At 41.6% G+C, this 140,595-nt stretch overlaps 10 protein-coding genes across 28 annotated transcripts in view; 6 read left to right on the top strand and 4 right to left on the bottom strand.

Moving 5' to 3' along the window:
• Positions 1–6,226, top strand: part of n4bp3 (NEDD4 binding protein 3) — a 22,103-nt gene extending 15,877 nt beyond the window's left edge. For 2 of the 4 annotated variants that reach the window (XM_026329590.2, XM_026329591.1), the window contains exons 2-10: positions 993–1,273; positions 1,415–1,586; positions 2,135–2,347; positions 2,683–2,804; positions 2,922–3,117; positions 3,212–3,304; positions 3,401–3,652; positions 3,834–4,092; positions 4,630–6,226. In XM_026329590.2, the coding sequence (XP_026185375.1) occupies positions 1,026–1,273; positions 1,415–1,586; positions 2,135–2,347; positions 2,683–2,804; positions 2,922–3,117; positions 3,212–3,304; positions 3,401–3,652; positions 3,834–4,092; positions 4,630–5,018 (1,944 nt within the window). In that variant the 5' untranslated portion in view covers positions 993–1,025 and the 3' untranslated portion in view covers positions 5,019–6,226. The remainder of the gene's footprint in view (positions 1–992; positions 1,274–1,414; positions 1,587–2,134; positions 2,348–2,682; positions 2,805–2,921; positions 3,118–3,211; positions 3,305–3,400; positions 3,653–3,833; positions 4,093–4,629) is intronic. The other 2 variants (XM_026329592.2, XM_026329589.1) reach the window with 2 other exon arrangements.
• A 975-nt stretch (positions 6,227–7,201) lies between these two features.
• Positions 7,202–13,863, bottom strand: rmnd5b (required for meiotic nuclear division 5 homolog B). Of its 3 annotated transcripts, none has more exons than XM_026330792.1 (10): positions 13,721–13,863; positions 12,324–12,509; positions 12,012–12,154; positions 11,796–11,933; positions 11,553–11,653; positions 10,994–11,160; positions 10,476–10,641; positions 9,761–9,863; positions 9,514–9,668; positions 7,202–9,177 (listed from the first exon to the last, which is right to left on the bottom strand). In XM_026330792.1, the coding sequence occupies exons 2-10, from the start codon at positions 12,460–12,462 to the stop codon at positions 9,114–9,116; spliced, it is 1,176 nt and encodes a 391-aa protein (XP_026186577.1). In that variant the 5' UTR covers positions 12,463–12,509; positions 13,721–13,863; the 3' UTR covers positions 7,202–9,113. The 3 variants fall into 3 exon arrangements, with proteins under 3 accessions (XP_026186577.1, XP_026186578.1, XP_026186579.1); XM_026330793.1 differs by having other exon boundaries at positions 13,717–13,822; XM_026330794.2 differs by having other exon boundaries at positions 13,761–13,782.
• Positions 13,864–16,415: 2,552 nt separating this feature from the next.
• LOC113144303 (serine/arginine repetitive matrix protein 2) lies at positions 16,416–26,018 on the top strand. Of its 3 annotated transcripts, none has more exons than XM_026330242.2 (2): positions 16,416–16,797; positions 17,338–26,018. In XM_026330242.2, exon 2 carries the CDS (start codon positions 17,412–17,414, stop codon positions 25,485–25,487), a length of 8,076 nt encoding a protein of 2,691 aa, XP_026186027.1. In that variant the 5' UTR covers positions 16,416–16,797; positions 17,338–17,411; the 3' UTR covers positions 25,488–26,018. The 3 variants fall into 3 exon arrangements, with proteins under 3 accessions (XP_026186027.1, XP_026186025.1, XP_026186026.1); XM_026330240.2 differs by having other exon boundaries at positions 17,333–26,018; XM_026330241.2 differs by having other exon boundaries at positions 17,312–26,018.
• A 29,118-nt stretch (positions 26,019–55,136) lies between these two features.
• Positions 55,137–58,036, bottom strand: hbegfa (heparin-binding EGF-like growth factor a). 2 transcript variants are annotated; one of them, XM_026331096.2, is made up of 6 exons: positions 57,758–58,035; positions 56,801–57,049; positions 56,504–56,693; positions 56,253–56,405; positions 56,040–56,126; positions 55,137–55,923 (listed from the first exon to the last, which is right to left on the bottom strand). In XM_026331096.2, the coding sequence occupies exons 1-5, from the start codon at positions 57,798–57,800 to the stop codon at positions 56,054–56,056; spliced, it is 708 nt and encodes a 235-aa protein (XP_026186881.1). In that variant the 5' UTR covers positions 57,801–58,035; the 3' UTR covers positions 55,137–55,923; positions 56,040–56,053. The 2 variants fall into 2 exon arrangements, with proteins under 2 accessions (XP_026186881.1, XP_033181302.1); XM_033325411.1 differs by lacking the exon at positions 55,137–55,923 and having other exon boundaries at positions 56,039–56,126; positions 57,758–58,036.
• A 1,494-nt stretch (positions 58,037–59,530) lies between these two features.
• rufy1 (RUN and FYVE domain containing 1) lies at positions 59,531–64,562 on the top strand. The gene is made up of 17 exons (XM_026330108.1): positions 59,531–59,871; positions 60,169–60,348; positions 60,467–60,584; positions 60,685–60,786; positions 60,902–61,025; positions 61,142–61,203; positions 61,335–61,470; positions 61,568–61,669; positions 61,761–61,877; positions 62,039–62,206; positions 62,284–62,381; positions 62,469–62,588; positions 62,853–62,982; positions 63,339–63,433; positions 63,520–63,568; positions 63,655–63,732; positions 63,824–64,562. The coding sequence occupies exons 1-17, from the start codon at positions 59,547–59,549 to the stop codon at positions 63,965–63,967; spliced, it is 2,148 nt and encodes a 715-aa protein (XP_026185893.1). The 5' UTR covers positions 59,531–59,546; the 3' UTR covers positions 63,968–64,562.
• Positions 64,557–70,253, bottom strand: hnrnph1 (heterogeneous nuclear ribonucleoprotein H1). 2 transcript variants are annotated; one of them, XM_026330110.1, is made up of 11 exons: positions 70,120–70,253; positions 68,924–69,020; positions 68,682–68,837; positions 68,443–68,586; positions 67,404–67,542; positions 66,471–66,649; positions 66,239–66,351; positions 65,982–66,117; positions 65,811–65,894; positions 65,543–65,635; positions 64,557–65,365 (listed from the first exon to the last, which is right to left on the bottom strand). In XM_026330110.1, exons 2-11 carry the CDS (start codon positions 69,003–69,005, stop codon positions 65,358–65,360), a joined length of 1,134 nt encoding a protein of 377 aa, XP_026185895.1. In that variant the 5' UTR covers positions 69,006–69,020; positions 70,120–70,253; the 3' UTR covers positions 64,557–65,357. The 2 variants fall into 2 exon arrangements, with proteins under 2 accessions (XP_026185895.1, XP_026185894.1); XM_026330109.1 differs by having other exon boundaries at positions 64,557–65,361.
• Positions 70,254–71,907: 1,654 nt separating this feature from the next.
• On the top strand, positions 71,908–99,138 carry ankhd1 (ankyrin repeat and KH domain containing 1). 8 transcript variants are annotated; one of them, XM_026329729.1, is made up of 39 exons: positions 71,908–72,349; positions 75,372–75,525; positions 82,511–82,667; positions 82,869–83,031; positions 83,247–83,394; positions 83,482–83,715; positions 83,811–83,905; positions 84,181–84,342; positions 84,881–84,962; positions 85,114–85,305; positions 85,433–85,542; positions 85,659–85,746; positions 86,360–86,487; positions 86,574–86,717; positions 86,817–86,919; positions 87,062–87,324; positions 88,420–88,707; positions 88,817–89,252; positions 89,459–89,598; positions 89,722–89,833; positions 89,988–90,133; positions 90,222–90,364; positions 90,679–90,892; positions 91,077–91,252; positions 91,515–91,677; positions 91,760–91,855; positions 91,956–92,072; positions 92,185–92,353; positions 92,862–93,061; positions 93,231–93,592; positions 93,832–93,984; positions 94,243–94,392; positions 95,083–96,658; positions 96,839–97,028; positions 97,234–97,359; positions 97,528–97,779; positions 97,932–98,116; positions 98,202–98,369; positions 98,515–99,138. In XM_026329729.1, exons 1-39 carry the CDS (start codon positions 72,071–72,073, stop codon positions 98,572–98,574), a joined length of 8,124 nt encoding a protein of 2,707 aa, XP_026185514.1. In that variant the 5' UTR covers positions 71,908–72,070; the 3' UTR covers positions 98,575–99,138. The 8 variants fall into 8 exon arrangements, with proteins under 8 accessions (XP_026185514.1, XP_026185521.1, XP_026185520.1 ...); XM_026329736.1 differs by having other exon boundaries at positions 71,908–72,229; positions 98,515–98,574; XM_026329735.1 differs by having other exon boundaries at positions 82,544–82,667; positions 82,884–83,031; positions 84,187–84,342; positions 98,515–98,574.
• Positions 99,139–99,621: 483 nt separating this feature from the next.
• On the top strand, positions 99,622–100,913 carry higd2a (HIG1 hypoxia inducible domain family, member 2A). The gene is made up of 2 exons (XM_026330522.2): positions 99,622–99,830; positions 100,244–100,913. Exons 1-2 carry the CDS (start codon positions 99,650–99,652, stop codon positions 100,408–100,410), a joined length of 348 nt encoding a protein of 115 aa, XP_026186307.1. The 5' UTR covers positions 99,622–99,649; the 3' UTR covers positions 100,411–100,913.
• A 536-nt stretch (positions 100,914–101,449) lies between these two features.
• cltb (clathrin, light chain B) lies at positions 101,450–106,066 on the bottom strand. Its single transcript, XM_026330521.2, has 5 exons — positions 105,615–106,066; positions 104,487–104,533; positions 104,144–104,261; positions 103,864–103,975; positions 101,450–102,448 (listed from the first exon to the last, which is right to left on the bottom strand). The coding sequence occupies exons 1-5, from the start codon at positions 105,766–105,768 to the stop codon at positions 102,277–102,279; spliced, it is 603 nt and encodes a 200-aa protein (XP_026186306.1). The 5' UTR covers positions 105,769–106,066; the 3' UTR covers positions 101,450–102,276.
• A 2,304-nt stretch (positions 106,067–108,370) lies between these two features.
• pdlim7 (PDZ and LIM domain 7) lies at positions 108,371–138,195 on the top strand. 3 transcript variants are annotated; one of them, XM_026330105.2, is made up of 11 exons: positions 108,371–108,565; positions 110,928–111,026; positions 117,615–117,766; positions 122,773–122,800; positions 123,681–123,877; positions 132,569–132,621; positions 132,883–133,126; positions 133,653–133,833; positions 134,013–134,133; positions 136,134–136,249; positions 136,598–138,195. In XM_026330105.2, exons 1-11 carry the CDS (start codon positions 108,536–108,538, stop codon positions 136,682–136,684), a joined length of 1,308 nt encoding a protein of 435 aa, XP_026185890.1. In that variant the 5' UTR covers positions 108,371–108,535; the 3' UTR covers positions 136,685–138,195. The 3 variants fall into 3 exon arrangements, with proteins under 3 accessions (XP_026185890.1, XP_026185891.1, XP_026185892.1); XM_026330106.1 differs by lacking the exon at positions 108,371–108,565 and adding an exon at positions 109,903–110,060; XM_026330107.1 differs by lacking the exon at positions 108,371–108,565 and adding an exon at positions 110,060–110,194.
• Positions 138,196–140,595: the final 2,400 nt, after the last annotated feature.

The following is a 140,595-nucleotide window of genomic DNA, read 5'->3' as shown; positions in this document are numbered from 1 at the left end:
TAAAGGGGTAAGAGGTGTAATTAATTTCAGCAAAGAATGAAAGGGTCAGATGTTCAATATTTAATGTGTAGCCACAATAGAAGGAGAAAAAAACTCAAACACTGGATGGTTTGCCTTGACATTGTGCACAACCCCTTTCCAGACATTTACGACATTTACACTTTAACATCTAAAAGAATCCTTCCCTCAGGTGGCTGTCCTTCTGCTTTACTGACCAGCCTCCATGGGCTTCATCATCATCATCCTTTTTTAAATCAGTTAGTCTTTCAGTCTCCTCTGAAATTGCCATCCCATATGATCAGGATATTAATGAAATCATTACGATTTGTCCAAGCACAACGCAACCATGTCCCTGCACTGCTTTTGAGAAATTAAACATTACATGTTTTTTAAGCAAAGGCCTCGGCTTCCTTAATGTCCAATTTTGCAGCAGGGTGGTGTAGTGGTTAGGTTTGAAACATTAGAAACACTGTTCTTACAACCAAAAAACATTTCTGCCTCATTAAGTCAGATAAATGATCTGTGGTGTTTGTTTTGCATGCACAAATGTGCTCAAGCGATGTACAGATGAAGGAGATCTCTACGGAGTGATTTGTCTACTGATATTACAGGCCAAAGCTTCGAATTTTAATATTCAATTTTTCAAAAACGACTCAAGCACAAACATTTGTTTTGTGTGCATAAAATTGCACAAATGGCTTTGAATGGTTTTAGTGATATCTTATCCACATGGGATGGAAATGTCCCAGAGGTGCAATGTTTTGCACAAACTTCAGTAGAAGTAATTCAGTAATTGTGTGTGTGTAATTGTGTTTAATTATGCAAAATGTGCAGGTATAATGGTGTTGTACAGAATAGGCTCAATTCTCATTCATACTGTACCTGAGATCTAAAATGTTAAATGTGCAAAGAACTTAGGTTGCCAAGCAGCATCACTCCATCATTTTCTACTGAGCACTCAGCTTATTTTTTACTTGTTCTCTTCTTTACAGAGCACTTTACCCCCCTGCATAGCCCTGTAACCAATGGCAACTTCAGTCCAGACTCTTCCGCTGACCCGTGGCCCCAACAACAACTTCCGTGACCCTTTCCCAGCCCCACCCCTCTCATCCCGTTGCGCCATGGGAAGTGTAGGCAGTCTGGTGGAGAGGCCAGATGTATCTCCAACTAAAGGCAGCCGTGCAGTTCCCCAGGTGAGACCCAAACAGACCAATGGCCTCTTGAAGAAAGGCTTCACCCAGAGAGAGCTACTCAACTACCTCAACATCACCAGGTGGGAACTGCTATTGAGAAGCAGATGCTTTAGTAGCGCGTTTCACGTGCTGCGATTTTAAAGATGAAGCAGGTTGCGAGGTAGTAGGCTGTAAAATGTGATGGGACTTGACCTCGGTTGCCCTGCTGTGTTTTCAAACAGAAAAGAGCCTAAAGCAAACCCGGGCGGTGATGGCAAGAAGGACATTATCTCTGGCCTCAGTTCTGTCAGTGGCCATGAGGAGGAAAACATATATGCAAAGGTCTACAACAAAGACGGCACTGAAATAGATTTATCAAAGAATTCGCTACCAAGTGGGGGCAAGTATGAAAAGGTGAATATTGTTGTTTAAAATACTGCGAAGCTGTGGTATAACATGAAATCTGTATAAAGTAGATAACTTTAAGACTCAGGGCGATGTCACGCTTTACATGTTTTACATCTTTAGCTTTTAAAGCAGTAGGTTTGAGAATGAGTTTAATTCACTGATTCAGATACAGATGAAAGTCAACCCGTAGTGTCTTTTCTATAAATGATATAGAGGCAGTGACTGGCTGCTGGGGCTGAGTTAAATTGATCAGCATCACATTTTTACATCTGACATCACCTCTTAGCAGCATAAATCAGCCTTAAATCTCTTACAGCTCAGCAGCACAGACTTGAGACACCACCACTTGCTGTGTTTTGAATTTATTGCTGCAATCAGATCTTTTTTTGCTTGAATTGATCAGCACTAAGAACATAGAGAGTGGAACAGTATTGATTTAATAGAAACAGTGGGATTCATGCTACGTAGTCCAACCTCTTTTGCTGTAGGTAAGGTCTTTCCACTTTCTCTGAAAATGCCCTTAATTTTGTCGACTCTTCCTTCTCCTTATCCAGGCTCGTTTTAGGTCTTCTGCCTTTAAGCCCGTCACCCCCAAAAACTTCTGCTCCATGCAAAACCTCTATCCATCTTCCAAGTCAGAGGATTTGGACCATGGACTTTCCAATGGATTGCACAGAGCTTACGCCCATGTCCCTAAAGCTGTCTCCACCTCTTCCTCCTCGTCCTCCCCTTCCCGCCATGGAGGACAGACATCCAGCGGTAACAAGGTGTCCTAACACGTGATCATAACTTTAACTCTTGATCCATTCACAGTTGTTACCTCTGCCAAAGCAGTGACAAGTGGATCTATCAAGTTGATTGTTTATCAGAATATCTCAAAACCGTTTTTACTGACTTTGATTAAACTTGGTGGAAAAGCCAGCGAACAAGTGAATTAGCACTGAATCCACAGTCTAGTCTTTGTATATTGATTAAAGAAGCAAACACATTAACAACTCATGGCTTTTCATTTTAGTCAGCTATTATTTGCGAGTAAAATTAATTTTTTTCTCAACCTAATTATGTTACCATGATGAATAAGTGTATAATTATGACTGTGTAGGCCCAGTCCTCAGTGCGTGGGATGAGCCAGGAGGATGATAACCTGTCAGACTCAGGACATAACTCTATGAGCAGCCTGCCGCCGTACCGGCCTCCCTTCCGCCCACAACTAGCTCACATCAGGTCAGCTTTAAAGTCAAAAGAAGTGTTGCTAAAATTGATTTTTTTTATATTTAATGACAGTGTGGAATAAAGGATATTTTAATGGATTTTGTGTTTTTTTTGTTTTTTTTTAAATAGTGCATCTATGGGTCACATTAACACCATTGGCTCCTTGGACCGCACCGCTCTGAGCCCAAAGACTGTAGGGTCAGGGGGCGTGGCTATAGGCGAGATGGCATGTCGGAGCATGGCAACCCTGAGCCGTCTGGCTCCATATGGAGGGGAGGCTCCACCTCCTTATGAAAGAACCCTCTCTCTGTCTGTAGAGGAAGTGGTGAGTGCTGGGCAGATGGATGGATAGATGGGAGGATGAGCAGGTCAGTATTATTCACAGATTGGCAAGTCATTTATTCTGCTGTCTTTTCCAGGTGCGGGATCTGGAGGAGCGCCTGGTGGAGAAAGAACATGAGCTGAAACAGATGAAAAGAAACCTGGATGAGAGTGAGGGTGCCATCGCTCAGGTGACTCTCAACATATTAGTTTGTTCTTCACCATCAGTCTACACGTCTGTTTGCCTCTCTTCTAAAGTTTGACACCCACCTGCTCTCCTCATACAGGTGTTTGAGGGGAAACAGCGTCTGTGGGAGAAGGAGGTGGAGGAGCTAAAGCGCTTGTATGCTGCCAAGCTGCGTCAGGTGTCCCAGCATGCCCAGCGTTCCCAGCGCAGCCTGCAGTTGCAGCTGTTCAAGGCCCAGCAGGAGAAGAACAGACTGCAGGAGGAGCTCGACAGCCTGAAAAGGGAAAAGAACCGGGAGCCTGGTGCAATGGCAAAGCAAACCAGTCCAACTCTGGAGGAGACGCAGTGGGAGGTAAGGCCTTGAAAAGACAGGAGAGAGACAGTTCATGGCAGGGCGAAGCTGAAGTAATTACAGGGAACAGACAAGATAACTGAATTCCTCCCTCGTTTGTTCAGTTTAAAGGATCACGGCAGGGTCAGTAAAAATGATGTTTCTCCTCCTCCTATCCCTTATTTTCCCATCACTCTCTCAGGTTTGCCAGAAGTCAGGGGAGATCTCCTTGCTAAAGCAGCAGCTGAGGGACTCCCAGGCGGAGGTGACCCAGAAGCTGAGTGAGATCTTCCAGCTGAAGACGCAGCTCAGGGAGACCCGCACAGAGCTGCGCAACAGAGAGGGCCAGATTGATGCCCTGAAGCTCATCCTGCAGGGGACACAGCGACGCAGATGTCCCTCTCAGAACTCACATGAAGATAGAACAGGAGCAGAAGAGAGTACTTCCGCCGGTGCAACAGGTAGTTTTATATTTCTGTCTCTTAAACACTGTGTGTGTATACATCTGGTCCTGACGATGTTTGACTTGTGTGCTTTGATGAAGTACTTGAGTCATACTGAGACTCCGCCAACACAGATAAGAGCTGAGTTGTTGACGCATCACTTTACAAGATCCAAGTCTCTCCACATGCCTGAAAACCAACTAATTCTAACAGCAAATCACAAAAGATTGTGGGAAGCCTGTGTCTGTGTAAGCCATACGATGACATACGATGCAATGAAAAAAAGGTAAAAGAAGCAGGATGTTTACATTGCCTCAGATGTCTGTTTAACATCAAAGTAAGTGAGGCATCTTAACTGGGTTTCTTATCCACAGCAGGCTCTCATCTCATTTATTTTGGGCTATGATGCTTACATGTTTGGACCAAAAATTAGGTCATTTGAATAACCGGGTCAGGAGCAGAGTACTGATTGCATTTAAAAGAAGCCAATGTCTTTCATTTCCTCTGCAGTTCTGCTGGACTTTAGTTGAAGCCATGTGAATCTCCTTATTGCAGGAAAGTGCGGGGGCCTTACAGAGGAGCGTCTGCGCGCAGAGCTCCTGCTGGAACGCCGCCAGAGCGAGGCCCAGGCCATGGCTTTCGATGAAGAGAGGCACACATGGCAGACAGAAAAGGACAAGGTCATCCGCTACCAGAAGGAGCTGCAGGCCAGCTACTTAGAGATGTACCACCGCAATGAAGCACTGGAGAGGGAGCTGCAGCAGCTGAGGGCATGCAGAGAGCGAGGCGGAGAAGCAGAAGGAGGAGGAGGAGGAGGGAGCAGGAATGGGACAATGGAAAGAGAAGTGCCCCAGCTGAGGAGTGAGAGAGCAGGTGAAAAACAAGAGGACAGACCTTCCTCTGGTTTGCCGTGGATAGAAAGGATTGAATCATCTGAAATTTGAATGTGACAGACTTGTTTGCAATGCAAACTGCTTTCTCCCTGAAGTAGGGCATCTGTGAACAAACATGTCTGCCAGGAAAAGATAAAAAAACAGACTTACTTAACATGAATATGCTGAGGGAAAAGACTGATCTAAACCAAAATCATGGTTTATGGGTAAACAAGTCAACTATTAGTCAAAATTATAAAATATAGAAATTATAAATCGAAAACCTTGTCAAGATTCAGTCAAAATTCAGATAGTAAATTAAACATTTGACTTCCTGTAGATAATAAATGACTTGGTAAATCAAACCTCATAATTGAGGAAGTCAAAAAATGTACGTAACATGTCCAGACTTTTTATCTCACAGTTGTGGGCCAATAAAAGTCAAACTAATTAGTGTTTTGAATAATGCTTAACTTCATCTGTTTTCCTGGTTTTCCACAGGTTCCAGCTGATTCACCATTCTTGTTAATTGTCTTATCCTGCAAAGACCCACAGCCCCCAGAACAGAATACATGTGTACTGAGGGTAGCTGCACAGAAACGTGTCTGCCCGACATCTAGCCTCGGCAGAAACATACATGTAAAATATAGCCATCTAGACCTCTGTCCAATAAACCTGTAAATGTCAAATTTGATATGCTGATTGTGACTACTTTGTGTTCGTTTTGTAGTTATGGTTTGGTTTAGCCTGCTGTATATTCTTGACAGTAACCAAAGGATTCAAAGGGATTTAGTGTGACTCAGTAACATCTCAGCACCTGTTCAGTGCGTGCAGATGGTTCTGTGGATTCAGGGTTCATCTTGGCACTGGGAGGAAAGCTCCAACTCTGGGTTAAGAAGAAGATTAAAGCTATCTGGTGCCAAGGTGCTGTAACTATGGCTTGTTTGCGATCAAGAAAACTGTTTACCCTACTGACAGAACAGAAAAAATCTTTCTTGTTAAGTTTCTAACTCCAGTTGTGTGAGATCAATATCCTTTGTAAATAATTTTGATTTTTATTTGATTGGTCTTTTGACATTGGATTCCACGCACACGGTTGTTTTAAATGGACGTAATTTCATGTCTTTTGATTGCAAAGAAAACAATCGACCACCCTGCTTTTTGGTGCAATTTCTTGTGCATACCAAGCCAATAACATCAAATGCATGACATAGGTAAAGTTGTTCGATTGTATAGTTTATAATTAATAGATCAACATTCAAAAGCCAGCTCTCAATTGACCTAAAATTGTACAGTATAAATGTATGTTTGTTTTCAACACATAATAAACACTTAAGAAATGGTGTAATAGCTGTTTAGTTTGTGCTTTCCCCAGTGGTGTTTTTGGTGTAAATCTAGGCTGTAGGACGCTTTATAGTAGGCTTTTCATGCCTACTGTATTCTGAACTGAACTGCTAGAAATCACTTGTCAATATGTTAAAGGTCTAACTGATGACATTCACCCAAGGGTTTATAGGCTTGTCTGGGCTGGAGGGGTTTAAAATCCCCATAGAGTGCACCCATAAAACCCAAGGACAGCTTTGTGCCAAAATGTACAACAGAGCAACAGAGGCTTTGGGGACTAATGTAGCTTTTAGAGCTTTAGCCTTGGATCCTTATCACAGCCTCTCCCTAAGGCTCTCCCTCATATCTCCCCCCTGCACATACCATATTCTGCTATACAGACAGCAGAGAAGTGGAAGGCCAGTTGAGATGGAAACACAGGAGGACCACTGTTTACTATACATATATACTGTGTGTATATATATATATATATATATATAATGTGAGACATTTATTTTTTATGCAAGACCATAATGTGAATAGTTATGAGCCGTTGCTGACTCACAGGGCTCTTACCTTAGCATTTAAAACATTATATAAACTAGGGCTTAATATAACTGCACAGCTCAGGAAAGGTTGAGTGATTGACTGGAGTGGGATGAGAAGATACTTAGCTCATATATTACCACTCTATAAGAAGGTTGCTTTAAGCATGAGTGAAAAATTAGTAAATAATTTATAAATTACAAAACATGTTTCCTTCTTGCACAACCCATTCAAATCAAGACCTCTGACTTGAGCTCTAATAGACTCAAGGTCTATTAGGACAGATTCTAGTTAAAGAATTGATACCAGACCAGTAGTGCCACCCAGTGGTGATGAGAGGGGCAGGAGCAGGTCTGTCAATAAATGGCAGCACAAGCCTATAAAAGTGACTTGGAGTATAAATTTTTATTTCATTTCAGATGCAGGTATATGAAACATGTTAGATGATAAATATTTACAATAAAAGTTGCATAACACACAAAGGCAGGAAATGCAAACATTCAACAGAATTAATACGACAGAAGTACAGAGCACTAGCAGGGCTAATCTGAAAGAACACACGAAGGAGCAATGAATGATTGTCAACCAAAGGAGGAAAAACAGAAGGAATTCAGAGAAATTCCACACAAAACGTGCTTTAACCTTTAATCCCAAAATGAAACTCAGATAAAATGCTTATCTTTATTTGACATAAAACTCTGTAATGTTTCTTTTGTCCGTGTAAGCTATGCTGGTGCAGTGCTTGCTGAACAAATTAGCCTCACTGGAGCGTGAGGTGACATCACCATTTTCAAGAGGACACCAAGAACCTGCACTATAAGTATTGATCATCTACACATAATGTATTATACACCCAATGCCTTGGACCTTGTGATACACTTTCCTCAAGTGTATGCTCAATCACCAGTCGATTATGTACAAATTCCAGTAACACTCATACTATTAGCCTCCATAGTGAAATATGTGTAATCTTTGTTCCAGAGTCCTTATATAAATGTACAATTTTAATAGTAACTGCAAAGTGTGGTATGAACTGTTAAAATGAGCCCTGAGGAAATGTATGAACTGTAAGGTTTCTATTCTGTTTTAATCTCAAAGAAAAGTCAAACCTACATAGCAGAGGCATTTGCTAAGTATAATATAAACAACATCTACAACGATGAGAGGGCTCCCCCACCCACGACAAGTAAAGCTGAATCACAAGCCTACAGTCACTGCAAGTCAGACCATATGGCTACCATCACGCCACTTTACATTGCCAAATCACACGGTGTGCAAGCTTAGGATACACGACGCAGGGCAGAGTGAGGCAATGGCACAACCTTGATGTGAACTGCTGAGTCGTTAGGTCTATTACACAGTAGTGTTGATTATGCATGTTGCTGATCAGCTTAATTTACTATTTTACATGAGCCGATCTGGCATTGCAATAAAAAATAGAAACAAAGCACATTTCACAGTAGTATATATATTTTTGTTTCCTTTTTGTCAATGTTAAATACATACACAGAACAAGACAAATGGCTTCTATGATGAAGAAAATCTTGCTGGTGCAGTCAGTCAAAAAAAAAAAAAAAAAAAAAAAAGAGCTGTTCCATAATTAAGTTAACTGTTCTACTGATCAAACGGATACATCTGCCAAAACTGACTTTCACGCTACATGTGGCCTTTATCACATTACAGAGGAGCAATGAGTCACTACCAAGAGTTCAATGCAAGAAAGACCTTTAACAGGTTCTTTTGCCACCAACTAATAAATCTTCAACACAGTTTGTTACTCTGGTACTTCCACATGTATATTAACAGAAGTGTATTACCAGCCTGAAATCAGAAACAGCCTATCTATACCATTTACCCATACTCACCCAACCTAAATCATTCAAAACAAGAGAAAGAAAAAAGAAGCAGTCATCCAACTCAAACAGAAAAGAAATACTATGAAGTATTACACATTTTAAAAAGATAAGCCTATATCTCTGCAGGCATTTGCAAATGAGTTTCAATGAATGATCCTTTTTCAGAGGTGCTTCTCCATGAGGACATTCTCATTACTGACAGACTCCTCTACAGGTTAGAGATGGACCATCCCTGCTGGACTCTGTATACTATGCAAAGTTGGAGGATCAAAGGTGGGTTACAGGAGGGCCAAGGCTGTCCAAAGGAGCACTGGGATAAAACCTTAATGCTTACAATAACAGGCCAAGAGGCCAGGGACAGAGGAAAAGGGCCAGAGCAAATGGTCCTGGAAATGCAAAAAGCTCCAGGCAACTTCATTCTTACTCATGAGAGTGTGCGGTATCAAAAGTAGATCTGTTTGGCATGTGACGGATTCTGCTCCATGGGGCAGTACGGGCATTTCAATCTAAGGAAAAGACAGGAACACAGAAGAAACAAAACAACAGTATTGTCACAATGTGTGGTTTGATAGCAGGCCTAAATGATTGTTTTAGGTGATTAGCTATACATCTTATTCACAGCTGGTCATCTTTTAAATAAACAGTTTTAAGATTTATTTTTTAAATTTCCTTTGCCTTTCATTTATTTCATTATGATGTTGCAGTCTTGAAAATAATTCGCCTTGAATGAGTGTGTCAAACATTAATTGAACAAGTTTAGTTTTGTTTTATTTATTCTCTTGCTACTCACATAATGGCCTCCCTTGCACGTACCAATCAATAAGGCTGTAATGTCAACTTACTTCCCAGCATTAGTCAGTTTGTTGAGAGCATCTCTGGAGATGACATGGCCACAGATGAGCTTCATGGGAGGGTTGCTCTCTGAGGTCTGCTGCCGAAGAATTGGGCAGGCAAACACAGAGTGGTACCAGCACTTCTTTCCAAGGTCAATTTCAATCTACATGAACACAGAGGATGTGAATTAACGTATTGCTGAAAAACAATGGAAAACGTTAAAAAAAGCTTTTGGGAAAATGAAAAGGGACATACAGGCAGCTCATCTTTGTGTGTCCAGACTCCACTACACTGTCTCTGCTCTATCACTTGCTTGATGTTCATCAGCACTGGTAAGGCCATACAGCCTGATGCAAAGCTGGAGAGAACAAACATGGCATCAGTGACACATATTCACTAAGATTTAGAGCCTGACCGATATGAGTTTTTTGGGGACAATGCCGATACCGATATTATGAAGTAGAAAAAAATCTGATATCGATATATCGGCCGACATTATTTATGTGTAGATTATAGTACAGTACCAGTCAAAAGTTTGGATACACTTGCAAAGGCAATGGCATTTCAATTCATGTGTCCAAACCTTTGACCAGTACTGTATATAGAATACAGTATACATAAACAGAATATATATACATAAATGCATTTTAAATGCACATTAAAAAAATGTTAATATCGGAGGCATATTTGTCGATACCGATAAATCTGCGATAGGCTCATATCGGCCAATAAAACCAAATTGGCAAGCCGATATATCGGTTGGGCTCTACTAAGGTTAAAATTTATTAAGCACACAGAGAGACACCACGGTTATTATAATATATTGACATTATTTCTCCTTTACCTTGAAGAAAATAATATGTATATAAATAACTGTTTCAGCTTTAGCCTCAACTTTGAAAACAGCAAATGTAAATAATTGAAAGGAAATCTGACGTGAGGTCTAGCATGTTGTTCATGGTTTTCTAACCTAACACTTAGTGGAGACTCTACAGACAGTCCCAGGAGAGCACAGGCATCTCTGGTGAAGATGTTACAGATCTCGGCCCACTGATTTGTCTCCAGCAGACTGCGGTATGGAGAGTTCTCAATGCCATGACGCAGGTACACCAGACTGCCCATTAGGATCTGGATATCTGCAGGGGCAAAAAAAGAGCAACAAACATTACATGAGTAATGTGAGGTAAGCCTCATAGTATTTGGGTGTTTGCTTTTGGAATATTTTCATTAATACTTCAGAGCTATTATACAGAATGAAATGAGGCAATGATAAGAACAATCAATTAATAAACAATCACCACTACAAAAAAAAAAAAAAAAAAATTGTGTTTTAGTATAGGCCCCTTGAGTAAAGTTTAAAGTTTGACCAAAAATAGTTCAACAGAACATTTAAGTGTTAAAAAGGGAGAAAATCTAATTCTATACTCAAGCACCTGTGCACTAGTGTCAGGAACCTCAAAAATAATTATGCCACTGTACACTGCCTACCTCTCTGGTGCTGAGTGGCGAAGGGCTGGAAGTGCCTGGCATACTGCAGGGCTTCCATTTGGTTGCTGATCCCTCCACTGAGCAGACTGATGAAGTACAAGCGGTGCAATTTGAATTCTAAACTGCTGTTCAAGTCCAGAAGGCGCTGACGATTCGTCACGGCCCACCTGAAAACAGGTACAGCAACTAATATGTCAGCACTCTGGCGCCACAATAAAAATCATTACAGGTTCAAAGGTGACACCCCTGTACATGACTGATGTATCTCGTATCTGAACAGAAACCCATCAAGTCTAATGGGGCATGAGAGATGGGGTAACAGTTTGAGTAATCACCCAGATCTGAAAAGTTACTAGAACTGTTTTCGCAATAATGAAACAACTTTCTCTTGTATGGCATTTTAATGTTTTGTTTATTTGTTAAACAATTTTTTAACATTTATAAAACTAAACAGGTAAAATGTCTAACACTCAAGTGAAGTAGATTAAGTCACTTTATTTTCTTTATAAAAGTGATGGATGTATAGACACAGATAATGGTAATAAGGAAAAACACATACTCTAATGCGGGCCTGAGGTCCTGCATCCTCAGAGCTTCAAGAATCCTGTTCAACTCTAAGAAAGGCTGCTTCATACTCATGTCTATAACTACACCAGACTCCTAGAAAACAAACAAGAATGTTTTGAATGGTTAAGAAAAAAAAAATTATCTTGACAAATCACACTACATTTAAAGTACCATAATGCTGCTTCAGGTAATTCCGCACCAAAAACATTTGTCTGAAGGTTTCAAAGTTATCTACCTGACAAAGATCCTCTGCTACACTGAGCATCCCTTGTCTGTACAGGTGCTCCACAATGGTCTCACTCAGGTATTTCTGTCTCTCTGGTGTGTCCCAGACTGTCTCTGCCACCACAGCACTGATTTCTGCATCGAAATTCTGCAGAGTAGCATATCACTGTTGATGTACATGTGCCCCAAATGGAAACTGTTAAAGAAAGTTACTGCCTTTCCTTACCCTGTCGATGGCTTTGCCCACTTTGGACACACTGCCGTGTATGTCCTTGTGCCGGGAGGCTAGCATCTGCACTGTTTCTTTAATGTTCTTACAACACTGTGCCATAGTCTGAGAAAGGACTGATAAATCTGTATCTTGTACTCCTGCAACACAGAAAACCTTTTCACTGTGCATGTCTAATAAGAACTGTTATAACCAAACACTGCTGAAGCACACCAAATAAAGTATCACTTAAAGTGGGACAAAGATATAACAGTAATATTAAATTTATTAACAGGATTTATTCATTTTCTGTGTATGAGCTTTTCTTACCAAAAGCAACTAGCTGTCCTCGTATCTCACAGACACTGCGCAGGAGTTCGTCTAGCCTTTCCTCAGACTGGTGGCCGTACATTACAAAGCGATGGAGCACTTTCTCCAGCTCGCGCTCCACGCATGCACACTGTTCCATGGTTCAGGCGGCTGGAACACTCACACACAAAGCAACAACAACAATACCTAGATTTAAAAGGGGAAAAAAAACGAGAAACAATCAGATATATACTCCATTTCTGAGACCAATATAGACACTTATAACTAAGTCTACCAAAAATACAACAGCACAGGTCATGTTAAGTTTGTTTTTGTTTTGGACAAGTAATAAGTATGTGTTTTTTAAATTAACCATATTTTCAATTAAATCATTTACTCTATATATATATACATATAAAAGATTTCCTGCAGTCATGTTGAAAATGTAGAGCTGTCAGTGCTTTGTAGTGGCTAGTAACTGCTCCCAAACAGCACACACACGTGCTCGTGGTGACATATGAGCTCTGCATTTGTAGTTTGAAGCAGTGGATTCAGCAACACAGTATCTGAGCACATTCTGTTATTTCACAAGCCAGCTCTCTGCAGTATCTGAAAAAAACGAAATCATAACCGCGGTCCTGTCACTCAGCTGTCCCCTGAACAAGACAGCCTGTATCTCCTCAGACACTGGTTTTTTTTTAATCAAGGTGAGAAAAGAAAAACACACCCACAACGACAAAACTTTGGCCTGGTGTGACACTGCTAACAACTAGCCGGGCCTTAACAACATGACAAGGAGGCGCACGGTCTACTGTGCGGCCTAGTGTTTACTATATACCTTATTAAAGCATAATTTAATCACCTGGCGGCGAAGGACAATATTTATCAGGGATTTAGTATGAGCAGCTGCTCTACATTCAGATAGTATTACTGTCCTACTCGAAATTCTGACACTCATTAGAAGGTTTGGCTGTAACTCAGCGCGTTCAGGCTGAAAACAGAAAATGTCCACCTGACTAACGTTACCGTGACAGAGCTAACGCTAAGCAGCATAAACCAAGCTAACGGTATATTTCTATTTTAATACTCCAGTGTCACGTTTCGCGTTGTTATTATTCATTAGAAATAATGAACGAGGAATGCGATAAACTGCAAACCGCGTATTTTGATTACATGCAACAAATTAGAAAGTTAAACTGTCGCACAGCTAACATAAACAAACGGTATCACAGTCTCCAACTAGCCACAAACGCTAGCGGCTAGTTAGCTAGCTAGATACTGTTAGCCAAGGCCAAAATAAGCTCAGGAGAGAATGACAACCCGCTTGTCCTCGTTATTTTGTATTAATCCAACATTAAAAATGTCTATTGCCGCTAAGCGTAATTTGAAGGTATGTTAAAGAAACGCCGCTCACCTACCCTGCTAATTAGTTAGCAAACATTAGCGTTAGCCACTTTCCTGTTATGGCAATACTTCACCAGCGATCATAATGCGGATCTTCCTGTGGCGCATTCTCTGTTAACATTTCACAATAAAAGTCGCTATCTGTTCCTCATCAGTGGCTGAAAATTATTCCTTTACCACTTGGGTTTTACTTGAACCACTTTTCTCTTCGGCACATTAGAGTTTTTAATTTGTCATCAGTCCTTGGCACAGGACACTGATGCATTAAATGCTGTAACTAAAGGTAGAGTTATACTCACTCTTGTTTTATATGCTCTAATATATAATAAAATAGATTCAAATTGAACTATAACAAATAACATATAACAGCTTCATCTGTAGCAACTGCAATGTGTCACATTTTGAAATGATCTTGTAAAATATTAATTAACTGCCATGGAGTAACAAATAGAATATTTCCTAATAAAAAATAACTATAGAGCAGAAAAAAAGTTTTAAAAAAACAGTTGGTACAACAAAAAATATTAAAACCTAGCTAATATTAGAAATCTAGCTAGTATTGAGCCTGGCAATACAGAATTAGTCACCTCCTAAAAAAGCAAGTAGGTCAGTTAAAAAATAGATTTGAAATGTGGTTTTATGGTTATATTCTTACTGCTTGTCAAACTTAACCCATGAGACTGGATCCTTGTTTATCCTCATATCACATACAGTACTGTACAGAAGTTATAGGCACTTTAGATGTTTTAGATTATTATCACACAGCACTATCCGGTGTCACATTGATCCCAGGTTCATTGTGCAGCCTGTTGTGCGGGACAACAAGTCCATAAAGAACCCACTAGAGTTCATGAAGATCTATTTTCAGAGGCAAGAAGAACCAGGAGTCCTGTAGCAGATGGTCTGGCTCCCAAAGAGCCCAGATCTGGACAGTGTGGAGTCAGTCTGGGATCATATCAAAAGACAGAAACACTGGAACAGCCTGAATCTGCAGAAGAACTGCAGCAGCTTCTCCAAGGTGCTGCAAAGTACCAGGAGAAACTCTGTGTAGGTCAAACAAGAGAGAACTGCTGATGGTTTAAGGGCAAAAGGGAGAGCTGCAATTACTGATTATATTCAGGTTTGGTTCCAGTCACCGGATTTGGTATAACATTAATTTAGAAATGAAAACACAATTTATGTAATTTATATTAAAAGCATCCCCAGTGTATTTTTAGTGTCTAAACCTTTTGCACAGTACTGTAAATAAGAAGACCAACTGTGAATTTTACCAAGTGCTGTTTTTGTTATCTTCATACATTAGAAAGTGCTGTGCCAAACAATATGTGTACACACTCTTTGCCACTTTAGTCCCTCATTTTGGGGGTTAATATGTGTTTCCATTTATAGATGCCCACACAGAGTATTGTTTCTGTTCAGCTTATTAGTGTGTTTTCTAAGGTTGAGAGTGGGTGAGGTCTTTGGACGTGAGCTGGTGTGACTAATATATCAGTGATGTAGACTACAGCTCCTCATTGCTGAGGTGCTCACCATTCTTTCCTTCTGAGTCCTCTTGCAGTCTGCTGTCATGCCATAACTGCAGAGGTTCACATTTATCAGTACTTCTGTACACTTTAGTTTACACTATGTGCAGCACACACTCATGCCTTCACTGTTCTGAACATCCATGTTTTGCACTTTTACACCAATTCACTTTTTCTTCCCCCACTTCCACCCTCATTTGAGATGGTATCTTCCAACTTCTGATTGACTGAACATGCTTGATCCAGGTAATCAGCAGTGGATAGGACAGGGATAGTTGGAAAATAAGCAGGGCAGTGGCCTTTGAGGGAATTTGTGTTTGACACCGCTGCCTTACAGCCTCCAGTGAAACACTTACAGCATATCACAGAAAGGGTATCTGGAGTTTATAAACTCTATAAACACTAATAAGTTTATACAGAATTAATGGTCTTAGCTAGAGATATACAGCTGTCATACTACAGATATGATTCACCCCAGTCACACCCAAATGCAACTTCAGTTAGGGCTGCATGACTGACTGAGAATGAATGGCATTAGATTAGGGACAGAGGGCTTATCCAAACCTACTATGCCCAGACAGCCCAAATGTGGCTCAGGGAGTCCTGCTATTATAGCAACAGTCATATGTACAGTAACTGACACGACCTATTTTGTTTTGACAGTCTTGATTATATGGTTGTTATTAAATATGAATTGAAGACTGAAAAAAATCTTAGAGAGAGAGAGTAGAGAGAGTAGAGACGCTCTATATCCAGACATTAAAAGTTGACTTAAAACATGTCAGGGCACTTTATTGATGTTATGCAAGTGTTGCTAACATGCAGAGCACGAGTTCTGCATGTTAACTGTCAAAGTTGAATTGCCTGTTTTTAAACCATATACAAACACACAGACACGAGTACCTAAACACACACATTCATACAAGTATACATTAACCACACCCCCACTATTAAGTATATTATATGCACTGATGAAGTGGACAGTGTGCACACTGTACTACCTAGCATGCCCAGGCAAACAGTTAAAACTATGGCTATCTGGTCCTGATAGTATGGGTCTATATATAGAGGAGCCCTGTGACTGAGCTGGCTGTAAGTGTCAGATTCCTGGCACACTCATCCATCCTGGCTGGATCAGCACCTGCTGCTAACTATAAACCCACCCACCCCCAGCACCACACCCCATCCCAGCTCACACTGGAAAGCCAATGCCCAACCAAACCTCAGCCTGGAGAAGAAAAAAGATTCAGGTTAGACTGAGTAAGTACTTTCCCTGAGGCCAGCACCGAAGGGAGGGGCAGAAATAGAGATGGGAGCATTGGAGGATGTAATATGTCTAAGAGAGAAGCTCACCTTTGCTTTTTTTTTTAATTCAAGTCTGATACATTGCAGTGCCTTTGACATTTTGAAGTTCTCTAGCTAGTGTGGCCCTGCCTGACTGAGCGGTACAGGGCTGTTCAGCCCAGAAATGTGCTGTGGATTTTGTGAGACAGTTCATTGGATGAAGTGCAGATATTGCAGCAAAGAGGAACTCAGTGCCCTTGGGAAAGGTTCATCATTGGCCAAAGGTACAGTACCAACCATTCTGTCTTTCTCTACTTGCATGGAGAACAGGATCTCTTTCTCTAGTCAGTCCTACACATGACACTGTGAAAAGCTTAATTAAGTCATTTATAAGTCAGAGCTAATCTAGGTGTTTTCTTTTTCTGTATACAGTATATGAGATAAATGACATATTCAGCTTCTTAAAAATTTAAAATAAGTTTCTAAGTAAAGTATTATGTGCACATGTAGGCATACACACAGAATTTCTGATATGTAGCAATTTCTCTCAGCTGTTTTTTTTTCTTTTGGATATTCGGTTGTGTTCATTCTAAGCTCCTTGTGGCTACTTTTAAGGCATACATTTATCCTATGAACCCCTTTTGGAGATTTACTATATTATTGCATAGGTTTCTGCTGGTAGGCCGCATATAGTGCATCCATTAGCCTCTACTTTTTCAATTTATACAGATTTGTCTGTGAGGAAAAGTGATTTAAAGTTTCCTGTTGGTATAATTGATTGAACTGCACAATCTCCAGGTGACCATGTTTTATTTCAAGTCCAGGAACACAGCCCAGAGCAGACTAGAGAAGCAAACTGGACTGGCCAGAGTGAGAATTTGGAGTTTGTGGACTAGCAATGGACAGCTGGACTCTCCAGGGGGACAGCTACTCCTTCCTGCGCAGTGCACCCCGCAGCTTTTCCCTGTGTCATCGCGACGGTACACCCAACCACGTTGAAATCTTTGACATCATCAACGTCCCTGCTCAGCGCAGCGCCATCTCTGAGACCACTTGCCTGTGTGACATTTTTGGAGACGACTGTGAATCTCCCTCTGTGTCAAGCAGCCCTGCTGCAGGGGCCTGTGTGCCTCTCCAGAGGGAGTTGGATGGGGCAACGGCTGCATCACCCCTTGCAGATGATTTGAACGACTCCTCAGGCTCGTACCACACTGCACAGGGCTCTAGTGAAGGAGAGGAGGGCTTTGAAGATTCAAGAGAAAGGCTGTACAGCCCCCTGTTGCAGAGCGAGACTTCAGAGAGGAGGCAATCAGAGATTCAGGAAGTGAGCTCAGGGCATCCAGATATTTCTGAGAACAGTGGCCCAAATTTAGAAACAAATAGCAAATCACCAGTACCTCAGCTTAATAAAGCTAGCCCAACATCTGAGGTCCTCAGTACTGGTGAGAGGACACCCTCTCCTGGACATAACAGCTCATATACTCTCAGTTCACAGGGAAGAGAATCATCCTTGTCTTCTTCCTCATTTGAAAAGAGACATTCACCATCATCACCTAATCTGAGAGTTTATTCAGAAGCTGAACAAAGTAGAATCACTCCTACTTTCAAAGACGGATATAACAGCCCCTCACATCAATCTTCAGATCAATCTCCAATTCCCTCCTCTGAGCCTAGGAACTGTATCAGCTCATCTTATTCTGGATCAGTGATCTCAGAATCTTCTCCTAGGTTCATGGTAGCACAAGTCTCACCTGAACCAAGGAGCAACTACTTTTATCAACATAGCAGTCCCTCACCTGAACCCAGATCTAAAGATTTTTCTCTAGCTGTTACGGAACCAGCCACTGAAGTCAGAGCCATCTTATCATCTCCTGTACCTTCATCTAGTAGTGCAGAGATATCATCCCAGTCAAGAGAAACTTCAGTCTCCCCTGACCTGAAGAATAGGCCCTACTCCCCTGATAGTCCAATATCATCTCCTTTTCCTGAAGAAAGAGAAAGGGTCTCTCTGCCTGATCTATTCAGCAGAGGCTCCACACCTGATATAGAGGATTCCTCCTGCACCCCTGAGCTGATTTCTGATCCTTCCACCGCAGGAAGAGACATAATTGCTTCTGAGAACCAAAACACAAGGTTATCACCAGAACCTGTCAGTATTGTTGATATACCTGTCCCACGATACACACCCCCCTCACCTGTTGCATCTCCTGAGCTTGTGGAAAGTAGTGTCTCACCCACATTAAGACAAAAAGCTCCTTCCTCTGGACAGCCCAGTGCTACTTCTTCAGTTAAGACAGAGTCAAGAACTCCCTCTCCTGACCCCTCATCTAAAATAAGAAACATTTCAACACCTTCTGAAATCAGGACACAGGTCTCTTCACCTGTTGTAAGTTATAGTTTATCTCCATCACCTGAAGTTAGGAGCAACTGTTCTTCCACAGAGCAAAGACATACTGCGCCCTCACCTGAAATCAGGATTACAGCATCATCACCTGAGGTGAGAAGGAAAGAAAAATCTTCTGAAGTGGAGAAAACATCATCTTCTCCTCTTCTAGAGTCTCACTGTGACTCTACCTCATCAAGAAGCCTTACTTCATCCCCTCGTATCACAGGGATTTCATACACTGTTGTTGAGCCTGAGGACAGGAACAGTCCCCCATTCCCTGAGCTCTCTCGTCTCTCCACTCTTGGGCCTGATAGGACACTTGTGTCCCCTGTGGCAAAGAGCCCTACCACAAGTAGACACAGTACGCAGAGCAGTACAGCAGAGTCCACTGGTACACCACGAGACTCACCTCATATATTAGGCTTTTCAAGCTGTGTTTTACAGTCTGAAATAACGCAGTTGAATCATCCAAGGTACCAAACACCTTCACCTCAGCCAAAGCATCACACACCCTCACCTGAGCCAAGACATCCAACCCCTTCATCTGACAAACAACCAAGTCCCTCACCTCAAAACAGAATTAGAGATCTGTCACCTGTTGCTCAATCTACTGAGCAGAGGTGTTATCAGCATTCGCCAGCAGCACTCTCCACCGAATCCAACCCTTTTATAAGACATACACCTGAAGTTGAGAGGGATTTCTCTCCAGTTGATATTACAGAAATACAGTACCCCACACATTTGGCAAAGGACAACGTGTCACCCTTATCCCAATTACACAACAAAGATAAATCAGTTGTAGCTGAAATCAAAAGCGGTTTGCCAGTGGAGGCTGTTCAATTACCTGTATCCATTTCGCCTTTGTTAGCTGAGGTAAAGGTAGACAGTTCACCAAAGCAACAGAACACAGAGAGAGAGGCTAACGTTCAGCATTATTCGAATTCACCTTCCCTCTCAGAGGAAGAACAAGACATTGGTCCTGCCTTTTCTCAGAAAGAGGATACCTACGCTAATTCTCCAGTTGAAATCAGCTCTGCTTCCCCTAGCATTCTAGTCTCCAAGGACAAAAATCCACACATTTCACCTGTCAACAGGCCAACATTTGGCTCACCTGTGCAGAGACTGGAAAATCCAGAGCCTCAATTCACTACCTATTCCCTAACGTCTGATAGCAGAGACTTGTTAAAATCAGTGTGTATACCTGAACAGTTGAGAAAAGAGCTCTTAAGCAAAGAAAGACTTGAAAACACAGAGAGGTTCACAGACATGGCCCACCATGTAAACAGAAGACGGACTCCCTCTCCACCACTCACCAGGTTTACACCTGTCCACATCATAGCCCCTGACAAACCATACAGACACTGGCAGAACAGAACACATAGCCCCTCCCAGCTGTTATCATCTTCACCAAGTGGTAATTTAAAGAAAGCAGTGACAAACAGGGAAAGCCCCAATGTTGCCCCTGTTGACAGCAATAGCCAGGCCCACTGGGTCAGACTGGGAAAGCAATTGGAGATGGAGAGGGAAATGCAGCTGGAGGAGGAGAGAGAGGCAGGTAGAGACAGGCAAAGGGATAGGAAAATGGAGAGAGGCTGTAAGAGGGAGGAGCAGGTTCCTGAAAAGGGGGAGGAGTGGCAGGGGGACAGCAGTTACAGAGGGCAACAGGTTGAGCTGTCATTCAATGCCAGGAATAGAAAAGGGCCTGTGAGTTGCAATGCAGCTCTCACAAACAGAGAGACCAGTCAGGGACTGCCAGCCGTGCATTCTTATTCAGAGAGCTTGCTTGCCACCAGACAGCTACACCAACAACAGAGGCTTCTGCGACTTGCTTCCCAAAAAGACACCAGAGGTGGTGGTACTAGCAGACGGCTTCAACCTCCTGCACCTCAGAACAAGAACAGTTCTTCTAGGCGTGTGACTACAAGCAGGCCCTGCCAGAGTTCCAGCTCCAGCATGGGAAGTGAGCTTGATGAGGCAGACAATGAGGTGAAATGGTTCACAGATTTGGCTTTCAGCAGCCTGTCTAGTCCTGAGGTAGATTACCTTGACATGTACAACTCCAGTCATCGTTCATCTACCAACATTTCTCAACCATCTACCCAGGAGAGCCCAGCTGGAGTCAATGCTGCCTGGCTGGCCTATGCTGACTTCAAGGGTTCTGCTCCAAAGCTGGACAATGATGAAGGCACTTTCCAGCACCCATCTGCATACTACTCAGATGGCCTAGACCCATTGAGGCGCTATGAGATGGGAAGCTTTGAGTGCATAGATGTGGCTGTGGAAAAAGAGGACATCAGGAAGGTGAGAAGAGGAGTGCCAAAGAGACAGATCCAGCTGAAGAGAAAGAATCATGCTGAAGGGCAGGTAGATGGGAGCAATGAAAATAAGAGTCCTGAGGTACCAGTGGAAAACCTCTCCCCAGTGAGTCTCTCTAGTGAGACATTCGTGAAACAATGCAGTACACCAGAAGCAATGCAGGAATGCTACCCCTCTGAGCACAGCCCTGAATCTATTGAGCAAAGTGAAAGAAAATCCAAACTCCAGAAATCAGCTTCCCTGGATGAAACATGCAGTAAAACCAAGATGGCTTCTTGTCTCATCAAGAGTGTGTTGTCCAAGAAGATGCAGAGTGGTGATAAACAATCCGTTGAGCAGGCAGGAGAAGAAATGAGTTCATCCTTTGAAGAAAATAGCCCAATGCCAGAGAATGCAGTGGCACCACAAAAGGAATCCCCAAAATTTGATGCTCATGATCTGAGTTCTGGTCTTCAGTCAGATTACAGTCTTTCATCTGAAGGTCTTTCTGTGAGAGAAGAACCAAGCACAAAGCACAAAAGCTTGGGACTAAGATCTAGTAACAGGCCAAGTTCATCTAGCAGTGGCAGAAGCGTTAACTTTTTACAGACTGAGAGTGAAGAGGCTGATTCTCAAAACAAAAATTCAACTTCATTAATATCTGAAATTAGGTCAGAAATGAAAGTACCATTTGATAATAAAAGGTCCAGAATTGGAGTACAACAACCAGATGACAGTAAAACATGGGCCGAAAGGGGGGGTGGTGACTCAGCAAATGCCACTGCTGGGATCACAGGAACTCCTTCTCCCACTAGAACCAAGGCACAGATGACAAACAGAGACCAGGAATGTTTAAACAAAGAGAACACTAAACAACCGCAACAAGGTGAAATTACAATCAAAGCCCTGGAGAAAAAGAAAACCTCTCTAAATGTCTGCCTCACACCTGAGACCTCGTCCCCAGATATGTCTGTTGGAGAAAAACAGGAAAGTGCAGAGCTCAGTGTAGATGAGAAAGCAGAAGAAGAAAAAGGAAATGGCAATGCCAAAGTTAAGGCCCCATTTCCCAAAGTTAGAGATGTGAGGCGGCTTGTAAAAAATACATATAATCTATCCTTTAAGGCAACTAGTTCTTTACTGTCTTCAGATGGGAATGAAGAAAGGATGGAAAATGTTAATGAGGAAAGAAGCACAGAAATTAAAGAGGAAAGACATGATGACATCATAGGAGTGGAGGAGAGAGACATAAGGCAGGATATGAGGAGGGAGGAAGAGGAGTTCAGGGTCGAGAGGAAAGAGAAACAAAACGAGGAGGTAAAAAGCTTATCTCTTCCAAGCAAAGGAAAGCCACTGTCTTGTACACAGCCAATGCAAATAGAATACAAGGCTATTTGCTGGAAAGAAGACAAAAACAAAATATCATGCAACAAGAAAGACTCAGATGACAAACCCCAGGCTTCTCTGAAGCTCTCCACTGAGTTAAAGATGGAACCACAAAAATCCTCAAATGCAAAGAATCACACAACAGGAGACACAGCAGTTGCCCAGCCATGTCAACATGATCTAAATATGGCAGAAACAACACAAGAGACTATGACAGAAATGCATAAAGTGCCAGAAAATGAGATGAGACCTGTGATGGTCAGAACAGAAAGAAAACCTCAGATGCTTGGAAGCCTCCCCAGACTGCCCAGTAAGGAACGAGAGGTGTCCACAGCTGTAGTGTTGATAAGAGATGGATTCAATAAGACCAAGTCACCTGCCCACGAGGAGATTACCACCCCAACCCAAGCCCCGGCTGCTTCATTTTCACCTGGGCCCATCACTCCTGGGAGTACTCCTGCCAGTAGTGGTCACTCAGTTTCTATGTTACTAAAGGAGAAAGGCTACCAAGCTGATATTGGAGCAGTGGTGGGTGATGGTCAGAATGCAGCTGGAGGGAGAGGGGTCCCCCATAAGCATGTGAACTGCCTGGAGATTCCCCTTCAGGTTCCCATGCCTTCAACGGGAGGTCAGTCTCAGATCGAGTCTCATAGAGAGAGGACATTGTCCTCCTCATCCAACACATCTGGCCGGTCAGTAGTGTCTGACAACACAGACACCTTTACAAAGACCAGTGAAATTGAAGGAATCAGCATGACGCCCACAGTAAAAGACACAGCAAAGCAAATAAGTGTTTCTCCTTTAAGAAATATACAAGAGCACACACCACCTCTCAACAAACAGAAGGAAATAGGAGATTTTGAATCCGTGAAAAGACTAGATCCAACTTTCCCCCCAAGGTCCCCTGCAATAAGAAGATTCAGACCACAGCCCATTGAGGTGAAGTCACTCTCTAAAGAAACACAGAAACAAGAAATGCCCACAAACTCTACTGGAAATAACAAGCCTCAAAGTATTGCAGTTAAATCCATAGCTAAAAATTCTGAAAAACCTGCTGTGCCTCCTAAACCAAACTGCAAATTCAGACCTGCAGACTTAGGAACATTGCACAATGAAGCACAGAGACCATCAACAGCAACATCGGCTATAAAGCCACAAGGTGAGGAGAGGCCTCAAACCATTATAGTGTCCTCACCAACAATCTATAGGAAGATCTCCAATGACACCACATCAACATCAAACTATACAAGAAAACTAGCTGTGTCTGCAGTATCCAGCCTCAAGCCTCCACCTAGCAGAACAACAGCTACCACAACGTCCAGTATCTCAAACCAGTCGATGGCACCATCAGAGGCAGATGCATCTAATGACAGAGGACAACAGCAACAGCCAGCTGCCTCACTTCAAAGCATTAGTGGAACACAACAGGCTGCAACATCAGCCACTGGGACGGGTGCAACTTCAACATCAGGTTCAGTTTCTGAGCCGAAGGCAAACGAAGTCCCTGGACCAGTATCAGCTACAGTCAACCAGCCAAGCCAGCCTGCTGTTATGGATCCAAACAATCAACCCAGCACCCCTTGTGGTCAAGCTGTGCCAGTAACTGCACACAATATAATACAGCCCACTGCTGTTTCCACAGCACATGTTCCAAGACTTACACATCAGTCATGCTGCAGATCACTTTCCAGTGAGTGCTCCCAAAGGACAAATGACCTGCATTCTTGTGTGGAAGATGACCCTCCAAGCTATGATGAAAGAGAGAGCTTCAGTCCTCTCGTTCTTCCAGATCTGCCGCCCAGGCGGTCCAACCGCTATCAGCCCTCATCCCACCCTCCTCCCTGCTCTTGCACAGCTGGCTGCCATTCTCACCCTGGTCTCACACCTCCTCACAGTCACCGCAGCCCCCATAACCTCACCTCCCCTGCCCCTTCACATTCTCCAGGCCAGGGACTCTCTCTCCCAGTGGTTCAGGCCCCTCTGCGTCCCCACCAGTGCAGACCTGACCCTCAGCTGATGAACTACCAACCTGGCTCTCCCAAATCAACCCCTCTTGTTCCAGGCCAGCCACCAGCCCTGTACCAGCCTCTCCACCAGCCTCTTCCCTGCCCTCCCCACCCCTCATTCATGCACCCCTGTCCTGCTGAACGCCCATTACAGCCACTCCAGCATATTGACCCTCGACGACCTCCTGTCCACAAATCGCCACAGCAGCAGCCACCAGGCATGGCTGGAGCTCCTTACAATGGTCCTGGTCACACCCACTCGCCTGGCCTTCCTCCTATAGATCCTCAGTATTTGTGTGGACCTCAAACACTGGGGCCTTCTTATGGCTCTGAGTATGGTGGTGACAGCTCCAGTTTGTACTCAGAGAGTAGCTATGGACAGACTCCTCGCAGAGTGCTATTGGATCCTGAGACAGGCAAATATTTTTACATAGAGGTGCCTGTACAGCCACTGAGAAAAATGTTATTTGACCCAGAGACTGGCCAATATGTGGAAGTGCTCATCCCACAGCAAGCAATGTCACATTCAGGTCTGTATCCTCCTTCAGCAGCCCCTTACCCACCTCTTCACAATCCCAACATGTATGCCCCTGCTCCACAGTACATGCCCTATGCAGCTCCTCCACCAGCAGCCCACCCCCAGGCGCACCCCCAGCCACCACGATATCCTGAGGCCTCTGGTGCAGCAGCTATGCACCCAAGTGGACCTGGGGTCAGCTATAGGAATCCCTCTGCACAGGGATCCAAGCCAGAGCCCCAGAACCATCCACCACTGGACCAGAGCTACTTGGAGAGTATGTATTATGTCCCTACGGGGATGAATGCGAGCCCCAATCCTACCCCACCAGACTATTACCACAAGCATCCCCCCAACCTACCCCCAGCAGGGGGGAAAAGATCCTGAAATAGAGGACAGAGGCCGCCTTCCTGGAGCCTGTTGGGTTTTAAATACTCTGTGTATAAAGGGGTGTCTAGTGTTGGTCTGTAATGTTATTTGAGTTTTCACATTGCAGGGACAGCAGTTCTTTGGTTGCTTTTATTTGCTACTGCTCGTTCTGTGCTAAGCTGTTTGAAAAAAGGCAGATATATGACTGTTGAGTTCATAGTGTTGAAAACACAAGTAAGCATTTTTAATAAAATGTGCTTAGGATTATTACCTAATTTCAAAGTTATTACTGAAATATCATGTAATTGTTGAGAATAGGAACATCAAGTTGTATTTTCACCAGTAATGCACAGACACTATAAAGAAATAGGTTTACAGATTTTCTGATGTGTATAGATTAATAACACATATGCCTAAAAAAAACTTGAATAAATACTTGTTTTAAAAGAACCTCATATTTATTTTATTACTGAATTTCTTTAATATTGGATGAGTGAGATTGTCACATGATGTCTGCAATAGCAATGCCAATAAAATGATACAAATGCATTTTTCTTGTTTCATGCCTTTATTTTTTATTAGTTTCTATACTTCACTATCTCAGTATTTATGTACTGGCCATTTCATATATTAAATACTGGAACTTTATGGTCATATAACGTTTGAGCTAATATAGTCTTGTAAGACCTTCAAATGAAATGTGAAATCTGTAAGTCCAGAAAAACAGTGCAGAAAATATTGTAATGCATCATCAAATATTATAAAATCTGTGTTTTTTATAAGCAAATGTTAAACCAAGCAGGGAGTGATCAGACTAAAATGGACATGGCTTAAGTTTATATTTTAAAGTATATAAGAAGGGTTCATTTAAAATGGCTTAAGTATTGTAAAGTATATAAGAAGGGTTAATTTTTTATAGATATTTTAACTCTAATCTATCAAATGTTGGCCAGTTGCTGCTTTGAAACCAGCTTTGCAAAGAAGTGCTTTATTTAGCTGCATTCCTCAACTGTTTCTGTCTCTGCCTTTAGAGGGCACTGTCAAATGTGAAATAGCTATGAACTCTAATTTATGATACTATTTCATTGCCCTGAACCCCATCCAACCAGGGCCTCTCTGTGTATGTTCTCCTTGTGTCTGTGTGCGTTTTCTCTGGGTACTCCAGTTTCCTCCCACAATCCAAAGACAGGCAGGTTAGATTAAATGGAGATTTGACATTGTCTTTCGGTGTGAATGTGAATGTTTGCCGTCTCTACGTGTCAGCCCTGTGATAGACTGGCAACCTTTCCAGTGTGTGCCAACTGGAATTGGCTCCATGACTGCATAGAATAAATAGATAATAGGTGGATCACCACCGTGGGTGTATACTACAGTAACCACTAGAGGGTGCCACAGACCACTACAGCAGCTTAAGACGTCTCATTAAAAGTATGTCTTTGCTAACTTTTTTGTGAGAAGACCCAACTAAAGTAAAACCCGATTTAATGATTTCCTGATCCACACCTGGCCCTGTCCACAGAAACCAAAGCATTTGTCAGTCCAGAGGGACAAAATTGGTCTCCCATTTCTTTGATGTAAATGGCAGTAAAATTAATGAGAGGTCTGATTGGTAGCAGGAGTTCTAGTGCATTTGTGTGTGTTTGTGTGTCTGTGTGTTTATGTATGTATGAGTGTGCCTGACTGAATACAAGTGACAAGAGGTAAAATGTGTGTTTTTTTTCTGTATGAGTCATTTTCAATAAACAAAACCTTACATACAGTTGATGATGGCTACTGAGCAACATGCTGGGATGGCCCACTGATTTGAAAGACTCTTGAGTAATCTTTACAATGTATGTTACCAAAGTGGACAGTAAACCCTTGCCAAATCATAAAAGTGAGTAGAAAGGTGTCCTCCAAGTTTTTACAAGTTTTTGTGGAATCATTGCTCAGCAACAGCATGTCACAAAACAAAAACACTTGTGATTGCACACAGGTTCATAAATCAACTTAAATTTAAAATGACCCCATGTTTATCAGCAGTTCTCAGACAATAAACTTCCAGACAAGCCACCTTTCTGCAACTTCCTTTTCTGAAATAATCAATGGAATGCAGTACTCACTGTTTCAAGTAAATTGCTATGATCCTGTATTGTCATAACCTGGATAATGATTAGAGACACGCCTTGGGAACATACACTAATCTGTATAAACCATCTGGCACACCTAACACAAGATTACTTCCAGACAAATACACACACTTCCACACACCTTGGGCCTGTTCCAAGTAGTAGCGTTAATGTATTATCTAAAGTTTTTTTTTTTTTTGAGTGAAACCAAATTTTTCTGCTCAAGTTTTATGTAAAAATGTTTTTCAGGTAATCAAGCAAACCTGCGTTTAGGGAAAGATCTCAGCTGAGCATGGATTTATTGTTCAATATGTCAAATGTTGCTCAAATTTAAAACTGTATACATATGTAGTGAGAGACAGCAGACAGCGCTGAACATTCCTTTACCTGTGATGTGTGTTGTTTTTTTATAATGAGGTTTCTTCTGTTAGTCATTTAACATTATTCAGCTTTTTCCAGACGCATCCTTTCCATCATGTATGCCTATAGTGAATTCCAATTGTATATACACATAAAACAGATACCATGACATCACTGGGATGTCTCTGAGTTCTTTCCAGTGGTCTGTTATTGTTATGGTTCTGTGACCACTTTTCTACACCACAGTGTGACCACACACACACACACACACACACAGCGGGAGTCCCATCAGTGAGTGGGTGAGCTTGACCGCTGGCCTATGTTTGATGTAGACCCACTGGGAGGCTGATTGGGCAGTGGAAAAGTCCTTTCCTCATTGTCTTTTTGGTATCAGTAATGTAGAAAAGAGTGGGTGGCATGGGGCAGGCTGCTAGATAACAAGCACAGTTTTAAATGATGATAAGTTAGTTGTTTGGAATAAAATGTGCAATGTGTTTCCTGGCAGTGTCCCCTGCTTTTGCAGCCAGAGATTAGACCTCAGTAGTTCATAAAATTTAAATTCTAACCAATGACTGAATGATGACTATATTGCCTACTCAGAAAGGAGTAAAGAAACACATGAATGTCAGTCAGTCTATCCATGACTGTCTGTATGTGTGATGCATTGATCAAAAGGGAGTAAACCAAATCATGAATTGAATGTCTGGGCCCCTTTAGACATTGTTATTAGCAACTGCTGTCTGGCTGAAACCTACTGTGATCATAGTGTCCCATAGCAGGTCAGTCTTAGCTCAGCTGATAACAGTGCTGCTTTGGAGTAATTTTATCCTCTAATTGTTACAAACTAGACATTTTAAAATTCTCCATTATTTCACAAGGTCATCCTTCTTCTTTTCCTTTGGGCTGCTCCCTTCAGGGGTCGCCACAGCGAATCATCTGCCTCCATTCAACCCTATCCTCTGTATCCTCCTCACCCACACCAACTATCCTCATGTCCTCCTTCACTACATCCAAGAACCTCCTCTTTGGTCTTTCTCTAGGCCTCCTTCCTGGCAGCTCTAACCTCAGCATCCTTTTACCAATGTATTCACTGTCCCTCCTCTGAACATGTCCAAACCATCTCAGTCTGGCTTCCCTGGCTTTTTCTCCAAAACATCTAACATGAGCTGTCCCTCTGATGTCCTCATTCCTGATCCTATCCATCCTCGTCACTCCCAGAGAGAACCTCAACATCTTCAGCTCTGCTACCTCCAGCTCTGCCTCCTGTCTTTGTCTCAGTGCCACTGTCTCTAAACCAGACAACATTGCTGGTCTCACCACTGTCTTGTCCACCTTTCCTTTCATTCTTGCTGACACTCTTTTGTCACACATCACACCTGACACTTTCCTCCACCCGTTCCAACCTGCTTGCACGTCTCTTCACTTCTTTTCCACACTCTCCGTTGCTCTGGACTGTTGACCCTAGGTACTTAAAATCCTCCACCTTCTTCACTTCTACTCCCTGTAACCTCACCGTTCTACTTGACTCCCTCTCATTTACACACATGTACTCTGTTTCACTGCGGCTGACCTTCATTCCTCTCCTTTCCAGAGCAAACCTCCACCTCTCTAGATTTTCCTCCACCTGCTCCCTGCTCTCACTACAGATGACAATGTCCTCTGCAAACATCATGGTCCACGGAGATTCCTGTCTAACCTCATCTGTCAGCCTGTCCATCACCACAGCAAACAAGAAGGGGCTCAAAGCCGATCCTTGGTGCAGTCCCACCTCCACCTTGAACTCCTCTGTCACCCCTACAGCACACCTCACCACTGTCTTACAGCTCTCATACATGTCCTGCACCACTCAAACATACTTCTCTTCCACTCCAGACTTCCTCATACAAAACCACAGCTCCTCTCTCGGCACCCTGTCATACACTTTTTCCAAATCTACAAAGACACAATGCAGCTCCTTCTGGCCTTCTCTGTACTTCTCCATCAGCATTCTCAAAGCAAATATTGTATCTGTAGTTCTCTTTCTTGGCATGAAACCATACTGCTGCTCACAAATGCTCACTTCTGACCTCAGCCTAGCCTCCACTACTCTTTCCCATAACTTCATTGTGTGACTCATCAGCTTTATTCCTCTGTAGGTTCCACAACTCTGCACGTCTCCCTTGTTCTTAAAGATGGGCACCAGTACACTTCTCCTCCATTCCTCAAGCATCCTCTCACTCTCCAAGATCTTGTTAAGTAGCCCAGTCAAAAACTCTACTGCCACCTCTCCTAAACACTTCCATACCTCCTAGGTATGTCGTCAGGACCAACTGCCTCATACTCCCTTTGTTTGGCCTTTGCCACCTCCACCTTCACCTGCATCTCCCTGTACTCCTGTCTGTTCTCTTCTCTGCTTTCCTCTTTCCAGATGACACACCAAGTACCCTCCTACCTGTCTCTCTGATCACTTTAGCTATAGCTGTCCAGTTATCTGGAAGAACCTCCTGACCTCCCAGAGCCTGTTTCAGCTGCTCCCTGAAAGCCACACAACACTTCCTTTTTCAACTTCCACCACTTGGTCCTCTGCTCTGCCCTTGTCTTCCTCATCTTCCTCACCACCAGAGTCATCCTACACACCACCATCCTATGCTGTCTGGCTACACTCTCCCCAGCCACTACTTTGCAGTCACTGATCTCTTTCAGGTTGGAACGTCTGAACAAGATGTGATCAACTTGTGTGCTCCTGCCTCCACTCTTATATGTCACCCTATGCTCCTCCCTTTTCAGGAAAAATGTGTTCACTACAGCCATTTCTGTCCTTTTTGAGAAGTCTACCACTTACCCATCACTTCCTCATCACCTCTGTTTCCTTCACCAACATGTCCGTTGAAGTCTGCCCCAATCACCACTCTCTCTACCCTGGATCACCTCATCCATCTCCCTCCAGAATTTCTCCTTCTCTTCTAACTCACATCCTACCTCTGGGGCATAACCACTGACAACATTGAACATCACACCTTCAGCTTCCAGCTTCAGACTCATCACCTCATCTGACACTCTCTTCACCTCCAGAACATTCCTAGCAAAATCCTCCTTCAGGATATCTCCTACTCCATTCCTCTTTCCATCCACACCACGATAAAACAGCTTGAACCCTGTTTCTAATCTATAGGCCTTGCTACCTTTCCACCTGGTCTCCTGAACACACAAGATATCCACCTTTCTTCTCTCCATCATATCAGCCAACTCTCTAGTTTTCCCTGACAAAGTCCCTACATTCAAAGTCCCTACTCTAAGTCCTACACTCCTGCCCTTCCTCTCTTTGCCTACAAACAAGCCTTCCTCCTCTCCTTCTTCAACCAACAGTAGTGCAATTTCCACTGGCACCCTGTAAGTCAACAGCACCAGTGGTGGTCGTCGTTAACCCGGGCCGCGACCGATCTGGTATGGAAGTCATATTTGTGATTTGCATGTTTGATTTGGCTTAAATTTTACGTTGGATGCCCTTCCTGACACAACTCCCTGCATTTACCTGGACTGAAACACTGAAACACCAATTTTAAATTGAGACATTTTATTGCATGTTACTCTCATAAAGCCCAAGACACTTTATAACTTCACTGATTATGACAGGTCATAAAGACGCTGTGAGAAATGCAGTTTTACAAGAGAGAGTGATGAAAACTCACTTTGGCTCACTGGTTTCCTTGTCCATGGGTTTATGCCCATAAAAGGCTCTCTTTCAGGAGGAAGTGGGTGAGGTTACGGGCAATGTGAGTGTGCATGCATGTGTGAGCGTGTGCTGATTGTAACAGCAGGTGAGTGAAGCAACAAGAGAGGAGATAAGAGAAAGGTAGGCTATTTGAGACGGCGCTCAACACTTGAAGCCATGGGTGCTGGCATTCATTATGTTGCTTAGCAACCACAGGGCATAATAATGACTGTGTTGCAAGTCTTTCTTGGCTTGCGTGTGCTTCCTGTGTGTCATTAGGACCTCCCTCTCTCCACCAGGTAGTGTACTTACCTGTCTGATTTCACGTCATGTCCCCAGGACATTGCTTCAGCCCAAGCTATTGTAATAACATTCATCAGCCAGAAATTAGGAAGCTTTATATGATTCACCTGTAACTATAACATTTGTTTCTACTTACTGATTTTTAATCACAGGGAATCTCTGCACTAAGATGACTTTAAAAAAGCTCTCCAAGGAAATGTTTTCATTTATAATGGAAATCTTAAGTCTAGACTGGTCTAGTCCCTTTAGTGTCCCAGGACCCCTCATGTCTAGAGAGGAAATTGTTGCTTATAGTATGAATATATCCTTGTCTCCAAAACTGGGACACACACTCACACACCATGAACATAAACATACTTGCATTATCCAGTGTTGAGGATGAGGTATCCAAAAAATTATGTCATAGCCTGATCACTTTACCCGTCCTCCTCCCAGGAGCGGGATGGCAGATCAATGAGGAATGGAACGAATGAGAAGCGAGACTGAAAGCATGTGTGTAAGTGGCTGGTGTAGAGCGAAAGAGAGAGAGAGGATGAGTTATTGACAGGAATAAGATCTTAGCTGCCTCCATCCTGAATCACCCAGGGCTGATGACATATCTAAATTCTTACTGATACCATGCCATGTCAGCTATTCACTACACTGCTCCTTAAAGCTCTAAATATTGAGCTGGCCAGTGATGGTAGCCCACATGGATTGCAGCCAACTGCAGAGAAGTCTAGCAGATATTAACATGAGAACTTTGGTCTTGTTCGGTGGTCAGGTTAGTTATGGGGCGGTGTGCATGGGTCACTGGATTCCTCAAGAATGAGGTAAAAGTGAGTCATGCAAGGGTGGCCCTGGTCTCACAGACTGTAGGCATCAGACATTTAATAACACAACTATTAGACGTTAACTCAGAAACCAATAACACTAATGGATTAGTCTCAGTTTTCTCAGGAAACAATGATACTTGTTTTCCTTCTCTCACTTTCTATTCTCTGCTTTTATCATCACGTAGAATGCGTGGAATCTCTAACATGTTCAGCACAACCCCCAACATGCTGGGGAAGACTTAAGATCCTGAAGCATGACAATACAGAGATAACTATACTGTGTTACTATAAGTGAGCACAATAGAGGTGCCAAACAACGCACAAATCCCATTCTGTGAAATGGGCTATAAATAAACAGGAAAAAAACAAGCAGCACATCCATACATGAAGGAGCCAGGGACTCATTTATAATCATGGTCCAAAAGTTTTACTTGAATAATGGTTGAATTAGGCTACAGCACTAATTTGGAGTCATGGCTGTGTCCACCTGATGAATGTAGACTGTATTCAGTCCTGTTTTAGCTCAGATAATTTCCTGTATATGTCTAATTGAACACTGTGCTGCAGCTAGGTGCTGTGTGGTACTGTGCAGGTAAAGTGAAGTGGGTTTATTAGAGCTTTTTTTGTCAGAACAGCTGTCTGCCATGGAAAATAAAGCAAAATGTTGAAGTTACAGACCACAACTGAAACAATTTAGAGTGTAAATTGCCCATACTTAATAGTTTTGTTGACTGGATAATTTGTCATGCAGGTCTTTGCCCCCACATTGTTTGTGACATCACATGCCAGAGGTGTTGCTGCATTTGTGAGTTTCCAGGTTTTTTTTTTTTTTTCCAGGGTGGCATTTTTTTTAGCACCAGGCAACACATTACCAGGGTGTTGGGAAAACAAAAACACCCAGTTTGATCATATGTTTATTCTCAAGAGATCAAGCATCATTGTTCACACAAGACTGGAATTTCTTTTTTCCACATATGATAAGTAATACTATGCAAAACATTTCATATCAGGGTTTGAAAGCAGAGTTCACTCGCGTTTGTTATTATGTTGATGGGTGGAGGTACGTTGTGGTAACAGAATAATGAGCTCTATGTCATACCTTTCCTTCTGCACTAGGCGGCACTGCTATGGCTTAGCATTTTCTTGATAAGATAAAGATACAGACCGCACATCCAATAGAAGGAGGAAGGAAAAAAACATGTATAGGCAAATGGTGTGTTTTGGAAAATGTTATGCTGCTTGGTAGGCACTTAAAATAGGGCCAATCACAGTATGATTGCTGACAGATAAACACAGAGGTAATACTGAGCTCTAACAGTAAAAAAATCTGCATCACTGTCACATTGTGATTTTTGCCAGGACACTTGTATGGAATATAGCCGATGTAAATATTATTAATAACACATGGTATTTCTACTATGACAAGTCAGTTTGTCGGCTGTGAAAACAACACTTTTGGCTGTTTGGAGCTCTACAATACATTCCTACTATCATCAATTGAAACTATATTCAATTTTGAGAGTTCCTAAAGTTACCCTGTGCAGTTTTTGACCACTAGTAGTGCTATGGAGCACTGTTTTTATGAGTCGTGCCGTATTTTTTTTTTTTTTTTTTTTGTATTCATTCATGCATTCAAGGATTAGAAAATTGTGTAATACCTGAAAGAAAACTTTAATAAATAAACAATTGTTCAGCGTGTCATGTTCAAAGCACGGACAGATATTATGAGCTACTGGAAACGCTCAGACTGATTGCACCCAGGTCATGTCAGGTGTGCATACACTCACTCTTTAAGGCAGCCTAGTATGAAACATTGGCATGTCATACTTTTGTCATACTTTCTCGTGCATTTGTCTTGTCTGTGGGTGATAAGTCAAAGTAGCAGCAGGAAAGAAGAAAAGCTGAGACATGTTTCGATGATTGTAGCACTGCGAGTCAATGGGTTGACGCTAGGCGGAGAAGGCCTTCTATTGTTATAGAGAGAATGGCAAACTCTCACTCAGCCAGATTCCATCCTACCAGTGCGGTCACAGTGGCAACCCTCTGATAAACATCTTCTGAATCAATTTCAAAGAGTCCGTTGTTCTGTTCAGCCAGATCAAAATGATTTCCCCCATTTGGCCTATTTTCAGACAGCAGTGAACAGATCTGATGGTGGCACTGTGTGAATGTGTACATTGATGGCTGTTTGATCTGATAAAGCCTCTGTGCTGGCTGGTCACCTGTGGGACGTGCCATTGTTCGTCTGTGAGTCTAGATGAAGCAGATGTGGTTGTTTCAGGTGGTACAGTCACACCTGGATGAACTTTTCACCACTGTAGCATCACAGCCTCTCAACTTGCGTCACTTACTTTGGTCAGTGCTGGCTAGCTGTCTCCATTTCTTCACCCACAGCATCCATTCCACAGTATCAGTGCATTCGAAACAAAATCAAAGTTTGGATGGAAACCATGGCAATGACTTGTTACCACAGCAGTGACTTGCCACCACATTCACCACTGCACTGGGCAAAGCGTCTGTAGACAGTTGCAGAACCACAGTGTTTTCCTCCTCTGGCCTCTAAAAAAATGTATCACTCTATAGTTTCTAAGGTTTTGGATTTTGCAGGGTATAAACCATTGCCTTTGTCTCAGTACAAAATGGTTTTGAAACTCCTTTTCTCGTTGAGATTAATGACACAGCCTACTAAACAACAGTTGGAATTGAATCTGGAAGTATTTATTTTGGATATATATTTAGCTTATGACCACCAGCCTGGATCATGCCAACCATGTTAACTAGCTGGGGCAGGGCTATATTTACAGAGGGCTGGGCATCCATCATCACAGCGCAAAAGCCCAGACAGCCAGAGAGCAAGGAAGGGAAAGTGTGGCCCATCAGTCACCACACTGCAATCTCAGGGCTTGCCTATTTAAAACACCTCACAGTTTGACCACAACAGTGCCACAGGTCATGCCGTACTATTGGACCTACAGCACAGCATTAAACATCTGCATCCTTACAATATGCCACCTAATGTGCACATGTGCATGCCATGCCATGTTCAAACTGCATGTTTTGGAGCATGCATACATAGAGAGTCCAGCATGGAAGGTGACCAGGGACACAGAAGAAAAGGGCAGGGAATTAAAAAAAAACTGATGGTGACACCTGGGCTTTCTGCCCTGGCACACGGCACCTGAATGACATCACTCAGACATGCAGACAAAATAACACATCAACTGTCAAATACAAATGGGATAGTCTGTCTGATACTGCAAATAGACAGCCAGACACATAGGCAGGCATACAGACTGCAAAAGCTGTTTAAGCAGACAAGGTCAGAGAATGGCTGACAGACAGGCATGCTGTGTCACTGCTCAAGACAGACCAGTGCTAAGACTGCATTATGTTGCTGTCTTTCACCGATACTATGTTACATTAGTCTCTGAATGCATTTTGTGGCAAGTACAGAACATAAGTTTTGAAAAAGGAAAAGGCAAGTGCAAAGTGATGAGCATCACTAACAATAAAGTAACTACAGCACAAAGAAAGAAGCAAATATATATTTAAATAAAATGAAAAAATAAAATATGTAAATCAGCAGCATTCAGCTCAAATGTAGTTTTGTGTCTATATTTTTATTGCAGGTGTTTACATCTGTTTAGTTAAGAAAAGCTGACTGTGCGCTCATGGTCTTTGTTTAAGTTCATTTCTGGGAGCAGCCCAGTACATCCACAGTCTTCTGATGCTGACCACTGTACAGTCCCAGTGTGGCAGTTGCGGGTCAAGACCCTTGTTTACCACAATGACCATTGTTGAGGTAGATGACAGCGGTTGTCATCAAGCCCACATAGATTTTCCCAGACTCTGTAGAGATTTAAATTACATTCAAACTGACCCTCCAGTCACAAGTTTCAAAGGCCTGTTCTGAGCGACTGCCGCTGTATGTGCGGACGTGCATGCCTGCTTGCTCCAGTAGCATGCCGTATAGTTTGCATTGATGCCCTGCAGCATGGAGTCTGATGGGTTGACATCTTCACTGTGGAGGCCAAGTCGTTGGCACTTTGGAGCGGAGAAGAAACTCGCCATGTAGGGACATTTGTTTGTGAGCTTAGAAACACTGAAACCCAAGAAGCCTCTCAAATCCCCCCAACTGACTGTCTCTGGGGTATTAATAACACACATCTATATACACCCTCGCATCCACCTTCAGATTAACAATGATCCCAAGTGACGTGTTTATTCAAACAAATGATGAGAAACAGGTGTCACTGCAGAAAAGCACCCCTTTCCCTCGCTGCAGACGTACTTCTAGGGCGAACAAAGAGCATGGAGTTCATGTTAATGTGTGCATGTGTCCAATTTAATGACATCATGTTAACTTGTAAATTAACACCCTCTGCCACCCTGCTGTCCCCTGACCATGTGAATGCACGAGCCTCCTGGATGGTGAGGTCATGATAGTCTGTAGATCCTTGTCATAAAGGGGGGTCAGCTGCTAAATACAGAGTAAGGGTGAGGGCAATGTTGGCTCTGCACACCTAGTATATTCTATACTAAGTATGGTTCCACCCACTTTCACCTTTTTACTGAGTGCACCCATTTACAACACTGTTGTGTGTTGTAAAATCTAGATGCACTGGGATAGATGTTGTGTATGTGACAAAGATTGTCTTAGTAATAAATTTGAGCCACAGCTGCTCCAGTCAGTGAGTGACCTCTGGGCTATGAACAGAAACTACACATCCAGTGGCTCAGATACAGAGGTACTATAAATCACGCATGTGTTGATAGGGGTAATCTGTGAAGTGTGTGTTTGTGTGGTAGTGGTGGTGTCACATGCTTAAGAAGCACAATTATAAGAAAAGGAAACATATGAGGCAAAAAGTAAAAGTGTATGTATATTTCATAGAACAATGTGCACTTTGGAAAAGTTCCACAGTGAGGCTCCTGGAAGACGGGGAAGCCTGTGCTTCATTCCTGAGTCTAGAGAGGAGTAATCACTCAATGCGATGTCATGACAGGCAGCGCTCACAAGTCCAGACTGAGCACCGATGTCAACACCTCACCACACATCTTCACCAGGAACATTTTGTTGCCTCTACATCAGTGGTCCGATAAGACCAGACAGCCTACATTACAGCAATGAGTGAAAAAAAGGACCATAATACAACTGCATTGTTTGCCAGTGACACTTCCTTACTCTTTACATAATCTGACCTTAGTTTTTCCACCGCATTTAGCTGTGTGTTTATGAAACACACAGCCACTCCTTTGGTCCAGACTGAAATATTGCAGCAGTTAGTGTAGGGTTATCCATTTCGTAAGACATTCATGTTCTTCAGAGGATGAATTACTGATTTTGAAGTTTGCCTTATTTCTCCTGTGGCACAACAATGAGGATGAAATTTAAATATTTATTAAATAACAGCTTTTAAATACATTTACATCAAATTTGGTACAGATAAGCATGTTCCCCTCAGGAAGTGAGATCCTTTACTCTCACTCTAGTGTGATCATCCAGTCAAAATTTTGGGGTTATTATAGGTCATTACTATACATCTTACCTGAAAACTAATAATATTATTCCCAGTTTCCCAGACTATAGCTGTTGTTGTTACCCTCAGCAGGTTAGCATGCTGATGTTAGCACATAACAACCTTACAGAGCTGATTTATATAGAGAGGTGCTCCAGGTGTTATAAAATTGGCTCTTCAGGGTGTGGCCCTAATCCCAACACTGGCACAGTGACAAGTGTACTGTGCTACACTGATATGAGGTTTGACCCAAACTGTTGTCCCGGTGATCTGTGATGTCAAACTCATAAAACATTACGCCCGTTTTTGGTGTGACAAATAAAAGCACAGCTATCGCCTGTTATGAGAGTGAACTCTCCTTTGTTGCTTCATCATAGTGGTCAACTCCTGGGTGTCACCAAAGTCATCAGACTGTCTGCCTGGACTGGTTTTATTTCCAGTATCTTTCACGTCAAACAAAATATGTCTGTCTCCCACACATCCTCTGCATATTTCACATAATCCATCGAGCACAGCTGAGACTGTCGGCATATTCCCTCAGTGCAGGATGTGAGGGAAGTCCATAATAGAAAAATAAACAGACTTTTTCATCATGGGAGGCATCAGTCAGTCAAGGAAACCCAAGCAGACAGACATGTTTTACTAATAACATTTTTTTCTCTCCCTTGTTACTCCACATTTACACAATCCTCTTCCATATATCCATTTAGGCTGGCTTGTGAAAAGAGTAAAAGAAACCGCATTGTCCTAAAAAAGTCTGCAGACCCTGGAAAGCATACTTATGTTGGCATAATGCACCATTTAATTGCAGGGCTTGTAAAAAAAAAAAAATATCAGTTTGTCTGAGGGATTCCCCCTCTCATACTACACACACACACACACACACACACACACATTAACTGCTTGGCTTGTGTACAGAGACATTTGGTCTTTCAAAAGCAGCATTGTGTGAAGGTCAGGAGAGTCTGAGAAATGGAGATCTATCATTGTGACATTCTCCATTCTGAGAAAGAGGCAGGACAGCCAGCTTCTGTTACACATGTATCAGAGGAGAGCTGGATAAAAGGCAAGGAATGTTTTAGTGTTGTTGCATTTGTGCATGTGCATGTGTGTATCTGTGTGCTTGTGTGTGCGTGCCAGAGCCAGAGAGCATTATATAGACAGTGACTACCGAGATAATGATCTTATTATGACTGTCTGCCTTTCAGACACATCAGAGATGAATAAGGCATGAAGGTATCAGAGATTTCTTTCTTCAGAGGGTTTCTTCATAAAGAGACACATACCCTCCATAAACACACACTATTTCTTGTCTTCATACTTGTGCTAATAAATATTAACTGAAAGTGGGCTACGTTACAGGTTCTCATCTTGTGATTGAACTTTTAGATGACCTAAACCTGATGATGCCATCATTTCTGTAGATTTCTTCAACACACCATCCGACTGCTGTAAGGACACAAGTCCAACGTGGCCAAGACTGCTGCCACGAGTCACTGTTACATAGGTCAGTGTTTGAGATATGTTTGTGTTTGTCGGTTAGTTTGTGATTAGTATTAATGAGTGGACTTTGTGTAATAGTTAAATAAGAATTTCTTAAAGCCTGGGAAGCAAACAACCAAACTGTCTGCATGGCCGGTTGTAATTTCGATTAAAATGAATGTCTTAATAACTTGACAAACACGCTTACAGAGCTGCTTACAGCCATTAGTATTTACAAAAAATGTTACAAAACAAGATAAAAGTACAAGCCTCAGCCTGCTCTTTTCACTTTTATTTCTTCTGTATCTTCCGCAGCACTTTATCAGATGTCATTACATCATATTTTCTAGTCATCCACCTTCTGTACCTTGTGTACTGTATATTTCCATGTGGCAGCAGGTCAGCTGTAAATATTTGCTGAGGCCTGCCTTAGGAATAAGTTACAGGAATGGCATGCACCACAGTGAAGCTGACAGTATCAGTCTGTGTCACTGAGCTGCAGTTACGTGTTCCTCTTGAGAATGACTAGTAAGATCTGATATCATCAATCTGCCATTGTATATTTTTACCTGGCTTGAAAAGAGGGTTTTTATTTGTCGTACTACAGCCATGAATGTTTTTGAAGCTGATGTTAAATATCCCAATTAAACTGTAACTGTAGCCATCCTAAAGGTTTTGCAACCAAGAGATGCTGGTCGTGGCACAGACTTGACCTGCAGGTCTTCCTGTAGGTGTGCCTGAATCTATTCAGCCTACCTGAATCACTGGGTTGTCCTGCTCAGCTTAACCCAACCCTAAACTGTAAACTGACAGAGCATAAAGTGAAGAGGGTTTTATCTACTCAGTCACCAACTGCTGGAGCCCAGACCAGTTTTGTCATGACCTTTTGTCTATTCACAGCTTAGTTTAACAGATCCACATATCAGATTATATTGTATTTGTTGCTTTCTTTAGCCTTCAGTTACTGATAAAAACATTCTAGAAATATTCATTGTCTAAACTCTGGCTCATTTTCTGCATAGACAACATTTGATGACTGGTAGTGGCACATTTCCAAAGCATGCATACGTATCAAACCCTCCCATTTGACCAATATTTACAAAATTTGAGGACCTTTTTTGGTAATAACTCTCAGGCTTAAGTATTAAAAGAGAATTGTTGGAACATCATAATTATAGTATTTCAGGTGACTTAACAAGTTGGATCAACACAACTGATTTAAATCATTACTACAAATTACTACAAAACACTTTTTTCAGTGTATTAAGAAATCACGGGAGCCCTGCAAAATGTTCTCTTTAAATTTCTGTGATAAATAACCAAGCATGAAATTACATGAAGAAATGTCTAATGGTGAGTGGAAAAATGTAGGTTTTAGCTGGTTGAATTACTTAATACAGGTAAAATAATGACTATAATATACGTCTATTTTGTATTTCCCCTACCATACTCTGCTACCATGTGTAGAACATCTTTACACATTTATTTTGTGCCATGTCATTTTGTTGTCACTGTATTGCATCACATCACTTTCCCAATGTCACAGTGAGACAGAGAGTTTCTGGCTGATTGTCAGTGTCACCATGAACCTTTATCAGGTGTCCAAGATCTGGTTCATTTCTCAGAGCATCTAAATAATCCTTCTGGATTCACTGGCAGCAACATACTGCAAGCACCATCTTATTCATCATCATTATCTCATCTTTGTGCATTTGTGCAGTGATAGCTTGAGTGATAGGGTTTTAAAAAAATAGGTCATCCATGCCTGTCATGCATTAGCAAGGCCTCAGACAATCATGTTGTGGAACAATTTAGATAATTTGTGGCTTGTTCTGCTGAGTATTTAGAGGAAACCTCAAAAATATTCCACTATTTTAAAATCAGTAAGGACTCTGTTGTTATTTTGAATGCACGTGAACCTTTTGCTTATCTCATATTCTTCTTCAATGTGAGCCTCAATAAAGCCTTACATGACCACAACAGCTCTTCACCATGTCTTTGCTACCCCAGAGAGTCAGAGGTGTGTTCACAGTGATCAAAGGGTTGGCTGCTAATGCTCTTTCATGTTAAACAAAAGCTATTACAGACGGCCTGAATGCTGCTGAGTGTCTGCGGCGGTGGAGCGTTCCAGGAGAGCGTTGTGGTATGTTTGCTGTAAAAGGAGCTTTGAAGTTACCTATTGCTGCCTCCCATAGCCCATTTACTCGGGTTACTAGAGCTGGCGCGGAGGCCTGCTCTGTACTGTACTGTGCAGGAGACAGAGAGGACAAGAACAGCTGTGTAAATCAGTGAGTCAGGCCTTCTTTTGTAAATCATGCTCCATTCAGGTCTTACCTGTACCAGGTTTGAAGAAGGTGTCCCCAGGCTACAGTTAGAACAACTCTTGCCTCCACTCCTCATTCATCACATTCTTATTTTCCTGTCACAACCTGCATTTGAACAGAAACACTGTGTATCTGAGTGCATGTGTTCTGTATGTATGTCAAAGGGGTGAACGCCACACTGATAAATCATGGCTACCTATAAATTCTACTATTTGAAAGCTTTTTGGATAAACTACATAATGACTTCTATGAGTTATAAAAACATGCCACTCACTCAAATTAAACACTCAAGATCTTGACCTTGATACAAAAGAAATTTGATGGGGCAAGAAGCACAGATGACCCTGTAAAGGCTCTAAAGCAACCCTTACATTAATGAAACTGATTTAAGAAAATGAATTCGAATAGTGCTACAAACAGATCTGTTTACAGACACGTGCATATAGGTTCAACTTTGGCCTACAGTACATGGCCTAGTTATGCTTACTCACAGCTTCACAGCCCAAGGGGGAATTATTATTGGCATCAGAGGCATCCTCACCTTCAACTTTTCCTTCAACTATGCCGGTTTAACATACTCTTCATAACTTAGTACATGACATGAATCACACAAAGCTTGGTAAGCTAAAGACAAAGCTTATTCATTGTCTCATTGTGTTGAGTGTCAGCAGTGTATGTGCAAAACAAAGTCATAAATTAGAGTCATGAAATAAAAAGCAATATAGTTTCTTTGTGAACAATACTTAATAGACTCCATAAACATTTCTTTTCCATTTGTCACTCTTTCAAATGAGTTGAAATGCACAGCATGTTTACTGTTCCTGGATAATATATCCAGGTTTAAAAGCCCTGGAGCCTGACAGTCTCCTAACATAACAATGTTACATAGTAACCCTGCTCAGTAATACTTGGTATGCTGGCAGTGCGTTGGTTAAGGTGGGAGCATATTTTAGAGGATAGTAAGGCCCTCAGAGGGCTTTAGACACATTCCATAGAAACAAAGCAAATGATCATAAAGCAGTCTTTTTAACAGGAAGCTCAGCTCTTAAACCTTCAGAGATGAATGGTCTTTTGCTTTGGTGACCAAGAATGCCCACTACAATCAGAGAGTGTGTTTTTTGTCTCAAAGTACATTAGTAAAAATTATGGCATTAAACTGAAATAGAAGCTTCTTATCGGTTATGGCCATACCCAGGAGGATTTGGGGAAATTGCTACTACCATGGCAGTGGTTTCCCACTGGGGCATTTTGTGTGTATGTCTCTGTGTCTGCCCATGCAGTGCCTTTTTTTTCGCTTTGACTGATTTGAAGGTCAAGAGATTGGCATTGAGGTTTCTTTGATAAGACAGCATACAAAAAGCTGGTTGAAACCCCCCACCTTCCCTCAGCCCTTTTATCCTTACAACAATCACACTTCCTCACTTGAAACACTTGTTATTTCAGCTTCTCCATGTTTGTAGACTGAAGATCCACTTCTGTGTGGGGAGACAGTGAGGCCATATCCTCTTAAATTGTATTTTTACTATTAACTCAAAAAATGTACAAACATCAAACATGTTGCATTTATAAGCGTTTGGATCAAAATTATCATTCGGCATCTGCACTGAGGCTACAAGCATTTCCATGGCATCACGGCAGCAGTGATCTCACTGAGCCACCCTCTTTTGACGTCTTTGTTTGTCATATTTGCCAGTTTCGGGCCTCTGCTCTGTTCTCTCTTTTCTTGCCCTTGTCAGTACTGTTTTGAGACAACACAGGAACTGGTCAGAGAGGAATGTAGCAGCACAGCAGCATGACACAGCCAGGGCACCCACTCAGACACAGCAGAATTGGAAAGAGAGGGAGGGGGAAAGAGTGAGAAAGAGTGTAGTGGAGGGTGATATGTGTCAGTGAAGTGGTGGGACTTTCTGATACAACTGTATTAGAGAAAAAAAACCACATGAGTGAGTGCTGTCAGCATACAACGGAAGTAAGGATTAATGTAACCACAATGGTTCAAATAAAGCAAAGGAAGTGGCCTGCTTCATTGCCAGCTGTCATTTTTCTGAGGAATTAAAAGTTGGTCTGTGACATATTCAATCAAATGACAAGACATTTGTCATTGTCTTCATCTGCTGGGACAGTGTACAGATGTGTGAGTGTGCATGTTTGTGCCATTCTTTTGTTGCTTTACAGTGACTCAGGATCCCACTTATGGTTAGGGGGAAGATGAAGGGCACTAAAAACTATTTTTGTGAGATTAGCTACTGTGTGTGAAAAAATTCCCCGAATACACCCCTGTAATTTTCCTACAGGTTCAAACTACCATTGTATTATGTGCTCAGGTGTTATGATATCCCATTAGCTGTATTTGTGAAACTGTAACCGGTGTGTCATGTGGTGAGAATGACCACCACGTCTTTTGATTTATCACCTGATCACACCAGGATGCATAATATGTGAACATTTACAAAGTGGATTTTGGTCACATTGTGATCTCATAACCCTGAGGGGTGAAAAAGAAAAGTTAAGGACAATGGACTTTTTGCTCTTTCTGTGAAGTACATAAACTGCAACAAACAGGGTTTTGAGGCCATTACTGGCAGCTGATTAACTTGAAACTAGCAGTTATGACATTCAGCCTACATCTACTTTGCCCACTTAACTCCTTAGGCACTAGACTTTGGAAAGGAAGCAGAATGTAAGGAATAAAAAAGACATCAATTTATGTCCAACAACATTATAGGAGTGCAGTGCTTCACAATGGTGAAGTGCTTTATTTGGTTTGCTCGCCGTGTGAGGGTGTTAATATTTAGATTTTTAAGAAAAAACATTTTCCAAAGATAGACTAGTTATTACTCTAGCTGGACAGATTTAGGAAAATCCCTCGTGTCTAGAATTGTTACTTTTTATAGTATCGGTACCACAAATGGTAGTGTTGAAAAAGACACGATGGACAACAATGGCTATCCATGCACTGCTGAAACAAATGGGCTGGAGGCAACACTTATACTGCACCAAATCTCACTGGGGAGGGTAAAGATGATATAATCAAATATAAACTCTACATGTACAGCAAGGCTTTAAACTACTTATTCTTAGATACTGAGCTCTAGTAAGGAAAAGAGTGGACAATGGTGATGAAAAAGCCCTGTTACTGTTTTGGGTCAAGCAACACCCTAAGTGCGACTAAAAGTGAAAATAGTGAAAATGAGTGAAGCAACAGATTCCAGTGTAGAAGAAAACAGGAAAGAAGCCAGATCAGCAAGTTGTCATCAAGCAAGCTTGGTGTATACTGATCATAACAGTGGCAAAACCCATTTCCAGTGAAAATAACACATCATAGTGACAGGTTAAATGAATATGAAATGTGTGTGTGTGTGTGTGTGTGTGTGTTCCTGCACATATAATGGCAGATGACAGCTGTGACGCTGAGCATAAACACAAACAAAATGTTCAGACATTAGTTTCTGTCCCTCCACATCCTCTTCTTCCCCCTCTTCCCTCTTCTGTATATTTTTAGGTCGGCTCAGATTTTGTATTTTTAGTGCGTTTGCTGTTACTTTAGGCTACTAACACCCACCTCTAAAGAAAGCGGCTGAAAATAGCTCCACTGACAGACAGAAGGAAGAAACCCAAGCTATGTTGGTAAGGAACAGGGTACTGAACAGAAAGAAAAAACAAAGAACAATCTTTGTGTTTATGCAAGACGGGCCTTTTCTTGGGTGTGTAGGGTCAACAGTGTGTCGTCAGTGTGTGTTTGGTGGATGTGTGCCTTTCTGTGTTTCCGTTTGTGGTGCTTAGAGCTGTGCAGTAATCAGCCAGGAGGAAGAGACTGCCCAAGTGCAGACAGCGTATCTCCCCCTTGCCTGGGACTCTTCTTCCAGTCAGTACAGTATTACACAAACAGAGCTCTGGTAAGGAGAACAGTGGACACATGCATAGCACCACTTGACACACATAGTATAGACAACAATGTGTAGGCTTTAGATTACAAAAAAAATAAAAATACCAGGAAGAAGCACATGAACGTTTGAAGCAAATGAAATGGGTAAGTGAGACAACAGTGTAGCACTGTTTACTGTGGCATAAATAGCCACAATGGTCGTGACTGATGGGTTATTTTTACCAACTGTGAAACAAAGTTGATACTGAGATAAGTGAATGGAAAACTGTGTCAGACAAAGTGAAGAAATGTAGAGAGCAGGTGTTAGGGAGGGGTAAGACCAGTGTCAGCCAAAGAAAGACCAAAATAAAGTTCCTACTTAAGCAAGTGAACGTTAAACTACTGTATTGACTCATACACACTGATAATGGTGATGGAAAATGACAAAGGGAAACGCGCAGGGCAAAGAAAATATTACCTTTTATCTTTCACAAATAGAAAATGATAAGAGAGTTCATGAGCTTCTGAAGATGACTGACTAACCTTGCCTCATCCTCACTGTCTGCTGTAATGCCACAGTGACACATGAGCACACACATGTCTTTCAGTTTCACAAAGAGAGAAACATCTGCAATGAATTATTCCCACCCACCCAGCTATAGAATCCAATAATGACTGCAAAACGCAACAGCAATTTTCTTTTATGATGTTTTCTCTGCTTGGCATTGCTTTCAGTAACTATAGAGATGGACACCAAAGGCTGGCACACACTCTACAAAAGCCTGTTAGATTCATAGTAAAAATAAAAAAAAATACTATTGCTGGTTTACTCTCCCTGTTTTTCTCTATATAAGGTGCTATAATGAAGTTGACATATATATAAGTCCTGGACAGTCCTGGACAAAAGCCAGTACCTACTCACATTACAACTACTACTTCAGACCTGGGGCCCAGCAGGGATTGAAGTGAGTCCAGGGTGAACCAAGCCTCTTACACAAAGACTTGTGATGTGGTGACGTCACTTCCTGGCAGGTCGTAACTCTGTTTGATGTGGGGTCTTTGTTGTTGGATGAGGGGGCGAGGCGATACCCCACTGGGATGGACGTAGGTCGGAAGAGAGTCAAAAGGAAGGAAAGCTGTTAATGAACATGGAGGCAGAGGGACGTTGTGGTCAGTGAATTACTGAGTGATTTACCAAGCTCACTTCCTTCTTAGGCTTCTTCAGAGCTGAGATGTAATCACTCAGCAACTCCTGTCCTGAACCTTAGATAAGTGCAGGCACAAGAAGGGAGTGTTTGAAGAGGGGTGGAATTCAGTGACAATAAAGATGTCAGTGAAGTAGTTGGTAGTTAGGTAACTCTAAAAGTAGCAAACACACCTGCAGGCTCAAACAATCACACTACTGTCTTCAAGATTGAGGCCTCTTATGGTGAAGCAACTTGTGTGTGTGTGTGTGTGTGTGTGTGTGTGTGTGTGTGTGTGGGTGTGTGTGTGTGTGTGTGTGTGTGTGTGTGTGTGTGTGTGTATGAGAAAGAGAGAGACATAAAGAGAAAATGAAAACAGATGGGAGGACTGATTGAATTCCGCAGGTGATATTTTGATGCCCAAAATAGCATTAAACGCACACACACACACACACACACACACACACACACACACACACACACACACAATATCTGTGGTTTCCAAGGAATCTTAAAAGACTCAATCTAGTTTATTTTTCTAAATCAGTCCCATAGACACCAAATTATATTCGCAGCCTTTGTCAATAGAACAAAAACAAGCATTTAGTGTGGTTTAAGACTACATCACTGACACCTTATCCTGTCCTAATTACAATGGGTTTTCGGGGGTTAAATAAAACTAAAAAGTTAAAGTGTTATTTTTAAAAATAGAGGGCCTTCCCTTTTTTGTGGATAATCAATCCTACACCACAAGCTATCTCACGTCTAGACTCTGTTCTGCGCTGCATTACTGTCATGTCCTATAGAAAATGATCACCTCTGCTTTTAAATAATGACTTGGCATACCCTTTCAACCACCTATGCCTCCAATAAACCAGCCAAATGGCAGCCTATGATATACCACCAACCAGTGCCAGATACACTGCAAACACTATGGCCAATGGGCAACCACAGACACTCAACAGCTGCCAAAAATCACCTGACAGTCAACTGTAAACTTGATGTGCCAGTGACAGTTTGGGACGGACTGTAAGAGTGACTCCACCTAATCCAGAGGACGTATAAAAACAAGTGCTCCCACTGGGATGTGTCACATTCAGACCGGGGACCTATTGTTCCTCCGACAAAGCTTTGGTGGTATGTCACATTCCCGAAATCCACACTGGGGAAGGGGGCTCAGGGAAGGAGAGATATTTTTCACACCGAGGCACAAAGCCACAGAGCATCGGTCTCTGTGACTCACACATGGGGAGGAAAAGGGGCTGAGTAATCACAATAACAACCACCATCATCCTGCTGTCTCGACAGTCGCTACTAACTGGGACTCCTCATCCAATCAGTACAGTAATACAGAATTAGATCACTCCTCAGGATTAGACAATATTGCTGTTGAACCAGCTGTGTCAGTGCTTATATGTGTGCTGAGCATGCTAATTGAAGTGTGTTACTAATCACTTCCATCTCTCAGCTAGTAATGGGGTAGATTTTAGCAGGGCTTTTCACATGGCTGGGTCCAGTAAAGTGGTCCGCTGGGGCTTGACTTTGCTGCCTTGTGCAAAGCTAGCTGTCATGTGTGGTGTGTTGATAAAGACAGAACAATCTGGATTGGGAGATTAGCTGTGTTGTAATGGGCAGAGATGAAAACTAGATGTCATCTCTCCGCCAACCAAGTGCTTCCACGGGCTCAGCCCATTCTCCATCTGAGTGTGTGTGTGTGCTGGCAGAGGGAGGCAGGGGCGCGTCTGCCACAAGCTCAGCTCTTGCTCCGAGCGAAGCCATCATTCATGACCTCATCCAAGGAAAAATCCCCCTCTCCTGCCTTCCTCTCCTCCCTCTTCTGTCCTCCAGCAGCTGAGATCTGCGAGCTCCCTCTGCATTCCTTGCTCTCTGAACAGCTCCCACACTGTCTCCAGGCTGCGGCAGGAGAGAGGGAACATAGAGAGCAACAGTGGGTGGATGGACAGACTGAGAGGGAAAGTCTTGCTGAGGTCATGGACCCCACTAATAGCCTGTGGGCTGCTGAGGCGACCTCATGTGGTGGGGAGAAGGGGGGGGGGATGAAAAACGGTCGTAGAGTGTTAGAGATGAATGCAGATGAATGAAGAAATTCAAGAGAGGATTTTCCACGTTTTGGTCATGGGTTTTAAATTAAACACTGAAGAGAGAAGTCAGAGTAACTGTGGACACCTTGCCAGCCCATCAAACGGTTATAGACAGTCTGAAACATTCAGCTCTTGTGGAGTTGCATAGATCGACACAGTACAGTACATTTTGGTACAGTCATGGTTAACAGTAAATGTACCCTACTGACTTTGTAAGACCCTGACTTATCATTTAGTACCACCAGCAGGTCAAAATTGTGTTTTATTTCCAGCACTGTAAGCTGTAAACCCTTTTTTTTTTTAAATCTGTGGGTGACTAACTAGCTCCAAGCTTTTAGCTCAAAGCCTGATTACACCCTCACTGAACTGATGCATAGACCCTCAGGCTGTTTTTTTATATGGGTTGGCCTTACCTTCATGTCTTTGAACCATAAAATGAAACAGAAGTAGGTAGTGGAATCCCTCATACAGGGCCAAACACAAATACTCTATGGGACTGTGGGATTTTATTATTGAGCAGTTAAATGAAACCTCTGTGATAATATTTGACACACTGCATGATAGATCCATTCATGTTTTGGTGATTCTATGGAGAAATCTTACCAAATACAAATATTTTAGGTAACCAGAGATATGCAACAGGTGAATTCCCTTCTGTTTTTCCCTGGAATGCATTCCAGATCAAACTGGAACCATAAAGATTGCTAAAAATATTTGCTTCCTTGGTAATATGCCCTTTCAGTTTCAACGGCAGCTAATCACAAAAGAATCACAGTGAAGAAGAATGCCTGGAGCCCACTCCTTGCTGTAACCAGAGCCTGCTGCCGTCTGCTCTGACATCCTTCCGCCTCTCCTTTGTCATAAGCTGTGGTGTGAGCCAGCTCAACTGGCCAGCACGCGTTGGGCTGATCCTCTAAAACCACCATTAGGCTCCTGCTTTTACACACACACACACACAGACGCACACACACAGACACACACAGGCTGGGCGGATATGGGAGGAGTTTTTTTTTTTAAATTTCAGAGAACCACAGGCATACTGTAAGGGGCAGAGAAAACAGATGAGTCAAGCATGCAGTCATCCAGCCTTCCTGCCAGATTGCCAACATGCTGTTGTTTGTGTGAGTTGTTGTTCACTGCGCGTGTGTATATGGGGAAAAGTGAAGGTGATTAGGTGAACGGTCATTTATATCCAGCTTCTTCACTGGCTTTCCCTCCATCCACCTTTTTTTCTGTTCCTTCTTTTCTCCTGCCTCCTTTCCCTGTCCTTTCTTAACCCGACTGTGGTCCCTCTCTCTCACTGTCTCTCTGACTCTCCCTTCTCCTCTTACCCAGTACGTAATGTGATGCCACCATCAGCCTCTTTGGGGCCTAAATAGACCTCAGGGAGAATTTTAATAGTGTGACCATGATACATAACAAGTGTCTGTGCAACAGGGTGACATCAGCAGAGGGGAATCTGCTGGTGTCCCTGTCCAACTCCTGCTGGCATCAGGGGCAAGTGGAGATGGGCAGGACCCAGATGAGCTGTTTTCAACTCTACTGAAGGCAGCAGTGTGGAGTAAAAACAGACTTGGTGATTTGGGGGTTCTATGCAAACTGAACCTCACCATTTTCATTTTACCTTTAAAAGATAGCAGCAGCCATTCAGTGTATTTAAATTCTGTAATGCAAAGGCATTATATGTAGTTGACCACTTTTCCTGCACAGGATTCAAACTGCCCACCCACAAAAAAGTACATTTCAGTGAACAATGCATGCACATCCTGCACAATACACTCCATTTACTTTAATGGTGCATTTGTAAAAAAAAAAAAAACATGTTTGAGGTGAAGAAAAGTAGCTGAAATTGATCAAGTAGAGCAGCAAATAGGTATGAGTCAAGACATGAGGGGTGTTGGTCAGTCAACCTGGGAGTAAATATAGTTTAAGTTAATGAAATTAGCTTTAATTAATTGTCTGCCAAATGGCAAGACATCCTCTGAGCATATATGTCAGTTTCAGCAGTAAAAAGAACAGGAAAAGGATGAGGAAATGCTGGGGGGGATATGGTTGTATGAGAGACAGGAATAAAGAAAGAGACTGGCTGGGGAGCTAAAGGGCAAATCAACAAAGCACTGAAGAAAAAGTCAGAGCTAAGACAGGCAGTGACAGTGACACTGCTCCTCTAACTCCTTAATCTTTTGTATTCACACACAACCAAAGACAAGTCAGCACCTTCCTAAGTAGAAAATTTTCACTTTGACCCATTCTCCATCCTCCTCTCTTCATCTCTCACTCCCTCTCTCATGTTACAGTGTCGACCTTGTCTCCTATTCCTGTCACCCTCCCTGCCCTTCTCCCCTGTGGCTGTCCACACCGGTGTAAACATTGTGACCATCACAGCCTCCTTTTTTTGTTATGCGACAGTGGCATGGTATGCATGCATACTGATTAATATAACATCTAGATCATAACATCTAAAGCAAACATTTGCCACTCATTAATTTCAGGTAATAATGTGTTCCTGTTGATGATATCCACTCAGAGAATGATTATGTTACCAAATGTTGGTGTGCGCACTTCCATATCAATGTGGAAAATACCCATTGTTGTTCTTCAGCGGGACAGGAAGCAGCTTTCACAACAAACTCAGCCTCCTCATTGCTGATTCAACCAGTGCAACCACTACAGCATCTGATTACTTAAGTCTATTTGGTAATATATCAAGGCAACAAAGTGGGTTCATTTGCTAATGGATATAGATCTTTTTATGAAAGCTTTATTGGGTAATGTTCGGTGGCTGTGTTATCAGTACAATGTTACAGATGCATTAGTCTGTGATCATTAAAGTAGGATATTCTACTGTATATTGGTTAATTTGGTGCTCAACATAAGGCAAACAGCCTTACACATAAACAATGATTTGTTTCCGCACAAATTATCTCTTTAAAATATCATCACCACAAATGAAAACTGCTATTGCTTTTAACATCGAGGTGTGCCTCAAAATGTGATGAAATTATGTCTGAATCTAAAATTCTTTTATGTTACACATGCACCTTCTGTGAGCACAAAAAAGTGTCACAAACAATAGCAATGTTGGTACACCGGCAATTCCCACGCCAGCCTGAAAGGAAGTGCCTTTGGAGGTGTGGAAATACTCTCAAGGAACATTCAAAAACACTCTGAAGGTGAGGAAAAGGGGCATGTGGAGTTTCTCTGGAACCATTACTGTGACCCTACAAGGTAGCTAATTCAGGAGTGGTGCATCGCCCATGGCAAACAATGGGCCACCAAATCATAACACAGCAAACTCCCATCTCTCTGAGCTTTTGGTGGCCATCAGCCCCGGGAATAGCAGCTATGCGAGCATGACTGTACGACGCTATTTCTGTGTGCTCTGCTACTTGACATTGAGAGGCGGGGATTAGGTGACTCGACTACTGTAAATGACTAGCCCCTGTCGCACATACAAACACACATACACGTTTGTGTGCATTTGAACATACACGCGTATGAATTTCTTCCTGCTGCATATGAAATCCTGGGGCAATTATACAGGATTAGCCACAAATGCACAAGAACATTAGCTCAATATTTGTAACTGAGAAAGTAGAGTTGTCTGCATATTGTGGCCGTCACGTGAACACCAAATCTAGGGGTGTGGAGTTAGAAAGAAGAGACTTTGCCAGACATCTGCACACTGCTGCTTATCTCTTCTTGAGGTTCTTGAGTTGACAAAAGCTATTAAAACAACACACCCAAATCTCTATCTGACCTGCCGATTTGGCATTTGGCTTGTGATAAAGATGTGCAAGGCTAAATCTGTAGAGTGCTACTAAGCCTTTTCTCAATCCATAACAAAGCATTTTTAAATTGAGTTTTTCTAAATCTCCAAATTTGTACTTATGTTGTTTCCAGTAGACAATATGACTACAATATAACTTCCCATATGTTTAGGTTGATTATATCCATGTGGCTACATTAGATGTATTTTTTCTTTTTTTAACTTTCTTGCCTCCAGTTGCCCCTTGATAGATAATGTTCAATTTCACTGACCATAAATGCCTCACAGAGAAAACCTTATCTACTAATAAAGCAAAGTGAGCAAGTACAGATATATGTGCATGGATAGCATTTTTTTTCCGGGAAGGTTTAATGCTGAACTACTTTTTTTTCACATGCTCAACAAATAGTATGAGGAGTGCTGAGTCCTGAATCAGGTACCACACCCTTATGGCTCAGCTCAACATCTGTCTTTAACCACCATCCCCCAGTGTGAACATGTGATTCCTCCAGTATCTTGTTTAGTCAGTATATATAGAAAGTATGGGAATAAAACCCACAAACAGTGTTAAAGACGATCCCACGGCAAACATGTGAACACTTACGTTTTGCTGTGTATTTTTGCTTGTAATAGTTCGGTTAACCCCTGTAACCCACACAGATGCAGCAAAAAGGCATTACTGCACCACAGTCCCATTCACACACACACACACACACACATGGTGTCGGTGTAACAACATCCGTGTAGGAGGTGACTTCAAGGGGTGACTAACACTTGGCTGTGTCTCAGCCTGCCTTTGAGTCCAGCTGGGGCTTTTGACTGTCCTTACCCCTATTAGACCTGCGTGCGGCATACATGACAGCATTGTTGCATCCTGCTAGTATTTGTCGTATGTGGTCTCTCTGAACTCTGCGGCATTCAGGGCTGGTTGAGGTCTCACATGTAATAGTTGGTGGTGTGTCTTTGAACATGACATCTGTTGGCTGTGTGAGTAATGATGTGTGGTGCTCTGGCATGATGTGTTGTGGCTGAACTTCAGGTGTTCTATGGCCTATCCACCGCACATCTGTTCCCCCTGGCTCAGCACAAACACACAGTGGTGAGTTGAGTCTTTACTTTCAGTGTGTCTGATCTGACAGCGAGACTAACGATGAGACTGTTTTTCATTTGGTCCAATGAGAAAAGCCTCAGGGAAACATTCATTTTCACACAACTGCTTTGTTAAACTACCAAATAAGTGACCAGCTAAACACTAACATTGACATTGCACAGCCCACCCAGATAACCAGAAAAGCTTTCTTCTTCCATATCTATTCAACACTAAAAATATTTTCCTTGTGAGCACTGAGCATAACAGCACTAATAGCCAGGATACAGGTGTTTTGTTTAAAAATGGCAGCTCTCACATCAGAGTTTACAGTAATTACAGCTCCTGAATGGGCCAAAAGAACATTGGTGTTATCATTACCCAACCAGCCATTTTACAATATCACATTAATGTGTGGTCAGACTCAGGAAGCGAACCAAAGAATGAAAACAATATTGGTAACACATCTGAGACTGTAAAGATGGGTGAGATAACCAGATATTCATGTGCAGACAAAGTACAGAAGTCACAAATTCAGATAATCTTTTTTTTTTTTTTTTTATTTTGCAGTGAAAAATGACATGAAAAATATCACTTCAAAACTGCAGGACAGGACTTCATTTTTTTTTTTTTTTTTTTTGCTTGACAGCTTAACTCAGATCTGAGGGAGTTTCACGTAAAATGATGGTACAAGAACAGGACAATATAATACATTTAATCCAAATGACTAATTCTACAGTGCACTGATATTTGACTCCCTTGTCAGAGTCCTTTTGTAATACAGACGCTGCATGCACAGTTTTTGTGTTACTTATAATCCATACACAGCCAGTGCTCTGTAGCACTATATCATAATGACATTGTCATTATAACACTGAGGCAGAAAACTAAGCCTAATGTGGCCTAAAGATCCCTGAACCTGCAGGTTAAATGTGGGAGCACCACCACCACCAGTGTGCCTTTGAGCAAGGCTGTGGAGCTGCTTTGTGTCTGACCCATCCAGCTGGTCGAACTGGGCAGTTTCTAGTCGTGAATGCGTGTAACTTTTAGAGTGTGAGAAGGGCGTTCCTGAACAGCAATGCTTTCACCTAAAACACCCAGAACAAGAAAAAAAAAAAAAGGATAACATCTCTTCAATGGTCTTATTTATTAATCACAGTGTTACTGATCATTTACTGATTGCCAAAATTAAAGCCAGACATTTGTGGATATATCTTTTTATGAAATATTTCATATCACAAGGAGCTTCTGCATTGTTTGTTTCTCGGTTTCATAAATAAATATTATCCAATAAGAAATATAAAAAAAAAATTGTAACATCATTATTTTAAAAATTGCTGGAGGTGGTTAAAAATCTCTATAAATACAGTTAGCTTAAATAAATAAATTAGAATTATAAATATACTGTTTACTATACACAAAAAAGATGGACTTGTGAAGGAAAATAGAAAATGCTGTTTGTTGAGAAAAAAAAATCCAGGTTGAGCTCCCACTGTTCAGAATCTTTTCTTTTTCAGTTCAGTCTGAAATGACTTTTCACACAGTCAAGAAGCAGCAGAGTCTAGACATGTTCTCTTTTCTCCTCATTCCTTCATGCTCATCACCAAATGCTCATCACATCTCCAATCCATCATCTGGCCCTTTAGTATTCCAGTTTCAGGTGGGCCATATCTTCTTCTGAGGCCTTCAGGAATACAGCTGCCCCTTTTTCATCTGAATGTCCAGAAGAGGGTTGGGCAGGCTTCCTCTGTTGCCTTCCTCATGTACGTTCCTTTTTCCTCTAGGTCCCCCTTTCGCAGTTAACTTCTCTTTTTCTATTTTGAGGTAGAATTTCCGCATCTTTGCCTAACATGCCAGGAAAAAAAAATTAGGCAACCAGTATAACCTGATTTCATTCAAGCAAAAGCAGAAGAAAAATTTGTGAGCGTACGTGTGTGTTAGGCCTGTTCCTCACTACTCACCCCACTTTGTGTCTTCAGTGGTTGGACACTAACCCTAGTTTGACCTTCTCTTCATTCTCTACATCATACGCTCCCCGCTTGTGAAACCTGCAGTGAACAAAAGAAAATCTTTTAGAGATTATGCTGTGTCTACTTTATTATTAGCAAAGTCTCTACAGACTCTGCAAGTGTGTATTGTTGCGAGTGTGTCTTTGTGTGTGTAGCTGTAGATACCTGAGCATTAGTAAAAGCCCTATGATGGTGAGGCAGACGGACGACAGCACTACCGCCACCACAGCGAGGGCTGTGGTCCGGTTGTAGCCCTCAGGGGACTGCACAGGCAGGGTGAAAAACTCACATCTCTCACCTGAGTAATCAGGGTGGCACCTGCAGACGGGACACAGAGGTTAATAATTCAGTGAGCTGTTCGATTCTTGAAAAGAAGGAGCAGTGGCGATGCATGTAGATACAGAGCTAATACTTACACACAGGATGGAGCACGGATGTCCCTCAAGTACCGACAGGTGCCGTGAATGCAGAAATCCTTATACTTCTTCAGGCAAGGATCCCTCTTCTTTCCCTTCCCTCTCCCCTTCTTTCTTTCCTTTCCTCTCCTGGTCTTGCTCTCAGCCTCCAGGATGGCAGACGAGTCTTTGGGCTTGCTTGACATGGCAACTAAAACAACAATAGAAAAACCAATTACATTTTATTGTTTCTGTAAAGGAAGAGTGTATTGACTGAATTAAGATGGTGAGAATATGAGATATGTGACTGTGCCTTACCTTGTGGCATTTCCACTTCGTAGTCTCCAGACATGTCATCTTGATACTCATCTTCATAGTAGTATTCATCACCGTACTCCTCCTCCTTAGCTTCCCAGCCATTCCCCAATGTTGTCGGGCCCGTGTTCCTGCTCTCGTCCTCCACCCTCTTGTCTTTGGTTGTGCCCAAAAAGTTGATAACGGCGGTGTGACGCTGCCTGTCGTTCTCATACCTGTCAACTGCAGCACCACTGGCCAGTCTGGACACCACTGGAGGAGAGAACAGGAGGGTTTGAAACATAACAAACTGCTTTTAAGTTTGGTTCGACACAGTCTTTAACAGAGCAGACCTCCAAAACACCTAAGAAACTCTGGCACTAGGGGACAATCAGTGAACACAGAATACTGTGCCAAGGTGGGTGGACCTCTGTGGACAAGTTGAAACATGTTGCACACATGGAAGCTCCCAGTGGGATTTTGGAGGAGTTTAGTGCAAACACCCTGATTTCTCTGTTAGGAAATACACAGGCTCAGATGCAGAGGATGGTCAGGTCTTGCGCAGGAACACACACAGTTTAGATTTGCATGCATCGAAAGAGAAATGTTGCGAGGGTGCAAATGAAAGTTGGCACATAGCTCCTCTGTCTTTTCACACATGCGCGCACACACAGACACACAAAATGCATGGACAGTTAGCTAATGTCAGGCAAGAATATGGGATAAAAATAAGTGTATCCAGTTACATAAAGCATGCTCTAAAATAGAGAGATGACCCCATTAGCGCTCTAATAGCCTGGCATCATGAAAACCGTTCCCTTAAAAGTTATGAAGTTTACAAGACACGCTTGAAAGAGTCACGCTAACAACCAAGGAGCGACGGTGTCACGGAGGTGCGCGCATAAAGCAAAATGCCAAACAGTCCCGGCCAACAGAGAGAAACACACTTGAGATCTTGGCGAGGGGGCACATGAATCTTACCCAAGGCGTGAACCAGCAGCAGCACAACCCTAAAAATCCTCATGATGTCAAAACTTCCAGGGATTTTCCGGATTTTTCTTTTTAATATGACGAGTTACAAGTTGTATTTCCTTCCACTTATTCCGGTTCTAAATGTTCCTCCTCCAATTTGTTTTTTTTTCTTTTTTTTCTGTGATATTGGATAAATGAATTTCCTGCTGAGACCTCTTCGCGTTACTTCGGAGGGCTGATGTGTCTGTGCCGTTTCAGCCTGAGAGCAGCGGTGGAAAGAGCGTCCGGACAGAGGCACCGCTGTATTTATAGCCCGTCGTCAACACGCCCACAAGCGGTCCGCTCGGTGCGCTTCTGAACTGCAGCTGCGCCAAAATGTGTGACAACATGCAAACATAATTTTCTGTTAATTTAATTAATTTGACTTTACATTTATTTTAGGATTTTCTCCACATTCATTGCTGGGTTTACTCATTAAGACGACTCTGTCACATCTTCTTCATAAAGATTTAGCACACCTGTTCACCTTGTTCTTATCAGCTCAAATTATTAGGCAGATTTTTATTTCTGATGCCTAAAAGGTGGGAAATGCATTTAATATTTGGTTTACATGCTGATTTACTAACACACTACGTAAGTACATTTACTCAAGGGGTCACTGTACTTAAGGACAAATTGGAGGTACTTTACTGGAGTATTGACATTTTACACTACTGTAGTCAAGTTATCCACAGTTTGTAAACATATAGGCTATATCAATGAAGCAGTGATAGACAGACAGACAGACAGATAGATAGATAGATAGATAGATAGATAGATAGACAGACAGACAGACAGACAGACAGACAGACAGACAGACAGACAGACAGATAGACAGACAGACAGACAGACAGACAGACAGACAGACAGATAGACAGATAGACAGATAGATAGATAGATAGATAGTAATGACAAACGTAAACTAGTTAGATAGGAAAGTGAAATACAAAAAGCCAGATAAAAGTTGAACAAAAATGGTTCCCAGTGCTGTAAAATATGCGTGTTGTTAATATAATAATAACATAATTCCCTCATCTCATGGCTTTTGGGTTTTAGTGTTGCAATTTATTCCAATTGCTTCAGGTAGAGAGTGCAATGGCCCAGTAAAGTAACCCTCGAACAAATTGAAAGTACAATAACAGTGAAGTAGAAAAATAGGAGACTAACAGAACCAACAGCACGTGAAAAGATAAGTGCATGGTATAAATTGGACTGATGACTTTCTCAAAGCCTGGGAATTATAAAAATACTTTGTAAGAGGTTGGTGCACAGCTTGTCTACGCCACCAGGTGGTAAAACTGGGATATGCAACATGCTTGCTCAGACTTTACTCGGAGAGGACTACCAGTGTACATTATACAACACTACAGAAAATGTCATATGTCGTCTGGTCTGTAAGTTTTGTGTTTTTTTTTTAATCATCTGATTATGAAATCCATGTGCAGCCCTATCTGTTCCAATCTCTTTTCAAACGGTAACAAAGCTCAAACAAATGCAGAGATGAAGGGGAGAATATAACAAAATGACATTAGAAAACGTAACTTCATGGAAAGTATGTAGTCATTGGATTAATTATTAATTCACCTGATTGTATTTTACTTTGTGTCGCTGTGTTTTTTCCACTCCCCGGTCCAGTAGGTGGTGATGCAGAGAAGGAGAAGACGAAGAAGAAGTAGAAGAAGAAGGCGAAGAAGAAGGGGGTGAAAAAGCGCGTGGTTTGGTCACGTGAAAACTGGGGGAGAGGGGAGGGGTGACAAACATGGCCGACGAGGCAGGGGAAGTAAACACAGCTGTTGGAGATGGCGAAGCTAAACAACAGTTACCTAAAGTTTCAGGAGCTGCGACCGACGGCGAGTCCGGAGACAGTGTTGGGGGTGGCCGGACAGAGAAGTCTGCTCCGACGGCGGCAGAGAACAGCTGGTCGGCTCCCATCGTGTCTCTGGCTCGGAAGGCCACGGAGACGATTAGCAGCGGGGTGAGCTATGCTGCTGCCCAGAGAAAGCCCTCACAGGGCTCCGCTGTCAGCTCCCCGACGGAGAAGGAGCCCGAAAATGAACTCAACAACACCGCTAAAGAGCTTCCAGGTAGGCTGTTAAACTTTGACCCTGAAACTCGCACTTTGTATGGAAGTTTTGAAACAGTGCAGCCATGGTCCATATCATTCACTTCCTCTTGAGTCTGTGTTGTTGTCAGCTGTCAGGACACATTACTTCATGAGCTAACTTTTACAAAGAGGCGTTGGTTACTGTGCAGATCTGTCTTTGCCTCCACCGTGCTGTGGTGTTTTTTTGTGTATTTGAAGACAAGCTTGCATGATGTCTCTACGAAGCCTACATCTGTTCGACTGATCTCATTTTGTTTTTACATTGCATACTTTACAGTGGTGCCCGCCAAGGACCCCATGGCAATAGAAAGGTCCAACCTCCTCAGCATGTTGAAGCTGAGCATCAAAGTTTTAATCCAGTCCTCCTTGAGCCTGGGCAGGACACTGGACTCTGAGTTCCCTCCCCTGCAGCAGTTTTTTGTTGTCCTGGAGCACTGCCTCAAACATGGGCTGAAATGTAGGACAATGCAAGAAACTGACTCTTTGAACATAATGAACTTCAATTCCAAGTCAGAATTAGAGTATTCATTGTCATGTGTTGGTTTTGTTTTGTTTGTTGTTTTTTTTTTTTTCAGCCAAGAAATCTTTCATTGGTCTGAACAAGTCCATATGGGGACCTCTGGAACTAGTTGAGAAGTTGTGTCCAGAGTCTGTTAACATTGCCACAAGTGCTAGAGACCTGCCTGGCATTAAGTATGCTGTTATGCACCATTTCACACTCGGCCTACAATGCAAAGTATGAGTAATTTTAGTTTTATGACTGGGTGTTAAATTTTCTTTTATTCTATTTTAGGACCAGTTTGGGGAGAGCAAGGGCTTGGCTGCACTTGGCACTCATGCAGAAGAAAGTTGCCGACTATATGAAGGCTGTGCTGGATCGCAAGGATCTCCTGAGGTTAGTTAGGATTGTGAGTTCTGTGGATTCAGCACAAGGCATTTCGTACATGTCAGGTAACCATTCGTTTTCCACATTTTATGTTTGTTTTCTCATCTCTTTATCAATCTCCCAGTGAGTTTTATGACTCTGGAGCATTGATGTTAGAAGAGGAGGGGGCGGTGATGGGGGGGCTGCTGGTGGGCCTTAACGTTATTGATGCCAACCTCTGTATTAAAGGGGAGGATCTTGATTCTCAGGTGAGTGCAGACAGATTTTGTGGGCTTACATGTTTCTGCGATTACACACCTTGTCCACTCCTTGGCAATTTAGTTCTTTAAGATACACAGCCAGTGGTCCTACCTTTCCCATTTAGGTTGGAGTCATTGACTTCTCTCTTTACCTGAAAGACCCAGCCAACGCTGAGACTCCAAAAGAGTGAGTTCTTGTTTTCAGATATTTTGGTTTTCTTACCTGCACTGCTTTTCATTTTATTTTCAACAATTTCTACAGTTTGAATTAAGGCCCTGGCACCCATCACCCTTCAACTGATTTTCGTTTTCTTGTAGTGACACCAAGATGACAGCCATATTAGATCAGAAACACTACATCGAGGAGTTAAATCGTCACTTAAGTGGCACCGTCAGTGACCTGCAGGCTAAGATGGACTCTCTGGAGAAGACCAACAGCAAACTTGTAGAGGAGGTCAGAGGAACTGTGTGGAAACAGTTGTGTGGTTGTTGCAAATGCAGCATCAGTGTGCACTGGGCGTGTTACAAGCATGTGTTTTTCTGTTCCTCAGCTCACAGCGGCGACTGACAGAATTAACTCTCTGCGGGAGGAACAGGAACATCTAAGAAAGGAGAATGAGTCAATTTTGCAGTCCAGCCAAAAGAAGGAAGAGGTCAGAGCACATCCAACTCTAAAAGCAAGTAAACTGCTTCATATTTGAAAAAGACACAAACTGTTCGGTTGGTTTGTGGTATTTTTTTCAGGCAGCACTTCAGGACAGCCAGGTGGAGCTGGAGACGTACAAACAGACTCGACAAGGCCTTGATGAGATGTACAATGTGGTGTGGAAGCAGTACAAGGAGGAAAAACATATTCGCCAGGTATCAACAGGATGTAGGATGTACAATTTTTAGTCTTCAGATTTCATTGTCAGTGCATAATTAGACAGTCTTATTTGTAGAGGTTTCATTATGTCTAGTGTTTGATGTTCTGATTAGAATCCAGAACTGAAATTTGTGCGCTTGCATTGCATGATGTTTAGGAGCTGGAGCGCGAGTTGGAGCTGCAGGTGGGGTTAAAGCAGGAGATGGAAGTGGCCATGAAGCTGTTGGAGAAAGACACACATGAGAAACAGGACACGCTGGCAGCCCTGCGGCTCCAGCTTGACCAAGTGAAGACTCTAAACGTGCAAATGTTCCACAAAGCTCAGGTAAACACACGATTCTGCCCTGTCACTTCCATGATCAGTCAGACTGGACACATGTTTGTATCACTTTGGCTCTTTAGGACTCGAAAAGAGAAGCAGAAAAAAAGCAGGCGCAGGCTGTGCAGCTCGAGCAGAAGATGAATGAAATGGAGAAAGCCATGATGGAACTAGAGCAGAGGTATGTCTTTGCGCATGTGTGAGTTGATGTGTGTTTAACTAATATGCTTTTATATAAATATCCTTCTTGGTGGTTTCTGTGTAACAGACTACAGAACTCAGAGCGAGAGCGCAAACGGAGTGACCGGTCAGACGAGGACATGAGGTTGGAATTGGAAGGAAAAGTGGATGCTTTGCAGAAACAACTGACTGATCTGGACACACTAAGGTTGAGACTATAACTATAATGTGACGACAACAACAAAAATGACTATAAAAAAGTTGATAAAGGGCAAATATAAAAAGAAGTTACCATAAAAGCCAGTCTGCAGATTAGATTTATAACACTGCACTAATTTAGTTCATGAGCCATTTGTGGTGCAGAAAGGCAGTTCTTCATCTAATAAGGTGAAATTTTATAAAGCCTTTTGAATATGCAGCCTTACACACACATTGCTGAATCTGAGTAACACTTTGTCCTCTCTGAGCACAGGCAGGGTTTGGAGACTGAGCTGCGTGCTGAGAGGGAACAGAGACAAAACCTACAGAAAGCTCTCCAGAGGGAGCAGGACAACAGCACTGAGCTCCGCACACAATTGCAACAATTGCAGGGCCTGCACACGGTCAGTGCTGCATGTCTGGGGTTAGGTCACCCAGCTCTAGATGTAGCTAAGTTTCACATCTTCATTAGTATTTTATTGTTCGTTTCTTCATCGTTGTATATGGTCCATTCTGATTTACAAAAAGCCACAAAATAACTATGAGGCATAGAAGTTATTTTATCACAGCTGCCATGTTCATCTTAACTCATATATACTGTAGTAGCTCCATTGGTGCAACAGCCTGAGCAAAACATTTCATATCTTTTTTTTTTTTTTTTTCTTTTGTAGTTTTGCATTTATCTGAATTGCACAAATACTAACCCTGTACAGTAATGTGAGCTTATGGTGCTTTTTTAAAATGTCAATTACTGGGGCAGGAGCTGCAGAATTTGAAGCAGGAGAAGAAGCAGCTGCAACAGACGTGTGAACAGCAGGAACAGGCACTACAGGAGATGGGACTGCATCTCAGCCAGTCAGTGTTTTGCCTTTTTTTCTACTAGTCCCTGTCATTTGTTGTTATGAGGGGTTTTTTTTATATGAACTTTAATTTTGTCTAAGGTCTAAACTTAAGATGGAGGACTTCAAAGAGGTCAACAAAGCCCTGAAGGTAAAATGTGACTGACTTGAGAATGGATGCTGTAAAAATGTGGAAAAATCAGAGAAGCCTTATTTTCTGTTTGCTGCTCCCATCAGGGACACGCCTGGCTTAAAGACGATGAAGCCACTCAGTGCAAGCAATGCCAGAAAGAGTTCTCCATCTCACGCAGAAAGGCACGCTTTTTTTTGTCTCCGCATTTACCTTGCACACTTCTGCAGTATGCTCCATTCATTTCAATAAGCAGTGTATATTTGTGTGTTGCAGCACCACTGCAGAAACTGTGGAGACATCTATTGCAACAGTTGCTCCAGCAACGAGCTGGCCTTACCTTCTTACCCTCGGCCTGTTCGGGTGTGCGACGTGTGCCACTCCCTCCTGCTGCAGCGAAGCTCCTCCACAGGTTCCTGACAAAACATCTACAAGCTTAAATGGTTCGACAGCAGCTTTCAAACACTGTACATGCTCATCTATCATTTTTTTTATTAATTGTTACCTGAAATTCATTAACATTTCTGTATTAAATAAGGAACCACTATTACCACCAATGGGATGAGCTTATATATTTTATGCAGACTGTTAGAGGATTGACTTTGCTCAGATGATGATATAGTTTTGCATATTTATATGATCACTGCTGGAGTATCAGCAGTTTGATACTCACTTTTTAATATATGTAGTTTTTCTAATTCAGACCATGGGTGTAGGGCATGTCCAGGTCTCCAGCTTTTGTTGAGGACCATGTGTGCAACTTGTCATGCAGCCATTCAGAAACTAATTTTACCCCTACAGGCCCACTGCTGGATACATGCAAAATTCTGTAAATGACTGTGGAATGTTATAAGTCCAACTCTTTTAGAATGTATCATCAGGGTTTTGTGGATCGTGTTAACAGCTACAAAGCCATTTTCGTCATTAATTAGAAAATGGTGACCAGACGTTTTTCTTTTTAAATCTAGATATTTGGTAAGTGAATAAAGCCTCATTTTTTACAACATTGTTTCAATTAGATATTCCAGTCTAGTTTATTCATTTTGTGCACGGAAAATACAAATAGCATTTGAAGCTGTAGAAACTTTCATGTCAGTAGATTTGAAATTCACTTGCCCTTGACATAGCCCTCATCCAAAAAAGCAAAAAAACAAAACTGCGCTATCAACAGTCACACCTTAACAAAACATGCTCTGATGACATGAAGTCTCAAATTCAGGTTTTAAACTGGAAATAAAAAAGGCTACCCACTACACAGAAGATGAAACAGGGTCTAAACATCAAATACCAGACACGCTTTTTTTTTTTGTTTTGTTCATGCACTCAGACATTGAAACTTGTGTTAAACCCACCAGCACAGGATGAGCTAACCTTGAGAAACAGCCAGGTGTTTGGAGAATAGTAACAAAAACAGCACATGTCCTGATGAAAATTTAAAGCAGTTTCTGTCTTGTGTCAAATTGGTGAGGAACGGGGAAGACGAACAGCACGTCTGACATATTGTGACACCAGATGATCTCACTTGTTTCTGAAGATCATACACTAAAAAAAAAAAAATAAAATACAAACCCTACCCCCTTGCTAATTTAGAAACAACCTCACCTGACCCTGCCATGTCTTTAGTGGTGAGGTTTATGTTTCCAGTCCTTCCAGCAAAATATGCTGACTTAAAAATACAACAAAAAAAAAAAAAAAATTAATACGAAAAAAAAAAAAAATCTACATTCCCCATCCACCGCCAAGTCCATTCATAGAGCCTCTGCTTCCTCCTCCTCCGCTGCCATAGTAACTGCTTCCCATTCCGCCCTGGTTACCTAACAAGAGAGAGAGAATACATACTATAGGACCAAGGAGTTCTTCAAGGAGTCATGCGCAGGGAAAAGGAGATGTGTGTTGCAAATTACTGCCCTAGTTTATGAATCATATTGAGAGCGGCAAAAGGTGTAGATTAGGATGGCTGTAGAAGAAACTTATTGTAACAGAGCTGACACTCACTATAGTCACTGTAGCCGCCCATGTTTCCTTGGCTGCTGTACCCACCAGAGTACCCTGAGCTCAGCTGGCCACCACTGTAAGATGACTGGTTCCCTGTAGAGAGAACAAATCACATCAGCTTGAAGAGGAAATTAAAGTAGCACAAAACTTTGTGAAGATGTTACATTATATTTTGTGTAGCTGCATGTTGTTACAATGCCACTGCTTGTCTCAAGGACATTTTAATGCTAACTAGTCTAGTCTCAAAACCACCAAGCCTTACACTCACCCATGCCACCCATCATCTGGCTGCCGTAGGCTCCGTTACTACCACCAGCTGTTGAGTTTAAGAACAGCTCCACGTAGCGGTGCTCTGGGGAGCAGAGAGGGAAACCATAAACATTATTATTAACATTTATACACCGGTCACAAGTGATAGATTTATTTATTTTGAACTCACGCATGTTAGCTTTGTCCTTGGACATAGCAGCCACAGCATCCTCGTGTGTTGCAAACTCTACATCTGCCTCCCCGGTTACCCTGCCGTCTGGGCCAATCTCAATATGGACTCGCACTGGATTCAATGGTGAGAAGAACTACAGAATTGAAACGAAGGAGAGACGTGTTCAAAATACAACCCAAATGTCTGCAATATGCTCCAAATAAAATTCAGTCCAGTCATTTCACTGATGCTTTGCAGTTGTTCATACAACTTACATTGTAGATGTCTGTCTCCGTGGCTCTGTATGGCAGACCCCTCATGTGGACACAGTGGCCTGTTGTACTCTGGAAGGAAGAGCCGCCATCTCCATACCGGCCATCCGATACACCTGAGCATATATCATGAAGATCACCACAAGGTCTTGCATTGAATCTTACTTTCTTATGTAGCATAGAAGTCAAATTATTTAAGACATTTCAGTTGCCCTTCGGCCCACATGATACACACCTCCTCCATAGCCTCCGCGACGCATTCTGTCATAAGATCCCCCTCGGCCCATCATGTTGTATCCGCGACCACCGGAGGGCCGGTCATAAGGGCCAGGTCTCTGCATGCCCATGGGTTTCCGCTGGGGCTCGTAATGGGTCCGCACCTCAGCGCGGCTACTCTTGAAGATTTCAATGTACCTAAGAGCATAGAAATGCCACAGTGAGGGCAGGAGAAATGGATCAAGGCTGCATTTGCTCATTACTGACAAAACTGCTCTATGCAGATGCTGTCATGGTGTAGTCCATACGTAGTAATATCTTTCAACACTTAATTCTAGTTGTTAAAGCAGATTAAAAGAATAACTTAACTGAGGTGATAACAGTAAGCTAACCAAATTGAAAAGGGCCTGAATGATTTTCACACTTTTCTTATGGTTACCTGAAGTGATTTACAGATCTGGTTCAATATGTTGTATAGAGCGTCCTGTGTCCTTGCAATGACAGCCATTGTCCTGGTAATAGAGGGACAGAGAGGGCCCCAGCCCTTCTGCAGCCCACTCTAAGCATTACCTGTAACAGTGGGCTCCAAATCCTTGTGTACAGTGGCCCTCTGATTTTACCACTAGAGATTCCTTACCATTTATCAACCTGGACTCATGTTTAGTGCTAAGACACCATTTATTTTGCAAATTAATCATGTGCTCTAATTCAGGATTTGTCTCATGTTTTTGAATGGTGCCTAAGCACTAATCTTCCCACTGAACATCGTGATTGTGTGGCATTGCTGGAACTAACATGGCAATTAGTGTACATGTATGTGGTAGATATTACACATGTGCTTAAATTAACCAAGATTAATGTAGTGTCAGGTTTGCATTTGGTTCAGATGTTAAAGGTGCACACCATAAGAAAAGCAACTTATCCAGCCAACCAACCAACCAACCATCCCCACCTGTGCCCTATTCTTTCCTTGTGTTTCTTTAGAGCCTTTTCAGCTATATCCTGTGAAGCAAACTGCACGAAGGCCTCCCCCGTACTCCTCCCCTGGATGTCCACCGGCAATGTTATCCCATTTGGCACGATTTCCAACCCTTCAACCCAAGGACAGATAACCCCAGCAGGGGACATATTAAATCACATGCCCAATCACAGAGAGAACTTTCTCTAAAGAGATAGAAAACTTATGGAAAACTCTATACATCATCACACATACCAGTTTAGTTTTTAACCAGTGACTGGCCATTTAAATTAGTTACATTTACTGTATTTGGGGATAAAATAGAAATGAGAGGAAAGAGGGAGGATATGGAGAAGGGCACTGCGTGGGACATCAGGCTAGTATTGGTATGTTGATGAAGAGAGGACAAGATCCTGGAGGGTGACATGACTTAAATTACTGTTTGCCCGTTACTAAAATCTAACATTTGACAGACTGTACGTGACAGAAAATGCATTTTTAAGACTTGTGTGTGGAAATGGGGAAAAAAAGAAAATGATACTGGGCTAAGAACTGTCATATCGATGAGTGGGACCCATTAGTAAATTAACATTAGGGATAGATAAAAACAAATCTCATGAGACTGTTTTACAAGATCAGACCTAATTACAGGCAAAAAAAAAATTAAAAATGAACGTGTGCTCAAGATGGATAATGACGGGCAAAGATGAGAAAGGGTATTACATCACAGGTTTCTGCCCTTGAAAAACATCAGGCCTTCAAATTTTGACGAGCTTCCTTTTCCAGCGTCATTTTCTCATTGATCATCAATTCAAGAACCTAAATCATTTTGCTCCTTCTAATTCATAACAATATTCAGAAATGATCTTGTTCCAATGGCATACTGACACCTTTTTAAAATCAGATACAAAAATAAGTCAGTGTGCATAAGAGAAAAGAAACAAGAAAAGGAAGATGGGAGGAAAAAAAGTTTCAATTACCAACATTAATCTAAGGAGTTTACAATTAACCCCTGTGTAAGATCTATTCTTACCTGAGAAAAACTGTACTATCTCCTCTTTGCTGCAGCCAAAGGGAAGGCCCCGGAGCCGGACTAGCCCATCTCCTGCTGTCTCTGGACAGTTTGGACCTGTGTGCTTCATGACCCAGTCCATCTCGACGTTGTTGGATTTAAACACTACATCACAAGACACAAAAAAAATTTAGCTATCACGGTTTCCAATTATGGTGCTGATCACAAAGGAGTAATTATCTACAAGAACTTGTGTGTACCTTCCACATATCTGTGACCCATGGTTTCTCTGTCCTTCTTTACTGCAATCTTCAGGTCTTCCTCTGTTTCCAGCTCAACGAATGCCTCCCCACTAGGACGCCCCTCTCTTGTGTAGGTGAAGTGGATGCCACTTCCGTTGTTGACAATTTTACAATCTGCATTTAAATTTGTTATCAAGTCAATTTTGATTAATTTAGTTCTTCAAATATTTCACTAAATGAAAAAATAGATAAATACATACCTGAGAAAAACCTCTGTACTTCATCCACTGAACAGGACCAAGGGAGACCCCTAATGCGTACTACATATCCCTCATCAGCCATGACTAGTCACAATCCCTGATGAAGGAAAAAAAACAAAACAAAACAAAAAAACAACAGTTTTAAAAGTTCTGTTTTCAGAGCTCACAAGTGCCAGTAGAGGCCGGAGACTGTATTTATCCCAAAGATACTATTTTGCAGTTTTTTTTCATTTGGAGTTTTAACCCTTTTCATACGTGTCCCACTCCAGCACTTCTCCCTGAGTCCCAGTGATTGTGTGCTTCTTTAGATGGGGCTCCACGAGCAAACTCCATACACTCAAACTCAGTGTCTCTCAACCCATGTGCAATTCAGTTTGATTCAAACACTAATTTTCCTTCCTAAATAAGAAACATCGATCTGTATTTCGAAATCTGAGCATACTGTTGTTTTCTCCCACGCAGCTGCAGGTGTAGAGTTACCACGTGGGTAGCACTGGATGTGGTATTACTTGTCTGGATTGAAAATACTGTTTTATCTACAGTTTCGAGTGATCGCGGTCAATTACGGGGGTCGGTTCTATGGACCCGATGTGAAGACAATGTGAATTTGTCGGCAGCGCCATCTTGAGGCAGTTCACCTGTGCCAACCGATATGGAAGTTACTAAATGAGAAATCACAGTGTCGTGTTTTTTGGCTGCAGCCGAGCTCTTGCCTGGAAACATATCATAAGGAATTATCATAATTAAATCATTCCCGACGGTGCCTAACTAAAAGTCACCGCTTAACAAAAGGCGCGAATTTGAAGTCAATCTCCGCTAGCGGCACAACGTCTCGCGCTAACGGTGCTACTTTCATAGAGATTTTTTTGTAGTGTTGAGGCTTTCCTATACGTGCTTAAGCCTTCCCAGAAGACGGATTATACGTGAGTAATTAATGACCTCGTTTGTTTTAGACAGGATGCGTGGCCTTCAGCACGCTCGCTACCGCACCCCAGACACAAGAACAAAAGCGGCCCTCTTAGCGTGCGCCATGTTTTTAGCGTTAACAATTAGCCGTTAGCTTCCGAGCTAACATTCGCTATCTAACGGTAACGTTACAACCAACACAAAGGGGTCAGACAAGTAACTGTGCTGTGTTATCAAACTGAGCGAACTTGGGGTTATAAATCAAGCGAAATCTGCACTGATTGATTTACCTGATATAAGCGTAGAAACCACACGCCGGAGAATCTGTATGATCAAACCTTCGTGAGGCAGCGGAAACCTTGCAGTACGTTGCCAGATCTCTCCAACCATCCCCCTTTCACAAACTACAAAACGACGCGCTTCATTATGTCATCAGTTTCAAAGTATTATACATTCACGTTTTTCCTCGTGATTAAGTATTTAAGACAGAATTGTTAGCAATATTAATCAATTGTTGTGCTTTGAACAAAAAAAATCTCGTTTGTTAAATATTCTATAAGGTCTTAAAATCGACGGAAGTGGGGATATTTATACAAACCTGGCAATCCCGGCTGAATAACCAAGCGCCTCCGACGGGCTCGCGTTCACGCCCAAAAAATTATGACGTCGCCGCCCCAGGCCCTGGCTGTCCCGGTGGCAACTCCTGGCCTACAAATCCAAGTCAACCTGTTTACACCTGACATTAACTTTAAATGCTTTTCTGCTTCGTTCAGGGTAGAGTGTGCGTTTAATGTAGAGTGTCAATATTCAAAACTGAAAACATAACAAAATATCATGACAAACACTGAATGACTCTAATAAGTCAACCTTAAACAACAGCTACTGTGTGACAGTAACCAAGCATACATTTATTTAGGTAGGCTATGTCGCTGGCAATGTCATTCACCACAAACCTTTACTACTATTTGGGCATAATTCAACACAGAAGCATAAATCGCCCTTTTTTGAGCAAGTAGCACTCAGACTTGCACCCAGGTAAACGAGATCCTTGTGTGTTGGTAGCCCAAAATTATAAACTCCATCAAGATATACTCTAAGTTGTATGTTGAAAAAAATAATGTCGTTTAAGAATGTAGGTGGGAGAAGTTTCCCTTCATTGAATTACAATTTCAGATATGGCTAAAACAGTGCCAGATGTGGCACTATATTTATTATATATAGAAATATTGTATCTGTAAGAAGCAGAAAATAACATATAACCCAGGTAATGTGAACATGCTTATTGTATCTCTCTCTCTCTCTCTCTCTCTCTCTCTCTCTCTCTCTATATATATATATATATATACACTAATAATAATAATCATTATTATTGGTATATATACACACATATATTATAATTAATAATAATAATAATAATCATCATTATTATTGTTATTATTATAATTATTATTAGATAGTATAGACTTCTTGTTGCTGGTCTTTGTTTTTTGTTTTTGTTCAGAAAAATTCAAACAACCATGATGGATGTTTACACCAGCTGGCCACATCAGTGAAGTTTTTAGGCCTTAGTAGTTTAAACATAAAGTTCTTTATTTTTATGAGTGAAGTCACTCATTTTTAGCGTTTTTATGTATTAATCTCTATGTTTTGCTTCGTATATACATCATAAAAATGTCCTCCTTTAATTCTTCTAATTCTAATCATAATTAGGATCACTGACACATTAAACCAATACGTTGCAACAGAAGTACATTCAGTTATATTCATTGGGTCATTTAAATTTGATTAAGTGAGTGGTTAAAATGTACAGTAGACATGAGTGCAGTCATCTATTTCTGAGTTTACATGAACTAGTAATGCTAGCTACTAGTTAAGTTGGCCTACCATGTCATGTCTTGACGTTCGTTCTACAGCCTCGTGATATTGGTAAACCTAACATGACGTTGCGGTTCCAAGTTCGACGAGCATTAATTTCGACCAATTGGAAACAGAGCTCTGTCCTGTTGAGCCAATAGGATTATCAGGATTCCCTACAGAGGCGGCCTTTCTGAGAAACCGTGCGTATCTGGTTAGGTTGTTAGAAAGTTAATGGCTGGGGGAAAGAGATCCTCCTCAACCCTCGCTTCGGGAGAGTTTCTGGATTCCCTGAAGTGAAATTACGCATATATCTTAAAAGAAAGCGCCTGGACGGACGTTTAAGTCAACAACTAGCTTGTTAACAGACGTATCGTGAACATAAGTATGCAGGATGCAGTAGCCGGGACGGCAATGCTGACGGACGGCTTCGAGGACGAGATTGACTCGGTGACTCCTCGCTCCCCAGTGGCAGGGATGGGGGTAGGAGCGACACCAGGAGGAGTCGGACTAGGGGGCATTGGGATTGGTGTAGGTGGGAAAAAAGTACGTTTATACGGCGAGCCAGGCGGGTCTGCTACAGAAAGACTGGATTTCAAACTAGCGGCTGCGGCCGTCCTCTCCTCGGGTCCAGGATCCGGCAGCGACGAAGACGAGGTTTCAGAGGTAGCTATGCTAGGCTAAGCTAGTTAGCATAACCAGAGTGCACGGCAGCATTCCTCTCCTAGCGCGAGCTGGTTGCTAGCTAGTAGATTAGCTCGCAGCTGGCAACCACCCTCTCCCAGGCCGCAGAATTTACTGAAAATAACCCAGCACTTTGTTGGAATAGCACCTCTTCTCAGCTCAGATGTTTATGGAGTGTTTGATGTTGATAACGTGTAGTGAGACACAAGCAGTTGTTCACACCAACCGGCTGAAATGTTTTATTTATGCAGCACAGGCTGTGATCACGGCCTAGTTCGGGTGGAAGCGACGACGGCCTCGTTCGGTGCTGTCGTCTCGCAACACCCATCACAAGTTTGCAGCTCTTCCAACAGCTTTCCGACCACAGCAAATGGAAGATGCCCGTAAACCCACGGACGTACACGACCAGCTAACTAACTATCTGCCATTTCGTAGTTGTGGTGCAATTACGTCACTTTTCCACATCGTGTGTATTAACTGAGACCTTCCCTAAGCTAACTTTTCGATACGTTAACATTATGCTTTTCCTCGCTGAACTACTCGAATTTTCGACATTCAGTGTTGACAGAGAGCCAGTTGGGCTTCTCATCCTTCTCCCCTGTCGGCCACATAGCCACTACCACTGTGTCAATGTAATTTGCGTTGTCACAATTGCGAACAGCTAGAGTTCATGTCGAGAGGTGTCCAACTTTCCATGTGCTGGCAGACACGGGTACAGGTGTGATGACTAAACCTACTGTAGACATGTTAAATGCAAAACATTAGGCTCCACAGTACATTTTCAATATGCCATCTTAGATAACAAAATGACAGAACCACCACTTGGGGGATTTTGTCAAAATAATCCAAATGTCACCGGTCATACTCAGTCTAAGGCCGTATCATATCCAAACCTTTTTACTGCATGTCTCGTCTATTGTGAGCTGTCAGTTCAAAGATGTTCAGACTTGTCAGATATAATATTGCTGTGTAATTGAGTTTACTGTGTCTTATTGTGTCTTATGAAGGCAGCAGACACAGGGATGGAACTTGTCAGACTTCTAGACGGCAAATATTTGATTTGCACAAACCTATCAAAGCTCCCTGTTTAATAACATTTTCATGCTAATGCAGTACTCTTTGTTGTACTAAAGGTGATCCAATATTTACTATTAGAAACAAGCAATCGGTGTAGGTAGAATTGGAACCACTAAACAATACTCACCTGTTGACGTCTCTTATAATACTTCACAAATATGTGACATAAGGAGTATTGATGTGAAGCAAATCACAGCCATGGCAGATAGACAAGTAAGTATGTCAGCATAAACCGGTCATTTCTGTTTGAGCACCAGCTGTCTAGTAGCAACAGCGGAAGAAAATGTCAAGTTTGACAGTTATATCTCAATGCACTTTAAGTGAATCAGATTGCAGATATAAGGCCTCTGTGTCATGTTTCTTCAAACAGCCAGCTTGCATATATACATGCCTGAAAGGCAGCATTTGTTTTGGTGCTTTGCTCCAGCGGGGAACCCGCTGCTCTGGGCAGTAGCTAAAATCTCAGTCCCAGGATTAAGCAGATGCCATTCTCGGCCTTTCCAGCTCTGTGGACACCAACACTCTGGGAACTGTAGTTCATTAATAGTGAAGACTGACCCATTGTTGATTATAAGGGGCTTAGTAGAACTACATACTCGTGAGTTGTGCTCTGCGTTCGTATCATGAATTCCTTCACAGTGACTGCTGTCTCTTTGGGTCCAGCCCTAAAAGCATCTGCAGCTTATGAGTGGACATAGAGATTTTTAACTTTTCAGGTGGTTTTTCATACTGTTAGCAGTCAGTGATTTGGTATTTATTACAAATCTTTTAATTAATTAAATCTAATTTTCTCTGTAGACTGTTTGCCTGAGTTAGTTGTAATATCTGTCATTTTTGCCATTCTCTGCCGTTCTACCTAATATACATACCTGGTCTACTATCCAGAATCAGTCACTAACACTAAAGTTTATGAAGACATTATAGTTGAAGTCCCTTGCATGGAATTGATTCATTCATTAGTGTATGTATTAGCATAGAAAACCATAAATAGGGGTCAGTACACCCAGGTGCCAGTAAGATTGTCGTCTTAATAAAAACCCAAACACCTTTTCGGTAGCTGATTAGCTGAAGTTTGATCTAAGAACATGGAACCGATATGTGTTAACAATGTTTTGATATATAAAGTGCAGTTCATATGTAAACAAATCCCACCACTAAAATCTGAAACAACTATTATTCTGAAATGGACTAGACTTAAATAAGCCATCTTAAATTTTTTGTCCGCTTGTATTTTTTTTATAAATATTGTTGTCTGATATGTTTACATTCTTTACATCATTTATTATTATCAGTAGTGGAGTATCCTATAAGCACTTTTTTCATCTCTAAGTTCTATTCTTCAATAGCATATTTGATCTGTCATTAAAATTATTAAAAGTCAGTGGGCTATTAATGTTCACAAAAATATAATTTGATGCTGCAGCCACACTTACAAGTATATTAAAAACTTTGTGGTTTTAGTAAAGTTTTTGTTTATGGTGACTCTCACAGTGTTTTTGAAAGAATACACTGTGAGATAGAATACACTGACAGAGTGTAATACATGACTCCTAACGGACAGAGTACAGGTATGAGGCTGGTGTTGTACTTGGGCAGCTGACTCTCAGCTGAATCTCTCCATGTGTGCAGGGGTTGTAATTCCTGGCCATAGCGCTCTGACACTCTTATCCTTGTGCTCCATTTTTGCTTCTTATGTTCAAACTAACTGTAAATAAACAAGGGCAGCATGTCAGGGTTTTTTTTTTTTAATAGGTTTTGTGTTTGTGGGGACACAGTGTAGATTATTGGAAATAATGAGTTACTTATTATGCTAAATAATAGAAATCTTTTTGTAATAGTTTTAAACTTTCTCATGAGTTGTTCTGCTCTATTTGTTGATTATCTAAAACTTATTCTTCTTTTACGCTACTCTCTCTATCTCTCCAAGGTGGAGTCCTTCATTTTGGACCAGGAAGATCTGGATAACCCCATCATGAAGACAGCTTCAGAGCTGCTTTTGTCCAGTGCTACAGATGGAGTAGATTTAAGGACTGTTGATCCAGAGACACAAGCCCGTCTTGAAGCTCTGCTGGAGGCTGCAGGTATGACTGCTTTATCTAATTAAATTTAGCTTTACAAGACTTGGTTCCTGAATTTTGAATGTGTAAAATCACATTTCAGCTTTTTTTCCCTACCTCATTTCCAATCACTAAAAGTCAGAGGGGACACAATTTGTATAAGGCCTAAGGCTGAAATGATGATAAAGAGAGCCTGCTGGTTCTGTAAGTGCCCTATCAGCACAAAGTTTGAAAGTGATTCGGGTAAATTAGTTTGATGACTTGTAATCTAGGTGTAAGAAGGTGTGTGTGTGGATTAATTCATTAGGGCTGGGTGTCCTGGCCTCGTTTGGGCTTATGATCGTTACTGGGCAGATTAACGCTGAAACTCACTTGAGCTTCTACAGCATGCAGAGAGTCTGTGATGGACGCCTAATGGCTAATCTCATTCTGCTCCCCTTTCACCCGCATTAGTCAGAATGGAAGAGGTGGCAACTCATGTTTTCTATTTCTGTTATTATACAAGCTTGCATAATATTAATAACAAAAATTATTTTAACATTTGCTAATATAGATTTTCCTGGGGTCTTATAGTAGTAAATTATCAGAATGTCTGTGTAACAGTTGTGGCGAGAAACTTTGGGCAGCCTCTCTTCATTCTCAGCATGAACAAAGATGCCAAATACCAGGCCTGTCAAGACCATCACCAGGGAAGGTGCCAAACGTCTGGTGATGTTTGTGGGTAGACATAGACTTCAAGCAATTGTTTGTCACAAATGATTTGCAACCAGATGTGTTTCATATGATGAATTTGAGATGATGTTATGCGTTCCAATACTACTGTATTTTCCAGACTATATCAGAATTATTTTTTTACTCCTCTGGCTTGCAGTGCGACTTATATAGTGAAGTGACTTATATGTATATATTTAGTCATTTTGTTGAGTAGTCACTAGCGTTAGACTGCACTCTTGACTCCATTAGAAAGTATACTGCACTGCCGAAAAAGTAAAAACGCTTATGTTCTCTCTAATCTATAACTTCTGGTGTAACACAAGTGAAAATGCTGTCTAAAATAAAGAGCTATACTGCAGAATTCAAGCTGCAGGTAATAAAGTATGCAGCTGAAACAAAGTTTGGAGTGACACGCTGCTCCTCCCACATTGACGCAGTTGTTTAACGTTACTTGACATGGATGAATGAATCCGGTAATGCTGGTCTGCTTGTTGTTATTCCTAGCCTATGTTCTTCATAGGCTAATTTAGATTTTAATTAGAAATGCAACTTATAACTGAAACCACTTATATGTTTTTTTTTTTTTTTTTTTTGTTGTTTTGTTTTTGTTTTTTTATGTTCAACAAGGCTGCTTTTGCTATAAGCAACTTATACTCTGGTGCGACTTATAGTCCAGAAAGTACGGTACATTATCCACATTGTTAAGTCTGATGTAGAAGGAAACACCGCCAAAGTAAAGCTTGTCATTGTTTACTTTTAAAAACATTTGTCATGTAGGAGCCAAAATATCAAATGTGACATGGTCCTGCTCCCTACTTAACAGTTGCTTTAACCTTTGTGGTCATGTCAGGGGCGAAGAGATGCAGTCTAAATCTTCCTGCACAATGTTTGCTGACCACATTCACAGATAGATTAGAAAACTTATGTAACAAGTCATTATAAAAGGAAAACAAACTGTTAATGGTTCCATTAAAGGACAGCTGTGATGTATGCTGTTTTATATGTATAATATTAAGATGTTAGATGTTAAGTTAGTTACCCTTATTAATCCCACAGTGGGGAACTTGCATTACCCACCCAAAGTGCGCGCACACACACAGTAGTGAGCACACACCCGGAGCAGTGGGCAGCCATTGCTGCGGCGCCCGGGAAGCAGTTGGGGGTTCGGTGCCTTGCTCAAGGGTCTCACCTCAGCCGTGGTATTGAAGGTGAGAGAGAGCGCTGGCTATTCACTCCTCCCCACCGACATTTCCTGCCAGTCCTGAGACTCGAACCGGCAGTTTTCAAGTCTGACTATCTATTAGGCCACGACTACCAAATGACCAGACATATTTTTTTCTCAACTGAACTGGCTTTACTAGTTGTAGTATAAGCCTATGTTCAGTGTTCCTTATGCAGCTTTATAATGTAGGTAGGAAAATATGCAGGAAATATCAGGTCAGTCTTTGATTTTAGCCTTTAAATTATGATCAGGTTAAACAAAATTTGACAAGTGACCTCTTAACTTTTTGAATAACAGCACACCAGAGATTAAAAATTCCCTAGTGGATTGGTGAAGGGTTTTCTGTTGTAATTAGGGCTGCAAGAACAAATCGATCAATTAAGATTAAAAATCAGTCATTGAAATAGTTGGCAAGGAACGTAGTTATCGATTAGTTAGGTCTAGTAGTGTAGCTGTTTGCCGCACGGTGACATGGTTAGCAGTTGTGGAGATGCAAATGGCAGAAGCGGGGAAGATTGAAAGTCACTTTTTTTAATAATTAAACATTTTTGTGGACAGTGGTGGTGCCTGGCTGTGGTCGGATAATCAGTCATCAAGTAAAATGTTTACACTTTTCAGGCCAATTAACACAGTAGCTTTTGCATCTCACTGAGCAGACTGATTTCTTTTTTTATCTAATGTCAATCCATATGGACTCCAAGACATCTGCATGAGATCATGTCACCCTTAACCTGTTTGTTTGTTAGGCTTCATGTCTACACATTTAGTGAATTTCTAAAGACAGCTATAGTCTATATAGGACAGACATTTGTTTTTTTTTGTTTGTTTGTTTTGGTTTTTTTGAAGCCACTGTCTCTGTTCTGCTGACAGTGGAAAAACTACACAACATGAGTAAAACACAATGTACGTCTAAAAGCGTGTCGCTTCGTTAGGGTTAATGCACCACTTACTTTTGCTTTCAATGTGACAGTAGTAAACAAGCAGCATTTTTTTTTTTTTTTTTTAAATTTGTTTAAATATAACCACCCATAAAAACTGTTTTATTTTTTACACGTATAGCACATTTATTGTTTACGGTTCATATTTTGACATTGAAATATTGAAAGCAAACTTCTTTATCTTCTTTGGTGAAAATTTGATTACTCAAACTTAATTCAGTATTAAAATAGTCCTAGTTGTAATACTCGGCAGACTAAAAAAAAAAAAAATTTCATAATCCATGTGATACATGGGTTATTAATGATAGCTACACCTTTTCTGATAACCATATCCTTTCTTTAAAGAAATCTTGTAAGATGTCATATGCCCTTTGGGCTTTGTGAAAACTACTGGTACTGTTGAGAAATAGTGTGGTGCATTTGTCTGTAAAGTTTGTTGGTATGAAGCACACGTGCAAGGAAGCATGTGCACGCCATCAGCATGAGGGTGACATGGTACATATTTCTGCTGACTGCAGAAAGTAACAGTTATGTTTGTGGTAGAAATGATAGTAATATGTCTGTAAAGAGGAAAAGAAAATTGTTGGCTATCAAATATAGCACAGGTTTGAAAAAATTAAAAAGCTGTATAGCAGGTTTAAAAACATTAGGAGATACGTTGGACATGTGATGCCTTGAGAGTATAAACAATGTATATGGGGAGAGCCACAGAATGTAAATGGGAATAGTTTATTATTCAAAAGGACACTTTTGGTGCTAAAACACTTTTCTGTTTTGAAAATTCTATATTGTTTCATAACAAATTATGTGAGCATACTCTTATGATGTGGTCAATGTTAAAAAGCCCAGACTGTTACAAAATCAGCCAGTGACAGATAAGATTTATAGTCCCACTTTTACCCTTTTTGAATTCGAAATGGCCTGCGTGTATCCTGCATCTGAGCAAGGACATACATTTACTTACTTTTGTTTGACTGATCTGAGGACAGATTCTAGGTTTTTATAAGATACATATGTTTTTCAAAACACATTTAAACATTCAAATAAAAAAAGGGTACCTTAGGTAAGTGGTGTTGTGCCTTTATTAGTATTTGGATAATGCATACATACATGGACAAAAATAAATCAACAAAAGTCTAACTGACAGCTGGACCGCTGTGATCAGAACCAGATGTTGATTCAGATCACAGTTCAGAGAATGGAGGCCTGATTTCTCTAAAAATCATCGTTCCTCATTTCCTCTGCCCTTGCATCTTTTTCCTTGTGTCCCACCTTGTCTTCACTGGGAGGAACTACAATTAAAGGAAAAGCTAGAAGTGAACAAGATAATTAAGAGGATGTTTATTATTAAAAATTCAACTGTCAGTTTAGTTTTTATTATATTTATTTATTTAAGCAGACAAGTTCATTGGTGGCCTGAAACCTCTGTATTAATACAAAACAGAGGGATTGATCCCAGAAGTAATCAACAAAATAAAAGTCGGGTCGACAGCAAAAATGAGTTGTATGACAGATAACTGCACATTTCACATACAATACTGGCTGGTATGTTTAAGATCTGTGGCTGTTAATGTAGAACATACAGAGAGAGTTGAGAAACTGTAGCCAGCGTGTACTTCAGAGGCGTTGCTGGTCTTTAACAACAAAACATGCCTTTTCCACTGGCAACAAAACCCAAGGTAAACAGGGCTTTCAACAACTGCTATACACACATTTTACAAGAGTGTTAAATGTCACTCTAATTATTGTGAACATCAGAAATTTCAGTCATCATTAGCAAAGACTCACCACTAGAATTTTAGGAGCTTGATCTTGGCAGCAAAAAAGATTTATATTGCAGTGCTTTTAACTCAATTGACAGTAAAGTGATGCACTTTTGAAGGATTGAGGAATGCTTCTAGATCTCATTTAATTCACTGTTTTAATTTTGCCCATTTGTTGGAAAAGTTGTTGAGTGAACTGTGATGCAAAGTGTTGTCTCGATAACAACAAGAACAGCTAGCTGCTTTAGAAGAAAGTGGCAAAACAGGCTATTTATGTGAGCTGTTACATTTTGTTTCTGTAGAGTATGGCACAGTACATCAACCTGAATATCAAGCAGACAGTACTTCATTAGATGACAAGAAATGTGACATGTCAAGGTAACTAGTGGTTTAAGGTTTTTAGTCTGGTATAATATGTAAATGTGTTAGTGTAAGTGCTGCCAGGATAGTGTCAATGCCAGTTCTGTGAACTAAATAAACATTTTGTGTAGGTGAGCTGTTCATGCTCTGATGCTTTTTATTTTAACACAACTTGATAGAAATGACTTTATTTGTGTAAACATATCAAACAGCATTTTGGTGGAGCTTTCCAAGAGCAGGTATATACTATATACCCCTTGATCCTGGGTTTGGCTTTTATTTTATATACCCAAACACAATTGTGCTGTAATGTAATAGGCTCGGATGGTCCTCACGTATGACCTAGAGATATTATTTGGACATTTTGCAAAGCTGCAACCAGTTAGCATTAACTGCTGCTCCTACTATGTGTTTCATAATTTGGATTAAACAATTAGGTGCAAGACATCCTTATTCCTTCTTCCTGAATTATTGTATTGTAATGTATCAGAAAGGTATTGTCTAGGTTATGCTGAATCATTGCTGTAAAAGGTGATATGTGCCTTTGTTCAGACGGTTGACTTCCTTGCAGTTTTGTTGTAGCTGATCTCAAGCAAATGTTGGCTGAAATTTTAATTAGCAACTTGGAGAAAAATGTTTGTTCAGATTACACAGTGTAGTTGGGTGGTACTGTGGGTGTAGCCAGCTCAGAACCGAGCCTGTAACAAGTTTCAGTTGAAATGCAGCAACGTTTGTGAATGCTTCCAGTCACAGTGTAAACCTCAGTTAAGAACTCAATGTCCATTTACCTCACATACAAATGAGTTCAGCCTAAACATGTGAAGGTCAGTTAGTGTGATTCACAGCTGTAGAAACAGTTATTGGTTTAAAAACGTACAAGTAGGTTTAAAAAAGTTTATCACACTTGGTTCTGAAGTATACACTGTGCCAAAGCCCAGTGTATAGTCAGCGTGTTTTGGTTCAATGAGCTTCTTGAACTCGTTGACAAATAAACATGATACAGTAAAACATTAATGATCAACTTCCTCGACCTCTTGTTTCCCTCCGCCTCGGGGACAATTGCGAAATCCCCGTCTGGGAGCCGTGCTAAGTTTAGCCTGACTCGCAGGCCCAGTGGTAAAAACACAGGAGGACCACAAGGACTAGAGCTCACTTCTGCCTGGCTAATGGATGGGTTGAGGCTGAGGCTGAAAAGTTTAAAGCTAACACTTTTTTCTTTTTGCTTGGCTCTTGCTTAATTTTTGCACATGCCCTATTACACATACACACACCCAGAGCCTCTAGAATGGCTTCATTGGTTGAGAAATAGTCCTTGTTCTGTCTTCTTAAAGAGATCTTTTAATGTAGGTCATTGGCAAAGCCTGTTCTTTTTCCTCCTGTTTGCTCTTTGCTGCTGTTCCCCTCGTTGGATTTCTCTTCAGTTTCATGACAAACACGCACAAAAACACTTTTTTTTTTTTCTCTCATATGGCAATTTGTTTTCTTCCCAGCTGTGCTTTTCTCACTCACCGACCACTGTCTCTGGTTTCTGTTTCTCACATTCACTGCCTCTTACCCATCTATAATTCACACAGGACAAGACCTTTATCATCTTCTACCATTAACAGCCTGAACCTATATGTACTAGAATATTAAACTAACTTTACCTGCCTTGCTGCATTCATTTCAGTTTTGGTCAAAGATTTACTCCTACCTGAGCATTCCCATTGTTGCCACAATACTGTTTTCTAGCTTACCATTTGACTCAGTCATTGGCAAATAAAAAGGAATTAAGAATCATAGATGGTGTATTGAGTGGTGAAAAAAGATATTAAGCCACATTAACAAATGCTTGTGTTTCCTGTGTGTGATTGTTTTTTTTCCCCTCTCTCTCTTTCTTCTTTGTGTATGCTACTACTAACCTTGGATTGGATTGGCTGGACTGGACTTGCTTCTTCATCTGGTCTGGTGTGGTTGTGCTCCCCTGTGATTTGTCTTGCCCTATGCACCTCTGCCGTTTTGGTGTTCGGCAGGCATCGGTAAACTATCCACTGCCGATGGTAAAGCTTTTGCAGACCCTGAGGTGCTACGGCGGCTGACGTCATCTGTGAGTTGTGCCCTGGACGAGGCTGCAGCAGCCCTGACCCGGATGAGAGCAGAAAACACACTCAACGCCGGCCAAGCTGACAAGTATGTATCTCGTCCATACTGACTTTGACTGTTTTGTCCTGTGTTTTATAGACCAATAAATAAATTCATGCCCTAATATAATCATCTCTGTTTTCACAAATCTGTATTATGTATATAGTACATCTGCATGTGTGTTTGTTCTTTGGAAGTAACGTGAGCCGCATGTGTGTTCACCTGTCACAGTGGCAGTAATTGTAGCAGTTTGGTTATTTTCAGCCGTAGTTTAGCTGAGGCGTGCTCAGATGGGGACGTCAACGCTGTGCGCAAATTGCTGGATGAGGGACGAAGCGTCAACGAACACACTGAGGAAGGGGAGAGCCTGCTGTGCTTAGCCTGCTCAGCTGGATACTATGAACTTGCACAGGTATGTGAAAGAAAGGCTGGCATGGAATGTGTTTTACCATATTTGTGATTTCCATGCCTGTGTAGTATGTGTACACAGAAGTAGTCTGTCTTAAAAGGAAAGATACATGAAAGATACAGATTCATAATAGTATCACTAGTCCTTGTGGGAACATTTAACATTGTGATGTCTCCATGCACATTTCTTAAACAAATCATTTCAATTTTAATCCTTAGGTTTTGTTGGCTATGCATGCCAATGTGGAGGACCGGGGCATAAAGGGCGACATAACGCCACTTATGGCAGCTGCCAGCGGAGGATATGTGGACATTGTCAAATTGCTTCTGGTCCACGGGGCAGATGTCAATGCACAGTCTTCCACAGGTAAAACCTATATCTGTTTCCATAGAATTTAGATTAGTCCATTATTCTCAATGGTTTGCAGTGACATTAATCTCTCTGTTCTTCCAGGCAACACAGCGCTGACGTACGCATGTGCTGGTGGCTTTGTGGATGTGGTGAAGGTTCTGTTGAAAGAGGGTGCTAATATCGAGGACCACAACGAGAACGGACACACACCTCTTATGGAGGCTGCTAGTGCTGGCCATGTAGAGGTGGCCCGGGTACTCTTGGAGTATGGCGCCGGCATCAACACACACTCCAATGAGTTCAAGGAGAGCGCTCTTACACTCGCCTGCTACAAAGGTTAGAACTTAGTCAGTGTTTGTCCTGTTGATTACCCTATTTAATTTTTGTGCCTGTCTATGCCCTTTGCCTAACACTTGATTCATCCGGTCCAGGTCACTTGGACATGGTGCGTTTTCTGTTGGAGGCTGGAGCAGACCAGGAACATAAAACAGATGAGATGCATACAGCGCTGATGGAAGCATGCATGGTGAGCCTCTGACCCAAACCATTACCAAAAAATGTGTGGCTAAGCAAAGAAAAAAGTAGATTGGTTTGAGGAAATGTATGAAACACAAACTTTTAACAGCCATGTCCTGTGATCATCTTGGTTGTGATTTCAGCTATACTGCTCAACACTAATTGAGTTGAGAGATCTGTGGTGTTCTAAACCTCATGTAGTCTGTTTTTATCTTAGCTTAACTGAAGAGTGAGCTGATATTTATATTCAGGTGCTTATTTCTACATCCTGTGTGTGTCTCGCTGTCCCAGGACGGCCATGTGGAGGTAGCACGACTGCTGTTAGACAGTGGTGCGCAGGTAAACATGCCAGCTGATTCCTTTGAGTCGCCCCTTACCCTTGCAGCCTGTGGAGGACATGTGGAGCTGGCAGCCTTGCTGATAGAAAGAGGAGCCAATTTGGAAGAGGTGTGTAAAAATTAAAATGGCAATGCAGGTCTGTAGAAACTGCAATTTCCAGTTGTCTTTTTAGAAGTTTTTCCTGTGACCAATTGCCTCTCTTCTTTGTCACAATGCCCCACATTGGCTACACTGCATTGAATACTGTTCTAGCCAGGGTCTCTAAGTATAGACCAGTGGATCCCGAACTGCAGGAAATGCGAATTTCATTTTCATGTTACTGACAATCCAATGACATTTATTAAGTTAATTACATAGCTAATCTAAAAAACGCAAACACATGCAAAAAAATGTAAAGATGTAATTGCTTTTTTAAAGCTTACTAAAGAAAAAAACACACTTTACCAAATGACAGAACTTCAAGTTAGTGTGAGTTTTTTCTTCCAAAACACAGTTTAATCATGAGTAGGATACCAGTGTCAAACTAGTCGTCTCTGAGCGTGCACACACCCACAAAAGTCAAGCTGAGTTCTAAAATACACTGTCATTGTGTTGTGAGTCACACTCACCCTTACACTTACCTGCTGTTGCTTCTGTTTGTGTACAGGTTAATGATGAGGGCTACACCCCTCTGATGGAGGCAGCTAGAGAAGGCCATGAAGAGATGGTAGCACTGCTGCTGGCACAAGGTAAAACAGCTTTGCTCATGTATATAAGAAAGAGAAACTTAATATCAAATGCCATTCCAGTGTATAGTTCACACTTGTTTGGCTATGATCATTCCTCTTTGTTTTTGTCTGCTTTTTGTCACCAAACATTGGCTCTTCCTCTGTTGTCCAGGTGCTAACATTAATGCCCAGACAGAGGAGACCCAGGAGACGGCTTTGACGCTAGCATGCTGTGGAGGCTTCTTGGAAGTGGCTGACTTTCTCATTAAGGCAGGGGCCGATATTGAGTTGGGCTGTTCCACTCCTCTAATGGAGGCTGCACAGGAAGGCCATCTGGAGTTGGTGAAATACCTATTGGCTGCAGGTGAGCAATAGAAATAAAGGCAATGAGCTGCAGATTTAGGAGAAAACAAAATACTATGCTTTGCTGCAAATAATGTTTTATTTATACCATTGTGCTCTCATTTCAATCTCTTGGTTTTCTCATTCAGGAGCAAACGTTCACGCCACCACGGCAACCGGTGACACAGCATTGACGTATGCTTGTGAGAATGGACACACTGATGTGGCTGATGTGCTGCTGCAGGCTGGAGCCAACTTGGTATTTTATACTTTTTATTCTAATGATTTTTGTCCTTTGTTTTACATAGGTGAAATAAAGGATGTATAATGAAGTGAACACTGAACTCTGTCAAACACCTCACCTTTCTCCTCAAGGAACATGAGTCTGAAGGGGGAAGGACACCATTGATGAAGGCAGCAAGGGCCGGACACCTCTGTACAGTGCAGTTCCTTATCAGCAAAGGTGCGTTACTGGAAAATTGTTGAGCAAAACAATTTAAGTATGTTTTTTTTTTTCGAGAAATCATCATTGGTTTAAACTTAAGTCTACTAAAAAGTTGTGGGGTTTTGTAAATTTAGCTCTCCAATCCAGGCAGAGAGAGTATTGGAAATAAGAGGCAATTTACCACAGGTTGAGTACCTGACATCATGTATTTCAAAGTTAGATTTTATTGATTTCAATAGATTATCATAGGGATACTTCAACCTGGAAGGATTTACATTCATAGGCTGATCAATAGTAAAGTACTTAAAGGAAAAGGGATTCCGCCCGCCCGTTTTTATGCAGTGTGTTGTGCGCTGTTGCACTTATGTCTGTAAGTTATAAAACACAGTTATAGATGTTTTAATGATTGTTACCTAAAGTGCAGTTCATGAATTAATGAACTTACCAGATGTTTTTTAGAAAACAGTTTCTATTCACTTACCTATCTTAGTAATGAAAGTCTTCTGTTTGTATATATGATTTATCCCTCGTTAAATTCTGTTAGAGGCCTGTAGAGTTTGCTTTTGTAAATAGAATTATTAAAGTATACATGGTGAGTTGATGTGTTTGCCTTTTTTCTACTCTTGTCCAGGTGCTAATGTAAACAGAGCTACTGCCAATAATGATCACACAGTGGTGTCTCTGGCATGTGCTGGAGGACATCTGGCTGTGGTGGAGTTGCTGCTGGCACATGGGGCAGATCCTACACACAGACTCAAAGTAATGTCAAAATTCTGGACATATAACAGAGTTTTAAAACATTTATGTTTGGCTGTACGTGTGAAATGAGTGTTTTCTCTTTGAAGGATGGTTCGACCATGTTGATAGAAGCTGCTAAGGGTGGCCACACCAATGTGGTGTCCTACTTGTTGGACTATCCCAACAACATTCTATCTGTCTCAGCCCCTGACCTCTCCCAGCTCACACCTCCCTCTCAAGATGCCTCTCAGGTAAATAAAGCAATCACACAAATCACACTTAATGTTATTTTAGTAAGAGGCAGAGACTAACTTTTTAAAAATGCTTAAAACTAACATATCTTTGGCCAGGTTCCTCGTGTCCCATTCCAAGCTCTTGCCATGGTAGTTCCCCCTCAGGAGCCAGACCGAGCCCCATCAAATATCGCCACACCCCCACCCGTCTCCAGTAAAGGTAAACAGTGCCAGTCCTGTCACCCAGCAAAATGGAGTTTCAGATTTCACAAAGCTGTTTGATTTTGTTGTGTCCCCAGGTTGGTAGCATTTTATTATTAATCCACCATAATACTTCATTTGTCTCTTTTGTTCAAATCCAGGTGTGTCCAAACAGAGACAAGCAGCCCTTCAGTCTGGTGTCCCCAGCTCTGTTGGCCGGGGGCCTGAAGCAGATCCTCTGCCGCCCTTCCATTTGTGCCAGCCTCTAGAGTGCATTGTGGAGGAGACAGAGGGAAAGCTGAATGAGCTAGGCCAGAGAATCAGCGCTATTGAGAAGGCCCAGCTTCAGTCGCTAGAACTCATTCAGGGGGAGCCGCTCACCAAAGATAAGATTGAGGAGCTGAAGAAGAGCCGTGAAGAGCAGGTATAATCCATCACCTGCTATCATTTGAGTACTTTACTTATTATTTTGGTTAACATCTCAAGGTCACAATGTGTGATCTTTACAAAGACACCAAACCACTCATCACCATCACACAAAAACAACACATTCCCCTCTTCCCTCCAATAAATTACATTATGCCTAAATACCAAGTTACAACACACTTTCTGGACCTGCCTAGTACTATTGTTTATTGCTCAGCCTCTTTTAGGTTTCAAATAAAATCATGTTGTAGACTTCCAAAACTGTTAACTTCCTAGAATATTTACAGCCTGGAATTTCAATTTATTCTGATAAAATCGTCTTCGTTTTATGCTACCATTAATTAGAAAATATATTCAAAATAGATTTTCTGCTCTAGACTGACAGTTCTCTATATTTATCCTATTTTCATCCTCATAATTGTTAAATTATAAAATACTGGTTAATTGAGCCCCAATACATGCAGATTTCATAAGATAAAGTAAGCCATTTTTAAATCTTTTTGGGATGGGATAATGATTACCCCTTGAAAATACAAACCAGAACTTAAGTGACTGTGCTATTCTAACCAGATGTATCAATTGTAATGTAGCCAATTATGCTAATAGATAATTAGGACACCTCTGACAGTCTTGTTTTAATAGTGGTAGAAAATTATACACTTACATTTAAACTGATGTGGCAGTTGCATTGTCTATATGTTTCACGGTTAATAGCTAAGCTCTGTTTTCTCCAAATTCATTTGGCTTCTTGATATTTCAGAACAGTATTATCTGTATTCTTGGAAAGAATGATTCCACATCTATAAGATGAAATAAAAGATCATCCCCAAACAAACTTTATGATCTTTTGCTCTGACTTCCTCTGATCCTTTAATACTCTTTTTAAATATTCTTTGCCAGTGGCTCAATAGGGTGAGTGAATGGGGAAAGACACCCCTGTCTTGCACCTCACCTCAAAGAGAAAGAGTAATATTTGTCATACCTTGTAGTTCTGCTTAATATTTTTAAGTAAGATGGCTATTACACTGAAGTTCATATGTAAATGTTATTTTGCATGCATAATCAAACAAGGATGTGGTTGTTTCCAATTTAGGTGCAGAAGAAGAAGAAAATTTTAAAGGAGCTACAGAAGGTGGAGCGCCAACTGCAGCTAAAAACACAGCAACAGATCACCAAAGAGTACATGGAGGCGAAGGGCTTGAAGGAGGAACAGGAGGCTGGACAGAGCCAGGGTCCTGGCCCGGGTCCTGGAAGCACGATGTCTCCTCCAGGGCCCCTTCCCATCATGCCAGGTTCTCAAGTACACACCAGCTCTGACACGGATGAAGAGGCCAACAAAGATGCAGAGCAAGAGGAGCAGCCAGGAGAGGAAGGGGAAGAGGTGGAACAATCAGTAATTTTTTTTTTTTTTAGTTTTTATATAATTTTAGTTTTGATTCCTGTAACACATTAACTGCAAAGATTAAAGATGTTTGTGTGAATGTTTTCAGGATGAAGATGATGATGAAGATGATGAAGAGGAGGTTTCGGAAGATGAGGCAGAAGTAGAAGAGGACGATTACGCCAAGCTTCCTCAGGTGGACACAATCCTCTACAGGGATGGGTCACAGACACCACAGCAGCCTCCTCTGCCCCCTTCATTACAGGCTCAGCCCCAGCCTCCCCCTCCGCCTCTTCAGGCTGCCTTTGTCCCTATCCAGCCCCTGCCCTTGCCAGAATACAACCCTGCAGATTACCCGGGAAGTACCAGCCCAGAACTGCAGAGGGTACTGGTGGGGCAGCAGATGCTGGGCCAACAGCAGCAGGTCCAGGGTCAACAGTTGGCTGGGTTAGCCCCAGGAATGTTACCTCAGCAGGCTTCAGATGGACTCATGGTAGCTACACCTGCACAGACGCTCACAGACACGCTGGATGACATTATGGCAGGTAGATGCCGATCTGTTTGCTTTTGACTTGAGATTGCTGTTTATTAAATTGCGTCTTTGATTGCCAAATTGTTTTAAGAACTTTTGTTTGACTGCTGATTTATTTTATATAATCTAAAACTGTTGTGCTAACCGATTTGTACTCAATGTGAATGCATTAAATTTCTAACCTGTGTTTCTGTAATTTTTACTTATTTCCTATTGTAGCTGTGAGCAGCCGTGTGCCCATGCTGAACACTACAACCTCACCCACACCCCTGTCCCAGCCACCCACACAGACGCCTGCAAACATTGCTTCACCCCCCTCAGTTCTGCCCCTCTACCCCTCTGTTGACATAGATGCACATGTAAGACATATTGCCACTTTGATATATCAGAAATCTTAAAATTGACAGTGCAGTTATTATACATGTGTGGTTAAAGTTCTATACCCAGCTGAGAGATGTTTCATGTCCCCCACCCCCCCACAGACGGAGAGTAACCACGACACAGCGCTGACACTGGCGTGTGCAGGAGGGCATGAGGAGCTTGTGTCTGTCCTTATTGCACGGGGAGCCAACATCGAGCACCGTGACAAAAAAGGTATTAGCAACTGATAATAAAATGGGCTAATGAAAAGGAATGTGAAGGGTATTATGAGCAGTGGGGACCCCCGAATCAGATTTGATTTATAGTAGGCATTTTTGTATTTCACAAAACCCCAGATTAACCTTAATATTACCTCTGCTTTCCTCAGGTTTTACCCCTCTGATCCTGGCTGCCACTGCTGGCCATGTAGGAGTGGTGGAGGTGCTCCTGGATAAAGGGGGGGACATTGAGGCTCAGTCGGAGAGAACCAAAGACACACCCCTCTCTCTGGCCTGCTCTGGAGGACGACAGGAGGTAGACATTCACTTCCAGTGTACTCTCACAATTCTGACATTTTATTTATTGCCATGAGTTCAACTATATTGTCATTTGTATTCCACAGGTTGTTGAGTTGCTGCTGCTTCGGGGAGCTAATAAGGAACACCGCAATGTTTCAGATTACACACCTCTTAGCCTGGCTGCTTCTGGGGGTTATGTCAACATCATCAAGATTCTCCTCAATGCTGGAGCTGAGATTAACTCCAGGTGAGAAACAAGAAGCTCAGTATTCACCTTGGCGCCTTGGTATGAGTCCACCTCTGTTAGGTCATTATCTGGATAAAATGTTTTTTTTATCTGAATGTGACAACTCTTTGACTTCAAAATTAAAGTAAATAAAGTGGTGCTTTGGCACCGTGTGGTTTTAAAAAAACAAAAAAAAAAACAAAACAAAACAAAAAGCTGACTTATCAGACAAAATGACCCAAACAAATTGAACATCTCTGAAATACGCCTTTGGTTAGCCACACCAAAAAGTGATTACTGTCTCTAAACAATGTATTTATTGTCTTTCTTACCAGGACTGGCAGTAAGCTGGGAATCTCTCCTCTGATGCTAGCAGCTATGAATGGTCATGTACCAGCAGTGAAGCTGCTGCTAGATATGGGCTCAGACATCAATGCCCAGATTGAGACCAACAGAAACACAGCCCTGACCTTAGCGTGCTTCCAGGGGAGAGCTGAAGTTGTTAGTCTGTTGCTGGATCGCAAGGCCAACGTAGAGCATCGTGCTAAGGTGAAGACTTCTACTTACTGCAATTCATTTATGTTTATCGTCAGCAGACAGCTGTATATCCGTAGATTAGATGACCCATGTTTTACATATTTAGATGTTGGAGAAAACACAACAATAATATCTTGATCAATAGTAAAATATGTATATTTAAATTATTTTTTGCTAACTAATTGACTTCATGCAGACCGGTCTGACTCCTTTGATGGAGGCAGCCTCAGGAGGTTATGCAGAGGTGGGCCGAGTGCTGCTTGATAAAGGCGCTGATGTCAACGCTCCCCCTGTTCCCTCATCCCGAGACACTGCCCTCACCATTGCTGCCGACAAGGGCCACTACAAGTTTTGTGAGCTGCTTATCAACAGGTAGGCGCTCTCCAGTATTTCTGAGCAAAATAATATCTTTAGTCACTTCTGTTAGGCGGATTAGGCTTGGCCAACACTCTTGCTGGTTTATTGCAACAATTGATTGTGCTCAAAAAGTGTTCACATTCACATCATGTTTGATGTCTTGAACACAGGTGAAGTTAATACGTAAAGGCACACGTTTAAATTGGCCATAAATTCAGCCTATTAAAATTCCTGTCTCCCAGTCTCAATTCATTTGTGTAACACCATGTTGTTGCAGGGGTGCTCATATTGATGTACGAAACAAGAAAGGGAACACTCCGCTCTGGCTAGCTGCAAATGGTGGCCATTTTGACGTGGTCCAGCTCTTGGTGCATGCCAGCGCTGATGTGGATGCAGCTGACAACCGCAAGATTACACCACTTATGGCTGCTTTTCGCAAGGTGCAGTTCAGTAAACACCATCCCTGTCAGTGTGTCACACTAGATGTTAACAAGCTACTAACTGTTTTATTTAACGTTTTAGGGTCATGTGAAAGTAGTGCAGTATCTTGTGAAGGAGGTCAACCAATTCCCATCAGATATTGAGTGCATGAGATATATTGCTACCATTGCTGACAAGGTAGGCATCGTTTTCCTTTTCAGTCATTATGCTGTATCTGTTTGAATTGACACAAGTAAACAGGGTGTTACTAGAACTATAACTCCATCGGTTGTTGCAGGAGCTGTTGAAGAAGTGCCACCAGTGCATGGAGACCATCGTCAAAGCCAAAGACCAGCAGGCTGCTGAGGCCAACAAGAACGCTAGCATTCTCCTCAAGGAGCTTGACTTGGAGAAGGTAATATTAGATAGTATGGCTGTGTTTTGGGAGGTGAATGCATTCTAAATGCACTGCACTACACTTTAAAAAAAAAAAAAAAATTTTTATATGACCGTGTTTTCTGTGCTAGTCACGAGAGGAGAGCAAGAAGCAGGCCCTGGCTGCCAAGCGTGAAAAACGCAAGGAGAAACGCAAGAAGAAGAAAGAGGAGCAGAAGAGGAAGCAGGAGGAAGAGGAGGGGCAGAAAAGCAAGGAGGAATCCTCTGAGATGCAAGAGCAGAAAGAGGATTCGGCAGAAGGTAGGTTTTGCTATAAGATTTAAAAAAAAAAAAAAAGTCCAGAATTGCAGTTTTTAAAGACATGCACAGTATTTTGGATGTAAAACATTAATTTGAGCAGTGACATAATGTAACATTAAATATGCACAACTGTCTGCTCAGACTTTGAGGCAAACATTTAAGCAAGGGTCTTGTCCATTGTAATGAGCTGTTATAAAACCTACACAAAAAAAGACAATCCTAACTGACAGAACAGTCAGAAGATGACGGTATGGTGGCTGGGTTGCTTCAGTCTGGAGAGTGAATGTTTTGATGCATGCTGATGCCAGGAACATAGGATAACAGTGTATTTTGACACATTGACGCGTGTCAGTTCTTGGCTGGTGTTTGGGCTCCCATAGAAAATAATAGATGTGGGTGTTGTGACGTGTGTCACATACTGTGCCAGTATGTGTTGCCCTTTACAGTTGTATTGTAGCACAATGAAGAGTAAACTTTTCCTGTCTCAATTTTAACTTTCCCCCCCTAGAAACAGAGGTTCCTATTGAGCCTCCCAGTGCAACCACCACCACCACCATTGGTATATCTGCCACCTCCACCACTTTCACTACAGCTTTTGGAAAGAAGCGAGCGAGTGTAGCCACTACCCCAAGTACTAATCGCAAGAACAAAAAGAACAAGATAAAGGACTCCTCGCCCAATGAACCCATAATATTGCAGGATCCGCAGGTGAGCACCAAAACCTTTGAGGATGAGGTTGTGTTTGCCCATGTTGAATCATGGTTTGTAGATTTGACTATCTTGATCTAATATATTATGCCAGACAAGTAGTGTAATGTGCAAAGGAATCACAATGACATTATGAAATTATGGTGACATCTGTTCATTTTCTTTTTAGGTTGCACTAGCACAGCACAAAGCTGACAAGAACAAGATCCACGGTGAGCCACGGGGTGGGGGTGGGGGAGTGACAGGTGGCAACAGCGATTCTGACCCCTTGGACAGCACCGACTGTGCCAGTGAGAGCAGCAGCAGTGGGGGCAAGAGTCAGGAGCTCAAATATCTCCCTGACCTTACCGCCTCCTCCGCCTCCTCTTCTTCTTCCTCCTCCTCCTCTTCCTCCTCCTCAGCCCCCTCCTCAGGAGCAGCCCAGTCCCAGGTCCTTTTACCCTGCCCAGAGAAGAGACACTGTCCTCAGCCACAGTCTGACAGCAAGGTGGACAACAAGGTCACAGTCTCCATCTCAAAACCAATGCAGAAGTAAGTTCCTCTTGGTGTGGTGCACAATTATCATTGCAGTGTGTACGCTGCTTATCTAAGGAGAACAAGCTGAGCTGTAATATTCTATATTTATGTGAACTGTTTGTTTTTATTTAGTTTTATTAAACTGCAAACTTACATTCTCATTTCATCCTTTCTTACTACAAAACATTTTCCACAGATTATATCTTTCATTACTGTGGTCAAATTGAGCCTGAACTTTGCCCGTTTTGTCACAGAGCTCAAGACACAAGCGACTCCACCTCTAGTTCTTTGCCGTCTCCATTCAAGACCATGGCCCTTCCCGTTACCTCACCCAACAGTAAGCTCAGCCTCACAAGCCCAAAGAGAGGCCAGAAGAGAGAAGAGGGTTGGAAGGAGGTTGTCAGAAGGTCAGTTTGTTGTTCCTATTATTAGTGTTTGTACTTTGTACTTCACGTTTTATTCCAGTACAGATGTGCAAAAGAAAATTATTTTTTTATTACTGTTTGCATTGAACTCTGTGTGTATTGTGTACATTCCAAGTAGATGCTTTTTTTTTTTTTGCGTGTGTTTTTGAATTTTGTAAGTGTAAATGACAGTTGCTATAAGCCAGTACACATACAAACCTGACAAACACATAATCTGACGTTTCACTGCTTCTTTTGAAGATCAAAGAAGCTGTCTGTGCCAGCCTCTGTTGTGTCACGGATCATGGGCCGAGGGGGCTGCAACATCACAGCCATCCAGGACGTGACAGGAGCCCATATTGATGTTGACAAACAGAAGGACAAGAATGGGGAAAGGATGATCACCATAAGGTAAAAACAATGCCCTCTGCTGGACTGTAAATACTACTGCAGCTGGGGTGGAACAGCTGCCCATTTTGGATCTTCTTCTTTCTGTTTCGGTTTTGTTTGTTGTTGTTTTTTTTTGTATTTCCCCACAATGCAAAGTCCAAAAGTCCATCTGTTTTAAAATGTGAGCACACTGGATTTTATTTAAGTAGGCTTGACAAAAAGATGTTGACACGAAGAGGATAGAAAATTACATTTCCCTTCCTCTTCGTGTCAACATCTTTTTGTCATCTGTTATTATCACCATATCGCTGCCATAAACACTAAAACTGCTGTCCACCAACCATACAGGCAAAAAACATAATGAAATTAAAGGGATGCACACACAAAAAATTCTGTCCCTCTGTCACTTGTAATATATTGGTGGATATGGTACCTGCATTTTGGATAACACTAAATGTGTACGCTTGATGCTAGCACATAGCTCAAGTCATTTACACACCAGTGGTGACTTTAATAATTGGATGCAAATCTTGGCCAGTCATGAGAGAATAGATAACACTTGTACTGTCAGTATAACTGACCGTGTCAGTTTCAAATAACCAAGCGACCCTGGAGTTTTGTCTGTCACATATCTTTTTCAGATCTAGTTGACTTCTTAATACATTTTAACATAAGAAGAAAATCTTCATCAATTGTACTTGGTTCTTTCAGAGGAGGCACAGAGTCTACAAGGTATGCAGTCCAGCTGATCAATGCTCTAATCCAAGACCCAGCCAAAGAGCTTGAGGATCTCATCCCACGGAATCACATCAGAGCCCCGGGCTCCAAAACAACCTCAGCTTCCTTCCCCAGTACCACAGGGGCCACCAGCGGTTCAACCACAGGACCAAAGGCCCTGAGCTCGTTGGTTACCTCCACAGGTGTCTCGTTCCAGCCCTCCTCTTCCTCGTCTTCATCCTCCTCTCAGGCTGGGGGAAAGATTGGGAAAGGGCTGTCATCAAACGTCAGACAGCCTTTTCCTGTGTCTTTGCCCTTGGCATACGCCCACCCTCAGCTGGCTCTACTGGCTGCTCAGACCATGCACCAGATCAGACATCCTCGTCTCCCCATGCCCCAGTTTGGTGGTACCTTTTCTCCAGCTGCCAGCACCTGGGGACCCTTCCCAGTGCGTCCAGTAAGTCCCGGTAGCGCTAACAGCTCCCCTAAACACAGCGGAGGAGCCAGCAGCACCGGAGGCCAGGCGAGACCAAACTCAACCCACGGTGAGCACAGCAACATGGCCAGCTCAGGAGCCCCAGTCACGACCACCAACACCACCACCACCAGTGCTCCAAACACGTCTACAGCAGCAGGCTCACCTCATACCCCTAATCCCACACCATACAATCCCCAGTCAAGCGTCCCCACCCCTTCCTCTGTCAGAAAACAGCTCTTTGGTCCTGACCCTAAGCCTGTGTCTGTCACCCCTGTTTCTGTCACCGTCACTGTTACTAGTGTCAGTAACACAGTACGAGGCACAGGTTCACCTGCACATCACAGTTCCACTACAACTTCTGCTAATGCCTCTCAGCAGCCAGTTGGACCTGTTCCACAACCACCCATCCAGCCCGCTAAAACAGAGTCCAGTGGTGCTGCCCTTCCTGGAAAAGACAAACCGTCTCTACCTGTAGAGAACCAGCCTGTTTCTGTCAGTGAGGGCATCAGCTCTGTTGGTTTCACTGCCCCGGCCATGGCTTTACCTCCCAAGCCAGAGCCTCGACAGCATTTACACCCTACTCCATGTTCGGTACCATCCACAGAGGGTCCACCACCTCTACTCAACCCGCAACCCAGCTCCCACCTCTCCTCAGCACCTCCTCCTGTCCTCTCACACAATGTTGCACACCCCAACAACACTGTACCCCACTTCTCAGCTCCTGCACCCAGAGTCTCTCATCGTATGCAACCATCAGGGCCTTACTATTCCCTTCCTGAGCAGCAGCAGCAACAACAGCAGCAGCAGACACAGCAGCAACAGCAACAACAGTTTGTGCCCTTCAGTGCTCAGCAAGAACTCCCAAAGCAGGCCCAAAACCAGACGTCCCAGCCCATCAGTTTGCCTCCACAAGCCCAGACCCAAGCTCAAGCCCAGGCTCCAGGCTCCCTTCAGGTCTCTGCTAACCTGGGGATGATGAATGGTTCTCAGTTGCAACATGTGGTCAATGCAGGGAAGCCTCAACAGATGCCCCCCAACTTCGGTCCTGCAGGCCTCTTCAACCTCAGCAGCATCTTCGACAACAATAGCCAGGTCAGTCGAAGTAACACTTTCACTATAACACGTCAGTCTGACAATGTTTTGACTTTTGGCTGTTCTTATGCACTGACTTTAAATAATGCATGAGGAGAACAAAGTTACTTTTTTTTTTTTTTTTTTTTTGCTGTCATTAAAGATCATTCATTCTTTTTACCTACTGTGCTTCCCTTGCAGGTTGGGAACAGTCAGGTGTGGCGTACATGTCCTCTACCTGCACGATCACCTCCAGAGCAGTCGTACTCAGCCCCACCACCCTACATGAACATGGGCCAGATGGAGAATATGATGCCCCCACCTCCTCCAGACAGCTCCAAAGCCCCTGGCTATCGCTCCGCTTCCCAGAGGATGGTCAACAGCCCCATTGGTATGATTTTTTTTTTTTTTTTTCTTCCTCAAACTGTAATAATATTAAATAACTGCATCAAAATGGAAGGTTTTAATAGAATATATGCAACCAGATATGAAATCATAAACAAAAGGTGTGTGTTCACAGGTTTTTGTATTGATTGAACTGTTAAGGTAGTTTAGATTATATATTGAGCTTTCTTTTTAATTATCTGCATCCACAGCTTTGACCAGTTATGCCACCAGTATCTCTGGCAGCCCCGTGTATCTACATGGTCCTCCACCAGTTGGCACACCCTCATTCAGCAGACAGCACTTTTCCCCTCACCCATGGAGTGCGTCCACATCAGGTATCAGCCACATGCACGTTTTATTTGAACTTGTTCTCATGTAACTCTCTTTAAAATTATGAACCTATTGCCTTATTTTTTATTTTGTAAACTGTGGCTAAAAGCACTATGCAAATGCTTATGTAAATCTGATAACCTAAACATTCTGTACTGTCTCTTCTCTACCAGGTGAATCACCTGCCCCACCTCCCTCTACGGTATCATCCTCTCCCCTTTCCACTTCAGCTGTGGCCCCTCCTCCTCAGCCTAAGCCAGGCAGCTCGTCGCAACAAGACCGGAAGGTTCCTCCACCCATTGGCACAGAGCGGCTGGCCAGGATCAGGCAGACGGGTTCGGTCAACCCCCCTCTTCTCACCACCAGCTACACTGCATCTGTTGGACAGGGGGGAATTTGGTCATTCGGGGTTGGCAGTGCTTCAGGTATGAGATTTTGTGTTGCTATTTTGTTTGTTACAATTAAAATAACAAGGAAAACTGTCTATACATTAGTGGGATTTTAAAAAGAACCTAACCACATATTTCATTCTCCGGTAATGCGATGAGGCTTTAACCACTTGTGTGTCTTGATACAGAGGCCATGTCTGGTTGGTCACAGCCCCTGATGAGCAGCCACATGATGCACCCTCAGCTGCAGGCAGAGCAGTCGGCCTTCTCTCAGCACCAGCCCATGGAGCAGGATGACACAGGCATTGCAAACCCTGCTAACAACTACCACCAGCCTCAGCATTTGCCCAACAGTTACATGGACTTCCCAAAGGTAAAACAAAGCCATATCTCTACCAGTGATTTAACTTCTGCTCCTCTTGCATGTGTGGTTTACTAGTTACCTGCTATCTGTTCAGGGGATGCCCATGTCAATGTATGGAGGTACCATGCTCCCCCCTCATCCTTCCATGGCAGAGGGGCCAGGGGGACCTATGTACAATGGTCTGCACACGGGTGACCCTGCATGGAACCCCATCATCAAAGTGGTCCCAAACAATGCAGATAATGCTGACCCACAGCAGCAGGTATTGTCATCTTTTATTAGGCCCAAGCTGTCTAAGCCTATGCTTTAAAGTCAGCTGTTGGGCATGTATTACTACTATTAGTGAGATGTAGTGTTTGAATATATTGGCTCTTACATTTACCCATTATTGCTCGTCTCTCCTACAGGTGTGGCCTGGTACCTGGGCACCTCATGTGGGCAACGTGCACCTGAACCACGTCAACTAGGGGACATCCACACCAATCAAACGCACACAGCATGACCCACAGTGCAAACATTAAAACACACCAACTGACGAATATGACCGAATAAGACAAAAGAAAAACATCCAACATGTTAACTTTAGTAGAAAGCAGAGAGTGGAGAGCAGAGGTTGCAGAATTGAAAATTCTTTTGACACCGTTCTTTGATGTGCCTATCTGAAACAAGGAGAGGAAATCGGGCGAGAGCTGTTATGTGTCCTGATGATGCAAACAAACATGCGCAGTCACCTGTTTAACAGGGTCCATTTTCTGCGTAGTTTAGAGATTTTGACTTAAACCCACATACACCGTTCTTGGGCTGCAGGGGGCTCAACATGAAGTAGCTATTTAAACTTGGCCTAGAACTAGTTGAGGATTACCTAAAGAGAAATCAGAACCTTTTAGAGTGGTAAATACATGTATAATTGTTTACATACTAAAAAGGGTTAAAATGAGAGTAAATTTCATGTCGTATAGTGGCTCTACTTTATGTAGCCTGTATTAATGTGAAATATTTACCTTAATATTCAATAAAAAGATTGAAAATTATTGTGCACTGTCCTTATTTCCTATGTGATATTGAGTGTGTACTATTTAACTAATGTAATGAAATGGTCATTTTTGGCTTCTTTTTCATGTCTTTGGCTTAAGACCTGCTTTAATTATTGTAAACTGAACGTAAAGATAATCAAATATTTGTGATGGATGTTGCGTTCAAACGATTTAAGTTTTATAGTGTTATTCCACAATTTTATGTATAATATTTATCTTTTTTTTTTTTAGAGGATTTTGATTATATACTTATGGCTTCACAAAACATTTATTTATAGAGCAATTCATTGAAGCATGCCAACACAGGCCATCATTTTTAAGCTTTGACTGAAAGTCCAAATCTTCAGTCTGTCTTTATAATTTGGTCTAACAAAATATTTTTGAAAAGGGAAGTTAAAAGTATTACAACGCTGACGTTACACACTCCGGGACAGTAGGTGGCGCTTTGCACCTGAAATCAGCGCCCCCAAGAGGAAGCGAAGAAGATGAAGAGACACCCTCGGTAAACATGGCAGCAGCTGCAGCACCAGCGGTCCCGGAGCATTCTCCAGAAGCACCGCCGTCACGGCCTTTTGACATCTCACAGCCTCCTGTTATCGAGGGCTTCAACCCTTTGCCGAAGACCAAAGATGAAACATTCAGTCAAAAATTCGTCCGGAAAACCAAGGAGAACCCGTTCGTCCCCATAGGTGAGAGTGAAGTCACACAAGTGCGGCACAGCTCGTCCTTTATTGTAGGTTACGCATTAGGCCGCCTGCCACACGGTGTGTGGCAAACTAACGCACCTGACTGCACACTGATGTGGTCTACGAGCCTACTGTACCTTCGTCCGTTTGCTGTCATGTGAGCACGGTGTTATTATTATCCAGTGTCGACCAGTGCCAGCACTACACTGTGTTGGTGGTGACTGGTGTTGCAGCAAAGCACTAAGCAGCCTGTTAACTCCACCACCACCACCCCATTTTATACTACATTAGTTTGAGTAGCTCCTCGTTCCCTTTGCCATGTTTATGGTTACAGTCCATCTGCTCAGCACCTGTTTGTTGTTCTGCTCCTCACTGCCTGTCTGCCTCTAAGTCATGACTTGCTGTTTGTCCTGCAGGTTGTTTGGGAACAGCAGGAGCACTGATCTATGGTCTTCGTGCCTTCCATCAAGGAAAAACCAGACAGTCCCAGCTGCTGATGCGGGGACGTATCTTTGCTCAAGGCTTCACTGTAGTTGCCATTATCGTTGGTGTCTTTGCCACAGCTCTGAAACAGAAGCAGTGAAGCCGGACCAATCCAACACTTCTGCTATTGTGTGTTCAACTTCCAATCAGCCCAGATCCAACTAGGGACTGGACTGAGGTTATCTGAATGAACTGAATAATGCATTTTGTTTTCAGCATTATCCAGATACTTGTGTCATGGCAAACATTTATTATTTGTAAATTGTGAATCCCTCAAGGTGATAAAAGATTTAGCAATACACTAGCATTCAGCTTCTTCACCAGACCAAGTAAACAAGCTGAATTTTACTTTAATTCTGCTTCATCATTTTACAATCGAAATGTGCAGAAATATAAGTTGTTTTTTGCTCTTGTGGAGGTTTAGCTTTCCGGCGTTCCCCAGGTATTGTCACTGTGTACCTAACACCCAAATGTCTTCAGTTATAAACTTTAATTTCACTGTGGTGTTGTGTGTACCTGAGGTAAAACGGCATACTCACAAGCAGATTCAGGGGGTCAACCACTCCTTTTACAATCTTTATTAAACAGGAAGTTAATCATGAAGTCATTGGGCAACTTTATTGTGAACAGTTTTTATATTAATGGCCTGGGTGAGTAAACTTAAATTGAAGGAGGACTTTTAAACCAGGACAGGCCCAGTCTCAGTGTCCACTCTAAGCACCGAACTATCGCAACCTTCCTCTAAATCAGCGAGATGGACTCTAAATGTATTAGGAATGCAACTGCACATTGAAATCGCCTTTCCTATGAAGATGATATCGGTGGCCAGTCTAATGTAACACTGCTATATCAAAAAACAAATCGTGCCTTCATAGAAGAAAGGACTAAGCAAAAGCTGTTACTGAGCAGCTGAAAACTTGTTTCTCACAGATGTCCAGTGTTGGCTGAATGAACAGTAACACAGCCTTTAGGAATGTTCAAGTGAGAGTATGAAAGAGTGAGTGTTGCCACTGTGGGTTACCCATAATTTCAGTTCGTCCCACATCGACTTTACACACTGAGATTCAAGTGATTATCTGAAGTTCACTTTGAAGGGAACAGTCATGGATGAGAATTATTTAAGGACAAATTCATTTCTGTTGATTATACTCCATTATTTTTTTATTTTCCACTTCCCATTTAACATTCACTGGTTTTCAGTATTCATAATGTCCAAATAGGCAACATGTAAAACGTATAGACGTTGGTATTGAAACAAACACCTTATTAAGCTGAAATTTAAAGCCTATTGGTGTAAACTTTTGCTGAGAAACAAATTGCTACTCATGAACTCTGAAAATTTAGATGACAGTGTTAATCTTTGGTTGTGATTTTTTTTTTTTTTCCTGACACTTTGCCTAATCGAAGAGGAAATCCATCTGGCTAAATAGTAAAACTGAAGTAAGAGCTGGATCAAAAAGGCCACAAGCTTATATATGTGAAAGATTAAATATGATAGCTACCTCAAATACAGCAATTTGGGATATAATGCAACAAATGTGAAGAGGCTTAAGTGGTTACAATCTAATCCTTAATAGTGATTAATAATTGACATCTACCAAAATGCAAATTTTTGAAACAACTAAAAATTGTGCATCAAAAATATTGGCAGAGGCATGCAATAATGTTGACATAATAACAAATTATAAGTTAAAGGGGAAGGAGAATGTTTAACTTACATTAACAATATATTCTTTAGTACAGCCATGATAAAACTGACCAGCTAAAGGATATTGTAACAGAGCAGTCCATCTTCTCACAGCAGAGTGATGTTAAGTGTATTATTTCAATATAATAGGCATCAAGAAAGGCGAGAGGTTTTCAAAGGTTATAAAGACACCAGGAAAAGGGCGTACAAACTCTTCTGATGTGAGGTTAAAACCAAAAAGGCAACGTTTCTGGAACAAAATTCTCTCTGCGACTGCCTTTAGCGAACTAGAGGTGTCTGTTTGAGAGAGATTAGGACAGAACGCATTCGAGAAACATCCTTTGCCTGTTTGTTGGTTTTTGGATTGAAGTCACAGAGACGGGCTACTCTCTCCCATTCTGATCCTGGGCTGTCGCCATTGCTCTCTGCCAGGAAAGCCTCCTCTGATGCTCTACAGGTGGGAGGGAAGACCAGAGAGAGCTATGAATGATTTGCAGTATTAGGATTGTTTCAAAACAGTTTCTATATCACCAAACCCTGACTGAGTCAAGGATACACAGCGACTTCATGCATTTTTATTTATTTATTTTTTTAATACCAATCATACTATTTGTTGGAGACGTGAGTAATTTTTATAATAATAATCTAACAACCAAATAAAAATGCAAGAAAAAACAAATTAGACCTTCAAAAACAGACTGGTAATTCTAGCATTGGTGCATGCATCACATGATGATCTACTGGTGCTAATTCACAGATTAGGGCATACAATATTAAAAAGCGTAAGAATTCTAAACCTACACAAAGCCTATAACATCAGAGTTGGGTTGTTTGTAGAAAGCCTTGTCAGCAATCCTAGTATGCGGGCAATGCCAAGAAAGCAGGAAAAAGAAGGAGAAAGGAGATCAGTTTCAGTGTCAAACAACAGGCAAAGAAAAGTTAGGGTGTGCATTAGAAGTATCATGGAAGTGACTGAGAAACAGGTCTAATAGGCTGGAAATTCACATTAGTAAAAGTTACAAATGGTGTAAAACTAATCTGTACTACTGTAATCTATTGTTGTTAATATATAGGACTGGAGTGGCAAAGCATTTCAGTAAAACACTTTGGTGCTAAACTGCAGCAAACTCTGGCATTTGCATTCCTTCTTTCAGTTAGCTTCCTGTTTTGTTCTCCAGACATTTTAACTGGACCCACGGTCCTAGAGGACCTCATCAGAGTTTTGTGTCTCAGTGCTTTAACAAACACAGAGGCAAAAAAAAAAAAAAACTGGCCAAAGCTAGAGTCACAAATTCAGAGTGATACCATGGCAGAATTGGTCCGTTGGAAGGTGTGAGAAAAGGTTAGTTTAGATAAAACAGGAAAGGTGGCAATGCTTTTGTAAGCATAACCTATAACACTCACTATGGCCAGATTCAAAATTGCTTTAAGTAGTAGGACTTATATAAACTATAGATACATTTGACTCACAATACTTTCAACACTTTTAAACACAAAGCTGTTAAACTACACATATCGCTCCCAACGTATCATCCCTTGGTGCGGCACGTCCAGTGTAAGTGCTTCAATTGTGTATCTTGCTCACTGGACACACAGTTTATCATATATAGCTGATATTGTGTAAATTCTGGTTGGTAAAGTGTTTCTTTTACCGGACAGTGCCGCTGACTGACTTGCCATACACAGTAAAAACAACATTTTTCAATGATTTCTACTGAGAAAAAAATTGCAATCTGCTAACACACCACTCAAAGCTGTTATTCTGAATAGATTGTTTTCTGTGTAGCAATTACAACATCAGCACATCATAATGCAAGCCAACTGTTACTTCTCTGCGCCCTGACAGGGGACATGTCAGACTCTAACCTGTTGTTGGTCTTGTTCTTCTCCATCTGCTCATTCTGGTGTACATGCCAGTCCTCCAGCTCCTTTTTGGCTTTCTCTCTCCACTCTACCTCTGCTGCCTTAGATGCCGAGTCTTGTGAGGGTGCAAAGGACGAGAAAATAGTCAGAGAGATCTGAGCAGAGGAAAACATAAAGGAAAAGCACAGACAGAAACTGCAAAATGACAAAAATCACAGTGACTCATTATGGCTGTGAAGTAGGAAGTACATTAAACAGCAGGATTAATAACACTGTTACTCACCTAATGCTTCCAGGCGTGTTTTCTGCTCCTCCCTCCACTTTCGTAAACTCTCTGGCTCTTGCCTTTGGATATCCACTTGTGCGATGGCTGCATAGCTGTCTGTTGGGCCGTTGGACTCCTTTTGGAAGACATAAAACATTTACTCCATTACAAACAGCTCCTTGATCCGAATACTGTGTAGAAGATAAAGCCATCATCACATCATAACATACAGTAACAGCAAAACAAAAGAAGAAAGAGTAAACAAAGTTATTTGATGGTGTGCAGAAGGAAACTCACACAAAGAGAGAGAGAGACTTGATAGATCTTACGGAACAGGCTAAAGATCATCTGTTAAGCTCACCTGAAATATATCCCCATTCAGTGTGGCAGGCTCCTCTTCAAAACCATCTATCATTGTGGTAAGGAAACAAGGTTGTATGTTACAGTGGGCTTCTTGGAGTTGTACAGTGTGCTGCCCCACCTCCTCTGGGTTAACTATGCTCCCTAACTTAACACTAAGCTCAAACGTTACGGAGAAGACTTCAGGAATCCAGCAGCACCTGCCTGTGCAAGTTTTACCAGTTCACAAGACATGAATTTCCAGACAGGTGTAAACAGCCGTTAATGTAACATTAGCACACGTAGTCAAACAGACAGACAGACAGACAGACAGATAGATAGATAGATAGACAGTCGTAACAAATAATTCACAGCTACATAAACAGTGAATTAAGAACTAATACAAATATAAAATGTCCATGTACCATCAGTTAACCCCAGGCCTCCCACCCCTCCCCAGTGATGTATCAAGACAGTCTTATAGCCCTGGGAAGGAAGAACCTCTGTAGTCTGTCTGTGGAGCAGTTCATGGAGAGCAGACCTCATCCGCCGACACCTGGGCACCAATCACAGAACTGGCCCACCTGATCAGGAGACAGCGCTGGCCACCACAGACTAGTAAAACATCTGCAGCATTTTCTGGCAGATGTTGAATGAGGCCAGCCTCCTGAGGAAGTACAGCCTACTCTGCACTTTCCTGCAGATATGATCAGTGTTTATTGATCAGTTCAGCTTGTTGTCCAAGGTATTTCTAGGACCCCACCACCTCCTCAGCCCTGATGTGAAGCCGGGACGCTCTTTAAATAGCGCTGCTCTTGTTCTTGGCTGTGCTCGGTGCTAAAAAGATGCCTAACAGTTTGATGTGTGCAGGTCCTGCTGTCAGGAGGATGCGCCGTGGGATAACTAACTTTTGTAATACAATCGCATTAGCGTTACCGCCTGCTAGCTATGGCTTCGTTACGTTAGCATTAATGTTAGCTATTGCTCTGTTTGCCCAGGTTATGAATGTAAACTGGCCTCTATGTGCTAGAGATGCTGTTGTTGTTACATGAGGAAAGGGGGCTTTTCTCGCTAATTCCTGCCCGCTGGGTATATTAGCTTTAGTTAGCTCGTTTGCTTGCTAGTCGACGCTGACGTTAGCTCTCCGTACCGTAGTTAGCCTGAGGCGGCTCCTGGCCGCCCGCTCCCTCCAGCGGCCCAAACCCCTCTCCGTCGTTCTCTATCCCCGCGATCTCACTCTCCTGCTGGGCCAGGAAAGCTGCTGCTGGGTCCTCTTCAACCGGGTGTGCTCCGTTGTCAGCCATCTTTCACGAAAGTGTTTACAAGTTTGACTAAGCTTGGTAGGTTTAGCTAAGGCTAAAGACTCAGAATATTAAACCGGCTGCGCAGCGTTAATTCAGACGATTTAAGTATTTTAATCCACTATCATCTATCCCACGTCGACCAGTGTTGTAGGCAGCCGGACAAACAATCAGATCGCCTGTAATAATCTAAGCGTCGACCTAAGGCCTTTGCTGATGATGATTCATGATTTCTTCACTTGTTCAGACACTGTGACGGTGGAGCAGGGCAGCACCCCAGGGTACCGTTTCCCTTTTGTTGCAGTTTGTCGCCATCTGCTGCATGTCCTGTGTCAACAGAGCTGCTCCTCATCAAAACCCAAAGCATATTCTTCTTTTGTTTACAGGCGGGCTGCCAACCACCTTTAAACCTGCATGTCGCCACCTGCTGTACCGGAGTGTGCAGCAACCGTCCTCATACCCCTGTATGCTCTCTATATAAACCTGGTCATGTTCAAAGCGATTCTCATATCCATCCATTATCTATACCCACTTATTCCTAACCAGGGTCCCAGGGATCTGCTGGAGCCTATCCCAGCTCTCTTTGGGTGAAAGGCAGGGGTCCACCCTGGACAGGTCACCAGTCCATCACAGGGCCACATAGAGACAAACAACCTCACACACTCACACTCACTCCTATGGGCAATTTAGAGTCACCAATCAACCTGACATACATGTTTTTGGACTGTGGGAGGAAACCAGAGTACCTGGAGAAAACCCACACAAGCATAGGGAGAACGTGCAAACTCCACACAGAAAGGCCCCTGATGGGTCTTGAACCAGGGAACTTCTTGTCACTAACCACTAATTCACTTTGCTGACCCTGATTCTTTCATATTTCTAAAATTCCCTTAATACCCCATGTCCTACCCAGTCCTATCACTCTTTCCTTTAGACTTACTCTTTATCTTACTCTACATATCTTCTGCAACCTATCAAAACCCCACTGTTTCTTAAAACATTTATATTTGTCCATTCTAACTTTTCCAGTTACACAAAGCAAATAAATATCACATCCTCCTTTCTGTTTATTTCTGCTATCATTTCTCAACCTCTCAAATTTCATCATTTATAATATTGACACCCTTTACTGCATTGTCCCATAAATTTCACTAGTTATTATTATTATTTATAACTGAACACAGCAACATTACTACTAGGATTAATACATGAATATATATTAGTAATAAGTAGTAGAATAATACAAATTTGTAGCACATTTCATACATAAAGTGCAGTTCAGCTGACAATTTAATATTTTTTTTATTTTTCTAGAATAATTGTCTAAAATAAATAGGCTTCAAGCTTTATGTGACCACATTTCAAATACTTATAATAGGTAGATAAAACATGTTTCTGTCACTCAGTGAAATAATGCTTGTGAGTTTTGTCAGCGTGATAGAGGAAGAACGGGTCATTATATAAATACAGCCTGTCTTCCAGCAGTTCCTAAGCAAAAGTAGCAATAACACACATTAAAAGGTCTTACATTTAAAACTTTACTTTGGGAAAGTAATGCCCTATGATTCATCTAAACTATTTATTAGTCTTTTACATTTTAGCACAACTTAAGCCCCAAGTGAGGTGAGATGAGATAAACCTTATTAGTCTCCAAAGACGTGCTGAACCAACATTACTTTATTTCCATCCCATAGGAAAAATGCAAAAAGAGGAGGTGCTCTAGGAACTACACAGTGCCAGATGCCCTCTGCCTGTCCGATGGCCATGTCTGGCCCACGTATTTGTTACACAAGAAATACAGGTATGTGTTACCTTGCATTTGGCGAATATAGCAATATATTTTTGTCCCATTATATATTCAATATATATAATGTTAATCTGAAAACTAACAATAGCTGTCAGATAGACGACATGCAATGAAAATCAAGGTTACTATATTTCTTACTGAAATAAAAAACGTATAAAAACATGGGCACAGTAAATAGTACACATAGTTTAGAACACTCATTTGGCTGATTTTTGGCAAATATTAAACTAATTCAGTCTAATGCAGAAGTCCTGCAATAAATCCTAACTCAAAAAAATGTCAATGTTTAATTTTTGTTGAGCTGGTGTTAGACAGGCTTTTGATTTTAGCACTGGGAAAGGCAGGCCTATGGTAGTGTCATTATGACTGACAGGGATTAGCACTGGGTGGATTGGTTGGGTTTATATTGCGTGTAAAACGCCTTGAGATGATTTGGCTCTATACAAACAAACTGAACGGAATATGACAAAGGTAATGATTCTGCTAGTTATTGATCAGTATAAAGAATACAACAACACTTATCGATCACTATAAAAAGGATCTTAATTTTGGAAAGAGACTATAAATACCACATTAGTATTGCTAACAAAGCAGAGGGGCTGATGTGACAAAATGAGAAATGTGAAATAAATACAATGACCAATGCACTCCAATCCTTTGTACTCCAGAAGCGTGTATGGCAGCTTTTTATACATGATTTCCTTTCCATGGGTTAGCAGTGGCTGGAGAAACAGCTGAGGTGCCTGTGGAGCGCGGCCTCTCCCGGTCTGGAGCCCCAGCCTGAGGAGGAGAGCCGGCCCATGTGACTTCTGACGTCTCAGCCGAGTCGTGCTGAAGAGTGTGAGGGGATGATCGCGTAGCTCACCGCGGGGATCCACGGTGGCTTCCTGACGTCCGGCGTAAGGAAGTCCGAAAGTTAGCCTGCTTACCGATTGACTTCGCTACCCATCAGCCTCACTCGTGATGTCTGGTGGACACAAGGAGGACAAGGAGGTAACAGCTAAGTTAATTCACTTGTGTTGCACTTCTTTGTGTGCGTTGTAACTTTAGAAAGTTTACGTTTCTCCAGTGTAATCCCCTTGGACGGGCCGTGCTGTGCTCCTAGCTGTGCACTTTTTTATTTTTTATTTTCGTGCTAGCTGCTCAGAAATGCTGTCGGTCGGAAACGACTTCGTCCCAGCCGAGTTGGGCCAGTTTTCGTGTCCCGTCCTGCTTCCCCGGCCGCTGTGAATGCAAAGGTTTATTTCAGGCTCCGCAGCCTTTCATTACCTGGCGCTAATTATTGTCTTGGGCACGTTGAAACCGCTTAAAAGTAATTGCGCGAACTTCTAGCCAAAAAGAAATTAGCGTGTAATTGAGTGTCTTTGAGGGCATCGTACGGAGCTCACGTTGAAAGGACGAGCCTCTAAAGAAACACAGTTACACCACAGGACATTATAAATAGCAACTTAGACCATAAACAGGGACAGCGCCACTTCAATGAGTACCACGGTCACAACCAGCATATTTATTCTCTTATCCCAATCATTTGTTTCACTGGATGGTATTTCCAGGCCCCCAGACTCATGCTGTTACTTCCGCTGAGTTGTTCTAATCTATTTAAAACAATTTGCAGTGTGCTGTTATCATAAGACGAGATCTAACCCGGTGCTTAGTGAAATCTCCATTACCTGTTGCTGCTCTGGGGTTTTCTATTTATTGTCTCAGGCAGTCTTGTCTGATAATTGATTTTCTTGGCTCCTGGGCTTCTCCATAGGAGGTATAATGTGAGAGGAGTAACAGCAAACTAATCCAGATTCTGGTAATTAAAGCTGTTGTTTATTTAATCTACGAAGTCTTGGGCAAAGCGCTTAAACGTTTAGTTTTGCACCAGCACATATATTTTAGATGAAAACTGAAATCCTATGAAGATATGTCATCCAGTGTGGAGATTTGTGCGCTTCATGGATGGGATTATTTTGGAGCTTGGCTCGTGTCTATTATAGGCCACATCTTTTTATATCACCCACAGCACATCCCTGTTTAAACATTTCCTATAGGCGACCTCCTGTGTTGTTGTTTAGATTTTCTGGATGTTAAAATATAATTGCTGATTTGCTTGTACTTTGTTTCATGCCCAGTCCTCAAAGCTTTACTTAAGTTGTGGCTGTCTGCTGATTTTTCAAATGCACTTAAAAAAAAAATCTACTGACTTTTATGTAGTAGACTTTTGCCAGAATATAGGGGTAGCTGACGTTACCTCTATCCGTCCTCCTCCCCCCCCCCTCCTTCTCTCTGTGACTCATGTGGGTGTTGGGCTGAAATAGTTTGGTGTAGTTTTACATTCCTTATATAGCCTCTGAGGAGTAAGGAGAGGCTAGGGCTTGCCTGTGTCACAGACGGTGTCGGGGTGTAGGCTTTGCCAACACAGAGGGAATCTGCTTGCCATTGCTTACTTACTCTCTAGCTTTCTCCCAGGTTTGGGCTAAGGCCGGGCCTTGAGGATAAGGTAGGTTTGACTCATAGTGATTTCAATGGCTGGTTGCATCTCATGAAGAGTAATGACACTTGGTGGATTGGACAAGGAGGAGCAAAGGCTGCAGCCGGGGTGCAAGTACAGAGGTCACTGATACAGCTGTAACTGTAAGAATAGACGGCCAAGTCCTGTGTCTATGCTTTGGTTTTTAAAGCTACCTGGCCTAGTGCCACACGCTATCAATAAATAGTCCAGGTGACGTTGTTTTACGTCTGTAAATTTTTAAGGCAAGTTTGTTTGTCGTGAATCATTATCCTTATGTTTGATATAATTTACTTTAATAAAGAACTGAGTACAGGAGTTGACTACTTTCTCCCAATGAAGGAAGTAAGATAAGAGTTGAATGTTGCTGCTGTTCTTACTGTTCTGTCCAGGAGATTTATGATTCTGGTATTTTCAGTGGTAGTCATTTGTTTAATGGTATACTTTGATATGCTGTGAACCAGGCCTCTATGTAAATGCTCTCCTCAGATTATGACACAGGCAATAGCAAGCTATTAGCTTGGGTGTTGATGAATGTTGTATCCGTCCCTGTGGAAGCTCTGGTTTTTTATTGTCCTATAAATTTATGCAAATAGTCTAACTCAAATAGTCCAATTTCTATCAGAGGACACATTCAGTGAATGATTATACCATGGTTATTCTATTCAGATCATTCCAAGGTTTAAAATGACAAACTCAGAAAAAAACTTTAATGCTAGTTTCTGTATAGAACATGTGTTTTCGTGTTGTGCAGACAACCAGCACCGAGGCTCTGTGGATGAATTGGAAAAGGAAGCACGGCCTTGGAAATCTTTTCCTGGCTTTTTGACTAATTAAGACAATGTTTCCTCTTTTAAGGCTATGAGCACATACTCTGTAACCCTCAAGGGCCCAGCGCCTTGGGGCTTCAGACTGCAGGGTGGCAAGGACTTCAGCATGCCCCTCACCGTGTCAAGGGTAAGTAACAATTTGTTATTGCAGTCAGATTCTGTGCTTTTCTTCATCTGTCAGTTTTGTTTTCCAAGCTTCCATACAAAATGTTATTCACAAGAATCTCTTAGTATTCCACACAAGCTCGGTCCCCAAATAATAGCCTTACCTGAGCATATGCATGTCCTCTTGCATAGTAAAGGAGGTTGTCTGCTGGTGTTCATTTTCATATCACTCACATATTTTATGATGTATACCAGCAATTATCCAGTCAGTCCTAAAATGGAGCGCCTTTGCATTAATAGGTCTGCTGCTGTTTGTGTCCCAGTGCTGTGTATTCTCCGTGTCAAGTCACTGCCTCTTCACTGAAAGCATTTTCTAATACTCTATGAACTGGTCTTGCTGTTGTAGAGAACAACCACCACTTTCCAGGCCTTATAAGTGCAGTGTTCCTTTTCCTGACAAACACAGTTGCACACTTGCAGTTACACATACGTGCATGCACATAAAATCGTTCCAACGTTGCTGCCAGCTATTGCACACAAAGATCTGGCACTCTGCTATGCAGTCATTCTCCTTTGGCAGCATGATATTACTTCCTTGGAGGCTGGGGTGATCTATAAATGTTAGACTGATTTACATGTATTAATTCATCAATTTGGTTAAATATTTGCACATTCCCATTGCAGAGATAATTGGGAGTTAATAGATAATTATGAATGTGCAAGTCTTGGTCATAGCCCCACATGGTTACACAACACACTCTATCATTCAAACATTTGATTAACAAAGTGTGATTAAGATTATGCTTTGTTTGTGAAATCAGTTCTTTGTTTCTTATTTGTTGCCAAGAGTCACAAGGTTATAATAGAGATGAAAAGCAGCAATCAAATGACACACTATTGTGTGTTGCTTTGATTAGTTTGGCTTAAGAGTCTGCAGTGTGTTGTGTGTAGCACTGCATTTAGGTGTGCATTCAGCTGATGTAATCCTGTATTGAGGGCAGTGGTTGTTCACCAGCCTTGTCAGCACATGTCTTGTATCTGCTCTACTCTCTGGCAGGCATTGCAGTCAGAAACACAGTGTTCTTGTTGGATTCGTGACAAGAAACATTTTCTTTATCCATACAAGACCAAAGAAATCTTAAAACCCCATTTGATGAATGGCCCAAAACAAACCAGGGTTATTGGGTGGGATATAGGCATTGAGTTGCACGAATTTCAGTCTAGACATTCATAAATATACTTTTCTGTAGTGCAAAGCCCCTCTCCACCAGCCTTTTCTTAAATTCCATAAATAAAAACTCAGGCTAGACTAAGCAGTTTGGTGTGACATTGGCAATCACTCCCAGTCTTACACAGCCAAACAAAAAATAAGCTGTACTTGTAAGAAGGGATCCTTAATGTTTGGTCAGTGGCTAACATCTTTGTGTCTTGTTGCACCGGGCCTCAGGGTGGATGAGTTATAAAGATGTGGCAGGTTTTCGCTCTTTACTTCTCAGGGGCTGTTGACTCTCCTTGCGATTGTCATAAAAGACTGGACAGTGAATCACACAGTTGCAGGGGATGAAAACAGCCCAACAAGGGAATGTAAACCTCAAAGATATACAGTATCCCTTAGTAACAGGAAGAAAAGTCAGGCCTACACTCACTGGCCTTCCTCTGGATGAATGTAGTGGGTGGTCTTTCATTACTGGCTTGTAGCTGATGAGATAAGTATCTTAACCCAGGCAGTCAGTTGAAAGCGATTACACAATGAAGAATATGAGCAGTGACGGGACAAAAGGCTTGGTAAAATGCTGTAAGGAAACAAGATTGCAAGTGATAACTTCTGAAAGATGTATGTTTTTTTTTTTTATAGATAACATGTCAATTAAGTTGTTTAAGAATGGATTTATATCAAGCTGTTTAGTAAATTTTAGTTTGGTCTAACTTTGGCAGATTGATCATTAACATCATCTATCATTTACTCAGTGTTTGACATAGGGATTTTGATCATCTTGTACTGATTTGGAAACTTGTGGTTCTCTGACTTGTTACCTCCTTTATATATGTGAGTGTCTAATGGGTTTCTTTTGCCCTTATTTCCTTCCTCCTCAGTCTATGAGTCTGGAAAGCTTTCCTTTCTCAGAATTCCTGGGATTTTTTTGTATACGCCCCGTCACTGCCAACAGACAATCCTCTTGTCCTTTGTGGGTTGGATATATCTTCCACACTCACTTTTCACATCCATACGATGCACTCCCCTAATCTCACCGGAATGCTTCTCCGTTGAGATTGAGGAAAGGAGCCCATGCCAAGACAAACTGTTAAGTCACTGTGAAGGAAAAAAATCATGGATACACCCATTTATCAACTTAGAAAATATGCTCATAACTTTTATTTTAATGTTAATAACCCACTCCTTAGAAAGTAACAGATTTCCTTTAGTCGTTTAGTTTCCTTAGCCTCATGGTAGTAGATATTTAGCCTTTACTGTCCAATTAAAGATAAACTAAAAGGAAAAATAAAGAGAGAGCAATACTGTGGACATTTTCTGTTTAACACAAATGTCATTATAACCCTTTAAAACTCACACAGTGCTCCTTCACAACCATGTATGTGAAAACATCATTACACATGGCACAGATGCTGCTTGGCTGTAGCCAACAGACATTTCTATTATGGTTGCAAATGTATTATTGGGATTCAAACTGGATTTTAAGGGAAACTCCAGACCTTTAGTTGTGCTGTTATAAACATTCTTTAAAAACTGGTCAAAATTGAAGCTGAACAGGCAGAGATATACTCACTTTTATGAAACTATAGTTGAGACTCTTTCAGAGGATTATCCTCTAACAGCCGTCTCCCATTAATGGGTCAGACATGGGTTAAACACGCATACAGTAGCCCTGTGTCATGCGAGCATCTCCTCCGCTGAAAGCTGAACTCTTGAAATAGCCATTTGAGTTTTAGTGCGTTTGATCCTGTCTCCATTAACAGCCTGCTCTGTCTTTATCCCTTTTCAAACCAAAATTAATGCCAACTTTTGTATTTGAATATCTCAAGACATCTGTGACATTGGAGAGATGGAGGTCTTCTTATATAAAATTATATCTCTGGTCACGTGTTTGCGCCAACATCCTGTGGAAAGGCATAAAATTTAGGAAGCAAGATGTCATCGTAATCTTGTTTGATTGCTGTTACAGATGAGCCTGCTATAGCCCTGCAACTCCTGACAACTTCGCCCATATATCTGCCCTAGATCTCGTGCCACTGCCATTCCATAAACATTATGATGCCATAACTGAGCTTCCTGTGCACCATCTGGCCTTGATCAACAAACACACACCACACTACTGAAATCAAATATTTGTAGGAAATTACAGATGATGTCATGTCAATAAGTGAGAGGGAGATTTGTGAATGTCTCTCCACCACCACAGCTGGATGTGTAGTTGAGTTTTGTATTTGTGTGTGTCTCTGACTTGTAGGCCATCTGTTGCTTTATCACTGCTATACTCTTAAATACCCCCTTACACTCTCACATACTCAGGGGAAAGAGGCTTTGTTAGTGGAGTGAATTAATAATTCAGTGCTTTATTATGAGATTGCCCGCAGGGGGCATTTCTTCTCTGGCTAGTTGGATGTGAATGTCTTATGTTGTGATCAATGCAGCAGTGTTTTAATGGGAGTTACCGCAAGGTGTTCCACTGCAGTTATTACAGGAGGACCACATACTTGTAGGTTGGGTTTACCATTTCTCAGAGGGATATTTATGGCTTTGCATCAGCTGTGCCGTGTGAGTGATGTAAGGACACACTGTCTCTCAGCCCCCAAATAGCTGTGGAAAGAATAAAAGTGAGCTGGTGCGGCGTTACATGGCCATTAGACAGTATATACAGCTGTAGATAAACTTTAGTGCATTATTGTTTTAACCAAAAACATTAGTAGCCCAGCTGAGAGTCCTGGCTCACGTGTAGGGTCGCTCAAGGGGAAGGACTTAATTCAAGATTTAGCAGGTAGCAGGTTGGTGAATGCTCTGAAATTCAGTAGCATACCAAAAACAGCTCTGTTGGCTGTGCTTTTAAACACACTGGATGGATGAGCAAACAGTTGTGAAGATCTTCTGTAATACAAACATCATGCCTTCAGTGTGAAGTGAGCTGCAGAAAATAATGGCAAGATAAGCTTATGTTTTATTTGGTAAGTGCATCAGATTAATTGGCTCTTTGTGGTGTTGCAGATACATGTACAGTACATCGTGGCTGCTCCATCATGAAAGTGCTGTGTGTTGCATTCAAGAAAGAGTTTTCCACTGTCCTTAGCCATATTGATAAAATGCTGGGGGGTGGAGGTGGTATAGGGTTTCCTTCTGCCCCCTACCATCCAAAGGTCTGAGCGCAGCAACTTTAACTGCTGCCTTCTCAACTGAGGGAGCAGCTGCACTCTGAACCTGAGCCAGGAGCGCAGGTGTCTGTGTCCATCAGTAACTCTGCTCACAGCCACACATGCATGTACATCTACAATCTGCAGGCTTTACGGCTTAATATGTTTTCTTTTTTTAACCTTAGGTTACATTGAAAGGCTGATGATAGGGATAAAATCTTCTGTAATGCTGAAGCAATGAAGAAGTGTCTCTCAGTGAGGTGTGGGGCCACCATGAGCCTCAAGAACAACTTCTGTGCTGTTGATTCTACAAGTCTCTGAAACCCTACTGGAGAGATGACCCATTCTACAAAAAGATACTTACTCATTCGTTTTCTTGATGATGGTGGTGGGGAACACTGTGTAAAATCCCCTATAGGTTTTAATCATAAAGAGCTTCTTTTTAAATTTTTTTTCTGTTCACATTCTAGGCTGCATGTGTTTCTATTACTGTAGTGGCTAGTAACATTTAACTCCTTTTAATTTTAATAGAGATTAAAGACTTTTGTAAGCATTTAACAACAGCTCCCTCGAGGCTTTGATAGGGCTTCTGTGGTTAAAGCTAATGGGATGGCATGTTGTTGTTTAATCCTAACAAAATAATTGTTTTATTTTAGGACAACATGTTCCAGTTGCACCCTTGTGTGCAGTAGTACAAAGGGGGTCAGGACTGCAGCTTTCTCCGGTAAACCTCAGTGGCATCATGCCAGACTGTGCCCCGTTTCATAATACGTCACATGTGTGCACATCATAGTCGTTTTTTTCTCTCTCCAGTTTTAGCCAGTCGAACCCTTTTGAAGTTCTTTCTAAACTGGAGAAATGATTCTTTCCTTAACCCCTCTAATTGCTTCCAGTGAGTGCAAATCAAAGGCAATTAAAGTGATGTTTGAGCATGGCTGTAAAATAACTATAGTCCAGGTTGCCTCTGAGGAATGCATTTTCCCCCCTATTTTTAGCTTCGCCTTGTTTGATTTAAGACAGACATTAATCAATCATTGTTTTCTGGGGGGTGTGGAGTAGTCTTTTCAGCCTGAGCTGTCATCAGTTTACAGAGCATGTTACCTCGCTGCTCAGTGTTTATGTTCAATGTGTAGAATCAAAGCTGCAAGTGTGGTAGCTTAGCCGAACATGGCAGAAAACTATCGATTGAACCGCTGACTCCTCTGAGCTTTTGATGAGCTAACGTTTGCAGGGATCTGTGACATCAGAGAGTAATCCTAATAGCCTTTTTGCAAGAAATCCTGGTACTTGCTCTCTTATCTGATGCCGTACTCCAGTTATCTGAGAATTTGACACAAGTCTTGAGTTTCATTAAGCTTCATGTGCGAGCTGACTAAGCCCTTACTAAACACGATTTGGCATCTGCACTGTGCATATTAGTTGGTTTAGAGGACATGGCAGACGGTGTAATATGTGCACACAAAAAAAGCCATCTGTATATTACTAATACAGACTGTGTCAAGTTGTTCCTTTTCGTAACAAGACTCCAGCCCTTTGCTCAGACTTGGTATATTTGCAGTCACCGTGTCAGCCTGGGAGTATGATGTCATTCTTTTGTCAGTCAAACCAGTCAGTGACTTACCTATGTGGACGGGGGAACATAGATGAGTTGTTCCAGTAAATTATGTGACTATTTGTAACATATGGTCCCTGTCTGCACCTTTCAAGAGCTCCTCTCATTGGGTTAAGTCACATCTGCAGTAAATCATACACTGATGACATCATGATGACCTATAATGCCTTTTCCCAGTAGTGTTGAGTGAAATATCTTGGCTGGCCTGTCAGACCCAGACACACTAAGACTCCCCTGAGCTCATCATTAAGTGTTGTTAACAGACATTACAGCAAAGTCAGTTGAACACGACTCTACCTGTGTTTTAGATTTTCTGCAATTTGCACTGAACTCATATGTATGAGATAATAGGTAATGTAATCACAAGGAAGTTTTAAGTACTTTCTTCACTGAGATTTTGAAAACATTCTTTTTTTAAGACATGACATGGCAGATAACAAAAGTAAAATTGAGGGAAAGCTTAAAAAATGTACACTGTTTTGATATTTCATAATGTTCTTACTTTGATAAGAATGCCCCGTTTCTAGTTAGAACATGTTTTGTTTTCATCCACATGACTGCCTTTTCATGTTAAACCCTTTCCACATATTTCTCTAACTTCTGTCTGGTTTTCTATCCCTGTGTTTTCTCCTCCAGCTGACCCCGGGCGGTAAAGCAGCTCAGGCTGGTGTTGGGGTGGGAGACTGGGTGGTGTCCATTGGTGACTCCGTTGCAGAGGAGATGACCCATGTGGAGGCACAAAACAAGATCAGAGCCGCAACAGACTCCCTCACCCTCACCCTCAGCAAGTAAGCAGTCTGGCAGTGTGCGATGCACCAAAACACTACACAATCACTCACCCTTGGTTTTATCTTGGTCACACACAGCAGCATAAATCACCACAAAATACAATGCACAAAATCCTTTATTCCTACTTGAAGAGAAATGAGATACCATGGTGTCCTTGAATTTTGGCCCAGTATGACAGATGGTTGCAAAAATATATTAAAGTTATCATCACACACATTACTTTATTTTACTTCCCCAAAGCTAAAATTAGTTTTAGATTTGCACCTGACTCAAATTTAATTTTACCCATAAGTCACAGACCCACGCTAGAAAATGTTGTCAAAAAGTCATTATTTCTGTTTTTGATCCTGTTTGCCCCTTGTCTACCACAGCAGTTAGCAGAATATTTCAAAACTACAGAACAGATTTGTTAGGAATTTGGCTTTAGTCCATGTACCAAAAAAGAGCTCACTAGGTTTTGTCACAGATAGCACTGCCATATGGTAATTTATAAAGCACTTCATGCTTTTGCTTATTAATCCAGAACTGAGAGGCTTTGCATGATTATTTTTTGCTGTTTTCATGGTCTGACCTGTTCCTTTGCATGGTGTGACCTGTTCCTTTGCATAAAGTTCTTTCCGACTTCCAATTTGTGTAAACCTTTGCTGTGTTAGTCTATATATTCTTATCCAGTCTTTGCTGAATTGGAGCTATAAAAGGATACTATATTTAAGTCTATTTTTGGTTTTTCTGTTTACCCATGGCTGTGATGTCTTGCTTCATGTGTTAAATGCGTTCATAAGACAGGTGCATACATCAACCAAGAGCGATCCTGAGAATACAGTTTGGTTGTAGGTGGTTGTAGCTTCGTGATCATGGTCTGACCCACAACACTTTAAGTAAACCCTGCACAAAGGAAATATATAGGTTTTAGTTGTTCCTGACAATTGATCATTATCTTCTGTCACTATACAGTATTTTGATGTAGATACAAATGGTGATGTAGTTAATAAACTCAATATTACAGTTTTATTATTGCAATTATTAAGGTGATCAGAGGATTATGGGGTGTTGGCACACTCTCTGAAGTCTTTGTAGTAATGTTCCGTGTTTGCCATCCTAAAGAAGCAACAGTGGAGGTGAGTTATCTACGTGCCAAGTGCTGTGAGCTTTTTGTTTGGTTGAAAAATTTTCAGAGGAGCCACGGGTACCTCAGCTTTATAATGCAATTAGAGAAACTCTTTCTTCACATTAAAACACTTTGTTGTTAAGTGTGAGCCAGGAAAATCTTTTTTTTATTTTTATTTTTTTTATTGTTTTGCTTGAGTTATTTTAATTAGTGCTGGATAACCTTCATACAGGCAGCAGTCTTACCTGCTCATAAAAGTCCTGCCAGGAATTCCTGACTGATAAAGTATGTCCATATACTACAAGCCAAAATGTTTTCTCAGAAGTTTAATTACAGAAAAAAAAACCTTCCCAGAGAAAGATGTAATGTAACCACTGAAGATCATAATGCCTTCAGTAAATGAGAAGGTATTGACTTAAGTAATAAAGCCTCGCTGCTGTCGTGGGGCTCATTTTGATTTTGAGATACTCCTACGTAAAGAGATTGTGCTCTAACACAGCTATTTTTTATTTTATTTTTTTTATTTTTTTATTTTTTTTTAAGATTGAGTTCAATTTGTTGTACTGGCAAAACTTCTTTGTTCACTTAGTTAGAATGAGAACAGCCATGGGTCATTTAGGACTTTCGAGCCAGAGCTTAAATGAATAGCCTCTACTCTGATCTCCTCTCACATTCATGCAACATAGATTTACTCGAATCAATACTTCCATTTGGCCCACTAGTTCATGATTCCCCTTTTAAAACAATTTTATTGATGTTTTTGGCAACAGAGAACAGGAAGTTGACATCTGTATTTCTTAGTAATGTAAAATAGAGCTTGCAGTAGTAATCAAGGCTAAATTAACTGGCAGCTATTTTGATTTGTATTGAAAAATGTTTGAGGGAGTATGCTTGTTTCCAGCTGTCCCAGTGTGAGAATTTGATGCTGTTCTTTGTTTCACATAATAGGAAGCTGAATATATTTATTTGTTAGCTGGACAAAGCAAAACATTGGACAACACATCACATTTGGCTGGGGTAACTTATAATGGCACTTTTACTGCTTTCTGACAAAACAACCAATTATTGTGGAGATAATATGCAGACTAATCTAAGATGAAAATAGTTGCTATGTAATTGTAGTGCTGTCACCAATGTTGAGACATTATGTGATCTGTCAGGCTAAATAAAGCTGGGAACGTTGAATTCATGAGGGAGGAGAATATAGAGAACGTTGTAGATTAGAACTACCACTATAATCTTATGCGTAATATGTAGTTTAATGTTGCTAAATATTGCAGCAGGTTATGTCCAACTACTACATCTAGTTGAGATATTATGAACGATCAGTCTCTGCAAGCAAAGATCTTCACTTTCCTTTTTTCCCATAAAGCAAACAAGATACATTGCTGATGCTGCATGTATCTTTTTCCTCCAGAAAGAGGGCACACTATATTTTGACTTATTAAATGCCTTAAAAGGAGTGTGTGGGACAGAGAGGGAGCAGTAGACTCATAGTTTAGAGTTTGAGTGAAAAAGGAAAGGAGAAGAATGAGAAAAGAGAGAGTGGAAATCTTGTTGGCTTGCTGTGGTGAGGAGATAAGAATCAAGTAGAGTGTAGGGATGGATTAAGGTTACTTGTTGTCATACATCAGGCAGGGTTTGATCATAAAATAGAAACAGCTCACAAAAAAAATCAATGGCAGAAAGTATTGTTACTGTACTTTTTAAAACATAAGTCACAAGTCTAATGAAAGAATAGTTATCTTGTTTTACCTTTATCTTATGTTTTGATAGACCTCTAATAAGGCAGTATGTTTACTTAACATCAGCTGTACTTTTCCTGCCCTATGTGATTTGCCTCCTCTATTTCTCATCTCCTTGTGGAGTCCCATTATTGTAAACATTTCACATTCTTCCACTCTGTTTTTACCCATGACTCCCTTCCCCTGAATCCCCACTCTTCTCTCTTCATCTCGCCCTCTCCTATTGTTATTATATTGTAAGACAAGCAAATATTATTTTCCTGAAACACTTCTCAGCAAGGAGCTATTGTCAGTTTTATTTATTCATATCTTGGCTGCCATCCAGTTTCTTTTATGTCAAGAGAGGAGGACAGCTTCACACTGATGACATATGGTCTATTGTTTGGTTTAGTGCCTCATTTCATTCAACACCAATGATCATCTTGTGTCTTTTTTTTATGGGGGAGATTTGGGCTTTTTCAGAGCCTTTCATAAGGAGTGGAATCAAAAAGAGGTGGGCAATAGATTTTCAGCTTCAAAGAAAGGAGATCATGTAACACCTACAGGGACACACTACATCCATACTCCAATGTTTCACTGCCGGTGACTGGCCTGGTGGGTTGCGGTTGGCTTGTGTTGTTGATGTGTGCAATGTTGATTGCAGTATCATGGGACCTTTACACATTTTATCTAACATCAGACTGAAAGCCAAGCAGGCATCATCTAAAATAAGTGATCCATGAAATGAGGCAGGAAATGAACTCATAGTGTGCATATTGGGTTTCAGCACAGGTCAAAGCTGGGCCAAGCAAACTAACTTATTCCATCATACAGCCACTAAATCATTTCCATATTTGTTCATTTAAGTTCAGTTTGCCAAAATAAATACAGCAAGAGAACGGGCGCCGTGCATATTCCTCATAGCCCTGACTTTAAGTGTGACTCATCAAATTGTGGGTTAAGGCATCTGAGGCACGAGTGTCACATCGACTTGTCTTCAAGTGTGACACGCACAGACAAGCCAGTATGCCTTCACTTCGTTCCTGTATCTATTCATTCCTGTTGTCGTCCTGTCTTTCAGATTGCTCTATCAGTGGTTGAGCAGGCAGTGACATGAGCAGTCATTCATTACTCATTGTCACAGGAAGCACCTTCCTTTGTTTTGTGTGTGTGTGTGTGTGTGTGAAACAAAGAGGGAGGTTACACAGCTGGCGCATTCCTGCCTAAATGTTTTGTAGCTTTGTGTAACACGCGAGCAGTGGTCAGGGGATGTTAGTGGGTTATGTTTGGTTATTTTAAGAACCAGCAGCAATGTAAAACTGGGTGCTGCCATGTTTAATGTGTAGAGCTATTTTAATGAACCGTCTGCTGTGCCTCTCTAGTCAGCAAAGGCGCCGCAGTAATGTTAATCCTGAGATTAGCATTAAGAAGTGGACGGCATTGTAGTGCATCGTGGCAGTCTGTGGACAGTTCAAGATGAGAAGTACTGAGGTTTTGAAGTTTATAATGCCACTGTTGAACAAGCCCCTGCTTTACTTCCTGGAGCCAATGGGCCATTAAAAGAAGAAATTCCAGTAACCATTTCCAGTTTAACTGTCTAAACCACATGCTTAGATGAAATTGTAATAAGCTATCTGTTGTTTATATCTAATAGCTTTTGCAGGGCTACTTGTTTTGGACGTTTTAGTATGTCCATAGTTTTATGATGCAGTGAATAATTGCAATGGACATTTTGAGTACATGGTGTTTCATTTTGTTTGTTTAGATACTTGGGTTAAAATGGATGTGTTTAAAAGCTGTCTGATCACTTGTTTGCAATACCCCTTGTAATACTCTTGAGAATGCCTTCAAGCAAAATGCATGTAAATATTGTTTTAACTACAACTTTAGGATTATTGTTGTAGTATTAGGCATCATAAACAGTATGTTATTTTCTGTTTGCACAATATAAGTTGTCCAGTTCTTATAAAAGAAATCATTCTTCAACCTAGTAGCAGAGATTTAATATAATGCTGTCCTATTTAGGAGGCTGTCTCAAACATAACTTTTACTTTTGACTGAAACATGGTAAACGAAAATTGCATTACTCAGATTATAACTTAAATTTTTGAAGGGGATGTTAATATAAAGATGTTTTAATCAGTCTCTCCTTTTTTTTCTTTTTTTTCCACAGAGCTTTCAAAGCAGGTGGAGACCAGAAGGTAAGACTATACCTGTGTGAAACACTGAGTTCACCTCTGTGTTAGTGCTGTATTGCTTTGGCATGATCTGCTACTGGACTACAGTGACACTGAGTAAATCTGAAACCCTGACTTAATCATTGCTCACTATTGGCTTCAACAGTATGTTTTGTCACTTTCTGTTTAATTCTTATTCACCTGGCTCACCTGTCGAGCTCTCTGAGTCCATGCACAGGGCATCAATGAGTCACTAAATCAGTTGTTTGCTGTGGAGCATTGTGAATGTTGCTTTAGGAATTTCCTGAAGTTTATTTTGTAATGCCTTGCACAATCCCTAATTCAGGAGAAATAGTTATGTTTAGTTTCACTGTCAATCATGTTGAGAACAACTTGCCCAACTGATTGAATAGTACAATGGTGTCATAAACTGCCTTGTGATAAATGATGTTTTCAGTAAAGCAGCTGGAACATAATACTCACACAAAGTCAATGTTCTATTATAGTAGGTGTTCTTTTTCCATCCATGCCTAATGCTCAGTAAGAAATCTCATTAGTGTGGCATGTCATTCAAATATGACAATTTCTCACTTTGAGCATTTTTGTGTTACCAGCAGTAGCAGATTACTCTTGCCAGTCGTTGGCTGACTGCCAGCACAAATAAAAAAGCTGTGTTTACACTTCTTAAGCACTTCTCCTGTGCACAGAGAAAAGCCTGCAGGCTCTGACAGAGCTGCTCCTGCAGTAATCATTTGCTATAAGAAAAAGTTGGGCTGCACTGGAAGCTTTCTTAGCATAAAGCTTGGGTTTGTGCAACAGCAGAAGGAATTTTTACTGTGTCACAAATGTCTAACTGCATGTTGTGCACTGTGCTGCAATGTCTCCCTCTTCCACACCCTCATAGGACTCGCTTGCGCCGGCTTCTGTTCAGCCAAAGTACTCCTTTGCCCCCAGCACAACCATTAACAAGATGGCGAGGCCATTTACAGCAGGTGGTGGTAGTGCCAACTCAGGACCTGCTATTAAACCTGTGGCCTACTCGCCTAAACTTAACGCTCCGCGCTCACAGGGCCGCGCCAGTGTGCAGCAGCCACAGAATGGGTAGGTGGATAAGTAAACATGGTTACTTATGGAACCACGATGTGACTGATTGGTTTTAATAATTTTTTTTTTTTTTTTTTCTTCAAGATAAGACTCTCAGGGTTTACAAACTGCATTATTTTAGAATACTTAAATACTTCATTACTGCAGCATATCATGTCACAGTTTAACAAAACACAGCAGAAAATATCTGTCAAATCCCACTGAGATCAATGTAATTACTGTCAACTAGTAATTTACCACGCAAGCTTATGTTAACTTTTATATAAACCTATGCTATTTCTAACCACAGCAGCAGTAATAGTAACCTTCTATTATAGATTGCGTCATGATAGAACAATTTAGGCTAAAAAGAGGAGGTTGTCAAAACAGACCTAAATGATCTTGTCAGCATTAATCATATTCTGCCTCAGACTGATGAAAACAAGCAGTTTGTAAGAAAAGCAGGAAAAATTTAGCTGACGTGTAATTTAAGCTGGCCTGCTCCACCAGAAAGATCTCTACAGTGGAATGTATTGGATGACAAAAACAATTTTTTTTACAAGAGATTAGTGAAGGATGTGTCAATAATCAGTCACAGCTTTATGGTCTTATAAAATGTGTTTTATGTTTTTGTGTGTGTGTGTGTGTGTGTGTGTGTGTGTGTGTGTTTTTTTTTTTTTTTTTTTTGCCACTGCAGATGTTATGATTTATTTCAGTAAATATGCCCCCACTCCCCCCACCTCCTTCTTTTGTTCACATCGTCCTCATCGTACGTGTAAGCGTGTATCTCTGTGTGTGTGAGAACAACAAATACTAAAAAGTAATTCAGTAGGAATACAGAATACAAAATATCACACAGCCTTGGAAGGGAAGGTGTCATTTCTTGCTGAACAGTCCACCTTTTTCCAACTGATTTGTTATTTCAGCAGAAGGTTTTTGCCTGACTGCGATTGTTACTGTCTCTTGCATTTCCAGTCACTAGTATGCTAGAATTAAATGTCAGGAATGATTTTCAAGTACAAGAAAATACTTTTGGAACTTACACTGCACACTTTCTATCATAAGTATTTCTTAGCTTGTTGTAGCTGAGCTGTTTCTCATGGGCACTTACAGCGAAACTGGCCTTCTTATTAAATATCAATCCAAAGTCCAACTGCCAATAAAATATAGATTTGATTACATCCCTCTGTTTGCATTAGAGCTAAAATAATCCTCCTGATTATTTTAGAATTTTATTTTTAGACAAATTTCACTGTACTGTCCGCACTATAAAAATGATAGAGCCTTGATCATGGTGCACATTTTACTGTGTTGAACCAGAGTAAGAACAACATTATGTATTAAATACATGTTATAGACCAACAGTTACAAGGTATATTTCAGCTCTATGAGAGAGCCCTTCTCATATGTGAGAATCTATCTAAAAATTTGATCTGTTGTGTTGGGAAAAGTTCATCTTTGGTCTCTTGTTTTGGATGTAAATTATTAAAAAGATTATTTTGTTTGGAAGAGGTTTGTTTTAAAGCTGTAATCACCTCTGCACTATATTGAAGTTAATGTGGCTAAATTCATGCTTCTGAACTTTAAAATAATGATGGTGATCTTCAGTTTTTTTTTTCTTCTTGTATTTTAAGGATTATAGGAATGGGCCAAAACATATTTTGAAAGTGGCATGAAATGAGCTTTAAGGTTAAGACAGTATAGTTCCTGTTGTGGTAGTGGTCTGACTGCAGCCATTGGTAAAATCTGGTCTGTTGCTGTATTTAGCCTCACTCATAAATTCTGCTGAGTTCTCAAACAGCTTTTACTGCCTTGGTGCTGGATTATTTAAACAGCCTTACTTGCTTACTCCAGAGAGGCTTCACATGCTTGTGAAGTTTTCTCTGCAGATGGCTGAAATCTTTGACAAGAATAGAGCCTAATTATATCTGTCAGCCCAGTCTGATGAAGATGTTGGATTTCTCTAGAGAGAAAACGGTTCAGTGCAAACGGCATATGTCCACTGTGCCCAGACGTGTCGATCTGAAACAGGTTTTGTGTGATGTTTGTACAGAGCTTTCACTGACATCATGATGTGTCACTGCTCTGGCGTTTATGGCTGTTGATGTGGCATCAAAGCACAAGACAAATTAGACCAACTGCAGGGGCGCAGGAGTCAGTCAAGGCTTTCTGCTCCAGCTATTTGCATAACTCTGAAAAGCATTTGTGCAGATGGGCAGTAGGAACAGAACAGCAAAGGTTTTGTGCCAAATCTACAGAGTCATTTTGGGTGAAAGTGACAATAGATGATTTGACAGACAAACAATGCCATCTTTCACTCAGATCCTGTTGAAATTAACAGCATGTCTCATATCACCTCTTGCATGTTTGCTGCATTTTGTGGTATTTTTGTCTACTGTGATGTCAAATCTCCGTCATATATTGACATGCTTTGTTTCTCCTTCAACCCAAAGCTGAACTCTGATCTTTTTTGTTTTCACCTTCTCTTTGAACTCCACAGATGGAAACTCTGGACAAGTTAGTATATTTCTTATTTTCATTCACATTTCAGTACAAAATGACGATTTCTTGTTTGCCTTTTGAATTGTTTACATCGTATACGGTAATTCTCACCCTTTATTTACTTTTTTGTCTTGTGACCTCATAAAACAAAGCAGTGTCTTTGTTGCAGTGTTATGTAGGAGCTCCCCTCAGGTTGTGAACCACTGCTCCTAAGCTGTTTATTTATCAAAGTCTCCTAATGATTTATTTTTCTTCCTCTCTCTTTTTTTATGTTCACTTCCAACTCTCTTTTTTTTTTTTTTTTTTTTTTTTCTTTGGCCTGTTCTACAGGGTTGAACCTACTTTCTATGACAATATGTACACACATTCAAAGTAAGGGTGATCTGCATGCTGGCTGGTTTGTCAGCTTCGAGGTTTCTATGGCCTGACTAAAAATGGCACACTAAATTCAGGGATTGGGTTTACACCCTCAATGTGCTTTTTGATGCATGTTTGTTAGTTGATCTGAAGCTGTGTTGAAACAGTATGTTGGAATTGAAATGCACTTTTTGTGGTGTTGATTGAGTTATTTATCAAAATAAAAGCTTTAACACATAGTAAAATTCTTCCACAAACAAGTCCAGGCACTGTAGTCTGACAGCTTGCTCCCATTAATTCTAATGACGGTTATAAATACGATCTCTAATGTAGCAATGTCCATTTATGAGTCTGCAGTGTGCCCAAGAGAAATCTTGGTAATGTGTATCCATTAGCTTATTGTGTCACTGTGATACTGAGCATTGCTGCATGATCTGTTAAGGATGTCCTCTATTGTCAAGGTCACTTGAGTTAGCTGAGTTGATGTGAGTGGGTAGTCCCTTGTTGGGATTGTGTTAACCGCGCCGTCCGTGTGCTGCTGCTGGGCGTGTGTGTGCAGGCACGACCTCAGGTTGGAGAACGTGCCCTGTTTTATCCCCAATGACCGCAGCAAGAAGAGGCTGATTCAAGACACTGAGGACTGGCAGCCCCGCACTGGCACCACCCAGTCCCGCTCCTTCCGCATCTTGGCCCAGCTCACAGGAACCGACTTCAGTAAGTCAGGACTGAGGCCTGGAGAGCAAGAATGGGGTAGGGTGGGATTCTCTGATAGCCAAATGGGGTGTGGGAGGAGAGAGACCTATGACTGGACAGGAATGGTGGATAACTAGGGTGTCCCTTTTTCAGCAGCAAAGAGGGTCCTCAGCTCTCAGGTTACTGATGTATTCAGTGACAGTAATGGGTTTTTTTTTTTTTTAAACAAATTGACTGCACATCCACATGTTAAAGCTGTGTAGGAACACCACCATTTAATGCCCTGTCTGTTGTTAGTTATCATGCTTGTGTTTAGTACAGTACATGATGAGCTGGCTCTTAGGCTGTAGTTGTGTGTCACCAGTGTCAGTAAGGCATGCTGATGTGTGTCTCTCCTGGATCTCTCAGTGCAGGACCCAGATGATGAAACCATGAAGAGGTCCAGGTAAAAACCAGTGTGTCACTGATTTGTAGTCACATGTTTTTTTGTTTTTTTTTTTTGGTGCACGTGTGTGGAAAGTTCGATTTGGCAATTATTTTGAAAGTAGCTCTACTTTTAAATCCACCTTTAGTTGTGTGTAGTTATTGGAAGTTTGCTGTGTGGTGAGATTTGTACAGGCTTTGCATCGTTACTGCAGGAGTTTGCTCCATCATGTAATTTACTAATAGCTTTTAATGGAAGTTTGGCATTTTCTTTCATGCTGAGAGTTGCATTAGAAGATGAATACCTCATGTCTATATAGAAGATGTGTAGCTGGGAAGGGCAGCCAGTTAGCATAACTTAGCTGGGAACAGCTAGCCTGACTCTCCCTGTAACAAAATCTGCTGACCTGCACCAACCTGAATCTGGACTATTTCTTGGCTGGGTGCAGTAAATTCCTGGAAGTGACTGTACCATGTCAGGAATCAGCCCAGCACATAATCCCCTGTTACCTATAACGTGTTATTATTTTAGTATTTCTTAATGTTTTCCGGTAGATGAAACAACATTATAACTTGTGATTGAGGTTCTGGTAGGTGGAGTATGTTACTTTTAGGCATAACTGCTGTTTCCTAGCTTAACTTACTACAGACAGATATAAGGGTCTTCTCATCTAACTCTTGGTAAGATTGCAAATAAGCTTATCACAAATTTTCGAACTGTTCCTTAAAGTTCACTTTAATATTTGCCTTCCAAATCTATCATAGGCCTTTTTCTTGCCTGTCATGTTTTTCCTCTTTCATTGCTCTGCTACTGGTGTATTTTGCTCCACCTTCACTTTTTATTTATTCTCTGCCCTCCAATCTTTTTCTTTCCTCCCTGTGTCTGTTTCATATCTCTGTTGCTTGCATTCAGGGAAAAATTCATCACTGAGATTAAGAGTCCCCGCTATGCCCGTCTGAGGGATTGGCACCACGACAGGTCTGCCCTCTCCCTCAATATCAAACCCTGAGCAACATCGTAGCGGCGAAAGGATGCAGAGCCCAGCCAGAGCCTGTTAGCGATATCCACAAACAACTGCGTGACAGAGATGACGAAGATAGCTGACCATCCAATGGCAGTTGACACATTCACCTTTCACCTAGAAATGGGGTGAAAAAAAAATTAAGTTTTATGGGATTGGGGGAGGAAGAGAAGCAAAACCAAAAACAGAAAATATGAAACCTAGGTGACAAAGCCCAAAGTGGATCCTTGCATACTGAGCCTAAGTGTAAGATCTCCTTCTGTATTTTTGACAGCATTGTGGACCACTGTGTCTATAGCCCTATTTTCCAGTTCACACTGAAGTACTTGGAGTAAACTAGTGGGAAGGAGGGGGTCTCAGCAGTGGAAAGTGCCTTTCTGCTCGTTATTCTTCTTTGATTGTGAAGTTCAGACCCTCCTTTAATCTCTCTCTCTCTTTCTGTCTGCCTGTTTCCATTTATTGAGCTCTTAATCCTTTAGAGTCGTCATTTCTGATCCTCTCATCATGTTGGCCTCTCCAACCATTTTAAAAAAAGGAAGGAAAATAAAGCTGTACTTTTTTTTTTCTGCTGTCATCAAAAATATATCGCCTCTAAAAAAAAAACAAAAAAAAAAAAAACTTGTTTCTCTGTTCTTTCTTCTGTGTTTCTTTTCTTCTTGTTCGGCATTCAAGTTTAAAAGAATTTCTTTATATCTAACTTATCACATTTCTTTCTTTAGCTGAGTCACACTGTTTCTTTAATACCCGGTGTACTGAACAACAGAGGTGGTGTAGTAGCAGGGTTTGCCGGCAGTTCTGAATTAAAAGGCTGTCTATGCAAAGATCAGGGTTCATAAAGTAATATGTGATATATGTTTGTAAAGTGAGAAAATGTCGCCTTTAATCTGTTGCACCTTATTCAAGTTTTTAAAAGTTAAAATTACTTCTGATCATCATCATTGGCAGTGGTTTAATAGACAGACACCACCCATCACCCTGCTTTAGATGTATGAAGATAGCTTTAGGGGGAAAAGACAGCTGTTAGCTGTTAAACAACCTTGTCTGTGTATTAGGTACAAGATTTACCTCTGCCTAAAGGTGGCCAGGAGGAAGAGAAAGATGCTATTACCTAATGGTTTGTGATAGAAACGTGAGCAGGTGAAACATGAGGTCAGTGGTAAAATCCAAGCTGTAGGAGAGAATATGTAACACTGGGCTTTACTTAGAGTAGCTCTTACATTTGGTGGCAGCAAGAAACCAGGTAGTTGTTGCTGTTTCAAATAAAGTGTCTTTTTTTTTTTTTTAACTGGGGAAAAAAAAAGGTCATTGGTAACTATATGGTAATTGGTATTATTAGAATTCATAAAATATACTACAATAACTACACTTATTAAACTAGGTGAAATTTGGTCTGCACTCATAGGTCTGTCCAAAATTTTAATCTGCAGAACAGCCCTATATTACACTAATTGTTAAATTTGAAAATCTTAGCAGGTTAGAGTCAACAATCAAAGCAATATGACGACATTTCAGCAGATAATATTAACATGATAGTGGGAAACAATGTGGGTAATGTCTCATAAAAAGTGTTGCATATTAAAAGTGATCAAATAATTGTTAAAAAAAAAACAACTACCTACTTGCAAAAGTGTAGTTGTCTTGTAGACAGTAACATGGCTGTAGTAATATGAGATGCAAGAAAGGCCTTGTTGCCTACATTAAAAACCTGAGCAGCCTGCTGAAATGCAGCTTCTCTGCTCTTTTAAGATGTTTGCCACCATTGTTTGACATTTTGTCAGTTGCCACATTTGGGTCCTTGCAGAGTTGTGTCACCTTTACCTCTTCACTGTGGAGGGTGACATATGTCAGTGCTTTCTTGCTCCAGCCGAAATCAAAACCTGCTCCTTTCTCTGCCAAGTGTTGAGCTGTCAACAAACTCCTTTTCTCCCATTGCTCAGGCTGGTGCATCCAACAGAAAAAGAAGCCCAAAGAAAGAGGTGAATGTGGAATCATAGGTGTAAAGAGTGAACAGGAAATGTCAAGGAAATGTTCCATGGGGTGCTGCTCAGCAGTGTGTCCAAAACTGCATCGAAATTGTGGGGGGAAAAGAAAAAAAAAAAAACCCCTGTCTGCACAGACTGTGATGCAGAAATTGTGCACCTGCATCACACTGAGGCTCTCACTGAGGCTCTCACTGAGCAGCAACGGGCGGAGAATGTTGAAAGCAGTGAAAATGTCAAGAAAACATGATCCAGGTCGCTGCAGGTGGGAATACGATGCTGTAGAGGATGTACTTCAATTTGCACCTGCAACCTTCACCAGAGTGAGGTGCAGCCAAACAAACCTCTCAAAGGGGTGTGAGAAGTCACTGCCACCGGCCTGTTGACATGTACTGGAGTGCAGCTGGGGGCGCACTGTTGACCGGGATGTTTGGTCAGTTGCCTGCCGTCATCCCAGAAGGCAGGCCTGCCAGGGTGTGGGTTAGATGGCAGCTGATCCAGGGTCAGTGTGTCAAACAGGATCAAGCCACATACATTCAGTCATTTGACTGACCCTGCTGCCTGAGATTCTTCTCATCCAAACTTCTTTCATCCTTTCACTCTGTTTTGTAGCTTCTTTCCAGAAATCTCCTGGATGTGGGGGGTTTACATACCTTAATTTAGAAAGATTTAACTTCCTCTCTCTGTCACCAGCCCTGCAAGCCATCTTCATGCAATTGCAAAGGGATTTAATGTCCTTTATTACTCAGAGTAACAACAGCTGGCTGTTTTTATTATTCTTCTCACCAGATAGCTCCCAGCTGTATTTCTGTAACTTCTCCTGCCTCCTCCTCTGTAACTTATTGAGTAGTTGTTTGAATATGTAAGAAGTAGCCTTTAATTGATAGGCAGACTTAACCCGATACAGGCGACGCTCCAAAATAATTTTGTTGCAGGATAATTCATTTCACATTTTCATCTTTTTCTTTTCAAATAAGAAGTGATTTCATCATATTTCATTAGCGTATAGTAGATGGCACAGTTGATGATGTAAACATGATAAATGCCTAAGGCGCTGTTATATTTTTTTTCCCAAGATAAGACGTCTCCAGAGCTCACTGTTTTGGCTTAGAAGTTGTTTTCCCATCTCAGTCATGGTTTGAAGATTTTCTGAATATAGCGCGCTTGCTGCGGGTAACAGAACTTTGAAACGCAGAAGCAACTCTTTATTTCAACACTTCAGCGCATGCAGGCTTGGAGCGAAACTCCTCTGCATTCATATCTGACAGCACAAACCGTGTGATGAGTTTCTCACTGACGTCAGTCAATCTGAGCAGCTGATCCGGTTTCTTATTCCTCTCATTAGAGTAGTAGTCCTTGAGCCATTTAGATTCCTTTACTGACACTGTATGTTGTTTGGCAATGATTATTTGAATTACATGACTGATTTTTCTATTGGTGTAATAATGTAAAATGGCCTGTCAAGGGAAACTACACACTCTAATATTCCATTACAGCGTTTTCTTTAACATTTAGCTGAATTTCTTGTTTCACGACAACAGACAAGAGCACAATGATATCCTGTGGACACAATATGAAAGGTGAAGTTGCTTATGATCATTCCCATAAAAAGGTCATCTGTGACCCTACATAGAAAGTCATCTCTGCCGATGTCCAAACATGGAGTAGTAACCATGGTTACTGAGAGGTGTCAGTGTGTGCACCTTTTCTAATTAGTCATTTTCTCCCCACAGCCTCGAGCCAACTCCCTCACCTGCCAAGACCCAGGCAGCAGATAAACCAGATGGTGAGTTTCTGCTCCTCCTGTTGCTCAAAAACAGCCTCGGCAGCGTCCAGTAGAGTTTGCGCTAATAGATTCTTATGAAATGTCAATACTTGGGTATCAGCAGAAACAACATGACATGCAGAACTGTCAAAAAACATCTGGAAGAGCATGTGTATTACATAAACATGTCCCCCTTTGTGAAATTAAGTCAAAGCCAAGATTTTTTTTTTTTCTCTGCTGTAATTTCAAAACAAAGTAACCACACTGGTTTCTCTGGCCCAGGCTCCAAGACTGCAGCTGGAGCAGCAGGTAGTTCAGGCCCCTCCTGCCGACCACCGTGGGTCACTGATCCTAATTTTGCCGACCGATTTCACCCAGACAAGACTAGCACTGTCGTGACCCAGCACCAGCAGCTGGCCCAGCCGACACCCATGCAGAACCGCAGCTCCATCATGCAGGCAGCACAGCAGGCACCTGAAGGCAGCGGTAGGACCCCCGTGTGTGGTGCCTGCAACAAAATCATCAGGTGAGACCAGAGCACCTTCCCTGCAGTGACACCTGTATTCATTTTCCTCTCAATGTTTGCTCCCTTCAAAGTGCTGTTTGATAAACGACACTTCATTTAAGACTATTAAAGTACACAGTCACAGGCGGTCACAGTCAGCATAATTAACACAGTCTGGGAACATCTTTTTATCACTAGAGACAAGCATTGTGCTGACTTTGAAATAATTAAAATCTCATTTCACACATTTCACAGATAACCGAGAAACCTTAGTTCTTATTCTGGTCACTTGTGCCAGAGAAGAGATTTGTTTTCCAGCCAAAGAAGGTCTGAAGTTGCCAGTAGAATGAAAACGATTTCTCTATGTCACCGAGCGACCGCTGTGCTTTCGCTGTGTGGTGTTAGTCGTGTGCCTTTGCTGGAGCTGACATTTCTATTGCACATCTGTGTTTTCCCTGTTAAAGTGGGAAATTATGTCGCCGATTTCAATAATTACTTTGCCTTTTCATTTTGTGTGTGTGTGTATCTGTGCACGTGTGTTTTCCAGGGGTCGGTACCTGGTAGCGCTGGGGCGGTCCTGGCACCCTGAGGAGTTCACGTGTTCACAGTGTAAGGCAGTCCTGGAAGAAGGCGGCTTCTTTGAGGAGAGAGGGCTGGTCTACTGCACCAAGTGCCATGATAACAGATACGCTCCCAACTGTGCCAAATGCAAAAAGAAGATCACCGGGGTAAGAGCTGCTCTAACATTTCAGCAAAATCAATATATACAACTTAAAAGAAACTAGTTCAGAGTTGGTGTTTTGCAATTTCTCTGTACAAAAACATATGGACGTAGCCGCCTCTGTATTTCAACACCAGCAATTAATGTGAAAATGAAAAAGAAATGAGTCTTTTCTCCCTTTGTTAGGAAATCATGCATGCCCTGAAGATGACCTACCATGTTCAGTGTTTCAAGTGTGCTGCCTGCAAAACCCCAATCAGGAACCAAGCCTTTTACATGGAGGAGGGTGAACCCTACTGTGAGAGAGGTAACAAATATTGTGCCTTGTTACATGATCATTCTGAATATAAACACCATTTTCCCTTTTATAACAGAAGTCCATTTTAGAAGAAATAGAAATTTCGGGACAGTATAAAGTGGTTAAACACTGTAGTGGAGTGAAGACATGATTCTGACACATCCAGATCTGCAACATTTCTACTTTATGGTAATGATACTTGCAGTAGCCTGGGTGTAAAGCACGGAGTAAGGTGCTAATGTATGGCCACTTTGGCTTTACACTTCTGGGAATCAGATGCTTTTCATCAAACATAAACCAGAATAAATAGAAGTAAAAATGTAAAAAAAAAAAAAAATTCATGACACTGCAATAGCAATTTAATATTGTTAAAACAGTCCTTGAATGTTTACTTCACATGTGTCTTCACTCAAGGACTCACATTCATACTTTCTTTCACACGTTCTTGGGGCTTCTTAGAAGAGATGAAGGAATCACCATGGTGAAAAATCCTCTTCTGCAAATGAAATGAAACATCATATTTCTGTGGTTTCTGGAAGAAGAATTGAAGAAAAACTTTATTAGTTAGCAACAGCAGCGGCAGACACCACGGCTCAACTTGAACCCCGGTTTTAATGGAAAATTGTATTCTGAACTTGAATTAAAGACAGGCGGTATTAAATGGTATTGTGTAAGCAGAAAATATGAAACACAAGCAAAAGAAAGAGCTTGTTCCGAATCCTCCGGGTGCAGATTGATTAGTTCCACTGAAAACGGAGAACCTCACAACCCGTGTCTGCCCCCTCCTTTAACTTTACACATGGATCAAGATTTTATGTATTTATCATCAATCTTCCCTGGGCCCAAAGTGCTTTGAATGAACAGAAGGGGGAACTGAGATCCTGCCACACAACATTAAGTTTGTGACGGAGCTTATTTGATGAAAGATGTCACATCGTTTGCCATAACTAAGTACAGCGCAGTGCAGGGCTCCATCACAGCAGCTGCTGTACAAAAATGGCAAAAAGCAGCCATTGGGTGAGTCTGAGGTCTTGCAGAGTGCATTTTGTGATTAAAGTTGTTTGCTTATGAAAAAATAACTCACTAAAGGGCCCCCTCTCCAGTTTTGCCTGGCTCATTTACATATTTTTTTATCAAGCTATTTGTAAAACATTGCATTGTTGTGTTGTTGCCGTGGGGTTTGGCATGGCCTACATCGTGAATCTTTCGGGGCGCACCACAGTCAATCATGAAGTGTGATGTTTTCATCTGCAGTAATCTATTTAGCTACAGTTTACTTCATACATTTCACTGTTGGATTTTATGAATGGTCTGTGCTCTTCTATTATGCCGTAAATGATTTAGCTTCTACCTCACTACTGAGGCTCCGTCTTGGATTGCCCGCTTTATCAGAGACGAAGCCGGAACCTGAGTACTCACCCTCTGAATAATGCCTGCAGCTCTGATAAACACTCTGCTGCCTCAGCATCTTTCAGGGATTGTACAGCTCTCACCCACTCACTCTTGAGAAGCAGCATTATAACCTGACACTTTCCCCAGAGTCCCTGTGATGAAAGAGACTGGCAAATCCAGTTAAGTATCTGGAGCAATTTCCCCTCATCCTAATCCGTCCCTTACACTTTGGAAGGCTCTCGTGTACGGTGGGTGGACAAAATAATGCAGACGGCAAAGCATCCGATACCCAGTGAGGAGAAGAGCCAACATTTGGCAACAAAAAGTCTTCACCTGTTTTTATTGCAGTCATTTTAAGTGTGTGTGTGGGGGAGGTATTACTCAACTTCAAGGGGAAAAGCCTCAAGTTCTTTTAAAAGATGAAAGAGGTGGAAACATATTTCATACTCTGTGCTCCAGATGGTGTTATAAAGGTTAAGTGCTGTTTATGTATGGCGATGGTGGAGGTTATAGAGGCTGCTTGAGCTTTTGAATTTGTTGTATTATTTTATTCTGACGGTCATCTCTCTGATCTGTGCTGCTCACCACCTCTCCTCCCATCACCTTTCTCTTTCCAGATTATGAGAAGATGTTTGGCACCAAATGCCATGGCTGTGACTTTAAGATTGATGCTGGGGATCGGTTTCTGGAGGCCTTGGGCTACAGCTGGCACGATACATGCTTCGTCTGTGCTGTAAGTCTTTTTAATTTATATGGCTCCCTGTGGGGGTCTCTTTGCCCCATCTCTCCTGGCTGTCCCAGCATAGTGCCACCTAAAAGATCTACCTCCATTTCTAGACACTGATCTTTCCCATCCGTCATTCTTTTTTGACTTGTCACCTGAGGTCCGTCACCTTCTCTTATCTCTCTTTCATTCCATGAAGAAAACTCAAAAGTAAATGCGGTCACGTAAATAATATTCACATGCCTTGGCCAGGAGAAAAACGGTGTAAATTCACATTGGCAATGTCGAGGTCTGATATCTACTCTGCCCTGGTTTCCCAATCTGTCCGTCTGTGTCTGTCTCCTTTCATCTTTAAAGCTCTGCCAAATCAACCTGGAGGGGAAGACGTTCTACTCGAAGAAGGATAAGCCCCTGTGCAAAGGCCATGCCTTCGCTCCAGTGTGAGAGACCAAGCTTCATCTTCAGAGGAAGGAACCACTCTCTCTCCCTCCCTCCTCTCTATACCTTTCCCCCCTTCAGCACACTTGTATACACTTTATATCTCCTCTTTGCCAACCACACACCTAGTTAAAACCAGCCTGTTTTTCTATCCTGCAGACTTTGTTTCTATATTCAAGACTTGATGCTTGATTCACATACTGTTACTTTACTGAGCTGTTGGGAGATTTCCAGTGTTACTGCCTCTAATACCAAGTGCTGTGTTGTGTAACTGGAAGCAGTCAAGGTGTTATTTTATATCATGTCACTGACTAGTTGCCTTTTAAGTCATTTGTAGATTGGACATAAAAAAAAAAAAAAATACAGCTGCACTTCATCCAGATTTGATTGTAGTTAGATTCTCACGACTTCACTAATCTCATCCGTGATCAGCCTGAAGTAAGTCAGTATCTTCCGAGCTGGAAGAGTCATTGAGCTTCTAATAATGACTCATATTGCAGGAATGACCTATCGCTATGTCAGCACTAAGTGTAGAGAAGTAGTGGCCCCATTCAGGACCCTGGCCCACTCACCGGCTCTTAACGCAGTCCCTATGAAGGTAATGGGGCTCCAGTCAAGCAGAAAAGGGAAACCCCCCTCTCCACAGACGCTCTTAACAGCCTTACTGCTCACTCTGGCTCTGACCAATCAGAATGCACACTGCAATGAATAACTAATTTTACCTCATGTAATAATACTTAATTGGTCTGATTTTAATAGTCACATGTGGGTGATGGATAAAGTGCTATTATAGTGCTATTATAGTTTTTAAATGATTCACACTTCTAAGGTGAAGAGGTTTGTGAAAGCTTTGAAATTCTTAATTATTGGACATTTTAATGGAAGAAAAAAAGTCATTCAGTGTGTGAGTCCCTCATGTTACTATTATTTTGTCATTATTCCTTAGAGTACTTTCATGTATTTCAGGAAAATGTATTTATATTGCTTTAGAGGGCCTGTAAGTGTTGTTTTTAAAGCTGTTGGAAGTTTCAAATAAAATTATTTGGTAAATGCTATGTGCTGGGAAGAACACTTGGCTGAAGAGTTTTTTTTTTTTTTTTTTATGGAGGTGTCGACTGCTGTATTGGCAGTCTTTGTTCTTACCAACACCTGCTCCCTTACAAAAAGAAAATTGACTCATTTTTGATGGTGTAAAATGCAGTTAGTGCCTTTTAAAAATCAAGCTTTACACAAACAGCTTTGCTGCTGTTACAAAGAAGTGAATCCCCTTAAGCTACATTTTCAATGCAGAAAAGTAATTTTAGACATGAATTAGTATGTATTAGTATTTACAATAACCATTTAGTCATTTGAGTAGTCTGAAACAAGTACTTTCTCAGTCAGAATGTTCATTTATATGCTTTCTTGCTTTTTTTTTTTTTTTTACTGAGTTAGCTACTTGCACTACTCAGCAAAGCTGTGGGATATGGTGAAAAGCTCACAAAACCATATTAAATGTTCTTTTTTGTTGAAATGTTCATTGTGTGTTTGCAACATTTTGTTCAGTGTTCCACTTTGCTTTACAGTCAAAATAATTGGAAACTACAGCTGTAGCACACATGCATGAGTGATGTGGATCTTCCGAGGACCCTGATAGGTGAGTGGTTAGGGTGTGTGGTCCTTTTGTAGTTTGAAGATCCCAGTTTTGTAACTGCACAACTTCAAATCTTGCTGCTGACTTGTGTTGCAAATTGCTTTCTCTCCAGTATAGGTTTAAGAAAAAAAAAAAAAAAATCACCGTGTGTATCCAAAACAACTAAACGCTTTATCTGTGGAAAATAAAATGTTAATTTCATTTTCAAGCAAAAGATCCAGTCGTTCATTTAACAATATATAATTTATTTACAACAATTTCAGGTTGAATTACTATACATACCTTTCTGAAATGTCATAGATAGATATATATATACATAAGGCCAAGTAAATACTTGAAAGCACTTAGAAACGAATTTCCAAAATTCTACCCACAAATCCATATCATTGTCCAAAAAGTACAGAAAACCTCCCTTAGCAGAAGTTTTTCCATTGCCACAAAAGTTTTGACAACAATTTACACTGACGATAAGGAACACAAAAGGTTAAAAAAACCCCAAAACAATAAAGGATTATACAATTGCATAAGCGCTGTGGCATGTAATAAATACAGCATTTTTTACTTGCAGAAAGGCAAGGAACATTGAATCAAGGAACCAAATAGAAAAACCATTCACAAGTACAGAAGTCTATTGTTCTTAGTTAAAAAGAAAACAGTTCAGTCGGAGAAGAAGGGCAGTAGTCACACACCCAACCCCTCTCTCTCTCACTCACTCTCGCTCTCACTCACTCACACACACACACACACATAAATACACACATACTTGACACTGAATAGTAATGAGTGACAGAAAAAGTACAGCTGTGAGATGTAAAGACTTTTCCCCCGTAACACGGTGAAATTATAGACCCTCAAACAAAAGCATATCTACGTTACTGACGTGTCTTAAACAGATCTATAGGCCTAGAATTCATCATGAAGGGAACTGTATTCATCTTTCTCTCTCACTCTCTCACTCACACACACACACACACACACACACACACACAGAGTAATTGCAGATTTGTTGGACAAGTTAGATGTGACGATAGATGCTGAACATCCTGGCGGCTGGTGAATTACATTACTGAAATGTGCTTAGACAACACATCCAAGACAATGACAAGGGTGATAAAATTTCACACACAGTCTGACTGTACAACTGCCATGGCTCATCTAAACATGCTGTGTCAACACTGGCTTGTCAGCGTCCAGGAGCTGATGACCTCATTCTCCAATAAGCCTCCACACAGTCCCGATACAGTGATTCACTAAGCATTAATTAAGCATCAATGACCGTTTCCACCTTATATTTAAATGCTTACAGTTAGACAAATAAGGTAGATGTATGCAGAGTAAGGATGAACAAAATATGAATAGAAACATCCTGTAAAAGAGTCTCTAAACCCTTAACACTGCAAGAAAGTCTTCACTGCTAGATCGCCAAAGAACAGTATATAGGCAAACACATCACGGTTTAGACTTGACAAATGCTGCGCCAGTTAAATGTCTTTTTTTTTTTGGCTTCATATTAAAATATAATTTACATTTCTTTACAAAGTGATAAAGTAAACTGACACATATTACTGCTCGAACAAACAGCATTAACTTGCCTCAAAGACAGAATCGAGGAATGAGATAAAGTAATGATTTGGATTTAAAACCAGCAGTTTAGAAGAGACAGCAGCTCTTTCTGTAGCTGTAAGTAAAACATTATTTGAATGGATACAATATGAGAAGGTAGTGGCCTCAAATGATATTCATAAAACTTTGGTTACCAATTTTGCTGATATACAGTATGCAAAGTGACAGCACACGGCTGGTATAGAAAAAGTATTTACATATCACATGGGACAATGATCCATTTCAACATGAAAAGATAAGGGTGGTATCACCGTTTTATGTGAAAGGGGCTTGATCCCAGCGTTTCATAAAATAAAAACCAAAGAAAGGCGAGTGTCTTGGGCTGAAAAAGAAGCTGAATGAGCCCACAGGTGCTGAGATGACACATTTAAAACAACTTTTCTAATTTGTGAAAAAAAAAAAAGAAACTTAACAAAAGAGATTTCCCCCCTACAAAGAAACACAAATGTACATTCCAAATATCTGACAATCGTAAAACAGGCTCCAGTTAGTGTTAAAGGTTGAAGCCACAGGAGCTGGTGGGATGGGCTGTGCAGTTTGAGAAGAGGGGATTTAATCAAAGGGATTCTCTCCACAACTTTCACAGACATTCACATGCAACCCTGAGGCAGACGGTGAGAGAACTATGGCTAATTTGGGACTGTTCGCACCTTTCCAAACT

The sequence above is a fragment of the Mastacembelus armatus genome, chromosome 10 (genome assembly GCF_900324485.2).
Source record: "Mastacembelus armatus chromosome 10, fMasArm1.2, whole genome shotgun sequence".
Classification (NCBI taxonomy): Eukaryota; Metazoa; Chordata; class Actinopteri; order Synbranchiformes; family Mastacembelidae; genus Mastacembelus; species Mastacembelus armatus.
Note: the sequence above shows the minus strand (reverse complement) of the source record. Positions and strands in the feature narration are given on the sequence as shown.

Bases quoted from the DNA above. Each gene is read 5' to 3' on its own strand.
- rmnd5b (XM_026330792.1), bottom strand. From the start codon at position 12,462: ATGGAACAGTGTGCATGCGTGGAGCGCGAGCTGGAGAAAGTGCTCCAT. The intron at 11,934-12,011 runs GTAAGGAAAGGC...GCTACTCTGCAG, and splicing joins TGGGCAAAGCCATCGACAGG to AATTTCGATGCAGAAATCAG. The intron at 9,669-9,760 runs GTATGTCCCTTT...GTGTTCATGTAG, and splicing joins CACACAAAGATGAGCTGCCT to ATTGAAATTGACCTTGGAAA.
- LOC113144303 (XM_026330242.2), top strand. From the start codon at position 17,412: ATGGACAGCTGGACTCTCCAGGGGGACAGCTACTCCTTCCTGCGCAGT.
- hbegfa (XM_033325411.1), bottom strand. From the start codon at position 57,800: ATGAGGATTTTTAGGGTTGTGCTGCTGCTGGTTCACGCCTTGG. The intron at 56,694-56,800 runs GTAAGGCACAGT...TTGTTGTTTTAG, and splicing joins CGAAGTGGAAATGCCACAAG to TTGCCATGTCAAGCAAGCCC. The intron at 56,127-56,252 runs GTATCTACAGCT...TGTTCACTGCAG, and splicing joins GGGCTTTTACTAATGCTCAG to GTTTCACAAGCGGGGAGCGT.
- rufy1 (XM_026330108.1), top strand. From the start codon at position 59,547: ATGGCCGACGAGGCAGGGGAAGTAAACACAGCTGTTGGAGATGGCGAA. The intron at 60,585-60,684 runs GTATGCTGTTAT...ATTCTATTTTAG, and splicing joins AGAGACCTGCCTGGCATTAA to GACCAGTTTGGGGAGAGCAA. The intron at 62,382-62,468 runs GTATGTCTTTGC...TCTGTGTAACAG, and splicing joins ATGATGGAACTAGAGCAGAG to ACTACAGAACTCAGAGCGAG.
- hnrnph1 (XM_026330109.1), bottom strand. From the start codon at position 69,005: ATGGCTGATGAGGGATATGTAGTACGCATTAGGGGTCTCCCTTGGTCC. The intron at 66,118-66,238 runs GTAAGTTGTATG...TCAATTCTGTAG, and splicing joins CGGAGACAGACATCTACAAT to TTCTTCTCACCATTGAATCC. The intron at 65,362-65,542 runs GTGAGTGTCAGC...CTCTCTTGTTAG, and splicing joins GGGCGGCTACAGTGACTATA to GTAACCAGGGCGGAATGGGA.
- ankhd1 (XM_026329729.1), top strand. From the start codon at position 72,071: ATGCAGGATGCAGTAGCCGGGACGGCAATGCTGACGGACGGCTTCGAG. The intron at 83,032-83,246 runs GTATGTGAAAGA...TTTAATCCTTAG, and splicing joins GATACTATGAACTTGCACAG to GTTTTGTTGGCTATGCATGC. The intron at 84,343-84,880 runs GTGTGTAAAAAT...GTTTGTGTACAG, and splicing joins GAGGAGCCAATTTGGAAGAG to GTTAATGATGAGGGCTACAC.
- higd2a (XM_026330522.2), top strand. From the start codon at position 99,650: ATGGCAGCAGCTGCAGCACCAGCGGTCCCGGAGCATTCTCCAGAAGCA. The intron at 99,831-100,243 runs GTGAGAGTGAAG...TTTGTCCTGCAG, and splicing joins GAACCCGTTCGTCCCCATAG to GTTGTTTGGGAACAGCAGGA.
- cltb (XM_026330521.2), bottom strand. From the start codon at position 105,768: ATGGCTGACAACGGAGCACACCCGGTTGAAGAGGACCCAGCAGCAGCT. The intron at 104,262-104,486 runs GTGAGCTTAACA...GTCTTCCAAAAG, and splicing joins TGAATGGGGATATATTTCAG to GAGTCCAACGGCCCAACAGA. The intron at 102,449-103,863 runs GTTAGAGTCTGA...TCCCACCTGTAG, and splicing joins AAGAACAAGACCAACAACAG to AGCATCAGAGGAGGCTTTCC.
- pdlim7 (XM_026330105.2), top strand. From the start codon at position 108,536: ATGTCTGGTGGACACAAGGAGGACAAGGAG. The intron at 122,801-123,680 runs GTAAGACTATAC...ACACCCTCATAG, and splicing joins AAGCAGGTGGAGACCAGAAG to GACTCGCTTGCGCCGGCTTC. The intron at 133,127-133,652 runs GTGAGACCAGAG...TGTGTTTTCCAG, and splicing joins GCCTGCAACAAAATCATCAG to GGGTCGGTACCTGGTAGCGC.